This window comes from Paramormyrops kingsleyae, chromosome 25, assembly GCF_048594095.1.
Source record: "Paramormyrops kingsleyae isolate MSU_618 chromosome 25, PKINGS_0.4, whole genome shotgun sequence".
Taxonomy (NCBI): Eukaryota; Metazoa; Chordata; class Actinopteri; order Osteoglossiformes; family Mormyridae; genus Paramormyrops; species Paramormyrops kingsleyae.
Window position 1 is genome coordinate 10,032,157 of NC_132821.1, and position 144,179 is coordinate 10,176,335.

At 44.5% G+C, this 144,179-nt stretch overlaps 3 protein-coding genes, 4 long non-coding RNA genes and 1 pseudogene across 8 annotated transcripts; 6 read left to right on the forward strand and 2 right to left on the reverse strand.

Annotated features, from left to right (window-relative positions):
• Nucleotides 1-27,686: 27,686 nt before the first annotated feature.
• LOC140583061 (uncharacterized) lies at nucleotides 27,687-29,047 on the forward strand. The gene is made up of 5 exons (XM_072707643.1): nucleotides 27,687-27,902; nucleotides 28,003-28,182; nucleotides 28,290-28,437; nucleotides 28,530-28,687; nucleotides 28,846-29,047. The coding sequence occupies exons 1-5, from the start codon at nucleotides 27,763-27,765 to the stop codon at nucleotides 28,991-28,993; spliced, it is 774 nt and encodes a 257-aa protein (XP_072563744.1). The 5' UTR covers nucleotides 27,687-27,762; the 3' UTR covers nucleotides 28,994-29,047.
• Nucleotides 29,048-39,366: 10,319 nt separating this feature from the next.
• Nucleotides 39,367-40,055, forward strand: LOC140583110 (uncharacterized). Its single transcript, XR_011985900.1, has 3 exons — nucleotides 39,367-39,479; nucleotides 39,636-39,779; nucleotides 39,972-40,055. It is a non-coding gene; the product is annotated as an uncharacterized lncRNA (long non-coding RNA).
• A 20-nt stretch (nucleotides 40,056-40,075) lies between these two features.
• Nucleotides 40,076-40,572, forward strand: LOC140583109 (uncharacterized). The gene is made up of 3 exons (XR_011985899.1): nucleotides 40,076-40,185; nucleotides 40,274-40,393; nucleotides 40,501-40,572. It is a non-coding gene; the product is annotated as an uncharacterized lncRNA (long non-coding RNA).
• Nucleotides 40,573-43,473: 2,901 nt separating this feature from the next.
• Nucleotides 43,474-43,970, forward strand: LOC140582694 (uncharacterized). Its single transcript, XR_011985511.1, has 3 exons — nucleotides 43,474-43,583; nucleotides 43,672-43,791; nucleotides 43,899-43,970. It is a non-coding gene; the product is annotated as an uncharacterized lncRNA (long non-coding RNA).
• Nucleotides 43,971-68,210: 24,240 nt separating this feature from the next.
• Nucleotides 68,211-73,673, forward strand: LOC140582915 (uncharacterized). Of its 2 annotated transcripts, none has more exons than XM_072707415.1 (7): nucleotides 68,211-68,338; nucleotides 68,497-68,794; nucleotides 68,873-69,089; nucleotides 69,173-69,292; nucleotides 69,374-69,534; nucleotides 69,626-69,829; nucleotides 72,815-73,673. In XM_072707415.1, exons 2-7 carry the CDS (start codon nucleotides 68,769-68,771, stop codon nucleotides 72,960-72,962), a joined length of 876 nt encoding a protein of 291 aa, XP_072563516.1. In that variant the 5' UTR covers nucleotides 68,211-68,338; nucleotides 68,497-68,768; the 3' UTR covers nucleotides 72,963-73,673. The 2 variants fall into 2 exon arrangements, with proteins under 2 accessions (XP_072563516.1, XP_072563517.1); XM_072707416.1 differs by having other exon boundaries at nucleotides 69,398-69,534.
• On the forward strand, nucleotides 70,036-71,136 carry LOC140583125 (N-lysine methyltransferase KMT5A-A-like). Its single transcript, XM_072707764.1, has 2 exons — nucleotides 70,036-70,204; nucleotides 70,303-71,136. The coding sequence occupies exons 1-2, from the start codon at nucleotides 70,036-70,038 to the stop codon at nucleotides 70,899-70,901; spliced, it is 768 nt and encodes a 255-aa protein (XP_072563865.1). The 3' UTR covers nucleotides 70,902-71,136.
• A 5,734-nt stretch (nucleotides 73,674-79,407) lies between the features above and the next one.
• On the reverse strand, nucleotides 79,408-79,640 carry LOC140583231 (U2 spliceosomal RNA; annotated as a pseudogene).
• A 14,254-nt stretch (nucleotides 79,641-93,894) lies between these two features.
• On the reverse strand, nucleotides 93,895-94,369 carry LOC140583029 (uncharacterized). The gene is made up of 3 exons (XR_011985815.1): nucleotides 94,266-94,369; nucleotides 94,063-94,182; nucleotides 93,895-93,981 (listed from the first exon to the last, which is right to left on the reverse strand). It is a non-coding gene; the product is annotated as an uncharacterized lncRNA (long non-coding RNA).
• Nucleotides 94,370-144,179: the final 49,810 nt, after the last annotated feature.

Consider the following 144,179-nt stretch of genomic DNA (forward strand, 5'->3'; position numbering starts at 1 on the left):
AGTGTTTCATCTATTAATGCAAGCTGACGTCTTTATAAGTTGAATTACGTACCATTGTCCTTCTGAGGCCGGTATAGTCAACGTTCGTCACTTTAACTAGCAAGATAAGCTAAGTTCTCTATTTAAACCAGGCTTATTTGGTGAGGTAAAATCGATCGTGGTTATTTTCCAAGGAGATTAACTCTCTATGTTTTCATTCTCATTTTATCATGAATAAACTGTGCCTTTCTGAAATTAATACACCATTTAGCCTGTGTGGTTTATTACTATTAGGCTAATGTTAATGCATAACAAGGTCTAACGTTATGCTTTGAAAAAACATTACTATAAGTGAAACTTTTTTTTTTTTATCCATTGAGGCATGTCAGGACATTCTTCTTTTTTCCAAGAGCATGCAATTACACGTTTGGCTTCCAGCAGACAAAGAATCAGCAGCAATCTTTCATGTTTGGTAATTTTTAAATTCAAAGGACAAATATGTAATATACACAGCTTGGGATCAATAGGAATTACTTTACAGATGATTTTACTTACGATGTTCAATATTTTAACCCAAAAACAATTAACTTTAGTGCATTCCCACATACAATGAAATAAAGTTCCCTTCTCTTGCTTATATTTATAGCATTCATCAGGAATATTCCGGTTGAAGTGGTGTAACTTGACTGGAGTGATATATTGTCTACTATCCATTTAGCCATTTATACTGAAGCAGTCTCAGATGAGTGTTCATTGTGAGGGTTTGGGCTTTTAAACATACGATTTGCCACTCTTTCTCGGTTATATTAACCTGCAGGTCAGATCGCCATGCTTGAAGTCTGTCATGAAATGATTCTTTAGAATTAGCTACAAATTGTTTATATAATAGAGATATTTGACCTCTACCTTTCTAACATTTAAGTGTAATATTTTCCAAAGTAGAAAGAGGAGGCTCAACCAGGCTTTGGCCTTGCCTTGATTGAATGAAGCTACGTAATTGCAAATATTTGAAAAAGTGTTTTTGCGGAATTCTAAACCTTGTCCTAATGTCTTCAAAGGACATGAATTTTCCTTCATTATAGAGATCAGGCACCTTGCTAATACCTTGAGTCGACCAGATTTTAAAACCTGGATCTACCCTACCAGGATGGAAATTTTCATTACCAAAAGTGAAAAGCATGAAAGTCGTGGTAATTCACCTAAATGAGTAAGTGCCTCAAACCAAACCCTTATAGTATTTCTGGTATATGGATTTTTTGTGCACTTAATCAACTTTTTAACATTTGCTGAATAAAGATATAAATTCAAAGGAATTGAAATAGAATGAGCCTCTATAGATACCCAGGTTGGAGGGTAATCCTTCTCAAAGTAAAACATTGCTGCTCTAATTTGAGCCGCCCAGTAGTACCATTTCAGGTTGGGTAGGTTTAACCCCCCTCTATCATAGGGCAAGTAAAGCAAGGAAAGTCTGAGGCGAGGGCGCTTGTTGTTCCAAATAAAGTTTGTAAAAAAAAATTTCATTAGGACAAAAAAAGAGGAATGTGGAGGAAGTGCGATGGATTGGAAGAGGTATAACAATTTAGGCAGAATTGACATTTATAATATATTAACACGGCCAATCAGAGAGATGGGGAGTTTTGTCCACCTGTTCAGCAGACCAATTATTGAATCTGATACAGGCTTAAAATTAGCTGATACAATTTCATTAACAGTTGGTGTAATTTCAATCCCAAGATAAATGAAACCGTCTTGTGAAATTCTAAAGGGTGTCTGAACTGGGAGGAGAAGCCTTTCCGCTTTATGAAGGAACATCAACACAGATTTAGAATTATTAATTTTATAGCCTGAGAATTCTCCAAATGTTTCAATCAAATTTAGCAATGCTGGGATAGATTGTTTTAAATTGGAAAGGAATATAACAATATCATCTGCATATAGTGAGATACGATGTTCTGAAGGGCCAATTGTAATACCTGAAATGTGTATATGTTACGGATTGCCATAGCCAGTGGCTCCGTCGCTAGGGTAAAAAGTAAGGGAGAGAGCGGGCAGCCCTGGCGTGTTCCCCTGTGGAGTCTGAAAGGGGCAGATATTATTCCATTTGTTATTATCTCAGCTGAAGGGTTAGTATACAGGATCCGTACCCATTTCAAAAACCCATCCCCAAACCCCATTCTTTCCATAGTTTTAAACAGGTACTGCCACTCAATCCTATCAAACGCTTTTTCAGCGTCTAATGACAGAAATGCATTATTACCAGTGGTGGAATGTAACAAAGTATTTGTACTTTGTTACTGTACTTAAGTACATTTTTACATATCTGTACTTTACTTAAGTAAAAATAATAATGCATACTTTTTATTTTACTCCATTACATTTTGCGGCAATTATCTGTACTTTCTACTCCACTACATTTCTACAATTTATGCCGTTAGTCGTTACATTTCATGAACACAATTTCCTTAAAATCTTGCATGAAAAAATAGTTAGCCTATTGCATTCTGCCGTTGCTTGCCATTTCCTACCAATCAGGTGGCTTTATTAGCTCCAATGATGGCAGAGCGTGTGTCAATTAGCAGCACGAGCTGGTAGACTGGCTTGATTTCAAGAAGATGAGACATTCAACATGGACCCATTCAACATGGTTTATCTTAATGGTATATTAGTGGGTGATACCTAGTAGATAACTTGTCATCCACATAATTCTAAGTTAGGGTACAGACAGTATTGCAGAGTGCACGCACAATAAGCACACCAAACTTTCCAATACACATATACTGTATAGTTCCTTGTAATTGTTACGAGCAATGACATCGGTAGAGGCGTAAGTCAGTATATCTACTATTCTTTTACAAAATGGCACACCCGAGACGTCGAGATAAACCATTGGTGAGTACTTTTACTTAAAAAAATACTTTAAAGTAAATTTAAAAGTAAGTACTTAGTACTTTCACTTAAGTAAGATTGTTGATGTAGCACTTCTACTTTTACTTGAGTACATATTTTGCACAATATTTGTACTTTTACTTAAGTACTAAGCTTCAGTACTTCCTCCACCACTGATTATCACAAGTATTCGATTTCTCATGTAATATATTTAATACTCTACGAATATTATGCAATCCTTACCTCCCCCAAACAAAGCCATTTTGATCCATGTTAACAAGCCTAGGCAAATGTATTTCTAATCTTTTTGCTAGCACCTTGCAAAGAATCTTTAAATCATTATTCAGTTCCAATTAAATCCAATTAATTTATGATGGAAAATTTTATATAACTCTATTGGTATGTCATCAGGCCCTGGGGTCTTCCCTCCTTTCATACTGGTAATGGCCTCAGACAGCTCCTCAGATTTTAGGTCCACTTCAAGAGATGCCATGAAGCCCGAACCTGTGGATTTAAAGTCCAAAGCATCTAGAAAAGCTTTTTCTCTCACTGCAGCACTTTCCGAATATTCAGAGCTGTAAAGGGTCTGATAGTAATTCCTAAAGACCTCATTTATCTCAGTCTGATCCGATGTTACCTCACTCTCCTTCATCTGAATGGAATTTATGGCTCTTTCAGTTTGTAACTGCTTAATACGCCAAGCCAGTAACCTGCCCGCTCTCTCCCCCCCTTCATAATAAGTCTGTTTGAGTCTTAGCAAGCTTTTCTTTACGCGTTCCAATGAAAGTTTGTTATATTTCATCTTCAATTTGTGCAGCTCCAGAAGAAGATCAGGTGAAGTTTTTTGGTATAGTTCAAATTCAATTTTCTTTATTTTCTTTTCAAGGTCTACCATTTCTACTTGACAATGTTTGTATTTATAATTTGTATAGCTACTCATTCATCCTCTTATAAAGGCTTAAAATGCTTCCCACTGGACTGAAGCAGATGTTTGATTTGTGTTCATTTCAAAATAATAATCTATCTGTTCATCAATGAGCTCCAAAAATTCGGGATCTCTCAACCAGGTCATATGTAGGTGTGAAACTGCATCAATCAAACAAAAGTCCTGGCAGTAACAGGAGGACAGACTCTTTCTACAATGTGCCTAACATTTTGATGTGTTGTTCTAAAACTAGTTGGATGAAGGACAACTACATATTGCTGTAGGTGAGCATATATTACACAGGTCTACAAAAAAAAATTCAGGTGCCAAGGTTTTTTGAATGGATTTAGGGTATTTTGAGGGTGCTGAAATCAATTTTGCTGAATTGGTTCTAGTTTTTGAGATAATGGAAATCCACGAAAATAATGCATTCCTCCAATGCGACTTGTGTGTGATAACAAATGCAATAGCTTTCGGTCTGTCTTTTGACTCGTTAACAGTGTCTTAGGTAATGAAATGAATGATTAGATATTTTTTATTCCTTTTTGTGTGATGTTAGACTGTTTACTTACTAGTTGTAACTAAAATAAAAACATTCTTGCAATTCTGAATGCTTTTCAAAAGGTGTTGCCTTAATTAAATAACTATTAAATGTCTCCTGGGGTGGCATGTTGGTGCAGTGGTTAGCACTGTTGCCTCATACCTCTGGGACCCAGGTTTGAGTCTCCCCCTGGGTTACATGCATGTGGAGTTTGCATGTTCGCCCCATGTTGTCGTGGGGTTTCCTCTAGGTACTCTGGTTTCCCCCCACAGTACAAAGACATGCTGAGGCTAATTGGAATTACTGAATTGCCCATAGGTGTGCATGTGTGAGTGAGTGTCAGTGTGCCCTGCGATGGGCTGGCCCCCCCATCCTGGGTTGTTCCTCACCTTGTTTCCATAGCTTCTGGGATAAGCTCCAGACACTGAAGTTTACCTTTCATATGAGAAAATGCTTTTTACATATTGATTCTCTGCAACATAAAAGTCTCATCCATAGGATTCGGACTCGGCTGTAGGACTGATGGCGGTTTTATTCTCTCCATCATTGTTGGTTTCAGTTGGCATTGGTTTTACAAAACATGTAAAATACAAAACATGCTACCAACCTCTTCAGGTATTTCACCTGGGTCTGCCTGGACAGCCCGGCCTCACTCAGCTCCCGAAAGAAGAGTCTGGCCTTCTCCCTCTCCCTGACAAATTCCAGGGAAGGCTTCAGAGGGTTCATATAAAACATGAACCTGCTGACATTTTCCACCTAAAAAGAAAAAAACATGAATGAAAATATGAATATATTACTTACTATAAAGCTAAAGTGCATTTTAAGGGAATCCTCACCTCCTGCTTAAAATTTTCATTCAGGAGATCCTTCTCCAAGTATGTGGCGAAGCCCTTCAGGAGGGGATGGTCCAGAGAATGTTTCCTGTACAGTCCCTTCTTCTGCATCATGTGCCTGGAGGCCTGTGTCCACTGCACCTCCCGGGTACTGCCATGGGGAAAATATATTTTGTCATAAAATCGCACATTCAATTGGCTCACAAACAAAAGCAAAGAATATCAATGAAGCTGTAAAGCCGAGATACTCATACTCACACTTGAAACGTCTCTTCAAGCTGCCCGCTGCTGACACTGACAATGTCTTCCGACTGCTCACTCTCAGTGCTCTCCGGTCGCTGCCCGGCTGTGACTGTACCAGCCACCACAGGAACACTGCTGGTCTGCGCCACCACTGCTGGGGAGGATGTGTCTGTCACCACCATGTGCCGACGCTCCAGCTCCTGGATCATCCTTTCAAATAAATAAGTAAATAAAAAAAACTGTTGGTAAATGTCATACAGAAGAAACGACGTGAGATGTGTAAAAGACTTAAGAGTTTTTCCACCAACCTGCTAGTTGGATTAGCATCATCCATAATCTCTCGCAGGTGCCTGTAGCTAAACACCCTGCCACACTGCAGAACTTCAAGCGAATCCTGCTTCGCCTTCTTCACTACTTCATGGATGTCCTTCTTCGAAGACCTCTTCATGCACACCCTAGTCAGATGCACTGAGAGGCTTGCCTGTGTCTTCTTGCACATGGGGCAGAGCAAGAAATGCCTGTTGGAAGCACTGGGGATAAAAAAAAAAAAAAACATTTATTGACAGTTAAGTCATGGAAGTGTTACTCAAGATTAGATGTGATTCATGATTTTTAGTTGAATAAGGAAACATTCCAGTCATCCTCTCCATTGTTCATTCCTCTCTGGTTTGGATAAATAACATTTGCATATTTATTCTCATCCTGATGGGTCCCAGACTGAGAAAAGTAATTAGTTAACTACATCTATCACAACTACAGAAACAAGTACAGGTAGACTACAGTCAGTTCGGATTGGGGGCCGCTCCTCTGCTGTACAAATTCTCAACACAGGGACTCCTCAAGGTTGCGTGTTTAGTCCCCTGCTTTATACCCTCTTTACTTCTGACTGTACTGCATCACAGAACAACACCAGTATCATCAAATTTGCTGATGATACAATGGTCACTGGAGTGATTACTGGTAGTGATGAGACAGCATATAGGAGAGAGGTGGTGAGTTTAGTGTCAGGACAATAATCTCCCCCTAAATGCTGACAAAACCAAGGAGATGATTGTAGACCCATGGAAGAAACAAAAACAACACACACCACTGCATATTGGAGAGAAGGAGGTGGAGAGAGTGAAGACATTTAAATATCTTGGTGTTCACTTGAGGGATGACCTCACTTGGTCTCACAACATCAATAAGCTGGTCTCAACAGCGTTTGTATTTCCTAAGAAGGCTGAGGAAATTTGGAATGGCAACCAGAATTTTTTAAAACTTCTACAGAAGTACTATTGAGAGTATTCTCACCAGCAACATCACAGTTTGGTTTTGGAACTCAACTGCAAAGGACCGGAAAGCCTTGGAACGGGTGGTGAGAATTGCCCAAACCATTATTGGAGCCGCTCTACCATCACTGGAGGACAACTATCACCCTAGAGTCATCAGGAAAGCCCGTAGCATCATTAGAGACAATAGCCACCCTCAGCATAGACTGTTCACACTTCTGCCTTCAGGCAGATGCTACAGAAGTGTGAAATCAAGAACCACCAGATTAAAGAACAGTTTTTATTCACAGGCCATCAGGCCGGTGAATGATTCACACCCACTATCCCTTCCCCCCATAACACTGACGAAATTGTCAGGACAATTACCCTGTGAACAAGGAGAACCATAACCACTCTCCACCCATGCACACACATGCACACACACAGAACAATTTCTGCAGACTCTGTACACCACATGGGCCAGTCGGTGAACTTTATATTCACTTCAGGTCTCATTTAATTGCTCTTTTGCACAATACTGTAAATTATTTCTGAAGGTTTATGTGTTTACACAATAGCCTTTGTCTAAATATTATTTATTTTTGTAATGCACATTGTATTGTCACTCTGTGTTTACTGTTCTATCTTTAGGGCAATGCGACGGAACACGTGGAGTAAGATTTTCATTGTATGCAGTGCTTGAAGTGGGCCGGAACGCAGCGGAACGCAGTTCCGGAACTTCTGTATTTTCGTCTTTTGGGTTCCGCCACTTTTTTCTGCGTTCCGGTACTTACTGAATCTGATCCGACTCAGCGACAGTGGCCCAAGAATAGACAATATCACAAGACCGATAAAAGACTACATTACCCATGAGCCACGACAGTGCCCTATCATATGCATCCACTGAGTCCCAACCAATCGCATCAGCTTTAGCCCTAGTCTATTGTTAGGCCTACAAGTATCACACTGGTCTGGTTCATGTTGTTTTAATGGTTTTTCAGTATTCCATTTGTGAATTAGAAAAAAGTAGCCTATGCTTATAGGTTATTGCTTGGAAGAATGATTAAATTAAAATAGTTTTTGAACCAACACATCCTAAAGACTTGATTTTTTTTTCACCGCACAAATGTCAAATGTCGGAAAATTAGAGTTCATGCACTTATTTTTTCCCACTTCAAGCACTGATTGTATGGTGTAACTGACTGTTTTTACCATGCATATGACAATAAATTTCTTAATCATAATCATGTTGACTATTTAGTTACATTGATATTAAGCAATATAAGCCTTTTGTGAACACTGCAAATGAAAAAATAGTATTCTACCCTTAAATTGCTTCAAAAAATTGTTTTAGTTTTGTAATGGATGCATTTTAAGTTAAAAAAATACATACAAAAATACATAAGTAAAGTACATACAAGGAAGAACAAATTTATCCACAGTTCTTACAGATTCAAATGCTATAATAAATTGATCATAACTAACAATTTGGAAGCCATTCTTGATAAATTCTTCAACAATAGATGAAATCTTCTACAGAGTCTGGAGCTCTTGTCTCGCTGGAAGCAGAGGTAGAGTAACTGTACATGTGGAGGTCTCCTCTTAATATACCATTCTGACCGCGTCCCCCCTACGTAGCCCCCCCCCCCCACGTAGCCCCGCCCACGCCACCCCCAGTGGCATTGTGAGGGACACTTTGAAAGACGATTTCAAATGTGAAACAAAGTAACTTTTAAGAAGGATGAATCTTTTAAGAACTTTTATAATTTATATTTCTAAATAGAGTGATAAATGAATAGTGCAGTTCTAAAACTTCTGCACGAATTCGCCACCACACCACATATGAATATAGTATACTCTAATATAATTAACCCAAACAACAGATCTCTTATGTTGCTGCTCATATAAATTTGATTTGTGTCTGTCTTTGCCATTTCAAAACTGGCAAAATTTTGTGACTCTCGGGTGACTTTAATAAGAACATAAGAAATTTACAAACGAGAGGAGGCCATTCAGCCCATCAAGCTCGTTTGGGGAGAACTTAGCTAATAGCTCGGAGTTGTTAATATAAGATATCGGAGCTGTAATTATGTCAGTTTTACCTTTTGATTAATGTGGAAGATCGCAATTTAACGTAAATAGAATGTAATAATGAATGTTTGTTTTCTTATGTGTCGCCCCACATACCATCGGAAAGCTACAGCGATTCTGAGCAACATTGCCAGTATGATCCAATTTCGATTTCCCCCTTTTTACCCTGAAATTTCTGCCTGAAATTGCCACCCCGCCCCCGTCTTGCTCTAACGCACACTCGCACTCGCTCACTATTTGCAGCGAGCCAGCCTTAAAGGGCCCAGATCGCATTACAGATGGCACCACAGATTGTTCTAATCCGTACTGTTCTGACACAGACAAATTGACATACAGTGACTACTAGTATTAGCAGGAGGATAGGCTCAGTCTAAAATGTTCCTAAAATTTTGGTGTATTGCTCTTCATCCAATGGGGCTATCGGCATTACTGGTTAAAAAAAAAAAAACTTCCAAAATAAAGTCATTAATGCTAGAACTACTAAACCTGCACAAATTTGCCTAAATTTTCTAGCACTACTAGGCCTGCCGCAGATTCTCGCTGAGCCATTAGCTCCATTGCCCTCCTGCTTTTGTTGTGCAAACACACCAATTACCTGTGAAGCCTGGCACATTTGCATTTACTCAGACTGGTAGCTCAAATAAGCCTTTGTGTGTGACATGGAAACCTTCACAAAAGCCTGCCATATCTATACAAAATATCTCACACACTGACTGACCTGCAAATATGAAAGACACATATTCACAAAATATATTGAAACAAAAGACTGATTTATTTATAAAAAATAGAATTAAATGAATAGAGTGAAAACATGCTTACACATCAGTCTCCAATGTATGTTTGTTCACAAATGTCATAAGAACATAAGAAATTTACAAATGAGAGGGGGCCGTTTCTCAGACTCCCTCTGCAGAATCGAACCCTGATTCCCCATGTACATTGTATGTTTTTTGTGTAATGTCGCTGCAGATTCGGCCTGCTATTTTCTCCGATGGCGTTGCTTTGACCTCTGTGATACTGATATGTTTTATTTATTTTTTTGCTAATTTCTATAAAATGAAAGCACACTTCCTTGAGCAGACAGGTTTTGTGATTAAGCTAAAATAAAAAGAACAGCATGTGACCTGCAGATCTGCCCAAGGTGTGACGTCTGGATTTCACAGTGTGCTGGGGGATGGGTAGCTGTGCATCACAGAGGTGTGAAACTGCCATCCATCAAACAAAAGTCCTGGCAGCAACAGGAGGACAGGCACAGCCTGTAATGATCCTAATATTTTGTTGCATTAAGACCACTGGGGTCATAATCAGTATTTTAAAGGTTATTTTTTCTATATTCTCTGTCGCCCTCCCTATCTGTTCCGATTAGGTAGCCTTGCCTTGCCGGTGCGCCAGTCATTTCTCGTTTTGATTAGTTACAGCATTATAGAATCATTCCCTTTATTTTTTAATTATTCCCTCAATTCCCCTTTTTGATCTCCGCAAGGAGATCACCCTGATTATGCTGATTAGTAATATTTTGCCTTATTTATGAAATTTTGCATTCCCCCTTTTGGTCTCCGCAAGGAGATCACCCTATTGGCGGGGGAGTCGTAGTTCAAAGCTGTCCAAATGACCTTTGCCCCTCTCCGGCCCGACAGGCAGGAGAGGCATCATCCACGCATAGGTGCCATCCCGCTTCTCTATCACGGTAGTGATGAGATGAACTGACAGTGCACGCAGGCAGGGAATACAACAACACCCACAAGTAACTAAAATCGCAGCAAAAGTAGCAAAGGATAATAAAAGCGAGCCCATTAAGCCTTTCCACTGTCCGAACGCTGAGGTCAGCCAGGCATCCCAGATGTTACTGATCCCGGAGTGTGCATGCATTGTTTTGGAGAGGGTCCGGAGACCCTCGAGTGCCCTGGTCACTGAGCCGTCTGGTGCTGTGTTGTTGGGAATGTAAGTACAGCATACTTCCCCAAACATAGCGCACACTCCCCCCTTTAGGACTCCAAAGAGTTCCACACACAATCCTGTCCATCCAGCCTAGGAAGGAGGGCAAAAACCCTGAGCTTCAGGGAAATTCCACTCCCAGCCCGACACAGGCGTGGCCCCCCTTCGGAGTCCATGGCTGGCATGGCTCACAAACCACTAATCATTAACACTTTAAGCATTTTAAGCATCACACAACACACTTGTTTCCCCCAACATTCCCCTTTTTATCTTGATCTCCATCCTTGTCCTAGTGTTGTCTGGCGGTGAATGAGGTGCTTTTGTTCTTTCTGGTCGTTGGAGCAGGGGTGGACTACCATGCTCTGGTTGCTCAGGTCAGGGGATTATTCTGCCCCTTCTGTTGAGACCTGAGTTGCGTCTAGTTCAGCCGAACTGACGCTCTGGATTCCTTCCCTAAGGGCCTCCTGGATCTCTGCCGTGGTTCTCCTTGGCTCCTCCGCAGCCGCGCACTGGCTCCAGTGAAACCACGTGTCGCCTTTGCCTTTCAGACGAACCGCGTGTGACGTCCTCTCAGTGACCTGGAAGGGGCCCGTCCACCTGGGCTCTGACCACTTCCGTTTGATGACTTTCAGGAGGACCCACTCCGCCGTGTGTGGTTTGGCTGGCTGGTTCTCTGGTCTCGCCTCCTGGATTTGTTTAGAGAAATCTGCAACGAGACCTTGCAAACAATCATAATATGCCCTAGGATTTTGCTCCCCCTTCTCGTCGGGGGTCCAGGTTAACCCTTTCTGGGGTCCAGGGAACTGCCTGCCTGTCTGGAGCTCAAAGGGGGTGAACCCGGTCCCCCTGTTTATGGAAGACCTCACTGACATCATTGCCAGTGGTAAAGCGTCAACCCAATTAATTTTGGTCTGCGCGCAGATTTTTGCCAATTTTTGTTTTATTGTTTGGTTCATTCGCTCCACTTTTCCCTGGGACTGCGGATGATACACAGTTCCAAACGCATGTCTCAATCCCAACGCTTTCTCTACCGTCCGGAGGTCCTCGTTCTTAAAGTGGGACCCATTGTCTGTCCGAATCCTGTTTGGAAACCCGTGTCGTGGTATATACTGATTAATCAGAAACTTTATCACGGATACCCCATCCTCCTTCTTTGTGGGCCATGCTTCTGGCCATCCAGAGAATGCGTCCACACACATCAACACATATCTGAACCCTCTCACTGGAATCACCATGTCTGTGTAATCTATAATGATTTCTTCCCCTGACCTGGTATACATTGGAAACTGCCCTTTCTCAGGCTTGACTGTGGGTCGCGAGTTATACAAGGTACAGGTAGCGCAACTCCGTACATATCCCCCCACCATCTCTTTCATAAATGGATGCCACCAGCTTGTCAGATTCTCTAACATTTGTCTCACCCCTGCATGACCCACCCCGTGGGCTTCTGCCAAGATTGTCTGGCGAAGGCCTGGGGGAAGGGCTGGCTTCCCTTCCTTACTCTGCCATAGCCCCTCCATCTTGTGCCCCCCTTTCTCTCTCCACATCGTTTTCTCCTCTGGGGAGGCCTTGTCCTGTTCGTGCTTAACTTTCTCTAGGGTCAGTCGGTAATTCTGGTGAACTTCCTCCTCTACCGTGATCATCTGTTTGGACACCACGTACCCTGCGACCCTCTCTGCTTCCTCATCTGCGGCCTGATTTCCTTTCGCTACCATTGTTCCTGACCCTTCATGTCCCTTGCACTTGACCACTGCCACTTTTTTGGGAAGCATCAAGGCCTTTGCCAATTCCCTCATTTCTGCTTCGTGTTTTATTGGCTTGTTTCCCGCGGTCAAGAATCCTGCCCTCAGCCATTGGCTGAGTTCCACATGCACTGCGCCTACAGCATATGCTGAGTCTGAGTCTATGGTAACTTCTTTCCCTTCTGCTAATTTCAGGGCCTCGATAACCGCTATCACCTCGGCTCTCTGGGCTGACTGGGCTCCCCCCAGCCTGTCTGCTTTCAAGGTTACATAATCCTGGCCTTGTCTGGCCACCACTGCATACCCTGCCTGCAACCCTCCTGTGTCTGTTCTAAAACAACACCCATCTGTAAACCAATCGTCTGTTTTCTCTATTTTTTCTGCCCCTAAATCTGGTCTGACTTTCTCCTCCTTCTGAACTCAGTACCCACACTGGTGTGGTTCTCCCCCGCTCATGTGGTCTGCCATGTTGATCCCTTCGTGAGAAAAATTCAGATTAGGTGCCTCTAGTATTTTACTAAGTCTCTGTTGCCTGAGTGACGTCATGGTAAACGTCTGTGAATTCACATAAGCCACCACACTGTGCGAGGTCAGAATGTGCAGCGGATGTAGTATCGAGTTTTATGCTGACGTACATCAGCACTCTCCTCTCTCCCCCTTTTTTCTGAAACAGGATGTCGTTGACGACCTCTCCTGTTTCCGACACATCCAAGTGAAACGGGAGAGAGTAATCTGGGAGGGCTAGGTCCGCGGCCTGTGCTAGCCTCTGCTTTAAGGTGATAAACGCCTCCTCAGATGCTTGGTCCCAGTTAAGGGGCGCCCTGAGGTTACGTAGGCCGTGTTCTCGGACAAGCGCCCTCAGGGGCTGTGTAAGTCCCGTGTAATCTGGAATGTAGGTGCGACTGTAACCTGTGAGCCCTAGGAAAGATAGCATGTCTTTTACTGTGATGGGCTTTGGGTAATGCAAGATAGCCGGCCGATGAGCTGGGGAGAGGCCTGTTCCTGCCCCCGACAACACTCGTCCTAGGAAGGTCACTGCTGTCCTAGCAATCTGCAATTTGTCCTTACTGACCTTAAAGCCTTTTTCTGACAGAAGGCGCAGCACTGACTGGGTGGCCTGTAGGGCCGCCTCCGCTGTTGGGGCCGCGATCAAAAGATCGTCCACGTATTGGACGAGGGTGACACCGTCCGGGAGAGGACACCCCTGCAAAGCCTGCTTCAGGACCTGGTTAAAGATACCTGGAGAAAGGGCGAACCCTTGAGGCAGGCGGGTGTACCGCAGCTGGCAGCCCCTGTAAGTGAATGAGAATATGTCCCTACACTCCTCTGCTAGGGGCAAACAGAAAAAAGCATTTGCTAGATCAATGCATGTGAACCATTTTTGTTGCGGGGTCAGATTAGTTAGGGCAACATATGGGTTTGGGACTGGAACAGTAGGGGTCAGCAGGAGGTTGTTTATGGCGCGTAAGTCGTGGGCCATCCGATATTTGCCTGTGCCGGGTTTTGCCACTGGGAGGATGGGGGTGTTCCACTGAGACGTGGAGGGCTCTAACACCCTGGCACGCAAGAGGCCCGCTATAGTCTCAGCTATTCCTTCCTCAGCCGCCGGCTTGTGCGGCTGCTCTTGTGCCCTTGTATTTTCACGGACATCTGACCTGTCTCTTTTCACTTGACTAGAGCACTCAGATCCTATGTCTGAGTCCCTGTCTGACTCCTGTCTGAGACTTCCTGAGTATCCTGTGTTCGAATGTGGAGGGTTCCTCCTGTCACATTGATCATGGGGCACATATGGGCCGGGGGCGCTGTTGAGAGCGCCTCCCTACCCTTATACACTGAGGGACGATCCCCATGTTTTACTTGTTTTTCTTTTACGGGAGGGAGTGACTTACCCTCCCCTTTTTCCTCACTATGGAGGTGGTCTGTCCCTTGCCAAAATATGGCTAATCTCACCCACACTCTCCTTTCCTTCTCATGCCTCTCTTCCTCTTTTTTCCACTTCCCTTTCTGCACTATACTGGCTGTCGCCCTCTGCCTTGCTGCTTCGTCCCTTTGGCTAGCATGCTCTCTCTCCTTTTTCCACAGTAATTCTCCCAGTGAGCGCTTATCCTCTACTCGACACCCGGCGCTTCAAACCGCCCCACACATACGCTCCCCGGCATCAGCTACCTCCTTCTCTTTATCTCCTTCACCACTTGCCCCTTCTATAGCTTCCTTCACCACCTGGATCTGCTTTACTAGTGGCTTCCACACTGTATTTTCCGGGGGCGCCCATCCCCCATCATCTAGCTCCCGATCAAACTCGCGGTCCATCTTTAATCAGTCCTGACTGTTTTGATCCCTTGTCTAACAGCCCTTCTGCCTCCGGATGTGGGTTCAGCCACCCACACTTAGTACACCTCCTTATCCTAGTCGAATGTCCTACCAACAAACACCACCAATACATAAATCAACAACTTCTAAAATAATAAGACTATATTCAGAGCAGCTCACTGTTGTGTCCCCCATGAACAGGGCACGTCACACAAGCCCAATCCCAGTCAAACAGGCCCGCTCCCAGCCGAAACCCCCCCGATCCCCAGCAATGTCAACTTGGAAGGGGGTGTTCTGTATGCACAACTGAGACAACCCAGGTGGGAGTCAGCTTATCGGCCGCACTACCGGTGTTCTGACTCGACCAAGGCCAGCAAAATAGCCTTCAGGCATCACCCACCCTCCCGAGAGTCCAAGCTAGGGGTGTTCTTAGAACTCACCCTAGGCGAGGTCCTGCTCGGCAGTTGTAATGAACGCCCGAGGTACCCGTCGGCCCTGCCCGTACTGAGTCAGCAGGTGTGGCCGGGCTGGCACGCTTTTGGGCATCCAATTGCTGAGAACTCCCCTTCGGGTCTGACAAACTGTAAGACCGCAAGCAGTGACAGCAGAGCCACGGGCAGCTCGACCAACAGAGAGCGAGCGGCGAGCACCCTGAACAGGAAGAACCCACAACCCTGCTCACCCACAACTCAGCACAACACACAAATAGCTTTGAGACTCCTCGTCTCGAGACTCCAACCTGTTTTAGAGAGGGGGACCTTATTCCCTCTGGCCAATCTAGCATTCGGGGGTCTTGAATTCCCCGGGATTCTGACCCAGCTTTTCTACCGCTCGTCAGCAAATAGTGGGGTTGCCACACCAAAGACAATGCGGGGGTCTCGTACCCTCCGCTCCCTAAGGTCCTATTTCCCTGCCTGCTCCTTAAAATTCTATTTCCCTGCGGGGGTCCCGTGCCCTCTGCTCCTTAAGGTTCTATTTCTCTGCGCACGATACCTGGACACAATGCATACACAATACATAGACATACCCAATATATTATATAAACACAGTGCGTGCAACCTCTCCTCCGTCTTAATTTACCGACGGGCCCCTGGACACTTCAAACTGCTCAATTTGACATATCCAATGTGCAGATTTTGATATAACAGGCTCTGCATACCTCTTCTAGTCGGCGCCTCGCAGTTCTCTGTGTCCAAGTAGGCCGCGTCACCCCTTAGCCGAATCCTGCGAATCTCCTGGGGATCCCGGACGAGCCCTCAAATTGTTGGAGCACGGCGTCTCCACCGACTTCGTGGATGAGAAGAGATTCACAGCTGACACGGGGAGAAGTTGCAAATCACCGGTTTATTGTCTTGACTGATTATAATCAGGGAGCGGCCGTCTGACATACATTCAGCATGTACAGGAGGAGGCTCTGCCATATGTGTCAGCTGTATCCCTTTTAAAGCCCTTTGGGCATCCCCCCCCCCTTCTCGGTACCTTCCGTGTACGTGACAACCACATGTGTGATTCCAGCCGGCTCGTACTGTAGTTGTCCTTCTGGAAGGCTAAAAGATAAGTAGGGGCCGCTGATATTCTCTGTCGCCCTCCCTATCTGTTCCGATTAGGTAGCCTTGCCTTGCTGGCGCGCCAGTCAGTTCTCGTTTTGATTAGTTACAGCATTATAGAATCATTCCCTTTATTTTATTAATTATTCCCTCAATATACAATTAGTATTAAGCTTGTCCTAACTTAAATTATAAAGTTATTAAACTTATATTAGACATATTATATATATGATGTTATTTATCAAAGACATTGAGCACTAAACAATGGAGATGACAATTGGAAATTCAACTAAAAGTAAGTGATAAGCAGAAGAAAACAAGGGACAGGGAACAGGCCACACAGGCAAGTTAGCTGTAGTTGTGAGCAAATTACAATGATGCAAATATTTTTAATCCAACTATTTAGTTACAAATTCCTCAGCCTGGGAGTCATCAGCATTTGAATCAAGCAGGTCAGTTACTCAATCCGTTAACATCAGCTTCTGACATGAGGGGACAAATACCTGGATTGGGCTTGCCAGCCTAGGGCTATTGTTTCCTTGATTGCTGTTTTGCACTTCTCTGCGATGCACATGCAGGGCTACCCATCCCCCAACAATCTGCCAACGTAACAATTAGGCTGAGATCACGTAAACATCAGGTCACGTAAACAGAGTGACTCAAATAAATGTATTAAAGAACCAGTAATGCCGAGCAATATACCAAAATATTCGGAACATTATACATTGAGCCTATCCTGCTAATATTAGTAGTCACTGTATGTCATGTCTGTGTCACAACAGTACGGATTAGAACAATATGTGGTACCATCAGTAATGCGATCTGGGCCCTTTAAGGCTGGCTCGCTCCAATTAGTGAGCGAGTGCTTTCAGGCAGAAATTTCAGGGTCAAAACGGCGAAATCGAAATTGGATCATACTGGCAATATTGCTCAGAATCGCTGTAGCTGTCCGATGGGTATGCGGGGCGTTGCAGTTGCTTACCGCGACCGACAAATAAGAAAGCAAACATTCTTTATTATCATCCTATGTATTTTAAATTACGATCTTCCACATTAATCAAGAGAGTGTAAAACGTAAATTATTACAGCTCCAATAGCTTATATTAAAGTCACCCAAGAGTCACAACATGGTTTTGAAATGGCAAAGACAGACAGAAATTAAATGTATATGAGCAAGCAACATAAGGGATCTGTTGTTTGGGTAAATTATATTATAGTATACTATATATATGTGGTGTGGTGGCGAATTCGTGCAGAAATTTCAGGCAGAAATTTCAGGGTAAATACGGCGAAATCGAAATTGGATCATACTGCCAATATTGTGTAGCGGATATAAAGATCCGTGGCTTTTATTTTAAAGTTTTCCTGCTAGTCTCTGGGCTCGGTGGATCATGCGGTCATGCCTTAGCCTATCCAATGAGTAGCGTTGCTGGGCGAGTCTCTGGTAGTGAGGGGAGCGGTAAAAAAAAAAAAAAAAGGTCGGTTGGGCGAAGTGGAAGCAGAGTCGCGTGAAGTTTTTTTTTTTTTACAAGGAATCGCGGCTAGTATAGTTGGAGCGCGGCTTCGTTTTGGCAGGACGAAAGTCTGTTGTTTTTTTTCTTTGTGTTGGAGTTGGGGATTATTGGGGCTGCGCCATCCCAAGCGGAGAGCGTGGCGGGCAGCCTGGTGTGCATACGCCGGACGCCATCTCGGTCTGCAGCGGAAGACAGAGACGCGGAGGGGCTGTTTGAGTGGTGTCGACGACAGCGGGTATGACGAGTGGCATCTTCGGGAGTCTAAGTCGTGTCCTGGCATCCGGTGGAACTGAAGGAGCTGGGGAATATCGTGGAGGAGGGCACCCGGATTAGCGGTGCTGAAATGGAGGCAGCGCGCGCCGGTTTTGAGATCCAGGGCCCCGGAGCTGTGTTACACGGGCGTATACGCGGGCGATTTCGACCTCGGATGCAGCGCGAGTGAGTGACCCTGCCATACAGAGGCCTCCCCCTACAACTCATCTCGACCCATTCCGTCGTTGACTGGTAAACCTGCTCCTTTTCTTCACTCTCCTCAATCGGGTGAAGGTCTCGGCAAAGTTGCAGATCTGGACAATTGTATGCATAAGTGTGTGTTGGATGTAATTAAGCGCAGTCGAAGTGTTTGTTTAATGTCATTTACGCGCTGTGTTTTGAATAGGTGAATGACGATTGGTATTGTGCTATGCTTTGCTGTGTAACCCTGAGATGTTTTCTTTCTTTTTTTCCCCCCGTTTTGAGTTAAATCTGTCTTTTTCTGTTATTGATGACAACGGGACAAATTGGTGAATTGCTAAAAAAGGGGATGTTTGAATTATTCAATTTCCTCTGCGTCATCGGGGCCTAATTCAGCTCTGTGGCCTGAAGTATTTTCTTTCATGCCGTCCGTTTTATAGCTTGCTGTTTAAGGTTGGAGGACAGCGGAAAGAGAAGCGACCTTTCCGTTTACAATAAATCACTCGTTTGTGTTTAGGGTGGATTATGCGTTCAAACATTGTGTAACTACCCGGGGGTAGGGGCGTCGCACCCGACGTGCTAGGTTTTGGGAGTGCAGGGTTGTCGGCAGATTATATCGGTACCCGGCCGAAAACGTATATACTTCAGGGTGCCACCGTGTCCATTTTTGTCCCCTGAACCTGCCTTCCAACACCCTCCCGCAGCAGGACGGGTAAAACATATTTGCACACGCAAATACTGGGACTAAAAGAACTCGGGGTGAGGGACTCAGATCCTCTCATTACTTAGTCTCCCTGGGTGGAATAATCGCCAGTTTTCCCCTACCAAGGCGGGGCGAAATTTCTCCGCTACAATTGCTCAGAATCGCTGTAGCTTTCCGATGGTATGCGGGGCGTTGCGGTTGCTTAGCGTGACCGACGCATAAGAAAGCAAACATTCTTTATTATCATCCTATGTATGTTAAATTACGATCTTCCACATTAATCAAGGTATTGTAAAACGGAAATTATTACAGCTCCAATAGCTTATATTAAAGTCAGCCGAGAGTCTTGAAATGGCAAACGCAGACACAAATCAAATGTATATGAGCAAGCAACATAAGGGATCTGTTGTTTGGGTAAATTATATTATAGCATACACTATATATTTGTGGTGTGGTGGCGAATTGGTGCAGAAGTTTTAGAACTGCACTATCGATTTATCACTTTATTTAGAAATATAAATTCAGTTCTTATCCTTTTTAAAAGTTACATTTTTTTCAAATTGTCTTTCAAAGTGTCCCTCAGAATGACACTGGGGTGGGAGGGGACGCGGTCAGAATGGTATATTAAGAGGAGACCTCCGCATGTACAGTTACTCTACATCTGCTTCCAGCGAGACAAGAGCTCCAGATTCTGCTCAAGGTTTCATCTTTTGTCGAACAACTCGTCAAGAATGGCTTCCAAGGCGTAAGTTGTGATCAATTTATTATTGCATTTGAATGTGTAGAAACTGTGGATAACTTGTTCATCCTTGTATGTAGTTTACTGACACTGTGCTTAAGTCTCTTAAACTGACTACTATTGTTAAAACTTAAATTGCATCCACTACAAAAGTAAAACAATATTTCGAAGCAACTTTTTTTAATTACTAAAAACTCATCTTTTTCGTAAGACATTTTGTTAAGGTACTTTATCGATTCTCCTGTTTTATCTCTTTATTTTTTGCTCTGTAGCACTTTTGAGATTGCTGAAATATAAAGTGCAATACAAATAAAATGTATTTTATACTAATTATCTTTAAATTAGTAGTAAGGAGTATTAAAGTGTAGAATACCATTTTTTTTATTTGCAGTGTTCACAAAGGGCTTATATTTCTTGATATAAATGTAACTAATTAGTAAACATGTTTCAGTAGTTGTGATCATGTAGTTTACTAATTACTTTTCTCAGTCTGGGACCCATCAGGATGACAATAGATATGCAAATGTTATTTATCCAAACCACTGAGGAATGAACAATGTTGATGATGATGACTGGAATGGGTCCTGAAAATCATGAATTAAATCTAATCTTAAGTAACACTTCCTTGACTGTTACATAAAACTGTTAATTGTTTTTTTTTTGTTGTTTTTTTATATCCGCAGTACTTCCAACAGGCATTTCCTGCTCTGCCCCGTGTGCAAGAAGACACAGGCAAGCCTCTCGGTGCATCTGACTAGGGTGTGCATGAAGAGATCTTCGAAAGAAGCCATCCAAGAAGTAGTGGAGAAGGCAAAGCAGGATGCGCTTGAAGTTCTGCAGTGGGGCAGGGTGTTCAGCTACAGGCACCTGCGAGACATTATGGATGATGCTAATCCTATGAGCAGGTTGGTGGGAAAACTCTTCAGTCTTTTTTACACATCTCGCTTCGTTTCTTCAGTATGACATTTACTAACAGTTTTTTTTATTTACTTATTTATCTGAAAGGATGATCCAGGAGCTGGAGCGTCGCCACATGGTGGTGCCTGACACCCCCTCCCCAGCAGTAGCGGCGCAGACCAGCAGTGTTCCTGTGATGGCTGGTACAACCGTGCAGCGACCGGAGAGCTCGGCGACTGAGCAGTCGGAGGACGCAGTCAGTGTCAGCAACGGCGAGATCTTTCAAGTGTGAGTATGAGTGTCTCGGATTTGCAGCTTCATTGATACCTTTTGCTTTTGCTTGTGAGCCAATTGAAGGTGCAATTTTAAGACGAAATATGTTTTCCACATGGCAGTACCCGGGAGGTGCAGTGGCCACAGACCTCCAGGCACATGATGCAGGAGAAGGGACTGCACCGGAAACATTCTCTGGACCATCCCCTCCTGAAGGGCTTCGCCGCATACTTGGAGAAGGATCTCCTGATTGAGAATTTCAAGCAGACGGTGAGGTCTCCCATAAAAGTTCACTCTATTATTTTTTGGAGCTTTATATCTACGCAATATATTCATTAAGTAATGCCGATTTTATTTTCCAGGTGGAAAACGTCAGCAGGTTCATGGTTTTTGTGAACCCTGAAGAGCCATCCCTTGAATTTCTGAGGGAGAGGGAGAGGACGAAGCTCTTCTTTCGGGAGCTGACTGAGGCTGGTCTCTCCAGGCAGACTCAGGTCAACTACATGAAGAGCCTGAAGAGGTTGGTAGCATGTAGATTTTTAACAGTATATTGTAGGTTTGTGTTGTATTGTCGTATCTGTTTTCTTCAAGGAAGTTCAGTCCTCCCACTATTGTCATGGTGGCATGTACAAGTTTATGTACATATGGATACTTACATACATGTCCTTCCTCTGACAGATTCCTCAAGTACCACACCGTGGCCACCGACCTCCGGCGTGACAACATTGCCTTGTGGAATGAGGCAATGTTCTTCGTGGAGTACCTGGGCTCACTCCAGCAGAGCTCTGCAAAGTTGGTGAGTAAGGAGATGACGCAATGGAGGTAAGTTCAACTGTCAACACCCGTTAAATTCCATATTATGATTTGATTATACATCTCCTCTACTGTGTTTAACACACTCATAATGTTTTTTTTTTATCTCCCTCACTGCTCTTGGAGTGCACTGCATGGAGAAGCAGAGCCATTTTACATTGTGAGCACATTTTATTAAAATGTGTACTGTATTGATTAGGATTGACAGTAATTGAATTTTCTTCTCCCACCCACATAGTCATGTCATTCTCACGGGGATGAGCCCAGAGAAGAGTCCAGAGGACTGCTGGGCCGTGCTGAGGGCTGCCAAGAACGACTTCTTGGCAGTCCTTGGCAAGGTGTATCCGGAGGAGATGCCCCTGGAGTGTGCAGAGTGCTGCCTTGTCCTCTACTACCTGGAGGCCACGGTGATTCTGAAGCATCTCCAGCCACCAGGCGTGGTGGAGCACATGACCGTAAGTGTTGTATTCTTTTTGTCTTCACTTTTCCTTTTTGCCGATACTCTTATTTATCAGTGGGACATCATTGTATTGTGTAGGTCCAGGAGTGGATGACCAGGAGCACGTCCGAGGCCGACCATACGGTGATTGTGGTGAAGGAACACAAGACGTCGGCGCAGCAAGCGGCCACGTTTGCATTGTCCTCTGAGGAGGAGACGGTAAGTATATCAAGTTTGATAAGATTTATTTCATAGTTTATTTCAAGAGCAGCGATTTAATCTGTTTTCCTCTGCCAACAGTGGTTCGACATCTACTTCACCCAGGTACGGCCACAGCTCCTGAGCTCCAAGAGGAGCCGGACGACACTGGATGACCTGGGAGGAGACAAACGGTTCTTCGTCTCCACCGCAGGCAGGCCGGCGTTCAACGCTTCGAATGACCTCAACCGGCTGCACCAAAAGTGAGCTGATCGTCATGATTAATTCCCCCTATAATATGTTCTACATACGTGTTGTGTGAGACGTATTAATAAATGTATTTTTGTATTTTAGATACAAGCTGGATCCAGTCACCTACCAGACGGCCCGGCGCATCTTTGAGACGGCCACCAAGGACTTGACGGACCAAGAGAAGTCCTTGGTGGCCGATTACCTCACTCATTCCACTGCGACGGCTGACGAGCACTACCGGATGAAGCAGTCGCGGAATGTGGTGCTGGCCAGTAAGCTGCTGAAGAAGCTGGCAGGTGACTCAAGGTAGGCATGTTCTCTGTTTGTCAACACACTTACCAACATCAAGACACACAACCAAAGCCCTCACCACTGAACACTAACCTTAAACGTTTGTGGGTTTTTTTTTTATTTTTTTTATTTTTATATTTATCTCAGCGCTGACTCCGCAGAGGAAGGACCCAGCTGTTCTGCCCGTGGTGCCGCACGGGATGCTGCCCTGGCATCCAACCAACAGATGGATGTCCAGGCAGCGTTCGATCAGCTCCTTCGGACCCACCCCGTGACCCTGGACGGCGACATCCCAGACAAGACAGCACGCTCGCAGACGTCGGGCCGGTTTCAGCGGCAGCTCTATGATCGCTGGCTGAAGGCCCAGATGAGGATGCGCGTACGGCATGTCTTGTGTGAGTATTGTTTGTAGCACTAATGACATTTTTTACTGTGAAACGGTCCTATCTACATAGGCTTCTTAACTAACAACAATTTACTTTGTTCTTGACAGCACACTTTGGCAGACGGCAGCCCACCGAGTCCCGGGTCGACGCTTGGATCAGGAACCAAGGCTGGAAAAGTAACGTTCCCAGCGCGGCCAGCGTTCTGAAGGACTGGAGACCAGTGGGTTCGGTGGACACTGCCGTGGACTCTAGCCACATCCAGGAGCTCATCCACAACCAGAAGTGGAAGGGACTTGTGGTGATGGACATTGCGGGGAAGGGGAAGGGAGTCTGCGCCACCCGGCAGTTCCAGGCTGGTGAGGTGGTGTGTGACTACCACGGGCCGGTAGTCACAGCCACTGAGGGCCAGCGGATTCACTCATCGACGAAGGAAGAAGAATCTGGCTACATGTTCTTCTTCCGGAACAGCCATAAGTCTGAGTGTGCCTGTCACCCGGGCATACAGCCTTTTGGCCGGCTGATTAATCATTCCCATAAGAAGGCCAACCTCCGGCCAAGACTGTACAGCCCAGCCGTCGGGGGACAGGATGTTATTTTGCTTTTGGCCCTGAACAGGATTAATGTTGGGGAGGAACTGTTGTTCGATTATGGGGTGCAGAGGAAATCGTTCAGGGGAGAGGGACTGAGAACCATTGAGAACATGTAGTTAATTTTTGGCAAGATCATCATTTTGATTGTTTGCTACTCTTCCCAAAAGTGATGTGGGTAGATTATTCCACCATGCAAGGTCGGGCAGATTATTCATTCATCAAATTTAAAGCTCTTAATTTCTAATCAATTGGCCCAAGTACATCCTGATTGCACTGTACTATTTTCTTGTATGCAGTTTTTATGTGAAATAACTCTTTAAATGTGAAATAAAGTGACACTTTTCTAGTATAATTGTTTTGGGTTTTTTTTTGACAATGTATAAAGTTTAAGACCTTGTCGTTGCCCCAAGTATTACAGTAGTTTAAGTGCGACACACAGGTCACTTACTCAAGCGGTTAGCATCAACATCTGAGATGAGGGGTAACAGACTTCGGAAGGGCCTGACAATCTGTACGGATGCCTAGAATGAGGTCTGTTTGAGCTCCTACCTCAGGCTATAAAGCCAAATTAAGCATCAAATTAAAGCACAACATTTGTGGTCCACACAGAGACCAGACACATGTCAATAGCCCCAGCAGTTTTAGAGTAACCCTTCAAAATATTTGGAGCATTATAGACTGGGCCACTACCTATCTGATGCGTGGCACACTGACCTGTAATACACCGCAAATACACCAAAGCACGTGACGAACTGAAACACACAGCCCGTCTACTCAAATAATCACGCTTTTATTTTACAGTTTGCAAGGGAATTAGCAGGATAACCTTAGCAAAATCACAGAGGTCAAAGCAATGACAGACAATATAAAATGTACACAGGCAAATAAAGCTGACAACCTACAGTATTTGTGGAGCATAAAAACATGATGACCGTTTTAAGGAAAAATAACCTCAACTATTTTACCAGTGCGACCCACAGGTTACTTACTGAAGCGGTTAACATCAACATCTGAGATGACGGGTAACAGACTTCAGAAGGGCTAATTATGATATATATAGTTGATATACAATTAGAGTATTAAGCTTGTCCTAACTTATATTAAATTATAAAGTTATTAAACTTATATTAGACATATTATATATATGATGTTATTTATCAAAGACATTGAGCACTAAACAATGGAGATGACAATTGGAAATTCAACTAAAAGTAAGTAATAAGCAGAAGAAAACAGGGAACAGGGCCACACAGGCAAGTTAGCTGTAGTTGTGAGCAAATTACAATGATGCAAATATTTTTAATCCAACTATTTAGTTACAAATTCCTCAGCCTGGGAGTCATCAGCATTTGAATCAAGCAGGTCAGTTACTCAAGTCGTTAACATCGGCTTCTGAGATGAGGGCTATTGTTTCCTTGATTGCTGTTTTTCACCTCTCTGCGATGCACATGCACGGCTACCCATCCCCCAACTATCTGCCAGCGCAACAATTAGGCTGAGATCAGGTAAACAGAGTGACTAAAATAAATGTATTAAACAACCAGTAATGCCGAGCAATACACCAAAATATTCGGAACATTATACACTGAGTCTATCCTGCTAATATTAGTAGTCACTGTATGTCAATTTGTCTGTGTCACAACAGTACGGATTAGAACAATATATGGTACCATCAGTAATGCGATCTGGGCCCTTTAAGGCTGGCTCGCTCCAAATAGTGAGCGAGTGCGAGAGTGGGTTAGAGCAAGGCGGCGGGGAGGGGGGGCAAATTCAGGCAGAAATTTCAGGGTAAAAACGGCGAAATCGAAATTGGATCATACTGCCAATATTGCTCAGAATCGCTGCAGCTTTCCGATGGTATGCGGGCCGTTGCGGTTGCTTACCGTGACCGACACATAAGAAAGCAAACATTATTTATTATCATCCTATGTATGTTAAATTATGATCTTCCACATTAATCAAGAGATTGTAAAACGGACAATATTACAGCTCCAATAGCTTATATTAAAGTCACCCAAGAGTCACAACATGGTTTTGAAATGGCAAAGACAGACAGAAATTAAATGTATATAAGCAAGCAACATAAGGGATCCGTTGTTTGGGTAAATTATATTATAGTATACTATATATATGTGGTGTGGTGGCGAATTCGTGCAGAAATTTCGGGGTAAAAACGGCGAAATCGAAATTGGATCATACTGCCAATATTGCTCAGAATCGCTGTAGCTTGGTATGCGGGCCGTTGCGGTTGCTTACCGTGACCGACACATAAGAAAGCAAACATTCTTTATTACCATCCTATGTATGTTAAATTACGATCTTCCACATTAATCAAGAGATTGTAAAACTGACAATATTACAGCTCCAATAGCTTATATTAAAGTCACACAAGAGTCACAACATGGTTTTGAAATGGCAAAGACAGACACAAATGAAATGTATGTCAGCAAGCAACATACAGGTAAGGGATCTTTTGTTTGGGTAGATTTATATTATATTAAATAGGCTACTATATTTTTGTGGTGTGGTGGCGAAATCGTGCAGAAGTTTTATAACTGCACTATCGATTTATCACCTTATTTAGAAATAAAAATTCAGTTCTTATCCTTTTTAAAAGTTATATTGTTTGAAACTGTCTTCCAGTGGAAGTGTCCCTCAGAGTGACACCGGGGGTGGAGTGGGGTGGGATGGGGTGGGCGGGGCTACGAGGGGGCGGGGGGGCGGTCAGAATCGTATATTAAGAGGAGACCTCCGCATGTACAGTCACTCTACCTCTGCTTCCAGCGAGACAAGAGCTCCAGATTCTGCTCAAGATTTCATCTTTTGTTGAACAACTCGTGAAGAATGGCTTCCAAGGCGTAAGTAATTACGATCAATTTATTATTGCTTTTGAATGTGTAGAAACTGTGTTGTTCATCTTTGTATGTAGTTTACTGACACTGCTTAAGTCTCTTAAACTGACTACAGTACTATTGTTTAAACTTAAATTGCATCCACTACAAAACTAAAACAATATTTCGAAGCAACTTTTTTTAATTACAAAAACTCATCTTTTTAGAAAGACATTTTATAGATTCTCCTATTTAATCTCTTTATTTTTACTCTGTAGCACTTTCAGATTGCTAAAATATAAGGGCTTATATTGCTTGATATAAATGTAACTACAGTCGAACCTCATTACAACATACCCCGTTTATAACGTTTACACCAATACAACGTTCAAATTTCGATGTCCCGAATTCGCGTATTGCATTATTCCATTTGCCGGTATCGCTTAGAACATACACCTTTACAGCGTAAACTTCGATATAACGTATGATTTTCAGAGGAAAATAGGCAAACTGACCATCGTTACAACGTACAGCCTCATCTTCCGAGCGCGTGCACAATTCAGAATCGGCTGTTGCCGGCCATCTACATCGCTTAGCAACGCCTAACTGTATGAACCTATCCTCACGAAGCATTCCACGCCGGCCGCACTTCTTGCATGCAGCCCCCGTTCCATTCATTTTGAGGGACCTGGTTACAACATACTATGGTTATAACGTACAAATTCTTAATGTCCCCCGAGGTACGTTGTAACGAAGTTCGACTGTAATTAGTAAAAATCTTTTAGTAGTTGTGATCATGTAGTTTACTAATTACTTTTCTCAGTCTGGGACCCATCAGGATGACAATAGATATGCAAATGTTATTTATCCAAACCACTGAGGAATGAACAATGTTGATGATGATGACTGGAATGGGTCCTGAAAATCATGAATTAAATCTAATCTTAAGTAACACTTCCTTGACTGTTACATAAAACTGTTAATTGTTTTTTTTTGTTGTTGTTTTTTTATATCCGCAGTACTTCCAACAGGCATTTCCTGCTCTGCCCCGTGTGCAAGAAGACACAGGCAAGCCTCTCGGTGCATCTGACTAGGGTGTGCATGAAGAGATCTTCGAAAGAAGCCATCCAAGAAGTAGTGGAGAAGGCAAAGCAGGATGCGCTTGAAGTTCTGCAGTGGGGCAGGGTGTTCAGCTACAGGCACCTGCGAGACATTATGGATGATGCTAATCCTATGAGCAGGTTGGTGGGAAAACTCTTCAGTCTTTTTTACACATCTCGCTTCGTTTCTTCAGTATGACATTTACTAACAGTTTTTTTTATTTACTTATTTATCTGAAAGGATGATCCAGGAGCTGGAGCGTCGCCACATGGTGGTGCCTGACACCCCCTCCCCAGCAGTAGCGGCGCAGACCAGCAGTGTTCCTGTGATGGCTGGTACAACCGTGCAGCGACCGGAGAGCTCGGCGACTGAGCAGTCGGAGGACGCAGTCAGTGTCAGCAACGGCGAGATCTTTCAAGTGTGAGTATGAGTGTCTCGGATTTGCAGCTTCATTGATACCTTTTGCTTTTGCTTGTGAGCCAATTGAAGGTGCAATTTTAAGACGAAATATGTTTTCCACATGGCAGTACCCGGGAGGTGCAGTGGCCACAGACCTCCAGGCACATGATGCAGGAGAAGGGACTGCACCGGAAACATTCTCTGGACCATCCCCTCCTGAAGGGCTTCGCCGCATACTTGGAGAAGGATCTCCTGATTGAGAATTTCAAGCAGACGGTGAGGTCTCCCATAAAAGTTCACTCTATTATTTTTTGGAGCTTTATATCTACGCAATATATTCATTAAGTAATGCCGATTTTATTTTCCAGGTGGAAAACGTCAGCAGGTTCATGTTTTTTGTGAACCCTGAAGAGCCATCCCTTGAATTTCTGAGGGAGAGGGAGAGGACGAAGCTCTTCTTTCGGGAGCTGACTGAGGCTGGTCTCTCCAGGCAGACTCAGGTCAACTACATGAAGAGCCTGAAGAGGTTGGTAGCATGTAGATTTTTAACAGTATATTGTAGGTTTGTGTTGTATTGTCGTATCTGTTATCTTCAAGGAAGTTCAGTCCTCCCACTATTGTCATGGTGGCATGTACAAGTTTATGTACATATGGATACTTACATACATGTCCTTCCTCTGACAGATTCCTCAAGTACCACACCGTGGCCACCGACCTCCGGCGTGACAACATTGCCTTGTGGAATGAGGCAATGTTCTTCGTGGAGTACCTGGGCTCACTCCAGCAGAGCTCTGCAAAGTTGGTGAGTAAGGAGATGACGCAATGGAGGTAAGTTCAACTGTCAACACCCGTTAAATTCCATATTATGATTTGATTATACATCTCCTCTACTGTGTTTAACACACTCATAATGTTTTTATTTTTATCTCCCTCACTGCTCCTGGAGTGCACTGCATGGAGAAGCAGAGCCATTTTACATTGTGAGCACATTTTATTAAAATGTGTACTGTATTGATTAGGATTGACAGTAATTGAATTTTCTTCTCCCACCCACATAGTCATGTCATTCTCACGGGGATGAGCCCAGAGAAGAGTCCAGAGGACTGTTGGGCCGTGCTGAGGGCGGCCAAGAACGACTTCTTGGCAGTCCTTGGCAAGGTGTATCCGGAGGAGATGCCCCTGGAGTGTGCAGAGTGCTGCCTTGTCCTCTACTACCTGGAGGCCACGGTGATTCTGAAGCATCTCCAGCCACCAGGCGTGGTGGAGCACATGACCGTAAGTGTTGTATTCTTTTTGTCTTCACTTTTCCTTTTTGCCGATACTCTTATTTATCAGTGGGACATCATTGTATTGTGTAGGTCCAGGAGTGGATGACCAGGAGCACGTCCGAGGCCGACCATACGGTGATTGTGGTGAAGGAACACAAGACGTCGGCGCAGCAAGCGGCCACGTTTGCATTGTCCTCTGAGGAGGAGACGGTAAGTATATCAAGTTTGATAAGATTTATTTCATAGTTTATTTCAAGAGCAGCGATTTAATCTGTTTTCCTCTGCCAACAGTGGTTCGACATCTACTTCACCCAGGTACGGCCACAGCTCCTGAGCTCCAAGAGGAGCCGGACGACACTGGATGACCTGGGAGGAGACAAACGGTTCTTCGTCTCCACCGCAGGCAGGCCGGCGTTCAACGCTTCGAATGACCTCAACCGGCTGCACCAAAAGTGAGCTGATCGTCATGATTAATTCCCCCTATAATATGTTCTACATACGTGTTGTGTGAGACGTATTAATAAATGTATTTTTGTATTTTAGATACAAGCTGGATCCAGTCACCTACCAGACGGCCCGGCGCATCTTTGAGACGGCCACCAAGGACTTGACGGACCAAGAGAAGTCCTTGGTGGCCGATTACCTCACTCATTCCACTGCGACGGCTGACGAGCACTACCGGATGAAGCAGTCGCGGAATGTGGTGCTGGCCAGTAAGCTGCTGAAGAAGCTGGCAGGTGACTCAAGGTAGGCATGTTCTCTGTTTGTCAACACACTTACCAACATCAAGACACACAACCAAAGCCCTCACCACTGAACACTAACCTTAAACGTTTGTGGGTTTTTTTTTATTTTTTTTATTTTTATATTTATCTCAGCGCTGACTCCGCAGAGGAAGGACCCAGCTGTTCTGCCCGTGGTGCCGCACGGGATGCTGCCCTGGCATCCAACCAACAGATGGATGTCCAGGCAGCGTTCGATCAGCTCCTTCGGACCCACCCCGTGACCCTGGACGGCGACATCCCAGACAAGACAGCACGCTCGCAGACGTCGGGCCGGTTTCAGCGGCAGCTCTATGATCGCTGGCTGAAGGCCCAGATGAGGATGCGCGTACGGCATGTCTTGTGTGAGTATTGTTTGTAGCACTAATGACATTTTTTACTGTGAAACGGTCCTATCTACATAGGCTTCTTAACTAACAACAATTTACTTTGTTCTTGACAGCACACTTTGGCAGACGGCAGCCCACCGAGTCCCGGGTCGACGCTTGGATCAGGAACCAAGGCTGGAAAAGTAACGTTCCCAGCGCGGCCAGCGTTCTGAAGGACTGGAGACCAGTGGGTTCGGTGGACACTGCCGTGGACTCTAGCCACATCCAGGAGCTCATCCACAACCAGAAGTGGAAGGGACTTGTGGTGATGGACATTGCGGGGAAGGGGAAGGGAGTCTGCGCCACCCGGCAGTTCCAGGCTGGTGAGGTGGTGTGTGACTACCACGGGCCGGTAGTCACAGCCACTGAGGGCCAGCGGATTCACTCATCGACGAAGGAAGAAGAATCTGGCTACATGTTCTTCTTCCGGAACAGCCATAAGTCTGAGTGTGCCTGTCACCCGGGCATACAGCCTTTTGGCCGGCTGATTAATCATTCCCATAAGAAGGCCAACCTCCGGCCAAGACTGTACAGCCCAGCCGTCGGGGGACAGGATGTTATTTTGCTTTTGGCCCTGAACAGGATTAATGTTGGGGAGGAACTGTTGTTCGATTATGGGGTGCAGAGGAAATCGTTCAGGGGAGAGGGACTGAGAACCATTGAGAACATGTAGTTAATTTTTGGCAAGATCATCATTTTGATTGTTTGCTACTCTTCCCAAAAGTGATGTGGGTAGATTATTCCACCATGCAAGGTCGGGCAGATTATTCATTCATCAAATTTAAAGCTCTTAATTTCTAATCAATTGGCCCAAGTACATCCTGATTGCACTGTACTATTTTCTTGTATGCAGTTTTTATGTGAAATAACTCTTTAAATGTGAAATAAAGTGACACTTTTCTAGTATAATTGTTTTGGGTTTTTTTTTGACAATGTATAAAGTTTAAGACCTTGTCGTTGCCCCAAGTATTACAGTAGTTTAAGTGCGACCCACAGGTTACTTACTGAAGCGGTTAACATCAACATCTGAGATGACGGGTAACAGACTTCAGAAGGGCTAATTATGATATATATAGTTGATATACAATTAGAGTATTAAGCTTGTCCTAACTTATATTAAATTATAAAGTTATTAAACTTATATTAGACATATTATATATATGATGTTATTTATCAAAGACATTGAGCACTAAACAATGGAGATGACAATTGGAAATTCAACTAAAAGTAAGTAATAAGCAGAAGAAAACAGGGAACAGGGCCACACAGGCAAGTTAGCTGTAGTTGTGAGCAAATTACAATGATGCAAATATTTTTAATCCAACTATTTAGTTACAAATTCCTCAGCCTGGGAGTCATCAGCATTTGAATCAAGCAGGTCAGTTACTCAAGTCGTTAACATCGGCTTCTGAGATGAGGGCTATTGTTTCCTTGATTGCTGTTTTTCACCTCTCTGCGATGCACATGCACGGCTACCCATCCCCCAACTATCTGCCAGCGCAACAATTAGGCTGAGATCAGGTAAACAGAGTGACTAAAATAAATGTATTAAACAACCAGTAATGCCGAGCAATACACCAAAATATTCGGAACATTATACACTGAGTCTATCCTGCTAATATTAGTAGTCACTGTATGTCAATTTGTCTGTGTCACAACAGTACGGATTAGAACAATATATGGTACCATCAGTAATGCGATCTGGGCCCTTTAAGGCTGGCTCGCTCCAAATAGTGAGCGAGTGCGAGAGTGGGTTAGAGCAAGGCGGCGGGGAGGGGGGGCAAATTCAGGCAGAAATTTCAGGGTAAAAACGGCGAAATCGAAATTGGATCATACTGCCAATATTGCTCAGAATCGCTGCAGCTTTCCGATGGTATGCGGGCCGTTGCGGTTGCTTACCGTGACCGACACATAAGAAAGCAAACATTATTTATTATCATCCTATGTATGTTAAATTATGATCTTCCACATTAATCAAGAGATTGTAAAACGGACAATATTACAGCTCCAATAGCTTATATTAAAGTCACCCAAGAGTCACAACATGGTTTTGAAATGGCAAAGACAGACAGAAATTAAATGTATATAAGCAAGCAACATAAGGGATCCGTTGTTTGGGTAAATTATATTATAGTATACTATATATATGTGGTGTGGTGGCGAATTCGTGCAGAAATTTCGGGGTAAAAACGGCGAAATCGAAATTGGATCATACTGCCAATATTGCTCAGAATCGCTGTAGCTTGGTATGCGGGCCGTTGCGGTTGCTTACCGTGACCGACACATAAGAAAGCAAACATTCTTTATTACCATCCTATGTATGTTAAATTACGATCTTCCACATTAATCAAGAGATTGTAAAACTGACAATATTACAGCTCCAATAGCTTATATTAAAGTCACACAAGAGTCACAACATGGTTTTGAAATGGCAAAGACAGACACAAATGAAATGTATGTCAGCAAGCAACATACAGGTAAGGGATCTTTTGTTTGGGTAGATTTATATTATATTAAATAGGCTACTATATTTTTGTGGTGTGGTGGCGAAATCGTGCAGAAGTTTTATAACTGCACTATCGATTTATCACCTTATTTAGAAATAAAAATTCAGTTCTTATCCTTTTTAAAAGTTATATTGTTTGAAACTGTCTTCCAGTGGAAGTGTCCCTCAGAGTGACACCGGGGGTGGAGTGGGGTGGGATGGGGTGGGCGGGGCTACGAGGGGGCGGGGGGGCGGTCAGAATCGTATATTAAGAGGAGACCTCCGCATGTACAGTCACTCTACCTCTGCTTCCAGCGAGACAAGAGCTCCAGATTCTGCTCAAGATTTCATCTTTTGTTGAACAACTCGTGAAGAATGGCTTCCAAGGCGTAAGTAATTACGATCAATTTATTATTGCTTTTGAATGTGTAGAAACTGTGTTGTTCATCTTTGTATGTAGTTTACTGACACTGCTTAAGTCTCTTAAACTGACTACAGTACTATTGTTTAAACTTAAATTGCATCCACTACAAAACTAAAACAATATTTCGAAGCAACTTTTTTTAATTACAAAAACTCATCTTTTTAGAAAGACATTTTATAGATTCTCCTATTTAATCTCTTTATTTTTACTCTGTAGCACTTTCAGATTGCTAAAATATAAGGGCTTATATTGCTTGATATAAATGTAACTACAGTCGAACCTCGTTACAACATACCCCGTTTATAACGTTTACACCAATACAACGTTCAAATTTCGATGTCCCGAATTCGCGTATTGCATTATTCCATTTGCCGGTATCGCTTAGAACATACACCTTTACAGCGTAAACTTCGATATAACGTATGATTTTCAGAGGAAAATAGGCAAACTGACCATCGTTACAACGTACAGCCTCATCTTCCGAGCGCGTGCACAATTCAGAATCGGCTGTTGCCGGCCATCTACATCGCTTAGCAACGCCTAACTGTATGAACCTATCCTCACGAAGCATTCCACGCCGGCCGCACTTCTTGCATGCAGCCCCCGTTCCATTCATTTTGAGGGACCTGGTTACAACATACTATGGTTATAACGTACAAATTCTTAATGTCCCCCGAGGTACGTTGTAACGAAGTTCGACTGTAATTAGTAAAAATCTTTTAGTAGTTGTGATCATGTAGTTTACTAATTACTTTTCTCAGTCTGGGACCCATCAGGATGACAATAGATATGCAAATGTTATTTATCCAAACCACTGAGGAATGAACAATGTTGATGATGATGACTGGAATGGGTCCTGAAAATCATGAATTAAATCTAATCTTAAGTAACACTTCCTTGACTGTTACATAAAACTGTTAATTGTTTTTTTTTGTTGTTGTTTTTTTATATCCGCAGTACTTCCAACAGGCATTTCCTGCTCTGCCCCGTGTGCAAGAAGACACAGGCAAGCCTCTCGGTGCATCTGACTAGGGTGTGCATGAAGAGATCTTCGAAAGAAGCCATCCAAGAAGTAGTGGAGAAGGCAAAGCAGGATGCGCTTGAAGTTCTGCAGTGGGGCAGGGTGTTCAGCTACAGGCACCTGCGAGACATTATGGATGATGCTAATCCTATGAGCAGGTTGGTGGGAAAACTCTTCAGTCTTTTTTACACATCTCGCTTCGTTTCTTCAGTATGACATTTACTAACAGTTTTTTTTATTTACTTATTTATCTGAAAGGATGATCCAGGAGCTGGAGCGTCGCCACATGGTGGTGCCTGACACCCCCTCCCCAGCAGTAGCGGCGCAGACCAGCAGTGTTCCTGTGATGGCTGGTACAACCGTGCAGCGACCGGAGAGCTCGGCGACTGAGCAGTCGGAGGACGCAGTCAGTGTCAGCAACGGCGAGATCTTTCAAGTGTGAGTATGAGTGTCTCGGATTTGCAGCTTCATTGATACCTTTTGCTTTTGCTTGTGAGCCAATTGAAGGTGCAATTTTAAGACGAAATATGTTTTCCACATGGCAGTACCCGGGAGGTGCAGTGGCCACAGACCTCCAGGCACATGATGCAGGAGAAGGGACTGCACCGGAAACATTCTCTGGACCATCCCCTCCTGAAGGGCTTCGCCGCATACTTGGAGAAGGATCTCCTGATTGAGAATTTCAAGCAGACGGTGAGGTCTCCCATAAAAGTTCACTCTATTATTTTTTGGAGCTTTATATCTACGCAATATATTCATTAAGTAATGCCGATTTTATTTTCCAGGTGGAAAACGTCAGCAGGTTCATGTTTTTTGTGAACCCTGAAGAGCCATCCCTTGAATTTCTGAGGGAGAGGGAGAGGACGAAGCTCTTCTTTCGGGAGCTGACTGAGGCTGGTCTCTCCAGGCAGACTCAGGTCAACTACATGAAGAGCCTGAAGAGGTTGGTAGCATGTAGATTTTTAACAGTATATTGTAGGTTTGTGTTGTATTGTCGTATCTGTTTTCTTCAAGGAAGTTCAGTCCTCCCACTATTGTCATGGTGGCATGTACAAGTTTATGTACATATGGATACTTACATACATGTCCTTCCTCTGACAGATTCCTCAAGTACCACACCGTGGCCACCGACCTCCGGCGTGACAACATTGCCTTGTGGAATGAGGCAATGTTCTTCGTGGAGTACCTGGGCTCACTCCAGCAGAGCTCTGCAAAGTTGGTGAGTAAGGAGATGACGCAAAGGAGGTAAGTTCAACTATCAACACCCGTTAAATTCCATATTATGATTTGATTATACATCTCCTCTACTGTGTTTAACACACTCATAATGTTTTTTTTTTTTATCTCCCTCACTGCTCCATTTTACATTGTGAGCACATTTTATTAAAATGTGTACTGTATTGATTAGGATTGACAGTAATTGAATTTTCTTCTCCCACCCACATAGTCATGTCATTCTCACGGGGATGAGCCCAGAGAAGAGTCCAGAGGACTGCTGGGCCGTGCTGAGGGCTGCCAAGAACGACTTCTTGGCAGTCCTTGGCAAGGTGTATCCGGAGGAGATGCCCCTGGAGTGTGCAGAGTGCTGCCTTGTCCTCTACTACCTGGAGGCCACGGTGATTCTGAAGCATCTCCAGCCACCAGGCGTGGTGGAGCACATGACCGTAAGTGTTGTATTCTTTTTGTCTTCACTTTTCCTTTTTGCCGATACTCTTATTTATCAGTGGGACATCATTGTATTGTGTAGGTCCAGGAGTGGATGACCAGGAGCACGTCCGAGGCCGACCATACGGTGATTGTGGTGAAGGAACACAAGACGTCGGCGCAGCAAGCGGCCACGTTTGCATTGTCCTCTGAGGAGGAGACGGTAAGTATATCAAGTTTGATAAGATTTATTTCATAGTTTATTTCAAGAGCAGCGATTTAATCTGTTTTCCTCTGCCAACAGTGGTTCGACATCTACTTCACCCAGGTACGGCCACAGCTCCTGAGCTCCAAGAGGAGCCGGACGACACTGGATGACCTGGGAGGAGACAAACGGTTCTTCGTCTCCACCGCAGGCAGGCCGGCGTTCAACGCTTCGAATGACCTCAACCGGCTGCACCAAAAGTGAGCTGATCGTCATGATTAATTCCCCCTATAATATGTTCTACATACGTGTTGTGTGAGACGTATTAATAAATGTATTTTTGTATTTTAGATACAAGCTGGATCCAGTCACCTACCAGACGGCCCGGCGCATCTTTGAGACGGCCACCAAGGACTTGACGGACCAAGAGAAGTCCTTGGTGGCCGATTACCTCACTCATTCCACTGCGACGGCTGACGAGCACTACCGGATGAAGCAGTCGCGGAATGTGGTGCTGGCCAGTAAGCTGCTGAAGAAGCTGGCAGGTGACTCAAGGTAGGCATGTTCTCTGTTTGTCAACACACTTACCAACATCAAGACACACAACCAAAGCCCTCACCACTGAACACTAACCTTAAACGTTTGTGGGTTTTTTTTTATTTTTTTTATTTTTATATTTATCTCAGCGCTGACTCCGCAGAGGAAGGACCCAGCTGTTCTGCCCGTGGTGCCGCACGGGATGCTGCCCTGGCATCCAACCAACAGATGGATGTCCAGGCAGCGTTCGATCAGCTCCTTCGGACCCACCCCGTGACCCTGGATGGCGACATCCCAGACAAGACAGCACGCTCGCAGACGTCGGGCCGGTTTCAGCGGCAGCTCTATGATCGCTGGCTGAAGGCCCAGATGAGGATGCGCGTACGGCATGTCTTGTGTGAGTATTGTTTGTAGCACTAATGACATTTTTTACTGTGAAACGGTCCTATCTACATAGGCTTCTTAACTAACAACAATTTACTTTGTTCTTGACAGCACACTTTGGCAGACGGCAGCCCACCGAGTCCCGGGTCGACGCTTGGATCAGGAACCAAGGCTGGAAAAGTAACGTTCCCAGCGCGGCCAGCGTTCTGAAGGACTGGAGACCAGTGGGTTCGGTGGACACTGCCGTGGACTCTAGCCACATCCAGGAGCTCATCCACAACCAGAAGTGGAAGGGACTTGTGGTGATGGACATTGCGGGGAAGGGGAAGGGAGTCTGCGCCACCCGGCAGTTCCAGGCTGGTGAGGTGGTGTGTGACTACCACGGGCCGGTAGTCACAGCCACTGAGGGCCAGCGGATTCACTCATCGACGAAGGAAGAAGAATCTGGCTACATGTTCTTCTTCCGGAACAGCCATAAGTCTGAGTGTGCCTGTCACCCGGGCATACAGCCTTTTGGCCGGCTGATTAATCATTCCCATAAGAAGGCCAACCTCCGGCCAAGACTGTACAGCCCAGCCGTCGGGGGACAGGATGTTATTTTGCTTTTGGCCCTGAACAGGATTAATGTTGGGGAGGAACTGTTGTTCGATTATGGGGTGCAGAGGAAATCGTTCAGGGGAGAGGGACTGAGAACCATTGAGAACATGTAGTTAATTTTTGGCAAGATCATCATTTTGATTGTTTGCTACTCTTCCCAAAAGTGATGTGGGTAGATTATTCCACCATGCAAGGTCGGGCAGATTATTCATTCATCAAATTTAAAGCTCTTAATTTCTAATCAATTGGCCCAAGTACATCCTGATTGCACTGTACTATTTTCTTGTATGCAGTTTTTATGTGAAATAACTCTTTAAATGTGAAATAATTATACTAGAAAAGTGTCACTTTATTTTGGTTTTTTTTTTGACAATGTATAAAGTTTAAGACCTTGTCGTTGCCCCAAGTATTACAGTAGTTTACAGTACTTGGATAGTAGAAATAATACACAGCAGAATGGTACAGGTGTAAGGTAAATGTCAATTAAATCAGTGGATATAGCCTTAATAAACAGGATGTGTCCAACCAGGCTACTTACGAATTATAAGAAAATCATCTGCATAGATGCAGGGACCTCAACTTTTCCATGACTTACCTGTTTGTTTCTTTTTTCCAGTGCTTTCAACAGGCATTTTCTACTTTGCCCCGTCTGCCAGAAGACACAGCCGAACCTGTCGGTGCACCTGACTCGTGTGTGCATGAAGACGTCATCAAAAGAGGCTATCTGCGACGTTTTGGAGAAGGCGAAGAAGGATGCGCTGGACGTTCTGCACTGGGGCAGGGTCTTCAGTTACAGTCACATCCGACAGATTTTCGATGGTCCTGATCCAGCGAACAGGTTGGTGGAAGATCTTTTCCGTCTTTCTACACATCACATGTTTCTCCTGACTGAAATTCACTAACAGTGCTTCTTTTTTTTGAAAGGATGATCGAGGAGTTGCAGCGTCGCCATGTGGTGGTGACTGGCATGCCCCAATCACCAGCGATGGATCGGACCAGCACTGTCTACGCAGCCAATCAGCCCCCAGAAAGCTCAGAGGGTGAGCAAACAGAAGATGCTCACAGTGCCAGCAGTGGAGAGACCTTTCAAGTGTGAGTATCTCAGTTTTTACATTGATGCTGTTTGTTTTTGATTGAGCCAGATCAATAAGCATTTTTACAACAAAATGTGTTCCCAACATTGCAGTACCCAGAAGGTGCAGTGGCCACAGAAGACAAGGCAGCTGATGGCAGAAAAGGGGCTCTACAGGAAGCATTCTCTGGACCATCCGCTGCTGAAAGGCTTTGCCACGTACTTGGAGAGGGATCTCCAGAACAAGAATTTTAAACAGGAGGTGATGATCCCTATAGAATTATTATCTATCACTCACTCACTCACTCACTCACTCACCCACCTCCCATCCATCCATCCATCCATTCATCCTTATTCTGTTTCTTCTTCTCAGGTGGAAAATGTAGCCAGGTTCCTGTGTTTCATGAACCCGCAGGATCCCTCCCTGGAATTCGTCAAGGAAAGGGAGAAGACCAGGCATTTCTTCTCTGAGCTGACAGAGGCTAAATTGACAAAGCAGACTCAGATCAATTATATAAAGAGCCTGAAGAGGTTGGTTGTTTTGTGAATTTTTAATGTAGTTATATATGTGTTTATATACATATATGTTTCTTCAAGCCAGTTTAATCCTCCCCACTATTGTCTTTATCAAGATTACATATGTCTACATTCATGTGAATACTTACATACTTGTGCTTCCTCGGACAGATTCCTCAAGTATCACACAATTGATACTGACCTCCGGAGCAACAACGAAAGGCTGTGGAGAGATGCAAAACACTTCATCGACTACCTGGGCTTACTGCAGCGGAGCTGTGCTAAGCTAGTCGGCAAGGAAATCATCCAAAGGAGGTACACTTAATTCTTCTCGCCTATTTTACTCCTGTGGAGCTGCCTGGAGACCATGACATCCTGCTGCTCTGACTTGCCCACCATCAGAAACGGCACCTATGCCGCCTTGCCCTGCCCTCCCCTCCCCTCTGCATTAATTGCACTTGAAATTGAAATTAATTGAATTTTTCTTATTTCTTTACCCCCCCATAGGCACGCCATTCTGAAAGAGAAGCATCCACTCTCTCCGGAAGACTGCTGGGCTGTGCTGAGGGCTGCCAAGAAAGATTTCTTGGCAGTCCTCGGTAAAGTGTATCCAGAAAAGGGCTCCCTGGAATCCACGGAGTGCTGCCTCGTGCTGTACTACCTGGAGGCTGTTGTTATTTTGAAACACCTCCAGCGACCAGGAGTGGTAGAGCACATGACTGTAAGTATTATAAATCTTTTTGTTGCCCTCACTGTCACTTCACTGCCATTACTCTTATTTACTGGTGTAACGCCCTTGTCCTGTGCAGGTGGAGGAGTGGATGACTAGGACCACAGACGAGTCGGGCTATGCAGTCATTGGTGTGAAGGAGCATAAGACGTCTGCACACCAAGTGGCCTGCTTTGCCTTGCCCAATGAGGAGGAGATGGTAAGTTTATCACATTGGATGAGATTAATTTCACATTTCCTGCTAGAACCAAGCAAGTCACACTCAAAAGCAGATATTTAATCTTCCTGTTACTACTCTGCCAACAGTGGTTCGACATCTATTTTACTCGGGTGCGACCTCAGCTCCTGGCCTGCAAAAGGAGCCAGATGAATAAGGATTATGATGAATAAGGAAATGTGAAATAAAGTGACACTTTTCTAGTATAATTGTTTTGGGTTTTTTTTTGACAATGTATAAAGTTTAAGACCTTGTCGTTGCCCCAAGTATTACAGTAGTTTAAGTGCGACACACAGGTCACTTACTCAAGCGGTTAACATCAACATCTGAGATGAGGGGTAACAGACTTCGGAAGGGCCTGACAATCTGTACGGATGCCTAGAATGAGGTCTGTTTGAGCTCCTACCTCAGGCTATAAAGCCAAATTAAGCATCAAATTAAAGCACAACATTTGTGGTCCACACAGAGACCAGACACATGTCAATAGCCCCAGCAGTTTTAGAGTAACCCTTCAAAATATTTGGAGCATTATAGACTGGGCCACTACCTATCTGATGCGTGGCACACTGACCTGTAATACACCGCAAATACACCAAAGCACGTGACGAACTGAAACACACAGCCCGTCTACTCAAATAATCACGCTTTTATTTTACAGTTTGCAAGGGAATTAGCAGGATAACCTTAGCAAAATCACAGAGGTCAAAGCAATGACAGACAATATAAAATGTACACAGGCAAATAAAGCTGACAACCTACAGTATTTGTGGAGCATAAAAACATGATGACCGTTTTAAGGAAAAATAACCTCAACTATTTTACCAGTGCGACCCACAGGTTACTTACTGAAGCGGTTAACATCAACATCTGAGATGACGGGTAACAGACTTCAGAAGGGCTAATTATGATATATATAGTTGATATACAATTAGAGTATTAAGCTTGTCCTAACTTATATTAAATTATAAAGTTATTAAACTTATATTAGACATATTATATATATGATGTTATTTATCAAAGACATTGAGCACTAAACAATGGAGATGACAATTGGAAATTCAACTAAAAGTAAGTAATAAGCAGAAGAAAACAGGGAACAGGGCCACACAGGCAAGTTAGCTGTAGTTGTGAGCAAATTACAATGATGCAAATATTTTTAATCCAACTATTTAGTTACAAATTCCTCAGCCTGGGAGTCATCAGCATTTGAATCAAGCAGGTCAGTTACTCAAGTCGTTAACATCGGCTTCTGAGATGAGGGCTATTGTTTCCTTGATTGCTGTTTTTCACCTCTCTGCGATGCACATGCACGGCTACCCATCCCCCAACTATCTGCCAGCGCAACAATTAGGCTGAGATCAGGTAAACAGAGTGACTAAAATAAATGTATTAAACAACCAGTAATGCCGAGCAATACACCAAAATATTCGGAACATTATACACTGAGTCTATCCTGCTAATATTAGTAGTCACTGTATGTCAATTTGTCTGTGTCACAACAGTACGGATTAGAACAATATGTGGTACCATCAGTAATGCGATCTGGGCCCTTTAAGGCTGGCTCGCTCCAATTAGTGAGCGAGTGCTTTCAGGCAGAAATTTCAGGGTCAAAACGGCGAAATCGAAATTGGATCATACTGGCAATATTGCTCAGAATCGCTGTAGCTGTCCGATGGGTATGCGGGGCGTTGCAGTTGCTTACCGCGACCGACAAATAAGAAAGCAAACATTCTTTATTATCATCCTATGTATTTTAAATTACGATCTTCCACATTAATCAAGAGAGTGTAAAACGTAAATTATTACAGCTCCAATAGCTTATATTAAAGTCACCCAAGAGTCACAACATGGTTTTGAAATGGCAAAGACAGACAGAAATTAAATGTATATGAGCAAGCTGTCACGCCCCGCTCCGTCCGCTCCCGATGTGTGCCACGCCCATCTCATTACCTCCTGTTTCGCCCTAATTGTTCCCACCTGTAGCTCGTTCTGTTACCTAGTCTTGTGTATTTAGTCCGAGTCTCAGTCTGTATTCCCGAGATCTGTCATTGTAGTGTCTCGTTGTGGTGTCCGTACCTGTCCGTCCCTCCATTAAAACCCACGTTTCCCTATCTCCTTGCTGCGATTCGCCTGCTTCCTTGTTCGCCTCCCCGCCGGCGTGACAGAATGACAGATCTCTCGGAAGATACGAAGCAGCAGTCCGAGCACCGCCGGCTCGGACTGCTGCAGGACTTCGTATACTGGCATGCCCAGCCCGAGGTACAGCAGGACCCGGTAGCCCTGGAGCTGGCTAGCCGGGGCCGGGACCTGCTCCGGGAGGAGCGCCCGTCAGGGCAGGACTACCCCCTGACCAAAGCCCGGAAGTACCTCCGTCGGCTACAACGCCGGCTCGCCAAGCAAAGGGAGAAGCACCAGGAGGAGACTCCGTCGCTCTTCATAGGAGCCTGCTATCTCCTCCCCGCCTTTGAGGACACCGTTGCTACGAGCCTGGCCGGCTCGCATCCGGAGCGTCTGGGGCCAGGCGGAATTCGCGCCGTACTGGACGGCATTCCCCGGGTTCCCAAAGCCCTGAAAGGGAGGGCGCCCACGCGCTCAGCACCCTTCCTGCCGGCTCCGGACCTGCGTGTTCCGGATCTGCCCGCGGCATCGCCTGCTGCTGATGCCTCCGCCGATCCGCCCGCGGCATCGCCTGCTGCTGATGCCTCCGCCGATCCGCCCGCGGCTGCGCTGCCTGCTGCCGCCGCCGATCTGCCCGCGGCTGCGCTGCCTGCTGCCGCCGCCGATCTGCCCGCGGCTGCGCTGCCTGCTGCCGCCGCCGATCTGCCCGCGGCTGTGCTGCCTGCAGCCCCGCCTGCGGCAGCCGCCGCGATGCCAGCAGCACCGCTCGACTTGCCAGTCCTGCCTGTCTTCTCTGCTGCAGCTTAATTGAATTTTTCTTATTTCTTTACCCCCCCATAGGCACGCCATTCTGAAAGAGAAGCATCCACTCTCTCCGGAAGACTGCTGGGCTGTGCTGAGGGCTGCCAAGAAAGATTTCTTGGCAGTCCTCGGTAAAGTGTATCCAGAAAAGGGCTCCCTGGAATCCACGGAGTGCTGCCTCGTGCTGTACTACCTGGAGGCTGTTGTTATTTTGAAACACCTCCAGCGACCAGGAGTGGTAGAGCACATGACTGTAAGTATTATAAATCTTTTTGTTGCCCTCACTGTCACTTCACTGCCATTACTCTTATTTACTGGTGTAACGCCCTTGTCCTGTGCAGGTGGAGGAGTGGATGACTAGGACCACAGACGAGTCGGGCTATGCAGTCATTGGTGTGAAGGAGCATAAGACGTCTGCACACCAAGTGGCCTGCTTTGCCTTGCCCAATGAGGAGGAGATGGTAAGTTTATCACATTGGATGAGATTAATTTCACATTTCCTGCTAGAACCAAGCAAGTCACACTCAAAAGCAGATATTTAATCTTCCTGTTACTACTCTGCCAACAGTGGTTCGACATCTATTTTACTCGGGTGCGACCTCAGCTCCTGGCCTGCAAAAGGAGCCAGATGAATAAGGATTATGATGAATAAGGAAATGTGAAATAAAGTGACACTTTTCTAGTATAATTGTTTTGGGTTTTTTTTTGACAATGTATAAAGTTTAAGACCTTGTCGTTGCCCCAAGTATTACAGTAGTTTAAGTGCGACACACAGGTCACTTACTCAAGCGGTTAACATCAACATCTGAGATGAGGGGTAACAGACTTCGGAAGGGCCTGACAATCTGTACGGATGCCTAGAATGAGGTCTGTTTGAGCTCCTACCTCAGGCTATAAAGCCAAATTAAGCATCAAATTAAAGCACAACATTTGTGGTCCACACAGAGACCAGACACATGTCAATAGCCCCAGCAGTTTTAGAGTAACCCTTCAAAATATTTGGAGCATTATAGACTGGGCCACTACCTATCTGATGCGTGGCACACTGACCTGTAATACACCGCAAATACACCAAAGCACGTGACGAACTGAAACACACAGCCCGTCTACTCAAATAATCACGCTTTTATTTTACAGTTTGCAAGGGAATTAGCAGGATAACCTTAGCAAAATCACAGAGGTCAAAGCAATGACAGACAATATAAAATGTACACAGGCAAATAAAGCTGACAACCTACAGTATTTGTGGAGCATAAAAACATGATGACCGTTTTAAGGAAAAATAACCTCAACTATTTTACCAGTGCGACCCACAGGTTACTTACTGAAGCGGTTAACATCAACATCTGAGATGACGGGTAACAGACTTCAGAAGGGCTAATTATGATATATATAGTTGATATACAATTAGAGTATTAAGCTTGTCCTAACTTATATTAAATTATAAAGTTATTAAACTTATATTAGACATATTATATATATGATGTTATTTATCAAAGACATTGAGCACTAAACAATGGAGATGACAATTGGAAATTCAACTAAAAGTAAGTAATAAGCAGAAGAAAACAGGGAACAGGGCCACACAGGCAAGTTAGCTGTAGTTGTGAGCAAATTACAATGATGCAAATATTTTTAATCCAACTATTTAGTTACAAATTCCTCAGCCTGGGAGTCATCAGCATTTGAATCAAGCAGGTCAGTTACTCAAGTCGTTAACATCGGCTTCTGAGATGAGGGCTATTGTTTCCTTGATTGCTGTTTTTCACCTCTCTGCGATGCACATGCACGGCTACCCATCCCCCAACTATCTGCCAGCGCAACAATTAGGCTGAGATCAGGTAAACAGAGTGACTAAAATAAATGTATTAAACAACCAGTAATGCCGAGCAATACACCAAAATATTCGGAACATTATACACTGAGTCTATCCTGCTAATATTAGTAGTCACTGTATGTCAATTTGTCTGTGTCACAACAGTACGGATTAGAACAATATGTGGTACCATCAGTAATGCGATCTGGGCCCTTTAAGGCTGGCTCGCTCCAATTAGTGAGCGAGTGCTTTCAGGCAGAAATTTCAGGGTCAAAACGGCGAAATCGAAATTGGATCATACTGGCAATATTGCTCAGAATCGCTGTAGCTGTCCGATGGGTATGCGGGGCGTTGCAGTTGCTTACCGCGACCGACAAATAAGAAAGCAAACATTCTTTATTATCATCCTATGTATTTTAAATTACGATCTTCCACATTAATCAAGAGAGTGTAAAACGTAAATTATTACAGCTCCAATAGCTTATATTAAAGTCACCCAAGAGTCACAACATGGTTTTGAAATGGCAAAGACAGACAGAAATTAAATGTATATGAGCAAGCTGTCACGCCCCGCTCCGTCCGCTCCCGATGTGTGCCACGCCCATCTCATTACCTCCTGTTTCGCCCTAATTGTTCCCACCTGTAGCTCGTTCTGTTACCTAGTCTTGTGTATTTAGTCCGAGTCTCAGTCTGTATTCCCGAGATCTGTCATTGTAGTGTCTCGTTGTGGTGTCCGTACCTGTCCGTCCCTCCATTAAAACCCACGTTTCCCTATCTCCTTGCTGCGATTCGCCTGCTTCCTTGTTCGCCTCCCCGCCGGCGTGACAGAATGACAGATCTCTCGGAAGATACGAAGCAGCAGTCCGAGCACCGCCGGCTCGGACTGCTGCAGGACTTCGTATACTGGCATGCCCAGCCCGAGGTACAGCAGGACCCGGTAGCCCTGGAGCTGGCTAGCCGGGGCCGGGACCTGCTCCGGGAGGAGCGCCCGTCAGGGCAGGACTACCCCCTGACCAAAGCCCGGAAGTACCTCCGTCGGCTACAACGCCGGCTCGCCAAGCAAAGGGAGAAGCACCAGGAGGAGACTCCGTCGCTCTTCATAGGAGCCTGCTATCTCCTCCCCGCCTTTGAGGACACCGTTGCTACGAGCCTGGCCGGCTCGCATCCGGAGCGTCTGGGGCCAGGCGGAATTCGCGCCGTACTGGACGGCATTCCCCGGGTTCCCAAAGCCCTGAAAGGGAGGGCGCCCACGCGCTCAGCACCCTTCCTGCCGGCTCCGGACCTGCGTGTTCCGGATCTGCCCGCGGCATCGCCTGCTGCTGATGCCTCCGCCGATCCGCCCGCGGCATCGCCTGCTGCTGATGCCTCCGCCGATCCGCCCGCGGCTGCGCTGCCTGCTGCCGCCGCCGATCTGCCCGCGGCTGCGCTGCCTGCTGCCGCCGCCGATCTGCCCGCGGCTGCGCTGCCTGCTGCCGCCGCCGATCTGCCCGCGGCTGTGCTGCCTGCAGCCCCGCCTGCGGCAGCCGCCGCGATGCCAGCAGCACCGCTCGACTTGCCAGTCCTGCCTGTCTTCTCTGCTGCAGCTGCCGCTGCTCTGCCGGCGGCACCGCCTGCTGCAGCTTCCGCCGCTTCGTCAGCGGCGCCACTCATCCTGCCTGTCTTCCCTGCTGCAGCTGCCGCCGCTCTGCCTGCGGCACCGCCTGCTGCAGCTTCCGCCGCCTTGTCAGCGGCACCTCCTGTTCTGCCTGACCCGTCTGTCCCATTGGACCCGCTTGTCCTGCCTGGCTTACCTACAGTCCCGGTGGCTGGCCGCGTGGAGGCTACGCCCGCCGAGGCGCCCCCTGCTGGCCGCGTGCTGGTGGCGCCCGCCGAGGCGCCCCCTGCTGGCCGCGTGGAGGCTGCGCCCGCCGAGGCGCCCCCTGCTGGCCGCGTGCTGGTGGCGCCCGCCGAGGCGCCCCCTGCTGGCCGCGTGGAGGCTGCGCCCGCCGAGGCGCCCCCTGCTGGCCGCGTGCTGGTGGCGCCCGCCGGGGTGTCCCTCTCTGGCGCGCCCGGAGTGCGCGCCTTTGGGGGGGGGTTCTGCCCCGCGACGGCGCCCCCTGCTGGCCGCGGGAGGGCAACGCCCATCCTGCCGGCACCTGAACTGCCTGTTCTGCCGGCACCAGAACTGCCTGCCCTGCCGGCACCTGAACTGCCTGTTCTGCCGGCACCGGATCTGCCTGCTGCAGCATCCCACAGGGTCCCGGAACCACAGCCCTGTCTGGAGGAGAGCAGCAGGTTTCGCGTCCTGCAGGAACAGTACTGGCGGGTGGTTGGCGAACCCGCCAGAAAAGACTCCCCGGAGGCAGCTCCGCTCCTGGAGCAACTCCGCAGGGAGTTTGCCAGGGCAGCCCCTGACTCCCCACTCCCACAGCTAGCCGGGGTAGAAGAAACCCTGAGGCAGCTGCTCCGTATGCGGCCTGCTGCCGCCGCTCCTCCTGCGGCGCCTGTCCAGCTGGCCGCCGTTCCCGTCCTGCCCGCGGCCCCGCCTGAGGCCGCCGTTCCAGTCCTGCCCGCGGCCCCACCTGAGGCCGCCGTTCCTGTCTTGCCCGTGACCTCACCTGAGGCCCTGCCTCGACTTCCCCCAGACCTGCTCATTGTCCCCGAGGAGGTCCCACACTGCTTGGCTGCCGCTCCTTCCTCCGGGGAGGAGGAAGGCCTGGAATGGGATCCCTCTGGGATTGCCCTATGGACCTCCATTGAGACTCCCTCTCCCTTACCCCGGCAAGACCGACACCACCCAGGACCCCGCCTGTCAGTGTCCCGTAAGGGACGGGGACACAGGCGTCGGGCCTGGGTCCCGCCCGCCCTGCCCCCTGGCTCGCCCGTTCGGCCCCTAGCTGTGGCTCGGTGGCTGCCTGCGGGTCCTGCGCCTCGGGGTCGGCGGTCGCCGCCGGGTCCCCCCCTGGTTCCTGGGTGCCGGTCCTCGGTCCCGCCTCCGGCTCCCGGTCGGCCGCCTCCGGGCCCCCCTGCTCCGGCTTGGCGTCGGACGGCGCCTTCGCCGGCTCCGGCTGCGCCTCCGCCTGCCGCGGCTTCCCCCTCCTGCCTGCCTTTCCTGGTGTTCCCTCCTGCTCCCTCCTGGTCCCCTCCGTCACTCCCTCGTCCCGTCCCCTTGGTCCCTGGGTGGTCCCCTCCTGCTCCCTTCTCCCTCTCCCCTGCGGCCCCTCCGGCCGCTGCCCGTCGCCCGCTTGGGCCTTTTCGTGCTCCCCTTGTTCCTCCTCCCTTTCCGTTCGTCCCGCCTGTTTCTCCTTCTGGTCCCTTTGTCCCTCCTTTTGGCACCCCTGGCCCTTTCGTGTCGCCTGTGGGTGTTCCCCCTGTGTCTCCCTTCTGGGTCTGTCTCTCCGCCTTCCCTGTTCTCTGTCAGGTCCTGTCCTTCGTTTCGTCCCTGTTCGTCTTTTGCGTCTCCGTCCTGTTTCCTGGGTTTGGTTGACGTTCTGTTTTGTCTTTCAGGTCCTGTTCCCTCGTCCCGTCCGTCGCCTCCTCCCTGGCGCGCCCGGTGTGCGCACCTTTGGGGGGGGGTTATGTCACGCCCCGCTCCGTCCGCTCCCGATGTGTGCCACGCCCATCTCATTACCTCCTGTTTCGCCCTAATTGTTCCCACCTGTAGCTCGTTCTGTTACCTAGTCTTGTGTATTTAGTCCGAGTCTCAGTCTGTATTCCCGAGATCTGTCATTGTAGTGTCTCGTTGTGGTGTCCGTACCTGTCCGTCCCTCCATTAAAACCCACGTTTCCCTATCTCCTTGCTGCGATTCGCCTGCTTCCTTGTTCGCCTCCCCGCCGGCGTGACACAAGCAACATAAGGGATCTGTTGTTTGGGTAAATTATATTGTAGTATACTATATATATGTGGTGTGGTGGCGAATTCGTGCAGAAATTTCAGGGTAAAATAAAAAAAATAAAAAAAAAAATTCAGGGTAAATACGGCGAAATCGAAATTGGATCATACTGCCAATATTGTGTAGCGGATATAAAGATCCGTAGTTTTTATTTTAAAGTTTCCCTGCTAGTCTCTGGGCTCGCTGGATCATGCGGTCATGCCTTAGCCTATCTAATGAGTAGCGTTGCTGGGCGGGTCTCTGGTGGTGAGGGGAGCGGTAAAATAAGGTCGGTTGGGCGAAGTGGAAGCACAGTCGCGTGAAGGTTTTTTTTTTTTTTTTTTTACTTTTTACAAGGAATCGCGGCTAGTATAGTTGGAGCCCGGCTTCGTTTTGGCAGGACGAAAGTCTGTTGTTTTTTTTTGTTTGTGTTGGAGTTAGGGATTATTGGGGCTGCGCCATCCCAAGCGGAGAGCGTGGCGGGCAGCCTGGTGTGCATACGCCGGACGCCATCTCGGTCTGCAGCGGAAGACAGAGACGCGGAGGGGCTGTTTGAGTGGTGTCGACGACAGCGGGTATGACGAGTGGCATCTTCGGGAGTCTAAGTCGTGTCCTGGCATCCGGTGGAACTGAAGGAGATGGGGAATATCGTGGAGGAGGGCACCCGGATTAGCGGTGCTGAAGTGGAGGCAGCGCGCGCCGGTTTTGAGATCCAGGGCCCCGGAGCTGTGTTACACGGGCGTATACTCGGGCAATTTCGACCTCGGATGCAGCGCGAGTGAGTGACCCTGCCATACAGAGGCCTCCCCCTACAACTCATCTCGACCCATTCCGTCGTTGACTGGTAAACCTGCTCCTTTTCTTCACTCTCCTCAATCGGGTGAAGGTCTCGGCAAAGTTGCAGATCTGGACAATTGTATGCATAAGTGTGTGTTGGATGTAATTAAACGCAGTCGAAGTGTTTGTTTAATGTCATTCACGCGCTGTATTTTGAATAGGTGAATGACGATTGGTATTGTGCTATGCTTTGCTGTGTAACCCTGAGATGTTTTCTTTCTTTTTTTCCCCCGTTTTGAGTTAAATCTGTCTTTTTCTGTTATTGATGACAACGGGACAAATTGGTGAATTGCTAAAACAGGGGATGTTTGAATTATTCAATTTCCTCTGCGTCATCGGGGCCTAATTCAGCTCTGTGGCCTGAAGTATTTTCTTTCATGCCGTCCGTTTTATAGCTTGCTGTTTAAGGTTGGAGGACAGCGGAAAGAGAAGCGACCTTTCCGTTTACAATAAATCACTCGTTTGTGTTTAGGGTGGTTTATGCGTTCAAACATTGTGTAACTACCCGGGGGTAGGGGCGTCGCACCCGACGTGCTAGGTTTTGGGAGTGCAGGGTTGTCGGCAGATTATATCGGTACCCGGCCGAAAACGTATATACTTCAGGGTGCCACCGTGTCCATTTTTGTCCCCTGAACCTGCCTTCCAACACCCTCCCGCAGCAGGACGGGTAAAACATATTTGCACACGCAAATACTGGGACTAAAAGAACTCGGGGTGAGGGACTCAGATCCTCTCATTACTTAGTCTCCCTGGGTAGAATAACCGCCAGTTTTCCCCTACCAAGGCGGGGCGAAATTTCTCCGCTACAATTGCTCAGAATCGCTGTAGCTTTCCGATGGTATGCGGGGCGTTGCGGTTGCTTAGCGTGACCGACGCATAAGAAAGCAAACATTCTTTATTATCATCCTATGTATGTTAAATTACGATCTTCCACATTAATCAAGGTATTGTAAATGTTGGAGTACGCCGCTCCACCGGGTCCGGATGAGAAGGGAACACGCAAAGGAGACTCTCAGTTTGATTATAAATGATGCTTTTATTTAGTAATGCATTCTATTGTTAATGCCTCTTATTGCTTTAATGCGAGCCGGCTCGGGAACAGACTGCCTACACACCCCCAGTGTGTCAGCTCAGCGTGTTCTGGGTGGTAAAGCTTTACGCAGTCTTATATACTTGCATTATTCTGGGTTACTTCCTTGTTACATTGTAGCACACAAGCAAAAGAATAAAAGTCAAGCTGGTATATTTCCATTACGCAGTCTCTCATATCTACTGGGTTCTCAGAATCTTTGTTGTTCACAGGTGCAGACATACTTCTCGGAACAAGATTCCATATAAGGGGCAAGCAGAACATTCGTGGTTATAGGTGTGAGACTGTTCTATGCTTTTTGCAGCAGCTCAATGTTTTGCAGACATATTTCCTGTTGCGCACTCTGTCAGCTCTCCTGCCTGCCACCCCCACAATTCCCCCTTTTGATCTCTGACCAGAGATCACCCTAGGACTACAGGATTTTTGGGTATCCCCCTTTTGATCTCCGCTAGGAGATCACTTTTGGAACACCGTCTCGTCCTGGTCCTCTTCGGGCCCGAAGCCGAGGAGGGGCATCATGTGAAATCCTGGGGGTTCACGCTTCTCTATGGCGGAGGAGATCAGGCGGACTGACAGAGCACGTAGGCAGGGGATGCAGCAGCACCCGCAAGTGACTAATATTGCAGCAAATGTAGCCATAGATATGAGAAGCGAAGCCACCACATCTTTCCACTGTCCAAACATGGAGGTCAGCCAATCATCCCAGACATTGTGAATCCCAGACTGCTCGTGCATGGTTTTTGAGAGTGTTCGCAACCCCTCTAAAGCTTTGGTGACGGACCCGTCAGGGGCAGTATTGTTGGGAATGTAGGTACAACAAACATCTCCAAACATAGCGCAAACACCTCCTTTCTCGGCCAGTAACATATCTAGTGCCAATCGGTTTTGAACGGCCATCAAGGAGGTAGGCCCCAGCTGTTCTGCAAGGCCCTCTATCGCGTCTCTGGTAAGGTTAGATAAACGTAACACGTTATAGTGAACGTAATTGATTCGGTCCACGTTTTTATTGGGGGTGATCGGAAAAAGTGCTGACAGTATGGGAATATTCTCAAACCCCCCTGCTACCTGGTTTGCCAATTTGAATTCATCGGGAACACCCCTGGGCACTCCTATGGCGTCTATGTAGGTGGGGGAATTCACTGTGGGATCAAAAGACGGAAGGTCTCGCTTCCGCAGGACGTGTCTCCTACGCCGCCTGGTCAGAGCGCTTGGTGAGGTGGTACTGGCCCTGGGTCGGACCACCCGTTCTCCTATTAACATCAGCGGCGCCCCCAGGCGCACCAGGGCACAGAGACCCCTTGCCTCCCGTGGGAGCCTTGTTCGAAGGCTTTGCTGGCCGCAGTAATAATAGAGCCCTGCTCTGGCCCAGTGGCCGATTACGTGACCAGCCGTCTCATTACTGAAGATGGAACCACACCAGTCCACCGGTATGTCCCCCACCTCAATACCGCCAGTGAAGTTGTAACAGGTGTAGTTGCCTTCCCCTTTGTGAGGGGTGAATGGTCCTGGTTTTGTCCTATTTTCTATGGGAGGGTAAATAGACGCCAGAGTGGTACAGTTAGGAGGGCTGGCCTCCCGGGTGAGACCGAGCATGCAGCCGTACCCCCACTTGTCTAAAGGGAATATTGGGGCTGGCTCTGTGAGAAGTTGGGGACGAGCTGAAGCGCAGGCTACACACCCTTCCATATTCTGTTCGCGGGCTGTCTCGGCCATCCAATTCAACCAGAGATTACTGTCCTTATATCCTGTGGCTAGTTCTAAAATGTCTAGGGGATTTAACGTGGTGTAGTCTACCTGCACTACTCGGGTGTCGTTTGTGGTTTGACCTGGGCCCTTTACGGGATACCCAGAAGGTCTGTCGGCCGTTCTGGGAGGATCCACAAAATCAATCCTGATCACTCCCCATGGATCTTTCCCGGAAACCTCCGCTCCCAGTCTTAAGTAGAGGGAAGGCATCCTATCAGGGCCTGAGAGGTACCGCCCCAAAGACAGGGCCAGTGGATTCCAACCTAATGCCCCTGTGTGGCCTTCTCGGGAGAAGGTGACGTTGCGCCACCACTCCTTCCAGGGCCTCCCCCACTCATTATCCCCCCAGACTGGGCCGTGCGGCTGCCACGCCCCGGTATACTTAGCCACCATGTGCCAACCACACGTCGGTGTTCCGGGGTATTGGCGCCCGTTACAGGCTTTGTTGAATTCAGCCTCAACGCAGAGCCAGACGTTGTACCCTTGATACGAGGCGTTGTGGCCTCCGCAATCGATCACGTCACAGAGATCGAACAGAAATGTGGCACTGGTGCCTTTGATATACCGCAATGTCAGAATCCCCCACCTTTCCTCACATGATTTACGGGGGCCCCATGTTTGGACCATGGAAAGCCATACACATATAACTACAAGCGTTCTAAATATGCTATATAACATTCCCCCCAGAGTCCCCCTTTTCATCTGCCGTCCTCCCATCGTGATCTGCGCTGCTGGGGACTGCTGATTCTTCAACCGGCCAGGGGTAGACTACCCTGCCGGTTTTTCAGGTCGGGGAGTATTCTGCCCCTTGTGTGACCTGAGTTGAGCCTGGTTCCTCCGAATCAGGCGGTTCTTCTCCGTTCGTGAGGTTCTCCTGGATCTCCCCCACGGTTCGTCCTGGCTCCTGAGCCGCGGCGCACTGGCTCCAATGGAACCACGTGTCTCCTTTTCCTTTCAGCCGCACGGCGTGGGACGTCCTCTCGATGACCTGGAAGGGGCCGGTCCACCTGGGCTCGGACCACTTCCGTTTGATGACTTTCAGTAGAACCCACTCGCCAGTGTGTGGTTTGGCCGCGGCTGTCTCTGGTGCAGCTGCCTGGACTTGTCGGGAGAAATCTGAAACGATAACTTGCAACCCATCATAGTATGCTCTGTATCCCGGCCCCCTTTTCTCATCAGGGTTCCAGGCCAGCTCTCTCGGCGGGCCCGGAAACTGTCTGCCTGTCTGCAGCTCATATGGTGTGAAACCAGTCCCCCGATTCACAGAACACCTTGCAGACATCAATGCCAGTGGCAAAGCGTCGACCCAATTCATTTTGGTCTGTGCACAGATTTTAGCCAATTTCTGTTTGATAGTTTGGTTCATTCGCTCCACCTTCCCCTGGGACTGTGGGTGATATACCGTTCCGAACGCGTGTTTTAACCCCAGTGCCTTCTCTACCCGCCTCAGGTCCTCATTTTTAAAGTGCGACCCGTTATCCGACCGGATTCTGTTGGGGAATCCGTGCCGTGGTATGTACTGATTGATCAGAAATTTCACCACGGAGGCCCCATCCTCCTTTCTGGTGGGCCATGCTTCTGGCCACCCAGAGAACGCGTCCACGCACATTAGCACGTACTTCAACCCTCTCACTGCCATCACCATGTCTGTGTAGTCTATGACTATCTCTTCCCCTGATTTGACACACCTGGGAAATTGTCCCTGTCCCGGTTTGACTGTGGGATGCGGGTTGTACATCACGCAAATGGCACAATTTTTCACATACTCTCTTACCATGTCTTTCATGAATGGGTGCCACCAGCCTGCCAAATTACTCAACATCTGTCTCACTCCAGCATGCCCCATCCCGTGGGCCTCCTCCAACACTGCCTGGCGGAGGTTGCTTGGGAGTGCTAGCTTTCCCTCTTTGTTCTGCCACACACCGTCTGTCTGCTGTCCCCCTCTTTCCTTCCACATTGTCAGTTCCTCTGGGGAAGCTTTCTTTTGTTCACCTTTCACTCTCTCCAAGTTCAGTCGGAGTCCCGGCTGAACCTCTTCTTCCACCGTAACCAGTTGTTTGGCCACTGTATATCCTGTAACTCGCTTTGCTTCCGCATCTGCTACTTGATTACCTCGGGCGATCGCTGTCCCCGTACCCTCGTGACCCTTGCACTTCACCACTGCCACTCGAGCAGGCAGCAGCAGTGCTTCTGCAAGTTCTCTCATTTCCGTTTCATGCTTGATCGGTTTGTTTCCTGCTGTCAAAAACCCTGCTCTCAGCCACTGGCTCAGTTCTACGTGCACCGCTCCTACTGCGTAGGCTGAGTCTGAGTAAATGGTAACTTCCTTTCCCTCTGCTAGTTTCAAAGCTTCAATTACTGCCACCACCTCTGCTCTCTGAGCAGACTGCGCCCCTGTTAGCTTTTCGGCTTTTAAGGTGACATATGTCTGATCTTGTCTTGCTACTACCGCATATCCTGCTTGCAAACTTCCTGTCTCTGTCCTGAAACAACAACCGTCTGTGAACCATTCCTCTGTTCCCTCTATCTTTTCTGCTTCCAAATCTCCTCTGACTTTTTCCTCCTTCTGTACCCTCCGTTCGCACTCATGAGGTTCTCCCCCTCCCATTCGGTCTGCCATGTTAATTCCTTCATGGGAGAAGTGTAAATTTGGTGCTTCCAATAGTCTACTGAGCCTCTGCTGTCTGAGCGATGTCATGGTGAAGGTCTGTGAGTTCACGTAAGCCACCACACTGTGTGAGGTTAGGACATGAAGTGCATGTTCCATCACTATGTGTGCTGTTTTTTGAATGATTTTCGCAATTCCTGCTGCGTGTCTTGTGCATGCGGGGTGTCTCTTCTGTGGTGTCGAGTTTTATGCTCAGGTACATCAGTACTCTCCTCTCTCCCCCTTTTTTCTGAAACAGGATGGCATTGACGAGCTCTCCTGTTTCAGAAACATCAAGGTAGAATGGGAGGGAATAGTCTGGCAAGGCTAGGTCCGTTGCCTGGGCGAGGCGTTGTTTCAGGGTAATGAAAGCTTCTTCCGCAGCCTGGTCCCAGTTGAGGAGAGCCCCAAGACGGCGAAGGCCGTGTTCCCGGACCAGGCGTCGGAGGGGCTGTGTGAGCCCCGTGTAGTCAGGTATATATGTGCGGCTGTACCCTGTAAGTCCTAGGAAGGACAGCATGTCCTTCACTGTGGTGGGCTGTGGGTGCTGTAGAATACTGGACCGATGGGCTGGAGAGAGACCTGTCCCTGTGCTGGACAACACTCGACCTAGAAATGAGACAATTGTCCGTGCGACCTGCAACTTGTCCTTACTGACCTTAAATCCTCTGTCTGACAACTGGAGCAACACAGCTCTCGTCCCCTGCAGAGCCGCTTCCGCGGACGGTGCCGCGATGAGGAGGTCATCTACGTACTGTACCAGGGTGACGCCTTCCGGGAGGGGGCAGCCCTCCAGCGCTCGTCTCAACACCTGATTGAAGACACCCGGAGAGAGAGCAAACCCCTGCGGCAGACGAGTGTAGCGCAGTTGCCTACCCCTGTACGTAAAGGAGAAAATGTCTCTGCACTCTTCAGCGAGCGGCAGACAGAAAAAAGCGTTAGCCAGATCAATGCATGTAAACCATGTCTGCCGCGGGGTCAGGTTAGTAAGGGCCACATAAGGATTTGGGACCGGAACTGTGGGAGTGAGCAAGAGGTCGTTCACGGCGCGCAGGTCATGTGCCATACGGTACTTCCCTGTGCCTGCTTTCTGTACCGGGAGGATGGGCGTGTTCCACTGCGACGTGGACGCCTCCAGCACCCCTCCTCTCAGCAGGCCTTCTATTGTCTCGGCTATCCCCTCCTCTGCCGCTGGTTTGTGAGGGTATTGTCTAATCCACAGGGGACCTTCCCCAGGGCGCAGCTGAAACTGCACCGGGGTACAGGCGATGAGGCCGACGTCCGTGGGACTAGTGGACCATAGGGACTCGGGCAGTGCAGCTAGCAGGGCCGCTGCCTCTGGATGGTCCATCTTTTCACGCCCGTGATCCCTAGTTATTTGTTCGTGTTGGAGGAGAGCAGTGTCTTGTGCAGTAACCTGAATGCAGTACGTGCTGCAGGAGGGTGAGAAGGAAACGTGTGGGACCTGGGTTGGAACCCAGTCCCCGGCGCCCCTGGCTCTCTTCACCATCGGTCCTAAGTCTTTAGCCTGATGTTTAGGGTGAAGGGCCAGGGAGACGTGAGGGACGGCCTCCTGGTCCATTCGGTACCAGGCAAGCTGTTCTGCAGTTAACCTGGTGGCTGAGGCGACCCCTTCAGTACCCACATATATATTTTCAGAGACAACTTGCCACTGGCGGCCTTCCAGCTGCTCTGCGAAGAGGTCTCCATACCACTCCGTGTCCTCCCTGTCATAGAAAAGGGTCACATGGAGGGGGTCGGGAGGGGGCACATAGGGCTCTAGGAGCGAGATCCAGGGCCGCCACGCGGAGTAAGCTGCCACTATGCCCGCCAGGCTGGGTTCTATCAGGGCCCAGTAAATGTCAGCTAGTGCCTGGCCCTGGACGGGCCGCATCAGACACTGTCCCTTGCCCCATGTCCATGAACTGCAGCGGATGTGTGTGCCCCCAGGCAAGGTGACAACCAGTCCATCAGCACTGCACAGGATTGATGCTCCCAACTTCACCAGCATGTCTCTCCCCAACAAATTCACAGGTACAGAGGGAGACACGAGAAAAGGATCGAGTAATGTCTGTTTCCCCACAACCACTTTGACTGGCTTAGTCACTGGCAGGTTCTGTTTCTCCCCCGAGAAGCCCACAACGGTCACCGTAGATGTAGACAGGAACTGTTGTCCTGGGGCCACGATCAGGGTGGAATACGTGGCTCCGGTGTCCACTAGGAACGGCAGTTCTTTGTCCATGACCAAGAGAGGGAGCATGGGGTCTGCCTCCCCCGCTCCCTGGGCCACCCGTGGGCACCGTCAGGCCTGATTAGGCCCATCCCAGTCATCACTGGCCAGGAAAGGGAATTGCCCCGCAGTGATCACGCCCGGTACTGTAGGGGCTGCCTGTGCGTGTGGTGCTATCACCTGTGGAGCCACGGCCGGCCCCTGACCTCCGGGAAGGACACTTCCGTTCTGACCTGCAGTCCCCGCCGGAACCAGACAATCACGGGACCAGTGTCCTGTTCCCCCACACCTGTAACAGGCTCCGGGCCGCTGTCCACCTTGCAACGCACCCCTTCTCCCGCCCCGGCCCCTGTATCCCCGGCCCCAAGCCCCTCGGCCTCGACCCCATTGTTGGCCCCACCCGCCTTGTTGGTAGGTGGGGGGCCCATACCACGGGCCGGGAGGTTGTAATGGGGGTCCCTCTGGTTGTACCCCCGCCACCATTTGTTTACTCTGTCCCTTCTTTTTCTCCTCCGTCGCCTTTTTCCTAGCCTCACCCACCTGCAGTTTTAATAACTGCGACTGTAACTGTTTCACTTCACTCTCCTCCTTATGTACTTCCTCCTTTGCTCTCTGTAAGTGGTGGACCAGGTGTCTGTCCCACACCTGGGACTCGGCCCCTGGGAGGTCGGGACTATCTAACATTGCATTCCTCACTCCCTCGGGAACTCCCTCCAGAACTGCACGCCTGAACCACTCTCGCTGATATCCCTTTTGTCCCGGATGGCACCCCGTCCGCCGGGTCCAGTCCTCCTTACAGTCATCCAAATACTCTCTCGGGTGCAATTTAGAGTCCCAGAAAAATTTTGGGACCACCGCTCCACTTGGAGCGGGGAACATCTCGCGCAGGACGTCACCCAATTTCATTATCACTCTGGTTAGTTCTATGTTATCCTCTCGCCTAAGAACTCCTGCTCTTGCCTCTATTTCTAAGAGAGTGTGTTTGCCCATGGACCTGGCAGCCACAGCACGAAAGTCTCCTAGGGCTAAGTTCTGTCCTGTTGTTAACTGGTCCAATTTCTCTAACCATTGTCGTCCCCCCTCTGCGGGTGGAGGTAATTTATCCGTAAGCGCCTGGACATCCCCTATGGAGAATGGCCTGTATCTATCGTGCATCTGACCTGCTTCCCGCAGGAGAGGGAGCTGCATGGCCTCCAGAGTCCTAGATCTAGTTGTCATATGGTGTTTCCTCCCTCCTTCCTGACGCGTGTCTCTCCTACCTATACTGGCCCGTTCTTTTTGTTCGATCTGATCCTGCAGTCTCTGGAGTTCTGCCTCACATGCTCTCACAAGGTCATCGTCTCTTAAAGGAGGGTCTTCCTGCAATATCCCTGACAGCGTACCTGTTATGTCGACTCTGGCCCTCTCTAGCCCTTCGCGGCTGTCTGCTGAGGGGTCTGTTTCCCAGACCCCCGTCAATGCCCCCGCTACTTCCACTCTGGAACTTTCTTGCCTGTTTAATAGCGGGTATAGTCTCTCTTTCCCTGACATCCGGGCCCCACGTTTCTTTAACTGAGCCCTTTTCACTCTCGCCCCGAACGGCGTAGATGCTGGACACTCTTCCTCTCCCTCAGAGTCCGTTTCCTGACCTTCGCTCATTATCTCTTCCCTTTACTACTGATTCTCCATTCCGGGAGACATCATGCATTTGCCCCTGTCCCCGTCTGTCTGACTCTATCAAGACAGTTCCCGACGTTATGGTAAATTGGGGACACATATGTGTGACCGGTGCCACCGGGGCGGTGGGCACCGTTCCCCCAGAAGAGTAAGCGGGAGGTGCGTCCAGACACGTTTTAGTTTCGTTTTCTGACGACCCTTTCTTTTTGCTCGGTTCCCTGTGTAAATGATCTATTCCCTGCCACAACACTGCCAATTTCCACCATATTCTCCTGTCTTCTTCCTGTTTTTTCTCCTGTTTTTCCCATTTACCTTTCTTAAGTCTCCCTGCTTCATTTTTCTGACGCGCTGCCTCTTTTGCCTGACTTCCGTGTTCTTTCTCTTTTCGCCAGAACAATTCTCCTAAAGATCGTCTGTCTTCCAAATGGTAACCTGCACATTTAATTACTCCGATCATTCTTTCTCTGGCCTCTGTCACCGCCTTCTCTCTTCCCTTCTTATCTACCTCTTTTGATATTGTCACCTCCATGACTTTTATTTGATCTGACAGAGTTTTCCATGGACGTTTGGGGCTATTTCCCCAGCCTCCATCATCTAATTCTCTGTCGAATTCACCGTCCATTTTACTCTTTCTGACCCTTCTGGTAATCCTGTATTTTCCTTCCTTACGTATTGTACCTGTAAGTCTTACACCGTTTTTCACTCGACTATGTTCTATACTGTAGTCCGACAACACAATCTGTCTGGACTTACCAAGTCTCTTTGTTCATCAAGTTCGACAGCCCAACCCGGTTGGTACTTTTGAGACTTTAAACCAGGGTCCCAGACCCTAAACTTTTCGGGGATCCTACCCCCGGGACTTTTGACCCAACTCACTGGACCCCGTCCAGACTTTAAACCAGGGTCCCAGACCCTAAACTTTTCGGGGATCCTACCCCCGGGACTTTTGACCCAACTCACTGGACCCCGTCCAGACTTTAAACCAGGGTCCCAGACCCTAAACTTTTCGGGGATCCTACCCCCGGGACTTTTGACCCAGCTCACTGGACCCCGTCCAGTGTTCCTACCGCCCGTCGACTAATAGGGGGTTGCCACACCAAGGATATCAACACTTTTATTTCTAAGACTGTCTATGACCGCGTCTCGAATACTTTACTTTACGTCTCCGTAAATTCTGACGGACAGACTGAATGGACACTTCGGAATACTTTGTTTAGTATGTTCAATATACAGATTTCGATAAACAGGCTCTGCTTACCTTTATATTTGGGCCCATATATCCTTCCGTGTCCAGTCAAATCTCGTCCAGTTTAGCCGAATAATGGTGTCCTTCTCATCCCGGACGAGCCCCCAAATTGTTGGAGTGCGCCGCTCCACCGGGTCCGGATGAGAAGGGAACACGCAAAGGAGACTCTCAGTTTGATTATAAATGATGCTTTTATTTAGTTATGTATTCTATTGTTAATGCCTCTTATTGCTTTAATGCGAGCCGGCTCGGGAACAGACTGCCTACACACCCCCAGTGTGTCAGCTCAGCGTGTTCTGGGTGGTAAAGCTTTACGCAGTCTTATATACTTGCATTATTCTGGGTTACTTCCTTGTTACATTGTAGCACACAAGCAAAAGAATAAAAGTCAAGCTGGTATATTTCCATTACGCAGTCTCTCATATCTACTGGGTTCTCAGAATCTTTGTTGTTCACAGGTGCAGACATACTTCTCGGAACAAGATTCCATATAAGGGGCAAGCAGAACTTTCGTGGTTATAGGTGTGAGACTGTTCTATGCTTTTTGCAGCAGCTCAATGTTTTGCAGACATATTTCCTGTCGCGCACTCTGTCAGCTCTCCTGCCTGCCGCCCCCACACTACCCGGGGGTAGGGGCGTCGCACCCGACGTGCTAGGTTTTGGGAGTGCAGGGTTGTCGGCAGATTATATCGGTACCCGGCCGAAAACGTATATACTTCAGGGTGCCACCGTGTCCATTTTTGTCCCCTGAACCTGCCTTCCAACACCCTCCCGCAGCAGGACGGGTAAAACATATTTGCACACGCAAATACTGGGACTAAAAGAACTCGGGGTGAGGGACTCAGATCCTCTCATTACTTAGTCTCCCTGGGTAGAATAACCGCCAGTTTTCCCCTACCAAGGCGGGGCGAAATTTCTCCGCTACAATTGCTCAGAATCGCTGTAGCTTTCCGATGGTATGCGGGGTGTTGCGGTTGCTTAGCGTGACCGACGCATAAGAAAGCAAACATTCTTTATTATCATCCTATGTATGTTAAATTACGATCTTCCCCATTAATCAAGGTATTGTAAAACGGAAATTATTACAGCTCCAATAGCTTATATTAAAGTCAGCCAAGAGTCACAACATGGTTTTGAAATGGCAAACGCAGACACAAATCAAATGTATATGAGCAAGCAACATAAGGGATCTGTTGTTTGGGTAAATTATATTATAGTATACACTATATATTTGTGGTGTGGTGGCGAATTCGTGCAGAAGTTTTAGAACTGCACTATCGATTTATCACTTTATTTAGAAATATAAATTCAGTTCTTATCCTTTTTAAAAGTTACATTTTTTCAAATTGTCTTTCAAAGTGTCCCTCAGAATGACGCTGGGGTGGGCGGGGCTACGAGGGGGGGAGGGGACGTGGTCAGAATGGTATATTAAGAGGAGACCTCCGCATGTACAGTTACTCTACCTCTGCTTCCAGCGAGACAAGAGCTCCAGATTCTGCTCAAGATTTCGTCTTTTGTCAAACAACTCGTAAAGAATGGCTTCCAAGGCGTAAGTTATGATCAATTTATTATTGCATTTGAATGTGTAGAAACTGTGGATAAACTTGTTCATCCTTGTATGTAGTTTACTGACACTGTGCTTAAGTCTCTTAAACTGACTACTATTGTTAAAACTTAAATTGCATCCACTGCAAAACGAAAACAATATTTCGAAGCAACTTTTATTAATTACTAAAAACTATTTATCCGCAGTACTTCCAACAGGCATTTCCTGCTCTGCCCCGTGTGCAAGAAGACACAGGCAAGCCTCTCGGTGCATCTGACTAGGGTGTGCATGAAGAGATCTTCGAAAGAAGCCATCCAAGAAGTAGTGGAGAAGGCAAAGCAGGATGTGCTTGAAGTTCTGCAGTGGGGCAGGGTGTTCAGCTACAGGCACCTGCGAGACATTATGGATGATGCTAATCCTATGAGCAGGTTGGTGGGAAAACTCTTCAGTCTTTTTTACACATCTCGCGTTGTTTCTTCAGTATGACATTTACTAAGAGTTTTTTTATTTACTTATTTATCTGAAAGGATGATCCAGGAGCTGGAGCGTTGCCACATGGTGGTGCCTGACACCCCCTCCCCAGCAGTAGCGGCGCAGACCAGCAGTGTTCCTGTGGTGGCTGGTACAACCGTGCAGCGACCGGAGAGCTCGGCGACTGAGCAGTCGGAGGACGCAGTCGGAGGACGCAGTCAGTGTCCGCGACGGCGAGATCTTTCAAGTGTGAGTATGAGTGTCTCGGCTTTGCAGCTTCATTGATACCTTTTGCTTTTGCTTGTGGGCCAATTGAAGGTGCAATTTTAAGACGAAATATGTTTTCCACCTGGCAGTACCCGGGAGGTGCAGTGGCCACAGACATTAACTTCTTAACTAACAACAATTTACTTTGTTCTTGACAGCACACTTTGGCAGACGGCAGCCCACCGAGTCCCGGGTCGACGCTTGGATCAGGAACCCAGGCTGGAAAAGTAATGTTCCCAGCGCGGCCAGCGTTCTGAAGGACTGGAGACCAGTGGGTTCGGTGGACACTGCCATGGACTCTAGCCACATCCAGGAGCTCATCCACAACCAGAAGTGGAAGCTCTTAATTTCTAATCAATTGGCCCAAGTACATCCTGATTGCACTGTACTATTTTCTTGTATGCAGTTTTTATGTGAAATATAACTCTTTAAATGTGCAATAAAGTGACACTCTTCTAGCAACATCCAGGTATAATTGTTTTTTTTTTTTTTTGACAATGTGTTTAAGACCTTGTCGTTGCCCCAAGTATTACAGTATTTTAAGTGCGACCCACAGGTCACTTACTGAAGCGGTTAACATCAACATCTGAGATGACGGGTAACAGACTTCAGAAGGGCTAATTATGATATATATAGTTGATATACAATTAGAGTATTAAGCTTGTCCTAACTTATATTAAATTATAAAGTTATTAAACTTATATTAGACATATTATATATATGATGTTATTTATCAAAGACATTGAGCACTAAACAATGGAGATGACAATTGGAAATTCAACTAAAAGTAAGTGATAAGCAGAAGAAAACAAGGGACAGGGAACAGGCCACACAGGCAAGTTAGCTGTAGTTGTGAGCAAATTACAATGATGCAAATATTTTTAATCCAACTATTTAGTTACAAATTCCTCAGCCTGGGAGTCATCAGCATTTGAATCAAGCAGGTCAGTTACTCAAGCCGTTAACATCAGCTTCTGACATGAGGGGACAGATACCTGGATTGGGCTTGCCAGCCTAGGGCTATTGTTTCCTTGATTGCTGTTTTGCACTTCTCTGCGATGCACATGCAGGGCTACCCATCCCCCAACAATCTGCCAACGCAACAATTAGGCTGAGATCTCACGTAAACATCAGGTCACGTAAACAGAGTGACTCAAATAAATGTATTAAAGAACCAGTAATGCCGAGCAATATACCAAAATATTCGGAACATTATACATTGAGCCTATCCTGCTAATATTAGTAGTCACTGTATGTCATGTCTGTGTCACAACAGTACGGATTAGAACAATATGTGGTACCATCAGTAATGCGATCTGGGCCCTTTAAGGCTGGCTCGCTCCAATTAGTGAGCGAGTGCTTTCAGGCAGAAATTTCAGGGTCAAAACGGCGAAATCGAAATTGGATCATACTGGCAATATTGCTCAGAATCGCTGTAGCTGTCCGATGGGTATGCGGGGCGTTGCAGTTGCTTACCGCGACCGACAAATAAGAAAGCAAACATTCTTTATTATCATCCTATGTATTTTAAATTACGATCTTCCACATTAATCAAGAGAGTGTAAAACGTAAATTATTACAGCTCCAATAGCTTATATTAAAGTCACCCAAGAGTCACAACATGGTTTTGAAATGGCAAAGACAGACAGAAATTAATTGTATATGAGCAAGCAACATAAGGGATCTGTTGTTTGGGTAAATTATATTGTAGTATACTATATATATGTGGTGTGGTGGCGAATTCGTGCAGAAATTTCAGGCAGAAATTTCAGGGTAAATACGGCGAAATCGAAATTGGATCATACTGCCAATATTGTGTAGCGGATATAAAGATCCGTAGTTTTTATTTTAAAGTTTCCCTGCTAGTCTCTGGGCTCGCTGGATCATGCGGTCATGCCTTAGCCTATCTAATGAGTAGCGTTGCTGGGCGGGTCTCTGGTGGTGAGGGGAGCGGTAAAATAAGGTCGGTTGGACGAAGTGGAAGCACAGTCGCGTGAAGTTTTTTTTTTTTTTTTTTTTTTTTACTTTTTACAAGGAATCGCGGCTAGTATAGTTGGAGCCCGGCTTCGTTTTGGCAGGACGAAAGTCTGTTGTTTTTTTTTGTTTGTGTTGGAGTTAGGGATTATTGGGGCTGCGCCACCCCAAGCGGAGAGCGTGGCGGGCAGCCTGGTGTGCATACGCCGGACGCCATCTCGGTCTGCAGCGGAAGACAGAGACGCGGAGGGGCTGTTTGAGTGGTGTCGACGACAGCGGGTATGACGAGTGGCATCTTCGGGAGTCTAAGTCGTGTCCTGGCATCCGGTGGAACTGAAGGAGCTGGGGAATATCGTGGAGGAGGGCACCCGGATTAGCGGTGCTGAAGTGGAGGCAGCGCGCGCCGGTTTTGAGATCCAGGGTCCCGGAGCTGTGTTACACGGGCGTATACAGTACTCGGGCGATTTCGACCTCGGATGCAGCGCGAGTGAGTGACCCTGCCATACAGAGGCCTCCCCCTACAACTCATCTCGACCCATTCCGTCGTTGACTGGTAAACCTGCTCCTTTTCTTCACTCTCCTCAATCGGGTGAAGGTCTCGGCAAAGTTGCAGATCTGGACAATTGTATGCATAAGTGTGTGTTGGATGTAATTAAACGCAGTCGAAGTGTTTGTTTAATGTCATTTACGCGCTGTATTTTGAATAGGTGAATGACGATTGGTATTGTGCTATGCTTTGCTGTGTAACCCTGAGATGTTTTCTTTCTTTTTTTCCCCCGTTTTGAGTTAAAGCTGTCTTTTTCTGTTATCGATGACAACGGGACAAATTGGTGAATTGCTAAAAAAAGGGGATGTTTGAATTATTCAATTTCCTCTGCGTCATCGGGGCCTAATTCAGCTCTGTGGCCTGAAGTATTTTCTTTCATGCCGTCCGTTTTATAGCTTGCTGTTTAAGGTTGGAGGACAGCGGAAAGAGAAGCGATCTTTCCGTTTACAATAAATCACTCGTTTGTGTTTAGGGTGTTTTATGCGTTCAAACATTGTGTAACTACCCGGGGGTAGGGGCGTCGCACCCGACGTGCTAGGTTTTGGGAGTGCAGGGTTGTCGGCAGATTATATCGGTACCCGGCCGAAAACGTATATACTTCAGGGTGCCACCGTGTCCATTTTTGTCCCCTGAACCTGCCTTCCAACACCCTCCCGCAGCAAGACGGGTAAAACTGGGACTAAAAGAACTCGGGGTGAGGGACTCAGATCCTCTCATTACTTAGTCTCCCTGGGTAGAATAACCGCCAGTTTTCCCCTACCAAGGCGGGGCGAAATTTCTCCGCTACAATTGCTCAGAATCGCTGTAGCTTTCCGATGGTATGCGGGGCGTTGCGGTTGCTTAGCGTGACCGACGCATAAGAAAGCAAACATTCTTTATCATCATCCTATGTATGTTAAATTACGATCTTCCACATTAATCAAGGTATTGTAAAACGGAAATTATTACAGCTCCAATAGCTTATATTAAAGTCAGCCAAGAGTCACAACATGGTTTTGAAATGGCAAACGCAGACACAAATCAAATGTATATGAGCAAGCAACATAAGGGATCTGTTGTTTGGGTAAATTATATTACAGTATACACTATATATTTGTGGTGTGGTGGCGAATTCGTGCAGAAGTTTTAGAACTGCACTATCGATTTATCACTTTATTTAGAAATATAAATTCAGTTCTTATCCTTTTTAAAAGTTACATTTTTTCAAATTGTCTTTCAAAGTGTCCCTCAGAATGACGCTGGGGTGGGCGGGGCTACGAGGGGGGGAGGGGACGCGGTCAGAATGGTATATTAAGAGGAGACCTCCGCATGTACAGTTACTCTACCTCTGCTTCCAGCAAGTCAAGAGCTCCAGATTCTGCTCAAGATTTCGTCTTTTGTCGAACAACTCGTAAAGAATGGCTTCCAAGGCGTAAGTTATGATCAATTTATTATTGCATTTGAATGTGTAGAAACTGTGGATAACTTGTTCATCCTTGTATGTAGTTTACTGACACTGTGCTTAAGTCTCTTAAACTGACTACTATTGTTAAAACTTAAATTGCATCCACTACAAAAGTAAAACAATATTTCGAAGCACCTTTTTTTAATTACTAAAAACTCGTCTTTTTCGAAAGACATTTTGTTAAGGTACTTTATCGATTCTCCTGTTTTATCTCTTTATTTTTTGCTCTGTAGCACTTTTGAGATTGCTGAAATATAAAGTGCAATACAAATAAAATGTATTTTATACTAATTATCTTTAAATTAGTAGTAAGGAGTATTAAAGTGTAGAATACCATTTTTTCTATTTGCAGTGTTCACAAAGGGCTTATATTTCTTGATATAAATGTAACTAATTAGTAAACATGTTTCAGTAGTTGTGATCATGTAGTTTACTAATTACTTTTCTCAGTCTGGGACCCATCAGGATGACAATAGATATGCAAATGTTATTTATCCAAACCACTGAGGAATGAACAATGTTGATGATGATGACTGGAATGGGTCCTGAAAATCATTAATTAAATCTAATCTTAAGTAACACTTCCTTGACTGTTAATTGTTTTTTTTTTGTTGTTTTTTTTTATATCCGCAGTACTTCCAACAGGCATTTCCTGCTCTGCCCCGTGTGCAAGAAGACACAGGCAAGCCTCTCGGTGCATCTGACTAGGGTGTGCATGAAGAGATCTTCGAAAGAAGCCATCCAAGAAGTAGTGGAGAAGGCAAAGCAGGATGCGCTTGAAGTTCTGCAGTGGGGCAGGGTGTTCAGCTACAGGCACCTGCGAGACATTATGGATGATGCTAATCCTATGAGCAGGTTGGTGGGAAAACTCTTCAGTCTTTTTTACACATCTCGCTTCGTTTCTTCAGTATGACATTTACTAACAGTTTTTTTTATTTACTTACTTATCTGAAAGGATGATCCAGGAGCTGGAGCGTCGCCACATGGTGGTGCCTGACACCCCCTCCCCAGCAGTAGCGGCGCAGACCAGCAGTGTTCCTGTGATGGCTGGTACAACCGTGCAGCGACCGGAGAGCTCGGCGACTGAGCAGTCGGAGGACGCAATCAGTGTCAGCAACGGCGAGATCTTTCAAGTGTGAGTATGAGTGTCTCGGATTTGCAGCTTCATTGATACCTTTTGCTTTTGCTTGTGAGCCAATTGAAGGTGCAATTTTAAGACGAAATATGTTTTCCACATGGCAGTACCCGGGAGGTGCAGTGGCCACAGACCTCCAGGCACATGATGCAGGAGAAGGGACTGTACCGGAAACATTCTCTGGACCATCCCCTCCTGAAGGGCTTCGCCGCATACTTGGAGAAGGATCTCCTGAATGAGAATTTCAAGCAGACGGTGAGGTCTCCCATAAAAGTTCACTCTATTATTTTTTGGAGCTTTATATCTACGCAATATATTCATTAAGTAATGCTGATTTTATTTTCCAGGTGGAAAACGTCAGCAGGTTCATGTTTTTTGTGAACCCTGAAGAGCCATCCCTTGAATTTCTGAGGGAGAGGGAGAAGACGAAGCTCTTCTTTCGGGAGCTGACTGAGGCTGGTCTCTCCAGGCAGACTCAGGTCAACTACATGAAGAGCCTGAAGAGGTTGGTAGCATGTAGATTTTTAACAGTATATTGTAGGTTTGTGTTGTATTGTCGTATCTGTTTTCTTCAAGGAAGTTCAGTCCTCCCACTATTGTCATGGTGGCATGTACAAGTTTATGTACATATGGATACTTACATACATGTCCTTCCTCTGACAGATTCCTCAAGTACCACACCGTGGCCACCGACCTCCGGCGTGACAACATTGCCTTGTGGAATGAGGCAATGTTCTTCGTGGAGTACCTGGGCTCACTCCAGCAGAGCTCTGCAAAGTTGGTGAGTAAGGAGATGACGCAAAGGAGGTAAGTTCAACTGTCAACACCCGTTAAATTCCATATTATGATTTGATTATACATCTCCTCTACTGTGTTTAACACACTCATAATGTTTTTTTTTTTTAATCTCCCTCACTGCTCCTGGAGTGCACTGCATGGAGAAGCAGAGCCATTTTACATTGTGAGCACATTTTATTAAAATGTGTACTGTATTGATTAGGATTGACAGTAATTGAATTTTCTTCTCCCACCCACATAGTCATGTCATTCTCACGGGGATGAGCCCAGAGAAGAGTCCAGAGGACTGCTGGGCCGTGCTGAGGGCTGCCAAGAACGACTTCTTGGCAGTCCTTGGCAAGGTGTATCCGGAGGAGATGCCCCTGGAGTGTGCAGAGTGCTGCCTTGTCCTCTACTACCTGGAGGCCACGGTGATTCTGAAGCATCTCCAGCCACCAGGCGTGGTGGAGCACATGACCGTAAGTGTTGTATTCTTTTTGTCTTCACTTTTCCTTTTTGCCGATACTCTTATTTATCAGTGGGACATCATTGTATTGTGTAGGTCCAGGAGTGGATGACCAGGAGCACGTCCGAGGCCGACCATACGGTGATTGTGGTGAAGGAACACAAGACGTCGGCGCAGCAAGCGGCCACGTTTGCATTGTCCTCTGAGGAGGAGACGGTAAGTATATCAAGTTTGATAAGATTTATTTCATAGTTTATTTCAAGAGCAGCGATTTAATCTGTTTTCCTCTGCCAACAGTGGTTCGACATCTACTTCACCCAGGTACGGCCACAGCTCCTGAGCTCCAAGAGGAGCCGGACGACACTGGATGACCTGGGAGGAGACAAACGGTTCTTCGTCTCCACCACAGGCAGGCCGGTGTTCAACGCTTCGAATGACCTCAACCGGCTGCACCAAAAGTGAGCTGATCATCATGATTAATTCCCCCTATAATATGTTCTACATACGTGTTGTGTGAGACGTATTAATAAATGTATTTTTGTATTTTAGATACAAGCTGGATCCAGTCACCTACCAGACGGCCCGGCGCATCTTTGAGACGGCCACCAAGGACTTGACGGACCAAGAGAAGTCCTTGGTGGCCGATTACCTCACTCATTCCACTGCGACGGCTGACGAGCACTACCGGATGAAGCAGTCGCGGAATGTGGTGCTGGCCAGTAAGCTGCTGAAGAAGCTGGCAGGTGACTCAAGGTAGGCATGTTTTCTGTTTGTCAACACACTTGCCAACATCAAGACACACAACCAAAGCCCTCACCACTGAACACTAACCTTAAACGTTTGTGGGTTTTTGTTTTTTTTTTTTAAATTTTTATCTCAGCGCTGACTCCGCAGAGGAAGGACCCAGCTGTTCTGCCCGTGGTGCCGCACGGGATGCTGCCCTGGCATCCAACCAACAGATGGATGTCCAGGCAGCGTTCGATCAGCTCCTTCGGACCCACCCCGTGACCCTGGATGGCGACATCCCAGACAAGACGGCACGCTCGCAGACGTCAGGCCGGTTTCAGCGGCAGCTCTATGATCGCTGGCTGAAGGCCCAGATGAGGATGCGCGTACGGCATGTCTTGTGTGAGTATTGTTTGTAGCACTAATGACATTTTTTACTGTGAAACGGTCCTATCTACATAGGCTTCTTAACTAACAACAATTTACTTTGTTCTTGACAGCACACTTTGGCAGACGGCAGCCCACCGAGTCCCGGGTCGACGCTTGGATCAGGAACCAAGGCTGGAAAAGTAACGTTCCCAGCGCGGCCAGCGTTCTGAAGGACTGGAGACCAGTGGGTTCGGTGGACACTGCCGTGGACTCTAGCCACATCCAGGAGCTCATCCACAACCAGAAGTGGAAGGGACTTGTGGTGATGGACAATGCGGGGAAGGGGAAGGGAGTCTGCGCCACCCGGCAGTTCCAGGCTGGTGAGGTGGTGTGTGACTACCACGGGCCGGTAGTCACAGCCACTGAGGGCCAGTGGATTCACTCATCGACGAAGGAAGAAGAATCTGGCTACATGTTCTTCTTCCGGAACAGCCATAAGTCTGAGTGTGCCTGTCACCCGGGCATACAGCCTTTTGGCCGGCTGATTAATCATTCCCATAAGAAGGCCAACCTCCGGCCAAGACTGTACAGCCCAGCCGTCGGGGGACAGGATGTTATTTTGCTTTTGGCCCTGAACAGGATTAATGTTGGGGAGGAACTGTTGTTCGATTATGGGGTGCAGAGGAAATCGTTCAGGGGAGAGGGACTGAGAACCATTGAGAACATGTAGTTAATTTTTGGCAAGATCATCATTTTGATTGTTGCTACTCTTCCCAAAAGTGATGTGGGTAGATTATTCCACCGTGCAAGGTCGGGCAGATTATTCATTCATCAAATTTAAAGCTCTTAATTTCTAATCAATTGGCCCAAGTACATCCTGATTGCACTGTACTATTTTCTTGTATGCAGTTTTTATGTGAAATAACTCTTTAAATGTGAAATAAAGTGACACTTTTCTAGTATAATTGTTTTGGGTTTTTTTTGACAATGTATAAAGTTTAAGACCTTGTCGTTGCCCCAAGTATTACAGTAGTTTAAGTGCGACCCACAGGTCACTTACTCAAGCGGTTAACCTCAACATCTGAGGTGAGGGGTAACAGACTTCGGAAGGGCCTGACAATCTGTACGGATGCCTAGAATGAGGTCTGTTTGAACCGCATCATAACAATTGTAGTTGCACTTCGAGTTAAATTGATTTGAACATTCAAAGCAGCTCAGATTTGCAGCTTCCCAGCGAGAGACAAGACGTGATCGAGATGTCTGCCCTGAACGCCAGTGTGCCTCTGGAGAATAGACTGGCTCCTGCCAAATGGGGCAGTCAGTGTCCGGATTGCTCCGGAAGACATCCCCGGTTCAGTTAGCCATGGTAAGGACGGCAAAGTGATGCCCAGAATAGCTCAGCACTCGAAGAATGAAAGTCAGAATAGGGTTGGCTGGTCTTGTTGAATCTTACAGTCTGTGATAACTATCTTATTTTGGAACTACATGTCTTAGGATACTAGATAATAAAATGGTTGACTTTTAGGCAAACGGTGATTTGTTACCATGAAGCAGTAAAAATACGGGGCTCTTTTCGGCATGTCTGCTGTATTGTATAATGAAATCAGTAAAATCTGTCGCTGTGATGTGTGGATGGATGAAGTTTTAACTTCTTTTTTTTTGACTGGCTATATTTACCATAATATAAGCTGCGCAGAAATGGTCCTCATATTGTTTTAAAGCTATTGTCCAGCTCTATAGGTTGAACAAATAATATGCCATCCCCATACGAATAATTACCATGGGTTATTAAAGTATTAAAAATTCAATAACAAAACACCTGTATTTCAAAATTGATCCATTTTTAAAATAAATCTAGCAAATGATGTCATGAACATCTCCAGAAAATTTGGTCTTTGGTTTTTACGTTGTTGCTGAGACATCATTACTTGATTATGTGAAATGTCTATCAAAACCACAGTTCCTTACAATGCTGTTAGCAGTAGCAGAATAGCAGTTAGTGATCAAGGCATGGTACAGGGTTATTATTTTTCATGACAACTTCAACTATTGCCAGAACTAGCTGTGGAAATATAATTTAAATTAAAACATTTCAAATTACTATCAAAATTGAATAAAAAGACAATATTGCCAAAGTAACTGGGAAAAAAGAGAATTAATGGCACAGTCAGAATAGTTTATTTTCCTCTTAAGTTTACACCTTTGACTAGACACTGGCCTACTAAAAAGGGCCTTCATTTGTCAAAAAGCCTGAACAAAACAAAAATAAATAAACTAGATTGGCTTTTATGCTACTAGGGCGAGGAAAGCATTTCAACATTGGTGTAATATTGCATAAGATACATCAGTTTCCAGTGTGGTTTTTCGCTGTTGTTCTGCATATCAGGGAATCTGTGCACTAACTGGTGTGTTTTTATAAGTCAAGTTCCCCTGTTGAAACGCAGGCGGCCCGATTCAAGACCAGCGCATAAGTCTCCCAAGCTTGCGTTTCCTGTATCCAATAAGATGGCAGAATTTTTCTCAATGTGCAATACTGACTGCCAAGTGTGATTTCTGTGATGTGTGTGATGTAGTTTTGTTGTAGAGTGACATAAGGATTCACTTTAATTAAATGTGCTGTCCCCTGTCTTTTTAACCCCAAAGGACGAACCAGCACCAGTGGTGGAGGCCATCGGAGGAAATGCCGCACTGGGCCGCCGGCACCCAGCTCCATCACCGTGTCTGCCGCCACTTCGTCTACTCCCTCCCCGGTGGCAACCAGCAGGGGTCAGCAGGGCTCAGGACGCCGTAGAAATACGGCGGGAGGCCGGTCAGGACGTAGAAATTGGTGTAAAAAACAAAAGGGGCCATTTACAAAAAATTTACACAATCTAGTACGCTTCAGTAACTGCAAATTGGGAAACCCGTTTGACTCAACCCAAGTGGGTGAGAAGATCCCGTGTGAGGATCTCACCCAGAGTGACGACGAGGTTGCAACCATCCTGTGTCGCACTCCATCTATGTCAGAGCCTGAGCCTGAGCCCTGCTCACCGGCCTTCTCCTCCACTTCATTCTTAGTTCCGTCACCCATCCCATCCTCTTTTGTCTCCTCTCCATCTCCATCTTTTTTTACAGACTCTCCTCTGTCACCACACGTAGTCTCACATGTAAGCCCAGCCCCACATCCATCTTCAGCTCCGGCCATGGTTCATCCCACCCCTCCGTATCAGGTTCCAGCGCACCCCTCATCTCAGCTGGTTACGGGTCCGACACCCCCATTTATGTCCCCTTCTGTTGTTTTTGAAAAAATGGAAAGATTCAATAAGTTGCATAACTATTATCTTAGCAACTACCCTAAAATGACCTATGAGGCCAAGTGCTTAACTTACCATTGGTGTATTCAGTTTTGGAGTGAGTTTTTAAATGCAATTTCCATCTGCAAGCAGGGGAGGGACCAAAACCTAGAGGCTCACTACACGTATGTTGACAATTGGGTTGATGAAGCTGAGGTGATATTTCCTAATGATGCGCTGGACCAGCTGAGTGCCATCCCCGGGGTCCTGGAGTTGGCTGTGGAGATGGGCTATCTGTGTGATGTAAATAGTTTTTTATAGAACCTGTAAATAATTAGGTGAGAGATCTCACAAGTACTTAGGATAATATAAGATTAAGATAGTTTAACCTTAACTTATCCTAAGTTTGTATGACATAAGATTAGAATAAGATCAGACTAATATACGTTAAGATAAGATTTCGTATAACATAAGGTAACATAGAATAAGATAAGACTAATATAGAGTAAGTTAAGATAAGGTTAAGATAAGATTGTATAACGTAAGGTAACATAGAATAATATAAGACTAAGATATAAATAAATGTGGATTATTTTGCATTTGGTTTGTGTCTGTGTGGTTATTTAAAACATTGTGAAGTTTGAAACAAAATTTGATTAGCTTAAATAATGATTGGTTAAACTCATGTACATGTAGAGAATTGTAGTGGACTTGCCATTGAATTAAAGGTTTCTTCAGTTCTCACGTGCAATGCAAAAAACATAGAGGGGCAATTCATTAAATGATGCAAGCACAGGGACATGATTTTGGTGTTAAACCCAAATTGCATGACCATTCTGCCGCAAATACAGGCCTTTAAGGTTAAAGGTGCCATCCAACTCTACTTTGAAAACTTGTGAAACTGATAAAGTACATGTTTCTTTGTTTTCTGCACATGCGTCCACCAAACGGAAGGGGCCTGAGAGTGGCATTAAGAGTCTGCAGCTGTATATTATTATTATTATATATATAAAATTATATTTATATTATAATATTATATTATATAAGCTAATTTCCTAGATCCTTAAATTTGCAAGCATAGTGGTGACATAGTTTCATGGACAAAGAGCAAGCCCTAAATGACCAACAGCAAGCAGTTATGAAAGAGGAAAAAGAGAGAAAGAGTCCGACGGAGTCACCACTAGATCCAGTACCAGGGGGGTCAGCCACGTTTCCGTGAAACGTGATATATTGCAGTTTCTTGCATCACGCTGGAACCCCAACCTCGCTCTTAGGTCACCTAGTTTAGACTGGACGTTTGCGAGCGGGACTCTGGGCAGGCGATGTGCTCGTTTCCTCAGTCTGTTTCGGACGCCGGCGTGTGTCCCACAGTGCTTCTTTGTTCGGCGCCGCGGGGTCATGCGGCCGTGTCCTTTGTTTGGTTTGTTTTACACAAACGTAAAAGCATGGACTATACCCCTAAAGGGAGGCCTTATTGAAATAATATGGATCATTTAAGGCCTGCATTCAAATATTACATTAAAATGACTAAATTAAAATGATTAAGTTTACCCATCTTTATCACTCTGCCTTAAACAAAGGAGACGCCTGAATCTCCTCGGTATACAGAGTACACTTTAGATGGGCAATTTATAATTGTTCAGACAGATAATAGTCTACCATGTGAGCGATGCTCAGGTTACTGATCAACACAAGTTTGTCAGAAACAGACTGACAAGATTTTTTAACGTTATGACAAAAAACTATACACACAAATATGAAAAACGATCATGTCCATTCATTATCCCGTGTGCCATTTTACTACAAGCCATGGACACATACAGTGGGTACGGAAAGTATTCAGACCCCCTTCAATTTTTCACTCTTTGTTATATTGCAGCCATTTGCTAAAATCATTTAAAATATTTTTTTTTCCTCATTAATGTACACACAGCACCCCATATTGACAGACAAAAAAAAGAATTTTTTGAAATTGTTGCAGATTTATTAAAAAAGAAAAACTGAAATATCACATGGTCCTAAGTATTCAGACCCTTTGCTCAGTATTTAGTAGAAGCACCCTTTTGAGCTAATACAGCCATGAGTCTTCTTGGGAAAGATGCAACAAGTTTTTCAAACCTGGATTTGGGGATCCTCTGCCATTCCTCCTTGCAGATCCTCTCCAGTTCTGTCAGGTTGCATGGTAAACGTTGGTGGACAGCCATTTTTAGGTCTTTCCAGAGATGCTCAATTGGGTTTAAGTCAGGGCTCTGGCTGGGCCATTCAAGAACAGTCAGAGTTGTTGTGAAGCCACTCCTTCGTTATTTTAGCTGTATAGTCACATGACAAAAGATAACTTCGTGACTTAGCAAACTGCATGTTCTTCATCTCCTCTGTATGGACCATAGAGCTGTGTATCGGAGAGTCTGGCAACACGTCACGTTTCAAGATACAGGGATTGCAATTCAATATGTTGCTATATTTTGCAATTTTTAAATCTGATGTTAGGAAAACTTGTCATAGTATAAAAAGCACACCACGTACAAATGGAAGAAATCTGAGTAAAAATGTTAACTTTTTTAAGGCAACCATAATAGGGGGCTGGATTTGCATTTATCACAGTCCCTGTAACAATCTAACGTCATATATATAGCACCACAACTATTTCAGAATCAGCCAACGGTGGTAACGTTACAAGTCTGCAGCGTACGTTGTGCAGGTTACCAAAAATGACTAGTTATCAATTACTGCATATAAAAGTAATTATAATGAGGGTGGGACTGGACCGTGTGTCCGTGAGGAGTTTCGACGTGTGGTGCACGGGTGCGGCGAAACGTGCTGCATCGATCAGCGCATGCTCCTCCAGCCTGACCTAACCTGTATATATAGCCTAATAAAGGAAAATAATAGTGGTCTAAATGTTGCATATTGATCGCTTTAACATCGGGGGAATATGGGCTCAAATGTTCGGTGGTGATGTTTCTGCAACACAGAGATGTTTGCCGATGGATTTTCAAGTACCGCGGAGACATAGTGCCAATGCATGTGTGCTCTCTGGGTAGTTATATTACTGTAGTGTTGCTGCGGTGAGCCAGACAATACGACTGTCTAATTGTACCTATCAGCGTACCTATAATATCACCCATTCATTGCGCCAGGGTAAGGTCGGATGGCGTTACATCATAAACAGGAAATTAGGGGAACATGCTGCCTTTATCCATTAATATTTTCACGCAAGACAAAGGTAACGAGTCCATTGAAATTTCAGTACTTTGCGTTTTTTAATTTGAAATGGTAATTAGTTACATTACTCCTTACAGACAAAAGTAGTGGAATTACAGTAACGCGTTACTACAGTACCAACATTGCTAGGTAGTGTGGGATTCAATAGAATTATAAAGAACAAACAATGAATAGAGGAAAAGGAGAATATAGCTTAAAGCAGGGCATGATGAAAGGGGGGGGGTTGATTCTAGAAAATGCAGTTAACTGAAACGAGAACTGACTGGCGCCGGCAGGGCAGGGGGACCTAATCGGAACAGATAGAGGGAGCGACAGAAAACGTCAGCGGCCCCTACTTATCATTTAGCCTTCCAGAAGGACAAGTACTAACCGACTAACTAGAGCAAATATCAAACATGTGGTTGTGACGTAGACGGAAGGTACCGAGAGAGGGGGGAGATGCCCAAAGGGCTTTAAAAGGGAAACAGCTGATACATATGGCAGAGCCTCCTCTTGTACATGCCGAATGTATGTCAGATGGTCGCTCCCGGATTGCAATCTGTCAGAGAATAAACTGGTGACCTGCAACTTCTCCACGTGTCAGCTGTGAATCTCTTGACCCGGTGGAGACGGCGTACTCCAACACTCCCCAGCCACTCTGAAGCACTGTGCAGATCAACAGTCACCTGTCTTCACAGATATTTTCAACCAGTCACTGGATCTTTGTGTCTTAAATCATCCACAATAACACCTTTTCCAAAGAAACCCAGAGTCTCTTGCCTCAGTGACTACAGACTGGTGGCTCTCACATCGGTGGTAATGAAGGCTTTTGAGAGACTTGTGCTGTCATGCCTTAAAACCATCACAGACCCATCTCTTGACCCCAGGCTACAGTCTGCCTACAGAACCAACAGACCTGTGGACAATGCAGTTAACACTGGACTCCATTTCTTGCTCCGACACTTGGAGTGCCCTGAGACATATGTTAGGATTCTGTTTGTGGACTTTAGCTTTGCATTTAATACTATTCTATCGGAGCTAATGCGGACTGAACTCTCACAACTGTCCGTGCCTGATCCAAAATAACATGTTATAACCACGATGGCCCAGTTTTACGCTACAATCATTGAGTCAGTGAACGAGACCAAGCCAGACTGCAACACATCATCCACTCAGCAGAGCGAATAATCGGCAGTAACCTGCCTACCCTCCAGACACTGTACATCACCAGAACCAGGAAACGGGCGTACAAAATCTTTGAGGACCCATCTCACCCTGCTCACCACATCTTTCAAGCCTTACCCTCCAGGAGAAGACTCATGGCAATCAGAACCAAGACCACAAGACACGCCAAGAGCTTCTCCCCTCAGGCAGTCTCTCTCATTAACCAAACCAGTCTCTGAATGGACGTTCAATTAATCGTCAGCTGCAGTGAAATATCCACCAGCATAACCAGTGAACAACTGATAAACTTCCTCTATGATTATATTCTGCACTCTTGCACATTATGCACACATACTGCGAACTCTTTATATATTTTGCACTCTTGCACATATAGTTGACTTGGCTGCTACTTAATAACGACACTATTCAAGAGCCCTTTAAATTATTATACCATTTATATAGTTTATATTCATACTACAATGATTACTATGTACACACACATATATAAATATCATAATACCATCATTACTGCCATTAATAAACTTAATTATCATATTATTATCATATTACCCAATTGCCAGTCTATTGTCTATTACCTTTCTGCATATGTCTTTGCTAAATGATGTATGTTCTTTGTAATGTCATGTAAAAGCACCGCCAAGGCAAATTCCTTGTATGGAAACATATATGGATTCCGATTCTACATCCTTCATCAGGACTAGAAAACTTCCATCCAGTGTTGCATTTCACTTTGACGCTGTCGCTTTTGAAACACTTTTCTGTGATCTAGCTCTTGTTTTGGTCGCCGACTATCATCCAACAAAAGGTTCATTTCAGCTCTCCTAATCTGACATAAACCACACTCACAAACACTTTCGGGCTACTGTGCCACCGGGAAGGGATGGACTCCGGTCGGGATGGGTTTCCAGCATTTCCTATCCTGGCTGTTCTCTTTAGGGACAAACACAAGAATGGAGTCTAGTGATCACACCAGAACCTGACTTACCTGAACGGAGATGTACGGAGCAGACTCTCATATGCGCAGGGATGCTCTGGAATGCAAGGTCTTTACGCCCCACCGCTAGAAGCTACGCCATCCGACGCCATTTCGTCAACTATTCCACTTTTGCCCTTTGTCTTTTCCAATCCGGAAAGGAGAAGAAACGTGTACTGGTCCTGAAGACCGAAGAGAGACCGGAGTCGACATGGGGCCGCCGCTTAGCGGGTTGCCGTTAGCCGGGCCTCCGTGACGCCCCCGCTCGGAGTAGAATGCCCAGGGACGTCGCAGCCACCGGCGTCCTCCCTGTCCTCCTGTCCTCTCAAAAAACAGCAATCGTTTAAACAAACATGAGGGAAAATTCAAAAGGCAAAGATGACGTCATGCCTTACCTCAGCACAGCTGCCCACCGCACAAACGACAGCGTGTCACCTTACTTTAAAAAAAAAAGAAAAAAGAAAAACGGCGGGAAATGGGGGCCGCGCACGGACAGGGCCCCTCCCTTACACCACATGCAGCTAATTAGTTGGCCATCCAGAGGCACTCAGTCTATTAGTCACCCATTCAGTCAGTCAGTTCTGCCTTTCAACAACAGGGGGCAGTAGAGGTGCACCGTTCCCGGAAGCACTGCAATACCGGGTCGATGCCTGGAGCAGACGGGGCAAGCCCCACTTCCGGCTCCCTGTTCCAAAAATCCGTTTAATATGTGGTGCCCTCCATGGGGGACGTATCAAAATAACCTTTTCATACCAAAACAAAATGTAAATCAGCTCAAATACATGAATAATAAATATTATGCTTGTACTACTAACATTTACACATAATCACAATCTATAAGGCTGAAACATTCCCACACTATGCAAATCATGCCAACACAGTACAATCAGACTTTCAAAGATAATATTAAACAAATAGAACTACCTGCAGAACTATTACCCATAAAACAGGAAAAGGGCAATAAGACCAGCAAATACAATTATACACCATTTAAACCTAATTACAATTATATGGTCAATAAAACAATTAAAATGTCACCTTATATGCATGCTATTAAAAAGTTAAGACCTTTAACCCTCAGGAGTCGACGGCATCGTCGGCAATGCCGTGTATCTTTCTCGTGTATTTCAGTTCATAACTCGCTGAAATCTTATTATAGAAACATGAAAAAATGCTGACTAAATCCGTAATCTGTCTTCTTTTCAAAACGTCCATTGTCGGAAGTATTAAACTTTTAAAAATTAGGTTAAATCGGCAAAAAATTAAACCATGTCACCTTACTTTGTTTTACCTGCTTCGGGGGCATGTAGTACCGCTGTCACCCGAAGATCGCTATTCACATTCTAAATAGCCGCATTAGCGTGTATTCAGATCGCATTCGCATGGTAATTTGATTAACAGCACAACGGTGAAACGCGATCCAGATACATCTCCATCAGCAACATAAAAGGGGGGTAGGGACGTGGCCAAGTGACAATGGCTCATTCATACACATGAAAGTTGCTAAATATTCAATGAAAGGAGCCAGAAATAGTTACATGAGTTAGGTTTTTCTTATTCATTTATCCAAATGAATATTGCAACTACACCATTTAGTCATCTTCATGTAGCCAAGACTTTGGTGATCAGATATCTGGGATCAAGACAAACTGCCAGCATTGCTTACTATGTACTTTTATAATGTTTCTGCAAGTGTTCCAAACTGCATTTTGCAATGTCTATACTTTGAATGTCAAATTACAAACTTCACACAAATCTGACAAAGTACACTAAGATTAAGATGAGTTTGTTGCCAAACCAAATATATAAGAAATAATTTATTTGCCAGGAATTAAGTTTATGATATTGAATGAAATGTGTGAGCATGCCCCAGTTAGTGAAAGTGTGTCCCCTACCCCTAGACTCCAGAGGGTTAAAAAGGAACACATCCGCAGACTTCCAAGCTCTGCACAAGGGTTGGGCTAAAATGGCATTTACACCTTCCCAAAACACATAAAATCAGTAAGCTTGGGAATAAAATAGGTTAATCGCACAATAAACAGCACAACAGATCAAATAAAATGCTAATAAATGTTAATAATGTTAATATTGATGAATAAGTGCTACAGTGATCAACCAAAACAGTGCTCAGTAAAATCTTTACGTGCCATTAAATAAAATCCATACCAAATAAAACACACACACAGAAAAACAAAGCACACTTACCTAAAACCCGAAGTGTCCTCTGTGTGCTTCAAGAAAGTGCATCACGTCAACCCTGTAGGATGGAGTGTCACCACCTAGACGAACCGGGGCAGCTTTCGCCTAGGATCAAGGCAGTTGGATGGATGTGAACTTACCTCTGGGGGTAGGTCGTTTAGGTAGATGGCTGCTTCCTTCTGGGGCCTGGGGATTTGGGTGAATGTCAGCTTACTTCTGTGATCAGGGTGTTTGGGTGGGAGCGAGCTTACCTCTGGGGTCAGGGGGTTGAGTTGAAAGCAGCTTGCCTCTGGGGTTGGAACATTTGGGTGGATGTGAGCTTACATGAGGGGCCTGCATTTTTGGGTGGACAGCAGCTTGCCTCTGAGATCGTCTGCCGCTGCCCCCCAACTTTCATAGCCAGGACCCCCTCCCTTCCCTAAGGTAGAATAATTCAGACATCCCAACCTGCAAAAACTCAATTCAGGGAGGTGCCCCCAACCGCCCGACATGGAGTGAGATGTAACTTCAACAAACTTGATTTCACAGTTTAATTTCTTCATTAATTTCCTCTAGTCAGCGCACTAAATTACGAAGGTCAATATTATGTATTATTTTGACAATTATATAAGTAGATTATTTTACCATTTATGCAAATTCCTTAATTATATTCCATTGCTACTTTACAAAAGTCTTCAAGGAGTCATTCATGACAGCATTGGCAACTAACCAAGTGTCTAACTAGTGTAGACCTGAATAATACAGCACATGAAATGACACTTGTTAAACTCAACTCAACATGCATTTTACAGTCGTTTAAACCGTCATGAGCAATGCTGAAATCACTGTTGCTAACAGTACAGCACGCAACACTGTCATTATTTTCATCCTTATTAAACAAGGATACACTTTTGTGTAGTCTGAAGTGAAATACGTTTTATATTTCCGTTTTTTGGGGCACTCTCCCTCTGTCATGATGCTCCACTGAACCGATAACTTCGGTCCTCGAGAAGTTAAATAAAAGCCCGCCCGCATTGAAATGTGCGCGATGCACACGCTACTGTCTGGTATGCATGCTCTTGTTTACTTGCTCTTCTTTCCGGGATATTTTATTCAATTTGCGGGTATCAGGGAGTCGCGGTCAATATGTGAGAGACTCCCGGAACTTCCGGGAGACTCGGGATGTCTGGATAACTGCTTATTTGTACTATAATGATAGCTGTTAATTTTCAGGGAGCTGTGATGATATTCGAAATTGTGCAGGGTTATATAAGTACTGTGAAGCTGTCGTTATCCAGTTAAATGTTTAAAAATATTTATTATTTTATCATATTCTATTTATACTTTCAGCTTATTCACAGGTCTCTCCTGCATTCATCTTACCGTCCGTCCATGCCTACTTTAACGTAAAATCAGACAGATTGCTTAACTTGCAGCTGTCCAATTACGCGTACATATTTTATTGCTGCAGATAATTAAGGTAGGTAATACAACGCTGAAGGTTAAATGTATAGTACGATTACATATGTACAACATGTGGTAATTTCAGTCAGACAAACGTTTAAAATTGAAAACCAGCTTTCCGTTTCCATTGCACGTCTTAGTCGAAGTACTACACTGCCATCTATTGGAAAAGTCAGGTTACTGAATCGTGAAATGTGTCTGTACTAAAATGGATAATATCTTCAGTCATGTTTTCTTTCAGGACCACTATAAGAGGATTATCAGTATGAAGGTTTATCAATAAAAACAATTTATTAAACTAAATATTACAGGGCTCTCCCTGAAAATACGACGCTCTTAGCTTCCAAAGGCAAGGACACTGTTACCGACAAAGATAACATTAGAATAGTTGTTGTTTCTTTCCTTTTAATTCCTTTGTGCAGAACTCACAAATTACAGACTTTGTACTAATGTCACCTTTTCTACATCTCTGCAGGAGCATTTGGTATCTGCGTATTGTATATGTGGTCAAACTGTAACAAAATAGACAACATAAATTTCACTTAGAAAGCTGTATCATGTTATAAATTCGGGAAATCACACACCTTCTATATTAACTCTTAAACATTAGGCTTTAGCTTCAATATCTCGAACACACTATCAGACATCTTTAGAACACTTTCGCCTTTTCAATAGAAACCAAATAAGCCTATAAACATAGTTAAATAACAACTGCATCACATTTGGCGAGAAGACGTTAATTATCCACCGCGATCTCAATCAACCTTAACATAAACCACAAGCGAATTGTAACTACAATAAAATATGCTCACCACGCTGGGCTCAGGAAAGAATCAAAAAATGTAAAGCAATTTGTTATTATTAGATAGTTTAAAGCAGAGATCACTAACAGGCGGACCGCGGTCCGGGTCCGGACCCAGAAGCTGTCCCATACGGACCCAGACCGATAGCCAAAACAGAAAGTTATTATTTTGAACCTGATGGGGTGCTTCTATTTTAACCGACGCAGCTTTTGTAGTCTTTTCGGTAGTGAGTTGGTACTAGAACCGCCGTTTCCCACGCCAATGAAAGTCAAACGCCTTTGATCGCCAAGCAAGACGTAGTTCTGCGTATGCAGCCCTTTGTTTGCGCTAATATGCCATTAGTGTTAATAGCAGCAGCAAAGCTAACACCTGCAGCTAAAAAGCGTAATGTTCCTAACAGAGTGGCTGATCGGTCCTGAAATCGTAAAGCTGAAAAGTTTTCAAACACAGTGTATAGGCCTATTATATAACATGTTGGATAAATAGACGTAGTTTATTGGTGACTTCATGTTCGTTGAAGTTTCCGCTTTTTAAACAACTGTATAAACTGAAAGTAATATTATTTGTTATATAAATAAACTCAGGTGAAACAAAAAATGTATGTTTTCAGGGCTGCCAAATCTCAAGCAGCTGGCATGACACTCACGCTTTCAGACTAACGCAGCAAATCTATATTATTCCATTATAAATATCATGAGGCATGGAACGGGGAAACAGGAGTCGAATGAACACAAGGTGTAATTAGGAAACCACGGTCAGGTACATACAACCACTACATAACGTTAATGACCACACTCCTAAAGGCACACAGACACGGACTTAAATACACAGAACTAATGAAACACAACTAGAAACAGCTGATGACACGTGGATTCCACATGAGGCAGCGAGGGGGGCGTGGCACACAGGAGGATAGGCACGAGCAGGGCATGAAAATAAATCTAAACCTATTTTTTTTAAGGCTACTTAAATATATATCACACTAAATAGTTAGACATTATGATCTTCTGGACCTTCGCTTCAAGAAATTTTCTCTAACTGGACCGCTTTAAATTTTAGTTGAATACCCCTGGTTTAAAGTCTTATCAGCTACATGAATTGCGTGCTGTAAATCGTCTCTCTTCTACGGTGGCCCAGAGAGCTCAACGCGCTGCAACTTCAGAAAACACATGTAAACATAAAAAAAAACCCACAACAAATTAAGAAAACGTCTCCATCAGTTGGACAACACACAGGCGGTTTTAAGGTATGACAGCACAAGTCTCTCAAAAGCCTTCATTACCACCGATGTGAGAGCCACCAGTCTGTAGTCACTGAGGCAAGAGACTCTGGGTTTCTTTGGAATAGGTGTTATTGTGGATGATTTAAGACACAAAGATCCAGTGACTGGTTGAAAATATCTGTGAAGACAGGTTACTGTTGATCTGCACAGTGCTTCAGAGTGGCTGGGGAGTGTTGGAGTACACCGTCTCCACCGGGTCAAGAGATTCACAGCTGACACGTGGAGAAGTTGCAGGTCACCAGTTTATTCTCTGACAGATTGCAATCCGGGAGCGACCATCTGACATACATTCGGCATGTACAAGAGGAGGCTCTGCCATATGTATCAGCTGTTTCCCTTTTAAAGCCCTTTGGGCATCTCCCCCCTCTCTCGGTACCTTCCGTCTACGTGACAACCACATGTTTGATATTTGCTCTAGTTAGTCGGTTAGTACTTGTCCTTCTGGAAGGCTAAAAGATAAGTAGGGGCCGCTGACGTTTTCTGTCGCTTCCTCTATCTGTTCCGATTAGGTCCCCCTGCCCTGCCGGTGCCAGTCAGTTCTCGTTTCAGTTAACTGCATTTTCTAGAATCAACCCCCTCCCCCCTTTCATCATGCCCTGCTTTAAGCTATATTCTCCTTTTCCTCTATTCATTGTATGTTCTTTATAAATCTATTGAATCCCAAACTACCTAGCAATGTTGGTAGTAACGCGTTACTGTAATTACACTACTTTGGTCTGCAAGGAGTAATGTAACTAATTACCATTTCAAATTAAAAAACGCAAGGTACTGAAATTTCAACGGACTCGTTACCTTTGTCTTGCGTGAAAATATTAATGGATAAAGGCAGCATGTTCCCCTAATTTCCTGTTTATGATGTAACGCCATCCGACCTTACCCTGGCGCAATGAATGGGTGATTTTATAGGTACGCTGATAGGTACAATTAGACAGTTGTATTGTCTGGCACTGTCACAGCAGCAACACTAAAGTAATATAACTACCATGCAGTTTGCTAAGTCACGAAGTTATCTTTTGTCATGTGACTATACCGTTACATACCTTAACGCAATTAAGATGTTTTCATGTGTTTCTAATGATACAATTACACCACTAGCCATGTAGAGGCATTAATCGGGAATTCATTTATAAAGGCTTCATGTGACCGAAAAAGATGCCAAACATTCATAGGTACGTATCTAAGAGGATTTTGGGATTTATAAAGAAAAACGTATGCTGAAAACAACTCGCACGTTTTGTGAACGAGGCTGAAGGGGATGCGGTTTCGACAGAATCCTGTAGAGGGCACTGTGTATGCTAAATTGAAGGCTCCAGGAATGTTGTCGGCATTTCATTTCATTTCATTTCATGGTCACACGGCCGTCGGCTCTGAAATTAAACTGTTCTTTTAAATAGAATTTTTTAAATTTGCAAACTGAATTGTATGCTGTGTTTGAATGTTCAGATATCATTAGATATTTCACTGCATATTTTTCAACTTAATGGCCTCTGAAATTGGTACTCTGTCACTAAGATGTACTACACAAACAAAGCATTTTCTGCCCAGGGTAAAGGCTTCTTATTCAGTTTCCCTACAGTGGATAGCAGGGGTCCGTGGGATGTTTGGAACAATTGGAAGTTAGTGTCAGGGCATTCTGGTATAATGTGACCATTGGCAACAATGGGCTGGACAGCTCTGTGCTCATCTCTGATAGTGACTCTCCCTGCCGGCCCCTGGAGGATAGGCTCCCCCCTTTGAGTCTGGTCCCTCCCAAGGTTTCTTCCTTCTAGGGAGTTTTTCCTTGCCACTGTCGCCTATGGCTTACTCACTGGGGGCTTTGGGTGGGGATGCTGTAAAGCGCTTTGGGACAATGTAATGTTGTGATAATGCGCTATACAAAAATAAATTTGTTGTTGTTGTTGTCATCTTGTCTCATCTGGGACTCCCACCATCACTGCCACTGAGCATCTCCTCTACAAGCAAACACTGGGGTGCCACCAAGACCAGCAGGCTGCTGGTGGCTCTGGGATGCAACCACTACTGAGGCCAGATGAGGGAGCCACTAATGATGGCTTGAAGACATATCAGTGTCAGAATGACATGTTTGAGATAAATGTAGAACTACAGGATAAATTTACAGTTATACCACCAGGTGTTTTCATAACAGCTCGCTTATAGTAACATTATCACTAGCATCCATTTCACTTGTTTGACGAGAGAGGACTGACAGACTTTTGTCTCTCATACGTTCCCTGTAATTATGCACTAAATAATGAATTGTCATGACCGTTATTTGATAATGTGTGTGGTTTTTATGTTGTTGTATGATAAAATCTTGTCGCCACGGTACTGATAGTAATTTTGTGTCACCAATTAGCTAGCATCGCTCACTTGGTAAGAGGCTGAAGCTAGGTTTGCCGCATAGCCTATGTGTCCATGGCTTGTAGTAAAATGGCACATGGGATAATGAATGGACATGATTGTTTTACATATTTGTGTGTATAGTTTTGTCATAACGTTAAAAAATCTTGTCAGTCCGTTTCTGACAAACTTGTGTTGATCAGTGACCTGAGCATCGCTCACATGGTAGACTATTATCTGTCTGAACAATTATAAATTGCACTGACCAGAAAAGCTTGAGTGTTGATAGCATCACAGGCAGAACCATAAATGATTTTTGGTAACATCTTTTTTTGTTTTAGTCATTTTTAAACACATTGACCATGCATTATAATGCATTCATGAAGCATTATAAACACGGCTATATTTCTAAAAGGGCATAACACATTGTCATGTTTATTATGCACTATGACTGACTGCCTGATGAAGCTCTCATCTATAATGCACTATAGATACCTTTGTAATGCAGTAGAAAGCTGTATTATTCCGACCATCATAATGCATTATGAGGGTATCTATAGTGCATTCCAGATGAGAGCTTCATAAATCATTCATAATGCATAATACACATGGGTATAATGTGTTATGCCTTTTGATAAATAATTATAGCCATGTTTCTAATACTTTACGGATTCATTATTATTAGTTATGAATGTGTTTATAAATTGCTAAAGCAATGGCCTTAAGTAGTGTTACCTGATTTTTGTTTACAAACGTAACATTTTTTGCTGAGGGGCTCTCTAACCCCAAAATGGCCTTAGATGAATTTGCAGAGACAGAATTCTTCCAGAAGGAGCTGGAGGCTGCCAAGAAACGGGTGGAGAAGAAGATGGAGAAAAAGAGGAAAAGGCCAGACTCACGACAAGCAGGCCGCCTTTGCAGATTCTGCCGCATGAACCTGAAACAGGGACCAAACAGCTAGCCTGCACATCCACACCGGCTTCCCTGGAGTGGCAGGGAAATGCACTTACTGCCCATCTAAAGTGTACTCTGTATACCGAGGAGATGGACCGGAATGAGTTTCAGGCGTCTCCTTTGTTTAAGGCAGAGTGATAAAGATGGGTAAACTTAATAATTTTAATTTAGTCATTTTAATGTAATATTTGAATGCAGGCCTTAAATGATCCATATTATTTCAATAAGGCCTCCCTTTAGGGGTATAGTCCATGCTTTTACGTTTGTGTAAAACAAACCAAACAAAGGACACGGCCACATGACCCCGCGGCGCCGAACAAAGAAGCACTGTGGGACACACGCCGGCGTCCGAAACAGACTGAGGAAACGAGCACATCGCCTGCCCAGAGTCCCGCTCGCAAACGTCCAGTCTAAACTAGGTGACCTAAGAGCGAGGTTGGGGTTCCAGCGTGATGCAAGAAACTGCAATATATCACGTTTCACGGAAACGTGGCTGACCCCCCTGGTACTGGATCTAGTGGTGACTCCGTCGGACTCTTTCTCTCTTTTTCCTGTTTCATAACTGCTTGCTGTTGGTCATTTAGGACTTGCTCTTTGTCCATGAAACTATGTCACCACTATGCTTGCAAATTTAAGGATCTAGGAAATTAGCTTATATAATATTATAATATAATTTTATATATATAATAATAATAATATACAGCTGCAGACTCTTAATGCCACTCTCAGGCCCCTTCCGTTTGGTGGACGCATGTGCAGAAAACAAAGAAACATGTACTTTATCAGTTTCACAAGTTTTCAAAGTAGAGTTGGATGGCACCTTTAACCTTAAAGGCCTGTATTTGCGGCAGAATGGTCATGCAATTTGGGTTTAACACCAAAATCATGTCCCTGTGCTTGCATCATTTAATGAATTGCCCCTCTATGTTTTTTGCATTGCACTTGAGAACTGAAGAAACCTTTAATTCAATGGCAAGTCCACTACAATTCTCTACATGTACATGAGTTTAACCAATCATTATTTAAGCTAATCAAATTTTGTTTCAAACTTCACAATGTTTTAAATAACCACACAGACACAAACCAAATGCAAAATAATCCACATTTATTTATATCTTAGTCTTATCTTATTCTATGTTACCTTACGTTATACAATCTTATCTTAACCTTATCTTAACTTACACTATATTAGTCTTATCTTATTCTATGTTACCATATGTTATACAAAATCTTATCTTAACCTTATCTTAACTTACACTATATTAGTCTTATCTTATTCTATGTTACCATATGTTATACAAAATCTTATCTTAACCTTATCTTAACTTACACTATATTAGTCTTATCTTATTCTATGTTACCTTATGTTATGCAAAATCTTATCTTAACCTATATTAGTCTTATCTTATTCTAATCTTATGTCATACAAACTTAGGATAAGTTAAGGTTAAACTATCTTAATCTTATCTTATCCTAAGTACTTGTGAGATCTCTCACCTAATTATTTACAGGTTCTATAAAAAACTATTTACATCACACAGATAGCCCATCTCCACAGCCAACTCCAGGACCCCGGGGATGGCACTCAGCTGGTCCAGCGCATCATTAGGAAATATCACCTCAGCTTCATCAACCCAATTGTCAACATACGTGTAGTGAGCCTCTAGGTTTTGGTCCCTCCCCTGCTTGCAGATGGAAATTGCATTTAAAAACTCACTCCAAAACTGAATACACCAATGGTAAGTTAAGCACTTGGCCTCATAGGTCATTTTAGGGTAGTTGCTAAGATAATAGTTATGCAACTTATTGAATCTTTCCATTTTTTCAAAAACAACAGAAGGGGACATAAATGGGGGTGTCGGACCCGTAACCAGCTGAGATGAGGGGTGCGCTGGAACCTGATACGGAGGGGTGGGATGAACCATGGCCGGAGCTGAAGATGGATGTGGGGCTGGGCTTACATGTGAGACTACGTGTGGTGACGGAGGAGGAGAGTCTGTAAAAAAAGATGGAGATGGAGAGGAGACAAAAGAGGATGGGATGGGTGACAGAACTAAGAATGAAGTGGAGGAGAAGGCCGGTGAGCAAGGCTCAGGCTCTGACATAGATGGAGTGCGACACAGGATGGTTGCAACCTCGTCGTCACTCTGGGTGAGATCCTCACACGGGATCTTCTCACCCACTTGGGTTGAGTCAAACGGGTTTCCCAATTTGCAGTTACTGAAGCGTACTAGATTCTGTACATTTTTTGTAAATGGCCCATTTTTTACACCAATTTCTACGTCCTGACCGGCCTCCCGCCGTATTTCTACGGCGTCCTGAGCCCTGCTGACCCCTGCTGGTTGCCACCGGGGAGGGAGTAGACGAAGTGGCGGCAGACATGGTGATGGAGCTGGGTGCCGGCGGCCCAGTGCGGCATTTCCTCCGATGGCCTCCACCACTGGTGCTGGTTCGTCCTTTGGGGTTAAAAAAACAGGGGACAGCACATTTAAAGTGAATCCTTATGTCACTCTACAACAAAACTACATCACACACATCACAGAAATCACACTTGGCAGTCAGTATTGCACATTGAGAAAAATTCTGCCATCTTATTGGATACAGGAAACGCAAGCTTGGGAGACTTATGCGCTGGTCTTGAATCGGGCCGCCTGCGTTTCAACAGGGGAACTTGACTTATAAAAACACACCAGTTAGTGCACAGATTCCCTGATATGCAGAACAACAGCGAAAAAACACACTGGAAACTGATGTATCTTATGCAATATTACACCAATGTTGAAATGCTTTCCTTGCCCTAGTAGCATAAAAGCCAATCTAGTTTATTTATTTTTGTTTGTTCAGGCTTTTTGACAAATGAAGGCCCTTTTTAGTAGGCCAGTGTCTAGTCAAAGGTGTAAACTTAAGAGGAAAATAAACTATTCTGACTGTGCCATTAATTCTCTTTTTTCCCAGTTACTTTGGCAATATTGTCTTTTTATTCAATTTTGATAGTAATTTGAAATGTTTTAATTTAAATTATATTTCCACAGCTAGTTTTGGCAACAGTTGAAGTTGTCTTGAAAAATAATAACCCTGTACCATGCCTTGATCACTAACTGCTATTCTGCTACTGCTAACAGCATTGTAAGGAACTGTGGTTTTGATAGACATTTCACATAATTAAGTAATGATGTCTCAGCAACAACGTAAAAACCAAAGACCAAATTACAAATTACAATATTACTTTGGCAATATTGTCTTTTTATTCAATTTTGATAGTAATTTGAAATGTTTTAATTTAAATTATATTTCCACAGCTAGTTCTGGCAATAGTTGAAGTTGTCTTGAAAAATAATAACCCTGTACCATGCCTTGATCACTAACTGCTATTCTGCTACTGCTAACAGCATTGTAAGGAACTGTGGTTTTGATAGACATTTCACATAATTAAGTAATGATGTCTCAGCAACAACGTAAAAACCAAAGACCAAATTTTCTGGAGATGTTCATGACATCATTTGCTAGATTTATTTTAAAAATTGATCAATTTTGAAATACAGGTGTTTTGTTATTGAATTTTTAATACTTTAATAACCCATGGTAATTATTCGTATGGGGATGGCATATTATTTGTTCAACCTATAGAGCTGGACAATAGCTTTAAAACAATATGAGGACCATTTCTGTGCAGCTTATATTATGGTAAATATAGCCAGTCAAAAAAAAGAAGTTAAAACTTTATCCATTCACACATCACAGCGACAGATTTTACTGATTTCATTATACAATACAGCAGACATGCCGAAAAGAGCCCCGTATTTTTACTGCTTCATGGTAACAAATCACCGTTTGCCTAAAAGTCAACCATTTTATTATCTAGTATCCTAAGACATGTAGTTCCAAAATAAGATAGTTATCACAGACTGCAAGATTCAACAAGACCAGCCAACCCTATTCTGACTTTCATTCTTCGAGTGCTGAGCTATTCTGGGCATCACTTTGCCGTCCTTACCATGGCTAACTGAACCGGGGATGTCTTCCGGAGCAATCCGGACACTGACTGCCCCATTTGGCAGGAGCCAGTCGATTCTCCAGAGGCACACTGGCGTTCAGGGCAGACATCTCGATCACGTCTTGTCTCTCGCTGGGAAGCTCCAAATCTGAGCTGCTTTGAATGTTCAAATCAAATTAACTCAAAGTGCAACTACAATTGTTATGATGCGGTTCAAACAGACCTCATTCCAGGCATCCGTACAGACTGTCAGGCCCTTCCGAAGTCTGTTACCCCTCATCTCAGATGTTGATGTTAACCGCTTGAGTAAGTGACCTGTGGGTCGCACTTAAACTACTGTAATACTTGGGGCAACGACAAGGTCTTAAACTTTATACATTGTCAAAAAAACCCCCAAAATAATTATACTAGAAAAGTGTGACTTTATTTCACATTTAAAGAGTTATTTCACATAAAAAGTGCATACAAGAAAATAGTACAGTGCAATCAGGATGTACTTGGGCCAATTGATTAGAAATTAAGAGCTTTAAATTTGATGAAAGAATAATCTGCCCAACCTTGCACGGTGGAATAATCTACCCACATCACTTTTGGGAAGAGTAGCAACAATCAAAATGATGATCTTGCCAAAAATTAACTACATGTTCTCAATGGTTCTCAGTCCCTCTCCCCTGAACGATTTCCTCTGCACCCCATAATCGAAGAACAGTTCCTCCCCAACATTAATCCTGTTCAGGGCCAAAAGCAAAATAACGTCCTGTCCCCCGACGGCTGGGCTGTACAGTCTTGGCCGGAGGTTGGCCTTCTTATGGGAATGATTAATCAGCCGGCCAAAAGGCTGTATGCCCGGGTGACAGGCACACTCAGACTTATGGCTGTTCCGGAAGAAGAACATGTAGCCAGATCCTTCTTCCTTCGTCGATGAGTGAATCCGCTGGCCCTCAGTGGCTGTGACTACCGGCCCGTGGTAGTCACACACCACCTCACCAGCCTGGAACTGCCGGGTGGCGCAGACTCCCTTCCCCTTCCCCGCAATGTCCATCACCACAAGTCCCTTCCACTTCTGGTTGTGGATGAGCTCCTGGATGTGGCTAGAGTCCACGGCAGTGTCCACCGAACCCACTGGTCTCCAGTCCTTCAGAACGCTGGCCGCGCTGGGAACGTTACTTTTCCAGCCTTGGTTCCTGATCCAAGCGTCGACCCGGGACTCGGTGGGCTGCCGTCTGCCAAAGTGTGCTGTCAAGAACAAAGTAAATTGTTGTTAGTTAAGAAGACTATGTAGATAGGACTGTTTCACAGTAAAAAATGTCATTAGTGCTACAAACAATACTCACACAAGACATGCCGTACGCGCATCCTCATCTGGGCCTTCAGCCAGCGCTCATAGAGCTGCCGCTGAAACTGGCCCGACGTCTGCGAGCGTGCTGTCTTGTCTGGGATGTCGCCATCCAGGGTCACGGGGTGGGTCCGAAGGAGCTGATCGAACGCTGCCTGGACATCCATCTGTTGGTTGGATGCCGGGGCAGCATCCCGTGCAGCACCACGGGCAGAACAGCTGGGTCCTTCCTCTGCGGAGTCAGCGCTGAGATAAAAATTAAAGAATAAAAAAAATAAAAAAACACAAAAGTTTAAGGTTAGTGTTCAGTGGTGAGGGCTTTGGTTGTGTGTCTTGATGTTGGTAAGTGTGTTGACAAACAGAAAACATGCCTACCTTGAGTCACCTGCCAGCTTCTTCAGCAGCTAACTGGCCAGCACCACATTCCGCGACTGCTTCATCCGGTAGTGCTCGTCAGCTGTCGCAGTGGAATGAGTGAGGTAATCGGCCACCAAGGACTTCTCTTGGTCCGTCAAGTCCTTGGTGGCCGTCTCAAAGATGCGCCGGGCCGTCTGGTAGGTGACTGGATCCAGCTTGTATCTAAAATACAAAAATACATTTATTAATACGTCTCACACACGTATGTAGAACATATTATAGGGGGAATTAATCATGATGATCAGCTCACTTTTGGTGCAGCCGGTTGAGGTCATTCGAAGCGTTGAACACCGGCCTGCCTGTGGTGGAGACGAAGAACCGTTCGTCTCCTCCCAGGTCATCCAGTGTCGTCCGGCTCCTCTTGGAGCTCAGGAGCTGTGGCCGTACCTGGGTGAAGTAGATGTCGAACCACTGTTGGCAGAGGAAAACAGATTAAATCGCTGCTCTTGAAATAAACTATGAAATAAATCTTATCAAACTTGATATACTTACCGTCTCCTCCTCAGAGGACAATGCAAACGTGGCCGCTTGCTGCGCCGACGTCTTGTGTTCCTTCACCACAATCACCGTATGGTCGGCCTCGGACGTGCTCCTGGTCATCCACTCCTGGACCTACACAATACAATGATGTCCCACTGATAAATAAGAGTGTCGGCAAAAAGGAAAAGTGAAGACAAAAAGAATACAACACTTACGGTCATGTGCTCCACCACGCCTGGTGGCTGGAGATGCTTCAGAATCACCGTGGCCTCCAGGTAGTAGAGGACAAGGCAGCACTCTGCACACTCCAGGGGCATCTCCTCTGGATACACCTTGCCAAGGACTGCCAAGAAGTCGTTCTTGGCAGCCCTCAGCACGGCCCAGCAGTCCTCTGGACTCTTCTCTGGGCTCATCTCCGTGAGAATGACATGACTATGTGGGTGGGAGAAGAAAATTCAATTACTGTCAATCCTAATCAATACAGTACACATTTTAATAAAATGTGCTCACAATGTAAAATGGCTCTGCTTCTCCATGCAGTGCACTCCAGGAGCAGTGAGGGAGATAAAAAAAAACATTATGAGTGTGTTAAACACAGTAGAGGAGATGTATAATCAAATCATAATATGGAATTTAACGGGTGTTGACAGTTGAACTTACCTCCTTTGCGTCATCTCCTTACTCACCAACTTTGCAGAGCTCTGCTGGAGTGAGCCCAGGTACTCCACGAAGAACATTGCCTCATTCCACAAGGCAATGTTGTCACGCCGGAGGTCGGTGGCCACGGTGTGGTACTTGAGGAATCTGTCAGAGGAAGAACATGTATGTAAGTATCCATATGTACATAAACTTGTACATGCCACCATGACAATAGTGGGAGGACTGAACTTCCTTGAAGAAAACAGATACGACAATACAACACAAACCTACAATATACTGTTAAAAATCTACATGCTACCAACCTCTTCAGGCTCTTCATGTAGTTGACCTGAGTCTGCCTGGAGAGACCAGCCTCAGTCAGCTCCCGAAAGAAGAGCTTCGTCTTCTCCCTCTCCCTCAGAAATTCAAGGGATGGCTCTTCAGGGTTCACAAAAAACATGAACCTGCTGACGTTTTCCACCTGGAAAATAAAATCGGCATTACTTAATGAATATATTGCGTAGATATAAAGCTCCAAAAAATAATAGAGTGAACTTTTATGGGAGACCTCACCATCTGCTTGAAATTCTCATTCAGGAGATCCTTCTCCAAGTATGCGGCGAAGCCCTTCAGGAGGGGATGGTCCAGAGAATGTTTCCGGTACAGTCCCTTCTCCTGCATCATGTGCCTGGAGGTCTGTGGCCACTGCACCTCCCGGGTACTGCCATGTGGAAAACATATTTCGTCTTAAAATTGCACCTTCAATTGGCTCACAAGCAAAAGCAAAAGGTATCAATGAAGCTGCAAATCCGAGACACTCATACTCACACTTGAAAGATCTCGCCGTTGCTGACACTGACTGCGTCCTCCGACTGCTCAGTCGCCGAGCTCTCCGGTCGCTGCACGGTTGTACCAGCCATCACAGGAACACTGCTGGTCTGCGCCGCTACTGCTGGGGAGGGGGTGTCAGGCACCACCATGTGGCGACGCTCCAGCTCCTGGATCATCCTTTCAGATAAATAAGTAAATAAAAAACTCTTAGTAAATGTCATACTGAAGAAACGACGCGAGATGTGTAAAAAAGACTGAAGAGTTTTCCCACCAACCTGCTCATAGGATTAGCATCATCCATAATGTCTCGCAGGTGCCTGTAGCTGAACACCCTGCCCCACTGCAGAACTTCAAGCACATCCTGCTTTGCCTTCTCCACTACTTCTTGGATGGCTTCTTTCGAAGATCTCTTCATGCACACCCTAGTCAGATGAACCGAGAGGCTTGCCTGTGTCTTCTTGCACACGGGGCAGAGCAGGAAATGCCTGTTGGAAGTACTGCGGATAAAAAAACAAACAAAAAAAAAACAATTAACAGTTTTATGTAACAGTCAAGGAAGTGTTACTTAAGATTAGATTTAATTCATGATTTTCAGGACCCATTCCAGTCATCATCATCAACATTGTTCATTCCTCAGTGGTTTGGATAAATAACATTTGCATATCTATTGTCATCCTGATGGGTCCCAGACTGAGAAAAGTAATTAGTAAACTACATGATCACAAATACTGAAACATGTTTACTAATTAGTTACATTTATATCAAGCAATACAAGCCCTTTGTGATCACTGCAAATAAAAAAATGGTATTCTACACTTTAATACCATCTTTACTACTAATTTAAAGATAATTAGTATAAAATACATTTTATTTGCATTGCACTTTATATTTTAGCAATCTCAAAAGTGCTACAGAAAAAAAATAAAGAGATAAAACAGGAGAATCTATAAAGTACCTTAACAAAATGCCTTTCTAAAAAGATGAGTTTTTAGTAATTAAAAAAAGTTGCTTCGAAATATTGTTTTCGTTTTGTAGTGGATGCAATTTAAGTTTTAACAATAGTAGTCAGTTTAAGAGACTTAAGCACAGTGTCAGTTTATCCGCAGTTTCTACACATTCAAATGCAATCATAAATTGATCATAACTTACGCCTTGGAAGCCATTCTTGACGAGTTCTTCGACAAAAGATGAAATCTTGAGCAGAATCTGGAGCTCTTGTCTCGCTGGAAGCAGAGGTAGAGTAACTGTACATGCGGAGGTCTCCTCTTAATATACCATTCTGACCGCGTTCCCTCCCCCCCTCGTAGCCCCGCCCACCCCAGCCCCAGTGTCATTCTGAGGGACACTTTGAAAGACAATTTCAAAAAATGTAACTTTTAAAAAGGATAAGAACTGAATTTATATTTCTAAATAAAGTGATAAATCGATAGTGCAGTTCTAAAACTTCTGCACCAATTCGCCACCACACCACAAATATATAGTGTATACTATAATATAATTTACTCAAACAACAGATCCCTCATGTTGCTTGCTCATACACATTTGATTTGTGTCTGTGTTTGCCATTTCAAAACCATGTTGTGACTCTTGGCTGACTTTAATATAAGCTATTGGAGCTGTAATAATTTCCGTTTTACAATACCTTGATTAATGTGGAAGATCGTAATTTAACATACATAGGATGATAATAAAGAATGTTTGCTTTCTTATGCGTCGGTCACGCTAAGCAACCGCAACGCCCCGCATACCATCGGAAAGCTACAGCGATTCTGAGCAATTGTAGCGGAGAAATTTCACCCCGCCTTGGTAGGGGAAAACTGGCGGTTATTCTACCCAGGGAGACTAAGTAATGTGAGGATCTGAGTCCCTCACCCCGAGTTCTTTTAGTCCCAGTATTTGCGTGTGCAAATATGTTTTACCCGTCCTGCTGCGGGAGGGTGTTGGAAGGCAGGTTCAGGGGACAAAAATGGACACGGTGGCACCCTGAAGTATATACGTTTTCGGCCGGGTACCGATATAATCTGCCGACAACCCTGCACTCCCAAAACCTAGCACGTCGGGTGCGACGCCCCTACCCCCGGGTAGTTACACAATGTTTGAACGCATAAACCACCCTAAACACAAACGAGTGATTTATTGTAAACGGAAAGGTCGCTTTTCTAATCTTAAACTGTTTGTATTTCAGTGCCTCCTCTGCAGAAGAGGGAACCATCCGTGCTACCCGTGGCGCTGTCCGGATCAAATCAACGGACCGACGTTAAAGATGCTGCAGTTATTCATGTTGCACAGTTTACATACCGCTGACATCAATGCCAACTGAAACCAACCATGATGGAGAGAATAAAACCGCTATCAGTCCTACAGCCGAGTCCGAATCCTATGGATGAGACTTTTATGTTGCAGAGAATCAATATGTAAAAAGCATTTTCTTATATGAAAGGTAAACTTCAGTGTCTGGAGCTTATCCCAGAAGCTATGGAAACAAGGTGAGGAACAACCCAGGATGGGGGGCCAGCCCATCGCAGGGCACACTGACACTCACTCACACATGCACACCTACGGGCAATTCAGTAATTCCAATTAGCCTCAGCATGTCTTTGTACTGTGGGGGGAAACCAGAGTACCTAGAGGAAACCCCACGACAACATGGGGCGAACATGCAAACTCCACACGCATGTAACCCAGGGGGAGACTCAAACCTGGGTCCCAGAGGTATGAGGCAACAGTGCTAACCACTGCACCAACATGCCACCCCAGGAGACATTTAATAGTTATTTAATTAAGGCAACACCTTTTGAAAAGCATTCAGAATTGCAAGAATGTTTTTATTTTAGTTACAACTAGTAAGTAAACAGTCTAACATCACACAAAAAGGAATAAAAAATATCTAATCATTCATTTCATTACCTAAGACACTGTTAACGAGTCAAAAGACAGACCAAAAGCTATTGCATTTGTTATCACACACAAGTCGCATTGGAGGAATGCATTATTTTCGTGGATTTCCATTATCTCAAAAACTAGAACCAATTCAGCAAAATTTTTGATTTCAGCACCCTCAAAATACTATAAATCCATTCAAAAAACCTTGGCACCTGAATTTTTTTTTTGTAGACCTGTGTAATATATGCTCACCTACAGCAAAGACTCTTAATGTTAATGCTTCTTAATATGTAGTTGTCCTTCATCCAACTAGTTTTAGAGCAACACATCAAAATGTTAGGCACATTGTAGAAAGAGTCTGTCCTCCTGTTGCTGCCAGGACTTTTGTTTGATTGATGGCAGTTTCACACCTACATATGACCTGGTTGAGAGATCCCGAATTTTTGGAGTTCATTGATGAACAGATAGATTATTATTTTGAAATGAACACAAATTAAACATCTGCTTCAGTCCAGTGGGAAGCATTTGAAGCCTTCATAAGAGGATGAATGAGTAGCTATACAAATTATAAATACAAACATTGTCAAGTAGAAATGGTAGACCTTGAAAAGAAAATAAAGAAAATTGAATTTGAAGTATACCAAAAAACTTCACCTGATCTTCTTCTGGAGCTGCACAAATTGAAGATGAAATATAACAAACTTTCATTGGAACGCGTAAAGAAAAGCTTGCTAAGACTCAAACAGACTTATTATGAAGGGGGGGAGAGAGCGGGCAAGTTACTGGCTTGGCGTATTAAGCAGTTACAAACTGAAAGAGCCATAAATTCCATTCAGATAAAGGAGAGTGAGGTAACATCGGATCGGATCAGGCCATTACCAGTATGAAAGAAGGGAAGACCCCAGGGCCTGATGACATACCAATAGAGTTATATAAAATTTTCCATCATAAATTAATTGGCCCCCTTTTAGACATGTTCCTGGAATCCTTGGAAAATGGGGCTTTGTCTCCCTCTTTGAATATGGCGATAATAACTCTGCTGTTAAAACCCAGCAAGCCACCAACTGCTTGTGGTTCATATAGACCCATCTCTCTTCTGAATAATGAATTAAAGATTCTTTGCAAGGTGCTAGCAAAAAGATTAGAAATACATTTGCCTAGGCTTGTGAACATGGATCAAAATGGCTTTGTTTGGGGGAGGTAAGGATTGCATAATATTCGTAGAGTATTAAATATATTACATGAGAAATCGAATACTTGTGATAATGCATTTCTGTCATTAGACGCTGAAAAAGCGTTTGATAGGATTGAGTGGCAGTACCTGTTTAAAACTATGGAAAGAATGGGGTTTGGGGATGGGTTTTTGAAATGGGTACGGATCCTGTATACTAACCCTTCAGCTGAGATAATAACAAATGGAATAATATCTGCCCCTTTCAGACTCCACAGGGGAACACGCCAGGGCTGCCCGCTCTCTCCCTTACTTTTTACCCTAGCGACGGAGCCACTGGCTATGGCAATCCGTAACATATACACATTTCAGGTATTACAATTGGCCCTTCAGAACATCGTATCTCACTATATGCAGATGATATTGTTATATTCCTTTCCAATTTAAAACAATCTATCCCAGCATTGCTAAATTTGATTGAAACATTTGGAGAATTCTCAGGCTATAAAATTAATAATTCTAAATCTGTGTTGATGTTCCTTCATAAAGCGGAAAGGCTTCTCCCCCCAGTTCAGACACCCTTTAGAATTTCACAAGACGGTTTCATTTATCTTGGGATTAAAATTACACCAACTGTTAATGAAATTGTATCAGCTAATTATAAGCCCGTATCAGTTTCAATAATTGGTCTGATGAACAGGTGGACAAAACTCCCCATCTCTTGTAGTGGAAAATTACCACCAAGCATGATGTCCGATGGTTACTAAGGAAGTTAGGCTGCAAAATAAGGTTGCTATGATAGAAGAAACAGATGCAAGAGACTGGGGAGGGGTTTTAGACCTTACCCATGTTAAGCTAGACAAGAGATGAATTTTTATTCTATATATGGTAAATATAAGATGCTTGTGCTAGACGAATAGCTTGTCCTGAGCATAGAATGTGCAAAAGCAGACATGGGTCTTCCGGTTGTGGTTGCAGAGAAGGGTCATTTGTCTGTCAATATAAAATGAAAGCAGCTGCGTCTGCTATTTGGAGAACTTCTCAGAACTGTCTGTGGAGAGTCTCCCCGAGCTCGCATAGAAAGATATCTCAATAAATGAAACCAAGCTAAACCATTGGACTCATCTGTTCCTTCCTACCTCCAAATTTCCATAACAGACTTGGGGGTTCGTCCGGGATTCGGTTGCACGGGGACCGCCAGGACCATCAGAAGGACGCGAGTCCTAGAAGGACGACGAGGTACCCGTCTGGAGTCGAGGACAGAGAATTTTAGCCTGACCCATCGCAGTTCCTGAGGCCTGCGGTCCCCCGTCACTCCGACCAGACTAAAAGGTAGGACAAATTTTGTGGAAAAGAAAATTTGTTGCGGTATCTTTCTGAAGGTAAAGAAATATCCAGGTTTTCGACTGGGAGAGTCGTAAAATATCCAGGTTCGACTGAGAGAGTCGTAAAATATCTGTATCACGTCCGGCGAGATGTGAAATGTGTTTTGTCTGCAGACTAGATAAAATAAGATTGTATGAATGTAACGTGCACGGTATGAATGTGTAAGGCTTGTGGTTTGGATGAGTGTGCCGAGTGTGAAATTAGAAACCTGACAAGTCAAGAATATCAAATAAATGAGCTCATAAGTATTAAAAAATTAAGCAGAAATTAAGGTGTAAAAAGTTCCGCAAACATACATGTATAGTTTAACGGAGAGGCTGAGACAAAGACCTCCGTGTACTGTAGATTATCCCCACGACTGCTTTGTCCCTATTATCAGAACTGCACCCCGAATTGAGATTTATGTTATTGGGATGTGCATTTGGCATACATAAATTATACAAATATAACTGTTTTGTGATAAGTCTTTTGTAAAAGTCTGCATTCTTGCAATAAAGAACTTGCTTTGCAAAATAACACAGGCATAGAAGTTTTCTACTGTGTGACGATTTTAATATATATATATATATTCTTTCCCTGCAAAGAAAACAAGTTTACCTTCTTTTAGTAACCTATCTTAAAAAAAAAAATCAGTACTGAAAGTCTGGTGCGACAAAATGGGAAATAGCAGTAGCAAGTCAAATTGGGCTCCTGATCCGGCTTATGATCCGGAAGGTGAAACAGCATTTGAAAGGGAAATGCGTAAACCTGATAAGGGAAATAAGGGTTTACTACGGGGTAAAACATGTAGGGAAGCAGTAGAGGAAAGAACTGGAAAGGACTGTGAAATATGGGCGAAAAGGACATGTGGCAAGTGGCCAAGAGATGGGTCTTTCGATCCTGCGAAAATAAGGATGGTAAGAGGAAAGATAAAGAAGCGAGAAGGCTGTTGTGGATGTTGTAGAAGTACTGAAGGTGAAGAGGAATGTTTGGAAATGTGGGAAAATGTGGCAAGACAGATCGAAATAGAGGCTGAGAGACGCAAGAATGAGGGAATCATGAAAAAAATAGGCGAGGAAAAAGCAAAGGCAGTCCAAGCACAACAAAGTCTGAATATGTTGTTAAAAGAGAAAGAAGATAGAGGCAAAGGCAGTGCGTCAGTCGTGCGAAAAAAGAAAGCGGAAGACAGCTGCATCTACCCACCCCTCCCTTCAGCGCCGCCAGCTCCCCGTGCTCAGGAAATCCTGCCACCTCCAGCGAGACAGGATCCGCCCCCTGCATACTCACCAGCACAAGCCGCAAGAGCTGCAGATTCCGCAGAAGATGAAGAAGACACTCCTCCTCGAAAGAGTGAGCGTATTCAACAATGCATGCAACAGCCTCTGACTGAACATAAGAACATAAAAACTATACAAACGAGAGGAGGCCATTCGGCCCATCGAGCTCGCTTGGGGAGAACTTAACCCCCTGGGGCCTGAGGCCTTTTTTCCACTTTCGAAGTAGTCTGACATGCCTTGACATTTTAAAATATTTCACCTATCTAAAAAACACTTATCCCAAAGTGATACATTTGCTTTTATTCAGCACAAACTCAGCACCAATAATCTGAGACCTCTTAGAATGTTATTATTCTATTTTTTGTTAAAATCAACTTTAAACATATACTTTTCAAAAACCTATTTTCAGACATGCTGAGAAATTGTAAAAAATCACATTATAGACATTTCTAGGTAAGACTTTTGAGCTCTGAAGCTTATAGACACAGGGGTTGGCTACACATAGGTGAAAGTGACATTCAGAAATTTTATATGGTTTGATTACTAAAGTGTTAGAACTTTGGAGTGACACTCTTTTTCTCAAAGTCAGTGGTCTTCACAATGAATATTGATGAGATAGGTGTCCTCACACCTGTAGTAGTTTGCATACTGTCAATGGCCCATCAGTCTGGAATGTCACTGCACCCCACACCCATCACTTTGGAAAGGCAGTTTGAAACGCAAGAAAAGTAGCAACAATAAAATCCCTTTCACAGTTTATTGATAGATGGAATGAAAAATGAAAAACTGTGACTATATAAATATAGAAAGCGATAAATATGATGCAGTGACTATAATTGACGCTCTGGGGACGAGGGCATCATCGACCGCGTATCTTTCTCGTGTATTTCAGTTTATATCTCGCTGAAATCATTATGTAGAATCATGAAAAAAACACTGACTAAATCCGTTATCTGTCTTCTTTTCAAAACTTCCATTGTCAGAAGTATTAAGGTTTTTAAAATTAGGTTAAATAGGCAAAAAAGCAAATCGTGTCACCTTTCTTTGTTTTACTTGCGTCGGGAGCGTGTAGGACCGCTCTCAGCGGAAGATCGCTATTCACGTTCTAAATACGCTGCGTTTGAATCGGCGACCACGTGATTGCAGGCACACAGGCTTAGCCCACTGAGCCATGAACGCAGGTATGAGCTTCGCTGCTGAAAGTGGCAACACTGGCGCAAAGCTTCAGCGGCAGAGACGTATCCGTGTGCTATATTGTAGCCGATCAGTGTAAACACTACCCAGACATGTGCTCTTGTTTATTTCGGTCACAATGGGCGTATTCACATATTTCTTCACCCAATACTAACTGTCGGATTATCATGTTATTATCATGCGAATAGCGCGATTTGCAAGTGGGTGGGTGATCAGAGCCGCTTCGAGACGCAGACGCTTAAGTCAGTCACTCTTGTTCTTTCTATTCGTATCACGAAGCTGTAAAAATATATTTAGTTTCTACCTATATATATTTGAAAAGTAGACCGTCCAAAGTTTCTGAGAGTATTTTTAAAATGTGTATATGACAAAAACTCGCGGAGTTATTTAAACGGTCTCGCGAGAATTCTGTCAGATCCCGCCGGCGGGATCGCCGGTCCCAGGGGGTTAACTAATAGCTCAGAGTTGTTAAAATCTTATCTAGTTCTGATTTAAAGGAACCCAAGGATTCAGCTTGCACTACGTTATCAGGAAGAGTATTCCATACTCTGACTACACGCTGTGTAAAGAAGTGCTTCCTTAAATCCAGTTTGAAATGTTCTCCTGCTAATTTCCACCTATGGCCACGAGTTCTTGTATTTGAACTAATGCTGAAGTAACTATTCGGTTGAACAGCATCCAAACCTGTTAGAATCTTATAGACCTGGATCATGCACCTCATGCACCACCACTTGCCACTATTTTGCATTTTGTATATGTTGGATATTTTGTTAATTTTTAATCTTATTGTCTGCACTTTATATTTATATTACCTTATCTGCACTTTTTTTTAATCTTTCTCTTTCTCTTTTTGCACAGTCTTTGGATCGGTCAGGGTTCATTTCACTGCATGTTGTACCTGTTATAACTATGTATGTGACAAATAAAGAATCTTGAATCTTGTATCTTGAATCATGTCCCCCCTCAATCTCCTTTGCTTGAGGCTGAACAGATTTAGCTCAAATAACCTTTCCTCGTATGACATTCCTCTAAGACCAGGAATCATTCTTGTGGCCCTACGCTGCACCTTTTCTAAGGCCGCAATGTCCTTTTTAAGATATGGCGACCAAACCTGCACACAATATTCTAGGTGAGGCCTCCAAGGAATTGCATAATCTTAGCATTACCTCCCTTGACTTAAACTCCACACACCTGGAGATATACCCCAACATCCTATTGGCCTTTTTTATTGCTTCCCCGCACTGGCGAGAATGAGACATGGAAGCATCAACATACACAACAAGGTCTTTCTCATAATCAGCTACCTTTATTTCAGTAGGTCCCATAAAATACCTGTACTTTATATTTCTGCTCCCTACATGGAGTACCTTACATTTGTCTATGTTAAATTTCATCTGCCAGGTGTCAGCCCAGTCACTAATTAAATTAAGATCCCGCTGTAGCTGCTGAGCCGCTAGTTCAGTATCTGCTACACCATCCACCTTGGTGTCATCTGCAAATTTCACCAGTTTACTGTATATATTGGTGTCTATATCATTTATGTAAATTAGGAACAATAGTGGTCCTAAAATTGAACCCTGCGGTACCCCACTATGAACGCAGGCCTACTGTGACATTGAGCCTCTTATAATTACTCGCTGCTTCCTATCCGTTAACCAGTTATCAATCCAGGTCGCGACAGTTCCTAAAATACCTGTCGCTTTGAGTTTAAGCGAGAGCCTCTTGTGGGGGACAACATCAAAAGCCTTTTGGAAATCTAAGTAGATGACATCATAGGCCTTCTTATCATCAACTTTCTGAGTAGCTTCCTCAAAAAACTCCAACAGATTTGTTAAACAGGATCTACCTCTCCTAAATCCATGCTGGCTATCCCTCAAAATGTTATTTGAGTCCAGGTAATCTACCATTTTCTCTTTGATTATAGCCTCCATAACTTTACCAGTTATACAAGTTAGACTGATTGGCCTATAGTTTGACAAATTACTTCTATCCCCTTTTTTGAAAACGGGCGTTATGTTGGCATGCTTCCAATCAGAAGGTACCACACCTTCAGATAAGGATTTTTGAAACAGTAAAGTTAAGGGTCGGCAAATAATTTCCCTCATCTCTTTTAACACTATAGGTAAGATGCCATCAGGGCCCTGTGATTTATTTATTTTGAGCTTAGCTAGGCTTTGCAAAACATCAGCTTCAGTTATATATATATTAGTTATAGACGATGTTGGATTAGTAATAAGAACTGGTAAGTTACTAGTGTCCTCAACAGTGAATACCCGTGCAAAACTATCATTGAACTCATTTACTATGTCAATGTCGTTTTCAATTATAAGACCCTTGAAGAGCAAAGGGCAACTGTTGGAGTGCCAAGACAGTTCCCCTTGGTGGAAATGCCAAACCCCAGAGACTACGGGATGGTACAGGTGCAGAGGAAATGGGATCTAAGTGAACTGAAGGAGGTGGTCAACAGTCTGCCAGACCCAAACCAAGTGGGAGGGGCCCGTTTCTGGGATGAAGTCCTTGCATTGGATGGAATTTACCAACCCAGTGGAAGGGAATGGGAACAAGTTCTCCGGAGGAAGCTGAAAGGTGACTGGGCCACAGTGAACGCTGATTTTGGAGGAAATGCCATGAACTTCACCTGGTATCATGTCCCATGTAACCATACGCCCGTGTAACACAGCTCCGGGGCCCTGGATCTCAAAACCGGCGCGCGCTGCCTCCACTTCAGCACCGCTAATCCGGGTGCCCTCCTCCACGATATTCCCCAGCTCCTTCAGTTCCACCGGATGCCAGGACACGACTTAGACTCCCGAAGATGCCACTCGTCATACCCGCTGTCGTCGACACCACTCAAACAGCCCCTCCGCGTCTCTGTCTTCCGCTGCAGACCGAGATGGCGTCCGGCGTATGCACACCAGGCTGCCCGCCACGCTCTCCGCTTGGGGTGGGGCAGCCCCAATAATCCCCAACTCCAACACAAAGAAAAAAAACAACAGACTTTCGTCCTGCAAAAACGAAGCCGGGCTCCAACTATACTAGCCGCGATTCCTTGTAAAAAAACTTCACGTGACTCTGCTTCCACTTCGCCCAACCGACCTTTTTTTTTACCGCTCCCCTCACTACCAGAGACTCGCCCAGCAACGCTACTCATTGGATAGGCTAAGGCATGACCGCATGATCCAGCGAGCCCAGAGACTAGCAGGAAAACTTTAAAATAAAAACTACGGATCTTTATATCCGCTACACAATATTGGCAGTATGATCCAATTTCGATTTCGCCATATTTACCCTGAAATTTCTGCACGAATTCGCCACCACACCACATATATATAGTATACTATAATATAATTTACCCAAACAACAGATCCCTTATGTTGCTTGCTCATATACATTTAATTTCTGTCTGTCTTTGCCATTTCAAAACCATGTTGTGACTCTTGGGTGACTTTAATATAAGCTATTGGAGCTGTAATAATTTCCGTTTTACAATATCTTGATTAATGTGGAAGATCGTAATTTAACATACATAGGATGATAATAAAGAATGTTTGCTTTCTTATTTGTCGGTCGCGGTAAGCAACTGCAACGCCCCGCATACCCATCGGACAGCTACAGCGATTCTGAGCAATATTGCCAGTATGATCCAATTTCGATTTCGCCGTTTTTACCCTGAAATTTCTGCCTGAAAACACTCGCTCACTATTTGGAGCGAGCCAGCCTTAAAGGGCCCAGATCGCATTACTGATGGTACCACATATTGTTCTAGTCCAAGTGGGACAGAAAACCTACTGGATAGTAGCTCTCCAGGACTGGAGTTAGAGACCCCTGCTATAGAGTGTCATTTCTAAATCTTAATGTGTTATTCAACAGGGCATCAGGTAAGTAAGTAAGTAAGTAAGTTTAATTTATATAGCACATTTAAACAGTGAAAACTGACCAAAGTGCTGTACAATGTCAAACTAAAACTACAACTAAATTTAAATAAAGACAGCAAGCATAAAATGCTAAAAGCATTACAGTAAACACAAACGAGAACTACCTGCATAGAAAGACGTGGACACAGTGCAACATGATAGCATGACACAATAAAAAAATATATATATATTACATACATAAAAAGCAAAAGCAAGATGAAAAATAAAAATAAAAAATAAAAAAAATAAATAAATTAAAAAAAAAACTAAGAAGCAAAGGCCAAAGAGTACAAATAAGTCTTTAGTCTGGATTTAAAAATTGTGATCGTGGGTGCAGATCTAATATCTGGAGGCAAACCATTCCAAAGACGTGGAGCTGCCACGGCAAAAGCACGGTCCCCTTTGTTTTTGTGGCGGGACCGAGCAACATGAAGGAAACCTTTATCAAAAGATCTGAGGAACCTGGGTGGAAATAAAGGTGGAAATAAAGATCAAGCAACAAGTTTCAAAATCAAGGTACAGGTGCATTATGTGTCTCAAAATGTGACTGTATGTATGTGATATAGCTGGTTACCTGCAAGAGATGATGGGCAGCTTGACCTCAACTAGCATCAGCAGCAGATGGAATGGAACAAAACCTATGGAGCACAGTTCAAAGAAATAGGAGATATTTAGCTACTCAAAAAAACTCTAACACTGCTGCAAAAATGAGAATCTGAATTTGAAATGAACAAGTAAGAAACTGAAAAAAGGGGGAAAAATACACTTAATGTTTCACCTAATAGATAAAATACAATTGAAATCTAAATAAACATATTTGTTCAAACACTATCAAAATTAAATCTAAAAAATATTTTATGCTAACACTAGCAAACATTTAACTAAACGAAGTTTGCTGATTTATCCAAAAACCGTGTAAACAGGGTCCCATCAACTGGGCCTACTAAGTTTGAGCAACTTTAAGTAACGTTTGCATGCTAACCAGATAAATGAACTGGAAGACACAAACAGGCTGGAAATGAGCTTAGATAATATTTACTGCCAAGTTGGTGACACTGAACCCAAAATTAGAATTTTACGCAGACGTACAAAAATATTGCCCGCATCTCATTGCACATAACATCCACTCGAACGGAGATATTCACCAATTTTGAGAACAGGCTTTCACCACAATCGCCAATTCTTACTTTAAGCCTACTTTCGCATTAGTTATGTTTTTTAATCGCATGGATGGAACTATCACCTATATGTCAATCTTAATATAGTTTTATAATGCACTTACCAAGAACCACAAGCAGGTCTTCACTGGTTATTGTGTGACTCTTCAGTTACCTCTTACTGAGGCACGTACACGCGCATCTGCGAGATTTAAAAAAGCGCGGGTCCGGTCTGCGCTGCTGCTCCGGATCAGATACGGACCTTTCTGACGGACTGTCAGTCAGAGCTTGCGGACAAATATGCTGCAAAGATGGCGCAGAGGTGCATAGTGAGTGTGACTGCTACGCGAATCTAGTGATTCGAAAACGGATCCGGCACAGAGGGAATTGCTGTCTGGGACACCACCTCACCAGCCTGGAACTGCCGGGTGGCGCAGACTCCCTTCCCCTTCCCCGCAATGTCCATCACCACAAGTCCCTTCCACTTCTGGTTGTGGATGAGCTCCTGGATGTGGCTAGAGTCCACGGCAGTGTCCACCGAACCCACTGGTCTCCAGTCCTTCAGAACGCTGGCCGCGCTGGGAACGTTACTTTTCCAGCCTTGGTTCCTGATCCAAGCGTCGACCCGGGACTCGGTGGGCTGCCGTCTGCCAAAGTGTGCTGTCAAGAACAAAGTAAATTGTTGTTAGTTAAGAAGCCTATGTAGATAGGACCGTTTCACAGTAAAAAATGTCATTAGTGCTACAAACAATACTCACACAAGACATGCCGTACGCGCATCCTCATCTGGGCCTTCAGTCAGCGCTCATAGAGCTGCCGCTGAAACCGGCCCGACGTCTGTGAGCGTGCTGTCTTGTCTGGGATGTCGCCATCCAGGGTCACGGGGTGGGTCCGAAGGAGCTGATCGAACGCTGCCTGGATATCCATCTGTTGGTTGGATGCCGGGGCAGCATCCCGTGTGGCACCACGGGCAGAACAGCTGGGTCCTTCCTCTGCGGAGTCAGCGCTGAGATAAAAATTAAAAAATTAAAAAAAAAAAAACCACAAAAGTTTAAGGTTAGTGTTCAGTGGTGAGGGCTTTGGTTGTGTGTCTTGATGTTGGTAAGTGTGTTGACAAACAGAAAACATGCCTACCTTGAGTCACCTGCCAGCTTCTTCAGCAGCTAACTGGCCAGCACCACATTCCGCGACTGCTTCATCCGGTAGTGCTCGTCAGCTGTCGCAGTGGAATGAGTGAGATAATCGGCCACCAAGGACTTCTCTTGGTCCGTCAATTCCTTGGTGGCCGTCTCAAAGATGCGCTGGGCCGTCTGGTAGGTGACTGGATCCAGCTTGTATCTAAAATACAAAAATACATTTATTAATACGTCTCACACAACACCTGACAACATGTATGTAGAACATATTATAGGGGGAATTAATCATGATGATCAGCTCACTTTTGGTGCAGCCGGTTGAGGTCACTCGAAGCGTTGAACACCGGCCTGCCTGCGGTGGAGATGAAGAACCGTTCGTCTCCTCCCAGGTCATCCGGTGTCGTCCGGCTCCTCTTGGAGCTCAGGAGCTGTGGCCGTACCTGGGTGAAGTAGATGTCGAACCACTGTTGGCAGAGGAAAACAGATTAAATCGCTGCTCTTGAAATAAACTATGAAATAAATCTTATCAAACTTGATATACTTACCGTCTCCTCCTCAGAGGATAATGCAAACGTGGCCACTTGCTGCGCCGACGTCTTGTGTTCCTTCACCACAATCACCGTATGGTCGGCCTCGGACGTGCTCCTGGTGATCCACTCCTGGACCTACACAATACAATGATGTCCCACTGATAAATAAGAGTATCGGCAAAGAGGAAAAGTGAAGACAAAAAGAATACAACACTTACGGTCATGTGCTCCACCACGCCTGGTGGCTGGAGATGCTTCAGAATGACCGTGGCCTCCAGGTAGTAGAGGACAAGGCAGCACTCTGCACACTCCAGGGGCATCTCCTCTGGATACACCTTGACACCAAGATTCAAGAGATTTATTTGTTACATACATTACAACATGCAGTGAAATGTATCTCTGTGTCACCCTTATTTGGCTGTGCAAAAATAGAAATAGAAGAGAAAAAAAGAAAAAAGGTAAGAAGTAAAGTAGGAGTAAAAAGAGAAATTACATTATATAAATACTATGGAACCAAGATATAATCTAAAATATACAGTGCAATATATACAACCTAAAATCAAGAATCTAAAATACAGTGCAAAAATCTGAATATAGTGCAAATGTGTAGTATTTGTGCATTCAGTGCAAACATACATAGTGTACAGAAAGGCCAGAGTTAGTTTAAATTGAGAAGCCTTATGGCTTGGGGGAAAAAACTCTTCCTGAATCTCTCAGTCCTGGACATCAGGCAACGGAACCGTCTGCCTGAGTTCAGCCTGCAGAATAGGCAGTTTGCGGGGTGTGAGGAGTCCTTAATTATCTTGGTACCTCTGGACCTGCAGTGTTTATTGTAGGTGTCCAGCAGGGAGGGCAGAGGAACTGGAACTAAATGGTCTAGCCCAACCCCTGAAAAACAACCCCATACCATTACCCCTCTTCCATCAAACTTGGCACAATCCAGTCAGGCAGGTAACGTTTTCCTGGCATCTGCCAAACCCAGACTCATCCATCAGATTGCCAGACAGAGAAACTTGATTTGTCACTCCACAGAACACATTTCTACTGTTCTAGAGTCAAATGACATGCTGCTTTACACCACTTTATCCAATGCTTGACATTGCGTTTGGTGATGTGAGGCTTGCATGAAGCTGCTTGGCTATGGAAACCCATTCCATGAATCTTCTGGCATAAGACTTAATGCCAGAGAAAGTATGGAGCTCTGCAGTTATTGAGTCAACAAAACATTAGCGAATTTTCCGCACTATGCACCTTAGCACTCTGTCACTTTTGTTGTTCCTAAACACTTCCACATTTCAATAATACCACTTCCAGTTGACTCTGGAATATATAGCAGGAAAGGAATTTCACAAACTGACTTATTGCCATGGAGGTATCCTATGACAATAGCCTGCTTGAATTCACTGAGCTTTTCAGAACGACCCATTCTTTTACAAACGTTTGTAAACCTGAATGCATGGTTAGGTGATTGACTTTATGCACCCATGGCAATGGGTCTGAATGAAACACCTGTGATTGAAAGGTGTGTCCCAATACTTTTGTCCATATTGTGCATGTCAAAATGTATACATTCAGTATGTTTCGTGACTTCATTGCATTTCCCTCTGCAAAGATCAGTTTAATCTAAATGATGAAGTTAAAGACAGAGCTGAAAATTAGTTAAGTCATGACTTTGAAAGTTATCCTGACAAGGGATTCTGCAAAATCAGAGATGGAACTGCTGGTTGGACTGGTCATCGCCTGCTTTTTCTAAGTGATGTAGGACTAAATGTAAAGTTTCAAACTGCTTAATGTATATTAGTCTGTTTTATAATGTTTAAACAAAAAGAACATTTAATGGGTTTGCATCTTATATCTCCTACAATGCGTTTTGCAGTTGATTCCTCCTTGATTTGGGTATAACGATAAATAACTGGCAAGAGAGACAGAGAGAAACTTTTGGGAAGTGTTATTGTTCAAAGTTAAACTGATTGTCCAAACCATTTTGGTTGTTAATTGTAAAAAGTTAATGTAAATCACCTATTACCCACTGTAATCCATTCTATACCCACCCCTGTAGACTTCACAGAGCATCACTGCCAACAAAATAAGAGGGTTACAATTAAAGAGGGTAAAAAATTCACGTAAAACTTGCCAATTCAGGTTTTCAGCACCATGGACAGCAACCTAATGTTGTTTTAAAGGCCATTATTATGCTCATATTCACTGTTCATAATTCAATTTTTAGGGTCTACAAGAATATATGTACATGCTTCAATGTTCTAAAAGCACATATTTTTTCTCATAATGTACATCTCTATTCACCCTCTGCCTGAAAAGCTCCATTAAGGCTTTTAATCCCGCCTGGGTGATGAACCTGCTGTGCCCTGATTGTTCAGCGTACCCTACATACCCCTACAGACAGATCCTGGCAGGTAGGCAGCCAATTAGGATTGTGTTACGAGGTGGATGTGTTGGCGCCCACTCCTGGGTTATTCCCTGCCCTGTGATGGGCTGGTGACCATAACACCTGAACTGTTGATGGTAGTTTGGCTTGACGGCAAAAACCCTGGAAACCCTCATGTCTGTGCTTCCTTCCAGGTCTCCCTTTTAGCCAGGCTGCCATAGTTACTTTAGTACTGCCAGAGGTTAGGTTAGGTGTAGGGCAATAACTCTTCTCCATCTTCTCTTTTCCGAGCTGATCGCGAGCCGACACTACACCGCTTGAACCCTCACCTGGACTCCTTGGAGATAACTACATTAGGGTGACCAGATAATCCATGTCAGGGAGGACACTCTGAGCTAGGACAGGAATTGTAAATTACCATTTCAATTAAACAGACCTGGATTTCACTTGAGCACTGAGTTCTTGCTGTGTGCTGATTGGTCAGTCTCCTATAATCATGCATGTGTCACTAATGTTAATGTGAAACAGCTGGATGAGTCTTTCAGTCAAGGAAATAAACCAGTCAAAGCACAAGAAGAGCTGAACTAATTAGCCGAGCACAGGAGCCTTTCAATTTGAAAGTAGTTTGTAAAACCTGAAGTAGCTCAAAGTGTCCTCCCTGACATGGATTATCTGGTCACCCTAAACTACATGAAACCAACTGGGACTTTAAAACTATATGGACTCAAATTAATATCAATGTTAATACAGTTTCATGCTCCCCGGTCGCCCAGAGGAGGATGGGATCCCTTTCCGAGTCTAGGTTCCTCTCAAGGTTTCTTCCTGCTAGAGGGAGTTTTTCCTTGCCACTGTCACCTCAGGCTTGCTTGCTGAGGTTCTGGCCGGTTAAACGTAAAGAGCTTTGTGACATTTTCATCGTTCTACTCGGATCAGATAAATTTTCTTATTCAATGAGCAAATACATTTTAAAAGCAGAAGTGTACATGTTATCTGGTATGATACAGAAACAGCTATAACATCCAACATGAGTTACGACAGCAATATTTATTTATTTTGTTTCTGGTACTGATGAGACATCTGAGACGGTTGCATCTTTCTCTCCATCAGCATTTCCAATTGTAACTGAAGAATCTTCATTTTAATATCATGCTCTTCCTGCAGATACTTTAGCTTTTGCTCATAAAATTCAATTGCCAGCCTTTCCTGGAGAGAGAGTCTTTGGTGAGCAGTACTGGCTGACACTGCCACCCTTGCTCCTGCAGATGTGAACGGTGAATCAACTTGCAGGTCTTGAGTACTGTCCACATCATTTTGTCCTTGAAACAAGAAAAGTCCATATGTATGGTCAAATAAATGCAGATTGCATGAAGAGATATTTCATATCAGATGACACAGAAGTAAATGAAAGTTTTAAAGTAGAGAAAGAAAAGGCAAAGTGAAATGTTCTCACATACTTGAGGTAGATGTGTGTGACACCTCATCTGAACCCTCCGGATGGTCGTCAGTTGAGATGTTCTCCAACATTGGCTGGCTCTCCGTTATTCCAGGCGGTGAATCATCCAACTGATCGGGTTCTTCATTTGCCTATAAATTGCATTTAAAGACAACCTCAGTTCAGCTAATTCAGACTAGTATAGGTGATTTTAAATTGATCTCGTCTACTACAAGTCATAGTGCAGTAATCAGTAATTAATCATTTTTAAAACCATGATTAACTATTCCAGATTTAAGGCCAACCCCTGACTTAATTTAAACCCTGTCTGGGAAACTGCCCCCTTAAGATTAAACTCAGTACCTTGATGCTGGTCTCTGGGACCTCAACGAGGACAGAACTCTCACGTCTGTTACCCACAGCTTCAGTGGCGTCTCCCTCACTGTCTGCCTCAGGTCCCACACCTGAAAACAATACTGCATGGTGAGTACAGGCATTTGTTCCACTTTTTTTTACCTCCTTCCTCAGCTTAGCCCATGGGCACAGGCTAGTCACTCAGTGGAAAGGTGTGTGATCTACAGGTGATGCAGTAGGCCTACCTGTCTCAGTCTCTGCAGCTGGCCTGCAGAAATCATGGTCAGCAGGAGGGCTGCATGATTCCAGGCACTGATGCAGAGTGTGGTCCAATGAGAGAAAATTCTGGACAATACTTCTCACAAAGTACTGTCCAGCAAACTTCCACTCAGACCCTGCTTTCACGATGGCATTTGGTGCGTCATATTTGACAAAGCACCTTTTTCTGCCCTTTATGATGGTGAACTCGATACACCGTGTAACGCCCCCCTGCTCATAAAAGACCTCCACACGGTAGACTACTCTCTTAACCTTGCACATTTTGGTGACTAAAAGAAGTTTGCAGTTAATGCGTGTTGCAGAAAATGTCAAACTGAGATGATCGTCCTACAACGATCAAATTTGTACTCTGGGTTCTAGAACTTTCAACTTACACACGTAAGCAACTGTTTATGCACGTAAACAACTGCTTATGCACGTAAACTACTCTTCCAAGATCTCATTGGAAACGGACTGGAACTGAATGGAAGAACGTCACTTTGTAGACGAAATGTATTTCGTGAGTGAAAGAAATGCATTTTGTTTACGTGGAGGGTGCGCGCCTGTGTAGTACCTTTCAATGACCAGAAGGTGGAGCGCCGGCTTTGATTTTGCAGACCCGTGTGACTACGTTTAACTGTAATTTCAATGTCATTTAAATTTTAATAGAAATAGCTTCTGGGCTCATACTTTCACGTTTGCATGTACTCATTGGTGTCACTGTTTTTTATTACATTTTGAATATTTTTGAGCCTAGCCAATGAAAAATCGCGCCGCCTATTCCCTACTGTTGTCGGCTATATTACCTAGCCGGTTCACCGCTGAATACCACGCTCCCCGGTACTTCACATCAGACACACTGAGTAGCCTGCGTGTAGAATACAAGGTTAAAGAGTTTGCGTTTGTAAGAGTTAACGTGAGTAATCTCGACGGAGCTTTGTAATTTAATTTAAAAAAAATGTAATTGTAATCCGTTACAGTTAAAAAAGTGTAATTAAATTACAGTTACTTATGGAATTATTCATGATTACAATTTTAGTTACATCATAAGATTGTATGCTAAACCTGGCTAATATCTTTAATAAGTGTTTTTATTGCTTTTCATGTTTTTCTTATGTAAAACATCCTCTTTTGCTATTTCCCTCCACAGCCGAACTTTTTAAACTATTCGATGCTTCTGATTGGTTATCCTGTCACGCATGGTTCGAATTACGGGGGGTACAGTACCCCCCAATCAAGACCCAGACCCCCCCCCCCCCCCCCCCCCAAAGAGACAAAAACAGCAGTTTGAAGGGGTCTTAACATTTTTCTTTTGTTGTAAAAAAAAAAAAAGCTAACCTCACCTCTATGTAAAACAATTTCAGACACTCCTAATGTGGACCGTACCATTTAAATCACCTCGGCGCTAGAAGCAGCCAGTCGGTTGCGTCATTCATTCTCATTGAGTGACATGTTCGTTGTGTTCGTCTGTCATTTTACTGTTTGTCGTGCATAATTGGTCAAAGTAAGTAGTCAGCAGAAGTCTAGCTTGTTGAAAATGTGTTATTTTACAACCTTCATTTATTCGTCTAAGTGTTTCATCTACTAATGCAAGCTGACGTCTTTATAAGTTGAATTACTTACCATTGTCCTTCTGAGGCCGGTACAGTCAACGTTAGTCACTTTAACTAACAAGATAAGCTAAGTTTTCTGTTTAATCCAGGCTTATTTGGTGAGGTAAAATCGATCATGGTCATTTTCCTAGGAGATGAACTCTCTATGTTTTCATTCTCATTTTATCATGAATAAATTGTGCCTTTCTGAAATTAATACGCCTGTGTGGTTTGTTATTAGGCTAATGTTAATGCATAAGAAGGTCTAACGTTATGCTCTGAAAAAACATTACTATAAGTGAAACTTTTTTTTTTTTTCAAACAACAATTTTTATTTTTTAAATTTTGTCATAAAGATTAATACAACGTTCGCGTTTTCTATTATAACCCTATGTAACTATAGGATACTTGTCTATATACTCTCAATGTCCATCAGTTCCACAAAAGAGTCACCATTCAGACTCTGCAAGTAGTCATAGAACACCTTCCAGATGGACCAGAACACACAAAGTCTGTTCTTCAAAAAGTAGGTAATCTTTTCTAAAGCAAGACATGAAGTCATCCCCTTTATCCATTGAGGCACGTCAGGACATTCTTTTTTTTTCCAAGAGCATGCAATTACACGTTTGGCTTCCAGCAGACAAAGAATCAGCAGCAATCTTTCATGTTTGGTAATTTTAAAATTCAAAGGACAAATATGTAATATACACAGCTTGGGATCAATAGGAATTACTTTACCGATGATTTTACTTACGATGTTCAATATTTTAACCCAAAAACAATTAACTTTAGTGCATTCCCACATACAATGAAATAAAGTTCCCTTCTCTTGCTTACATTTATAGCATTCATCAGGAATATTCGGGTTGAAATGGTGTAACTTGACTGGAGTGATATATTGTCTACTATCCATTTATACTGAAGCAGTCTCAGATGAGTGTTCATTGTCTGGGTTTGGGCTTTTAAACATACGATTTGCCACTCTTTCTCGGGTTATATTAACCTGCAGGTCTGATCGCCATGCTTGAAGTCTGTCATTAAATGATTCTTTAGAATTGGCTACAAATTGTTTATATAATAGAGATATTTGACCTCTACCTTTCAAACATTTTAGTGTAATATTTTCCAAAGTAGAAAGAGGAGGCTCAACCAGGCTTTGGCCTTGCCTTGATTGAATGAAGCTACGTAATTGCAAATATTTGAAAAAGTGTTTTTGCGGAATTCCAAACCTTGTCCTAATTCCTTCAAAGGACATGAATTTTCCTTCATTATAGAGATCAGACACCTTGCTAATACCTTGAGTCGACCAGATTTTAAAACTGGGATCTGCTCTACCGGGATGGAAATTTTCTTTACCAAAAACTGGTGAAAAGCATGAAAGTCGTGGTAATTCACCTAAATGAGTAAGAACCTCAAACCAAACTCTTATAGTATTTCTGGTATATGGATTTTTTGTGCACTTAATCAGCTTTTTAACATCTGCTGAATAAAGATATTAATTCAAAGGAATTGAAATAGAATGAGCCTCTATAGATACCCAGGTTGGAGGGTAATCCTTCTTAAAGTAAAACATTGCTGCTGTAATTTGAGCCGCCCAGTAGTACCATTTCAGGTTGGGTAGGTTTAACCCCCCTCTATCATAGGGCAAGTAAAGCAAGGAAAGTCTGAGGCGAGGGCGCTTGTTGTTCCAAATAAAGTTGTAAAAAAAAAATTCATTAGGACAAAAAAAGAGGAATGCGGAGGAAGTGGGATGGATTGGAAGAGGTATAACAATATAGGCAGAATTGACATTTTTAATATATTAACACGGCCAATCAGAGAGTGTTATGGAAATTTGGAGGTAGAAAGGAACAGATGAGTCCAATGGTTTAGCTTGGTTTCTTTTATTGAAATATCTTTCTATGCGAGCTCGGGGAGACTCTCCACAGACAGTGCTGAGAAGTTCTCCAAATAGCAGACGCAGCTGCTTTCATTTTATATTGACAGACAAATGACCCTTCTCTGCAACCACAACCGGAAGACCCATGTCTGCTTTTGCACATTCTATGCTCAGGACAAGCTTTTCGTCTAGCACAAGCATCTTATATTTGCCATATATAGAATAAAAATCTTGTCTAGCTTAACATGGGTAAGGTCTAAAACCCCTCCCCAGTCTCTTGCATCTGTTTCTTCAAGCATAGCAACCTTATTTTGCAGCCTAACTTCCTTAGTAACCATCGGACATCATGTTTGGTGGTAATTTTCCACTACATTCCCCCCTTTGATACAAAATCATTCTTGTATCACACACTGACGTCGTCCTCGTCCGAGGAGTAAGGCTTCCCAGGAGCAGTCCATTCCAGCTGGGCATGGGAGGCAGCAGAACGTGCTGTCTGCTGCTTCTTCCTCTGTGGTGGAACGTCCTGCATAAGTTGTACCATCTGATGATGTGACGCCCGAGGATGAAATTGAGCCATAGTAGAACAACATGGTATACAGCATGGAACAAAGAAGCACACACAGACAAGCAATAAAACAATAAGGAGAGCAGAGAGGATAATCAAGGTCCACTTCCCAAACCATGCCTGGAACACATTCAGGGGCCATGGCCATATGCCATTATCATGAGACTCCTGACTGTACAGCGCATGGGCTACCTCATGCATTTTGGCGATGGCCTGTGACAAATTTCCGTTGTCCTCGTCATTTGGGGGAATGTACGTGCAGCAATGGTCTCCCACCATAGCGCAAACTCCTCCTTCCTTGGCTAGCAGTATGTCTAGGGCTAATCTATTTTGGGTGGTCATTAAATGGACAGCCGTGAGTTCCTCTTTCACTGCAGTGAATGCAACAATGGAGGCATTAACGAACTTGGCCAATTGGTAATGAGTGGTCTCTAATTGGTTCCAAACCTGTGTCATGCCGTAATGGGGAAACAGGCTCATTCCAAACTTTTGAAGCTTTGTATAGAGCTGATGCTCAGGTGGGGGAAAGTCATTATTATCTATGGCCTTAAGAAAACGCTTCGTCCGGACATGGAGGGGGCTAGTGTTTCCTGTGAACACCATATGGACTGCGGCTTGTAGTTGCACAAGACCACAAACACCTACCCAATTAGATGGTAACCATACAGTAGGTAGATGGAGCTCCCACACTCCCAATACCAATCTTGACCCTTTGTGGTCAGCCAATTTGGCCACACCCTTTTTATCATCTCTGCTTTCCTTTAGATTCACATGATCATACATATACCCTACATAAGCAATAATAGAACACAAAATTACACAACCAATAATAATGCTTATAGCTGGGGCCCAATACCCCAATCTACGTCTCCAAATCATAGTCTTTCAGGAGGACTAAAGATCTCTTGCAGTGCGACTGATGGACCCAGGAGGAGATACTGTCGACCTTCACGGCGTTAGGTGTAGAGAGAAGGACTTGGTATGGTCCCCGCCACCTCGGTTGATGCCAATGCTTCCGGCGCAGGTACTTGATCAGGATCCACTCTCCTGGTCCTATGGTCTCTGGCTGATTTGGCTCCGGTCCGACCTGAGCAGCCCTGATCTGGCTATGGATCCTCTTCAAGGAAATCTGTAAACTAGACACATAGGTTAGTAAATCGCCATCAACAGTTTCTAACGTGAGCATGCCTCCCGGGTATGGGAGCGGCATTGGTCAAATGGAGCTAACCCCATTCCACTATGTGTTCTTCCCCTCATGGCCGTGAGAACAAGAGGTAAAGCAGTCACCCAGTCAAGTCCAGTTTCAGCACACAGTTTCGCCAATTTTACTTTAATCGTCTGGTTTGCTCTTTCCACTATTCCACCACTCTGCGGGTGATAAGCACAGTAGTGCTTTAGATCAATCCCCAGCCACTGACCTAGGTGACGAATGACTTGATTTGCAAAATGGGAGCCATTATCCGTAGTTAATTTTCCTGGTACTCCCCACCTAGGTAGTATCTCCCAAAGGAGGTTCTTTGCAACTGACAGGGCATCTGCTCTGTGACATGGAAAAACTTCCGCCCACCTGGAGAATAGATCTATGATCACTAGACAGTACTTGTATCCCCTACATGGGGTGAGCTCAATGAAGTCCATTTGTAAATGCCGAAACGGACCTTCTGAAGGTTTCGTTACTGATTGTGTAACGGATACTGGCCTTCCAACATTGTGTTGGGCACACAGGTAGCATCTCCACCATGGCCGTTTTTGAAGCATGGTCTAATCCATGTGTCATTTGGGCCAGGCCCGGATATGCCGATTTTGGAATGAATGGTAACTGCGTCTCCCTCTGTCTCCATAGCCCATCTGGCCCTTTCACACCACCTTTCTTCCACTTCCCCAGTTCCCCCTCTGTCACACCCGACTGGACATCAAGGAGGGTGTGAGTGTCATGTAATACCCGTGAAGGCATGAGCGCCACTGGGGCATCAGTGTGTAAGGCTGCCCTCTTAGCCCACCAATCGGCCCAGGAGTTACCAATGCTGACCGGGTCAGAGCACCCCGTGTGAGCCTTACACTTAACCACAGCAATGGAGTGAGGCAGTTGGATGGCAGAAAGAAGGTCTCGGACTAACTCATGGTGCTGTATTGGTTTACCTGTGCTGGTGAGGAAGCCCCTCTGTTTCCAGAGGGCTCCATGGTCATGGCATACCCCGAATGCATACCTGGAATCTGTGAATATCGTGACATCCTCACCTGCGAACTGGCGGCAGGTCTGGGCTAGGGCGAACAGCTCTGCAGCCTGTGCTGACCAGGTGGACGGTAACTTACCTCCAGACAGCAATTGGCCCTCTGACGCAACCACAGCGTAAGAGGTAGATGGGCTCCCATCAGGGAGCCTAAGGGAGCACCCATCCACAAAAATGAACTAGGTCTGATCTAGGCTTAGCGAGGGATTGAGCAACCTCAACACAGTCATGAGGGGAGCCTTCCATTTCAGTGGGAAGAAGTGTGGCCGGGTTTATTGTGGAACACCATTGGAGGGTCACATTGGAGAGAGCAAGCAGGATGTTTTGGTAGTGAATCAGACGCGCAGTGGTAAGGTGAGATGTTTTAGCCTGCGTTATTAGGGCATACACAGCATGCGAGGTGTGCACCACAAGGGGATGCATTTGGACTAAATCTGCAGACATGAGGACTGCCTCCGCAGTGGCTGCCACAGCTCTGAGGCAGGCTGGCAGAGAGCTGGCCACTGTGTCCAGACGTTTGGAATAATACGCAATGGGGCGCAACCTGTCACCATGAATCTGGCCAAGGACGGCGGTCATGAAACCACGCCGTTCATCCACATACAATTGAAATGGCTTGGAAAAATTTGGTACTCCTAAAGCGGGCGCATCGCATAGCGCTTGTTTAAGGTCAGAGAATGCCGTCTCAGCCTTAGTCGTCCAGTCCAGTCTGTCATTAGGTCTAAGTCCTTGTCCCCCATGCATAAGGTCTAGTAAAGGTTGGGATCTTTCAGCAAAATCCTGGATCCAGGGACGGCAGTAGCCGACCATTCCCATCCATTTCATCAATTGCCTTTTAGTATCTGGGATGGGGGCCTTGCACAGGGTTCCCCCTGGAGTTTGATTTCAATTCTTCACTTTTCTTTGTATTTTTGCTTCTACTAATCAAATTCTCCACTTTTTTTCAGCATCCGTTTTTTTTACTCACTCTCTCGCCGCTTCTTAATAAATTAATCATTAAACTCACTGAATATACATCTCTTGTTCATTTTTTTTCTGCAGTTCGGAGAAGTAGAAAGAAGAGATGTAGTAGGCCCATTGACTGTAACTGTAAAGGAAAAGGCTTAATGTAACTTAAAGTACTGTCACGCCCCACTCCGTACGATCCTAATGTGTGCCACGCCCACCTCGTTACCTCCTGTTTCTGCCTGATTGTTCCCACCTGTGGCTCGTTACCCTTAGCTTGTCTTTTGTATTTAGTCCTCGTCTGAGTCAGTCTTCCCCAGAGTTGTCAGTGATGTTACCCTTCCTAATTCCCCGTATTGTGGATCCTGCGCGAATAAACCCCGTTTACCTTACTTCCTGGTTCCGTATCCCTGCTTCCCGGATCGCCTGCCCCGCGAACGTGACAAGTACCAAGACAGCCACCAAAAATCACTATATTTCTCACACATATATCTGGTCATAAACACTTTCACCTGACAAAAAATCTAAACCGAAATACAAGGAATATTGACTTTATTTTACATTAAGCCTTTTCCTTATAGCATAATGGGCGTCAATGGAGGGGAAAACGCTTAACGTAGTATAAAGTCTTTATTCTTAGCATTTCGGTTTAGATTTCTTGACAGGTGAAAGTGTTTATGACCAGATATATGTGTGAGAAATATAGTGATTTTTGGTGGCTGTCTTGGTACTTTACGTTACATTAAGCCTTTTCCTTATAATGGGCGTCAATGGAGGGGAAAACGCTTAACGTAAAATAAAGTCCATATTCCTTGTATTTCGGTTTTGATTTTTTGTCAGGGGAAAGTCTTTATGACCAGATGTGTGTGTGCGAAATTTGGTGATTATTGGTCGCTATTTTGGTACATTAAACCACATTAAGCGTTTTCACATTAAGCGTTTTAGAATGTCCCTGGGGTGCCGGGCCAGTTTTGATTAGGCCCTACGGGTGCTACGGTTGAAAATTGGGAAAAAATGAAATACGACTTTTCAAAAATTCAAAATTCGTCATTTGAAAATTGAATTCGCCAGAGTGACGATTTGATGCCGTTTTTCTTCGTCACCATGGGTTCCGTTTTCGTCAATGACGAGAGTGACGAGCGGCAGCGGGAACCCTGCTTGCGAATCCCTTCTACCCGTTTTAGACCTAGGCGTCTGCCTAGGTGATTGAGGACATGTCCGAGATATTGAACCTCCTGTTTGACTAACTGCAGTTTTGCCTTTGAGGCTTTATGGCCATTTTGGGCTAGAAACAGCAACAGCGCTTTGGTATCTTGCTCACAACTCTGCCTAGTGGTGGAACACAACAGCAGGTCATCTACATATTGAATTAGTGTGCTCCCGCCCGGGGGCTTGAACCCCTCTAAGTTCTTTCCTAATTCTTGAGCATAAACGCTAGGTGACTCAGTGTACCCCTGGGGCACCACTGTCCACGTATAACGATTGCCTCTAAAGGTGTGCGCAAACCAGTACTGTGAGTCTGGGTGAACAGGGACAGAGAAAAATGCATTTGCTAGATCAATAACAGAAAACCACTGAGCCTGAGGTGGTATGGATGATAGGATAGTTACTGGATTAGGAACAATAGGTGCACGGGGATGTATGGCGTCATTCACCCCCCTCAGGTCCTGTACAAACTGCCTTCTTCACAGGCAGGATCGGAGAATTAACAGGGGAGTAGGGAATTTCCTTCAGAGCCCCCTTTTGTACCAGTTCTTGGTGCACCATGGTGATACCCTTCTCTGCCTCAGGTGAGAGTGGGTACTGAGCTTTTACTGGTCTGTGGTTGGACTTTGGCTGGACTTGCAGTGGTACCGCGGTGCAGATTCTCCCAAAGTCATTCTTGCCACTTGCCCATAGGGTTTCTGGTATCTCAGACAGCCACTCAGGTTCAGTTAGTGGGGCTGGTAGGTTCGTGGTCTGGCGATGTTCTCCAGAGAGGAACGCTTCTCTCCTGACATCTACTGTGAGGGAGATGGTATGTCTTTGAATGGTTCCATCAGTAGTAATACTTCCGCCATCCTCGACTGGAATCCAGTCTTGTCTGTCTTCACAGTCTTTGATCCATGGGCCTAGGTCTTTCCATTGGTGGGCGTCAGTTTTTCCCAGTGACACATGGGGCATATGATGATCGAAGATCCATGTACTTTGGTCTTGGTTGAGCTGGACAGACATGCCGGCCATGGACGCGCTTACATACAGAAACTTCATTAACATGGTCTCAGGGGGTTTCTGTTCTTGCAGAAAGAACATCACCCATTCCCTTATCTCGTGGTCGCAGTGTGAACTATAGAGAGCGGTGCAATGGAGGATAGGGGGTTGTTCAAGTGAGTGTGGCACCTTGTCTCGACCAATGGTGTTATCAGTGAGGACCCATGTGGCGTAGCATGGCTTGCTTTCTTGGGAGACATACAATCCAAGTGGGGGAGAGGTCAGGTGGACTCCCCTCTCGTCCAAATCAATTTTGCATTGCAGTTTACATAGTAGGTCTCTGCCCAAAAGGTTAACTGGACAGTGGTTATTCAACAGGAAGGTGTGATGGACAGGACCGGACCTTGTGGCAATGGATAACGGAACAGTCTCTAACAAGGTGTGGGGTAGGCCAGAGGACCCCACAACTGTCACATGATTTCCAGACTTAGGGACTCCAGGGAGGTCTGTGTCTTTCACTGTGGACTTGGTAGCTCCTGTGTCCACTAAGAAGACAACAGCATGATCGTCAATCTCGAGGGTTATCGTGGGGTCCTCCCTTGATGTCTCTGTGAGGGACAGGAACTGGCCGTTTCCTGGTCCCTCAGTCCCCTTGCCTCTTCATTGTGGGCCATCTGTACCCCACTGGGGTGGGGGCCCCTGACGGCTTCCTCCTCTTCCTCCCCTCTGTGGAGGCGGCCACTGTTGACCATTATTCTGGGGACAATCCTTTCTCCAATGATCTTGTTTTCCACATCCCTCTTGGTCATCACCCCGGGGTTGGGTGCAGTGGAACTGTCTCCGGTCTCGACTGCTAAAGCCGCCTCTTTCTCTCGGGGTTCGGCCCCTTCTGTTGTTAGGTCCACCCCGGTGGTATTAAGTCATTGATAATTAAGTCATCGGAAAAAATAAAAATCCTTACAAGCTTAATAGTCTTCTGATAATTCTCCAAACCCCTACGGATTAATCACCTTCGCAAGCACCGACCCACGATCTCCATTCAATCAAAAAGGTGCTTCCAGCTTTAGAACTTACCGTTTCACGTAAGTACAACATCATGTCTCCTGTTCCGTGTTCTGAGTGCAATATGTTTAGTTATTCTTCTCCGGTTATTAGCGGTACGTTTACCTGTGAGAAGTGTCAGTTAGTCGCTAGGCTGACGGAGAAGATTGTAGTTTTAGAGGGACGTATCCGGACGTTACGGGACATTCAGGAAACTGAGAGTTTTATTGATTCAGTGTTAGCGGCTCCGGATATGTCCGCCATAGGTATTCAGTCTCCCCCCGCTCCGGCAGCAGAGCCTACGCAGCAAGGCGAGTGGGTGACGACCCGGCGGCATAGTCGTAAATCCAACCAAAATTCACACCGGCACCATTCGCCCATTCGCGTTTCCAACAGGTTCTCCCCACTCAGTGAAACTCCCGCTGAGACACCTGTTGAAAGTGCTCTAGTAATAGGCGACTCTATTCTAAGAAACGTGAGAGTAGCGACTCCGGCGACCATAGTTAATTGTCTCCCTGGTGCCAGAGCGACCGACATCTCGGCAAACTTAAAAGTGCTGGCTAAAAGTAAACGTAAATACTCTAACATTATTATCCACGTCGGCAATAATGATGTCCGATTGAGGCAATCGGAGATCACGAAATCAAATTTTATAGAGGTGTGCAACCTTGCGAAGAAGATGTGTGTGTCAGTAACGTGCTCTGGCCCTATCCCTGCTAGACGTGGCGATGAAATGTACAGCAGATTATCGTCGCTACATCGCTGGCTGTCGGAATGGTGCCCGATAAATGGTGTGGGTTATATTGACAACTGGCGGATGTTTTGGGGTAGGCCTGGGCTTTTGAAGAGGGACGGTATTCACCCCTCGCGTGCTGGTGCTGACCTCTTGTCTAAAAGCATAGCTCATAGTCTCCAGACAAATCGCTGACTAACTAGAGCCAAGCCCAGGCGGCAGGCAAAACGGCCTAACCGACCGCCTGCTAGTCGCCTAGAGTCGTCACCTAGGGTTCATTTTATTGAGACTGTGTCTGTTCCCCGCGTTTTTAATCATGGAAGCCGATTCCACCGTAGTGTGTGCCATAATAACTTAATAAAAATTACAATGAATCCGTTACTAGAAAACAGCTGTGATGCAGGGCTATAAACTTAAACTTAAACTTGGACTTATGAATGTAAGATCACTGGCTCCTAAGGCACTATTAATAAATGAAATAATTACTGATTTTAGTCTTGGTGCCATATGCCTCACGGAGACCTGGCTTAAACCAAATGAATTCATGGCACTGAATGAATCTACTCCAGCTGAATACAGTTACAAGCATAACCCTCGACCAAATCGCAAAGGTGGTGGTGTTGCTGCAATTTTTCAATCCAGCCTAGGAGTGACTGAGAAATGTGGTCTTAGTTTCAGCACATTTGAAACTCTTGTTCTTAGTCTTGCTGGCTCATCTCTTTCTTGCTCTTCACCCCAAATCACCATTGTTATTGTTTATAGACCACCTGGGTCGTACAGTAATTTTCTTAAGGAGTTCGCTGATTTTTTAACTAACCTGGTGGTCAGTACTGACAAAGCTGTTATTGTGGGTGATTTTAACATTCATATGGAGAAAGATAGTGATCCTTTAAAAATAGCGTTTACAGCTATTCTTGACTCTCTAGGTGTATGTCAGAATGTAGTCGGGCCTACTCATGCCTGTAACCATACCCTTGATTTGATTATTAGTCATGGCATCTTGGTGGAACATGTATCTATTATGCCTCAGAGTCCCCTTCTCTCTGATCATTACTTGTTAACGTTTGAAATCCAGTATAGCCTCCCGTTGACCGCAGCTCCAAAGTACAGAATCAGACGTTCCATTGCCTCACTAACTACAACAACATTTATGAAACAACTTCCACAGTCCTTCAGCCTTACATCTGAAGCATCGTGTATAAATGAACTTGAACAGGCGACTGCAAACATGGATAAATCCCTTCGTAGCACACTAGATCTTGTAGCTCCACTTAAGAAAATAAAGCATAGAGATAAGAAACCTGCCCCCTGGTACTCTGATCATACACGTGAACTCAAACAGGCATCACGCAAGCTAGAGCGCAAATGGCGCTCAACTAAACTAGAAGTTTTCAAATCTGCATGGAAAGAGAGCCTGTCTAAATACAGACAAGCACTAGTGTCTGCTAGGTCTGTGTATCTCTCCAGATTAATAGACGGGAACAAAAACAATTCAAAATTCCTATTTGAATCCGTGGCTAGGTTAACACAGAATTCTCCATTAAACTCGCAAGTCCCACAATCTCTTAAGAGTAATGACTTTATTACATTCTTTAATGGTAAAATAACTAAGATTAGACAGACCATCCAGTGCACATCCTTAGCTACCTATGACTGCCAGACTCCTGCTAGTCTTATGCCTATCAATAATGAGACTTTTGAATCTTTCATTCCTATAAAACACCCAGAACTCCTGAGCTTAATTTCCTCCTGTAAATCCTCTACAAGCCTCATAGACCCAATTCCTACAAAATTTTTCAAGGAAATCGCACCACAGATTAGCAATACCCTGTTAAATGTGTTAAACTCTTCTCTTAAGCTTGGATATGTTCCTAAACCTTTTATATTGGCTGTTATTAGACCCGTTCTAAAGAAACCAAATCTTGACCCTAGTGTTTTAGGAAACTATAGACCAATCTCAAATCTTCCTTTCATTTCAAAGATCATGGAAAAGGTTGTAGTTCGTCAGTTGTCTACTTTCCTACAAAAAAATAATAATAATGAATTATATCAGTCTGGCTTTAGACCAAACCATAGCACAGAAACTGCTCTAGTCAAAGTAATGAATGATTTACTTATGGCTTCTGACCGTGGCTTGATATCGCTGTTGGTATTACTGGATTTAACTGCAGCATTTGATACTGTGGACCATAATATCCTCTTGGACCGGTTAGAAGGTGTAGTTGGCATTACAGGGACAGCACTCTCTTGGTTCCGCTCATATTTAACTGATCGCTATCAGTATGCACATGTGAACAACGAATCATCCAAGGCCACCAAAGTCACATACGGTGTCCCACAGGGATCAGTACTGGGCCCACTACTGTTTACACTATACATGCTACCGCTTGGTAACATTATTAGAAAACATGGTGTTGGTTTTCATTGTTATGCAGATGATACACAGTTATATATATCTGTTAACCCTGATGATACATCACTCCTATCTTGGTTAGAAGATTGTCTGTTAGATATTCGGTGCTGGATGGCAAAAAATTTTCTAATGTTAAACACAGAAAAAACAGAAGTACTGGTGATTGGTCCCAAGGCTGCAAGAAATAAGTTTCACCACCTCAGCATTAGTGGCCTTCCTACACAACCTAACACAGTGGTTAGAAATCTTGGTCTTCTAGTAGATTCAGATCTATGTTTTGATGCTCACATAAGAAGTATTACTAGAACTGCGTTTTACCATCTACGAAACATAGCCAAGCTTCGTAAGATGCTCTCACTTCGTGATGCAGAAAAATTAATACATGCCTTCGTAACTACCAGACTAGACTACTGTAATGCCCTCCTTTCTGGTTGCCCATCTGGTTCCTTAAATAAACTTCAGCTGGTACAAAATGCGGCAGCCAGAGTTCTCACAAACACTAAAAAATTTGATCACATCACACCAGTCTTATCCTCCCTTCATTGGTTACCAGTTAAGTCTCGGATTGACTATAAAATACTGCTGTTAACCTATAAAGCACTGAATGGCCTTGCACCAGACTACCTTAATAATCTGCTGACCACATACAATCCCCCACGCTTGCTTCGATCTCAAGGTGCGGGATATCTGTTAGTACCTAGGGTAGAAAGATCTACGGCAGGCTGCAGAGCTTTCTCCTATAGAGCTCCTCAGCTGTGGAACGGTCTTCCACCGGATGTGCGGGTTTCAGGCTCACTTTCAATATTCAAGTCTAGATTAAAAACACACCTATTTAGTTTAGCTTATAGGGACACTAGTTCTAGCTCTAGCTAGCTTCTCACTCCCAGTTAAACCTATAGTGTGAGGTGTAGAGCTGGGTGGGGATCGGTGCCATTGGCTTTGGATAAACTGAATTGACAGTGCTGTCACTCTAGCTTCACAATTGCTTGTGGGATTGGAGTGCTGACATTTCAGGGACTCCCCATGCCTGGATTCCCACCTGCCTCTCCCTCCTACTTATGCTGCCATAGCCATATCTGCCGGAGCATTGCACTTCATATTGCACTCATCTAACTTTTAGCACTGCCTATAGTCTCCCTTACTTTGACTAATTGCATTTATTTCCACCACCTTCTCCTGGGTGGTGCTACCTGGAGCTTTCAATCTATCAAGATGTCCAGCACACCCTGCAACATGTGACGTCGCCACTGCCAATGACGACCGTGCATCCAGCTCGCCGTTCTGCCAGTGTCATCTTCCTTGTATGACCCGCTCCCTGCCTTCTGGCTGCCTGGCGATTGGAGGAAGTGTTGGCACCGGCTTGTCATCTCCCCCCTGCTCCCCGTTTGTGTTTCAGACTAAACTGTATTTGACTCTCCCTGCCGGCCCCTAGAGGATGGGCTCCCCCTTTGAGTCTGGTCCCTCCCAAGGTTTCTTCCTTCTAGGGAGTTTTTCCTTGCCACTGTCGCCTATGGCTTACTCACTGGGGGCTTTGGGTGGGGATGCTGTAAAGCGCTTTGGGACAATGTAATGTTGTGATAATGCGCTATACAAAAATAAATTTGTTGTTGTTGTTGTTGGTATCGGAGCTGGGCTTGGGCTAACTGGAGCTGGGGCAGTTGCAGAGTTGAGGCCTGCCTCTCTTTCTGGTCCTGGGTTACCTCTTCTGCATGTATAGCGTGACGTCTTAGTTCTTCCCATTCCGCCTGACTCCATCCCAGGCATGTGGTTTTCACCATCTGCTGGACTTTGGGTCGGAGACCCGCCACAAAGAGCGTCTTCATGGCGTTCCTCCTTGCTTCGTCATTGTCGATCCCAGAGTGGTCTTTCATTAGCCCATCCAAACGTGCTTCCCACTGGGAGACGGTTTCTCCAGATCCTTGTTTTTCATTTTGGATTTTGTTCCAGTCTGGAGTCTTCTTATATTTTTCCTTAATTCTGGTTCCCAGTGCTGCCATGTCTGCAGTGAATGGATTAGCCCGAGTGTTCATGGCATTTCCTCCAAAATCAGCGTTCACTGTGGCCCAGTCACCTTTCAGCTTCCTCCGGAGAACTTGTTCCCATTCCCTTCCACTGGGTTGGTAAATTCCATCCAATGCAAGGACTTCATCCCAGAAACGGGCCCCTCCCACTTGGTTTGGGTCTGGCAGACTGTTGACCACCTCCTTCAGTTCACTTAGATCCCATTTCCTCTGCACCTGTACCATCCCGTCGTCTCTGGGGTTTGGCATTTCCACCAAGGGGAACTGTCTTGGCACTCCAACAGTTGCCCTTTGCTCTTCAAAGGTCTTATAATTGAAAACGACATTGACATAGTAAATGAGTTCAATGATAGTTTTGCACGGGTATTCACTGTTGAGGACACTAGTAACTTACCAGTTCTTATTACTAATCCAACATCGTCTATAACTAATATATATATAACTGAAGCTGATGTTTTGCAAAGCCTAGCTAAGCAAAAAATAAATAAATCACAGGGCCCTGATGGCATCTTACCTATAGTGTTAAAAGAGATGAGGGAAATTATTTGCCGACCCTTAACTTTACTGTTTCAAAAATCCTTATCTGAAGGTGTGGTACCTTCTGATTGGAAGCATGCCAACATAACGCCCATTTTCAAAAGAGGGGATAGAAGTAATTTGTCAAACTATAGGCCAATCAGTCTAACTTGTATAACTGGTAAAGTTATGGAGGCTATAATCAAAGAGAAAATGGTAGATTACCTGGACTCAAATAACATTTTGAGGGATAGCCAGCATGGATTTAGGAGAGGTAGATCCTGTTTAACAAATCTGTTGGAGTTTTTTGAGGAAGCTACTCAGGAAGTTGATGATAAGAAGGCCTATGATGTCATCTACTTAGATTTCCAAAAGGCTTTTGATGTTGTCCCCCACAAGAGGCTCTTGCTTAAACTCAAAGCGACAGGTATTTTAGGAACTGTCGCGACCTGGATTGATAACTGGTTAACGGATAGGAAGCAGCGAGTAGTTATAAGAGGCTCAATGTCACAGTAGGCCTGCGTTCATAGTGGGGTACCGCAGGTTTCAATTATAGGACCACTATTGTTCCTAATTTACATAAATGATATAGGCACCAATATATACAGTAAACTGGTGAAATTTGCAGATGACACCAAGGTGGGTGGTGTAGCAGATACTGAACTAGCGGCTCAGCAGCTACAGCGGGATCTTAATTTAATTAGTGACTGGGCTGACACCTGGCAGATGAAATTTAACATAGACAAATGTAAGGTACTCCATGTAGGGAGCAGAAATATAAAGTACAGGTATTTTATGGGACCTACTGAAATAAAGGTAGCTGATTATGAGAAAGACCTTGTTGTGTATGTTGATGCTTCCATGTCTCATTCTCACCAGTGCGGGGAAGCAATAAAAAAGGCCAATAGGATGTTGGGGTATATCTCCAGGTGTGTGGAGTTTAAGTCAAAGGAGGTAATGCTAAGATTATGCAATTCCTTGGTGAGACCTCACCTAGAATATTGTGTGCAGGTTTGGTCAACATATCTTAAAAAGGACATAGCGGCCTTAGAAAAGGTGCAGCGTAGGGCCACAAGAATGATTCCTGGTCTTAGAGGAATGTCATACGAGGAAAGGTTATTTGAGCTAAATCTGTTCAGCCTCAAGCAAAGGAGATTGAGGGGGGACATGATCCAGGTCTATAAGATTCTAACAGGTTTGGATGCTGTTCAACCGAATAGTTACTTCAGCATTAGTTCAAATACAAGAACTCGGGACCATAGGTGGAAATTAGCGGGAGAACATTTCAAACTGGATTTAAGGAAGCACTTCTTTACACAGTGTGTAGTCAGAGTATGGAATAGTCTTCCTGATAACGTAGTGCAAGCTGAATCCTTGGGTTCCTTTAAATCAGAACTAGATAAGATTTTAACAACTCTGAGCTATTAGTTAAGTTCTCCCCAAGCGAGCTCGATGGGCCGAATGGCCTCCTCTCGTTTGTATAGTTCTTATGTTCTTATGTTCAGTCAGAGGCTGTTGCATGCATTGTTGAATACGCTCACTCTTTCGAGGAGGAGTGTCTTCTTCATCTTCTGCCGAATCTGCAGCTCTTGCGGCTTGCGCTGGTGAGTATGCAGGGGGCGGATCCTGTCTCGCTGGAGGTGGCAGGATTTCCTGAGCACGGGGAGCTGGCGGCGCTGAAGGGAGGGGTGGGTAGATGCAGCTGTCTTCCGCTTTCTTTTTTCGCACGACAGACCTTTGCCTCTACTTTCTCTTTTAACAACATATTCAGACTTTGTTGTGCTTGGACTGCCTTTGCTTTTTCCTCGCCTATTTTTTTCATGATTCCCTCATTCTTGCGTCTCTCAGCCTCTATTTCGATCTGTCTTGCCACATTTTCCCACATTTCCAAACATTCCTCTTCACCTTCAGTACTTCTACAACATCCACAACAGCCTTCTCGCTTCTTTATCTTTCTTCTTACCATCCTTATTTTCGCAGGATCGAAAGACCCATCTCTTGGCCACTTGCCACCTGTCCTTTTCGCCCACATTTCACACATCTCTGAAAAGTCCTTTCCAGTTCTTTCCTCTACTGCTTCCCTACATGTTTTACCCCGTAGTAAACCCTTATTTCCCTTATCACGTTTACGCATTTCCCTTTCGAATGCTGTTTCACCTTCCGGATCATAAGCCGGATCAGGAGCCCAATTTGACTTGCTACTGCTATTTCCCATTCTGTCGCACCAGACTTTCAGTACTGATTTTTTTTTTTTTTAAGATAGGTTACTAAAAGAAGGTAAACTTGTTTTCTTTGCAGGGAAAGAATATATATATATATATATTAAAATCGTCACACAATAGAAAACTTCTATGCCTGTGTTATTTTGCAAAGCAAGTTCTTTATTGCAACAATGCAGACTTTTACAAAAGACTTATCACAAAACAGTTATATTTGTATAATTTATGTATGCCAAATGCACATCCCAATAACATAAATCTCAATTCGGGGTGCAGTTCTGATAATAGCGACAAAGCAGTCGTGGGGATAATCTACAGTACACGGAGGTCTTTGTCTCAGCCTCTCCGTTAAACTATACATGTATGTTTGCGGAACTTTTTACACCATTTCTGCTTAATTTTTTAATACTTATGAGCTCATTTATTTGATATTCTTGACTTGTCAGGTTTCTAATTTCACACTCGGCACACTCATCCAAACTACAAGCCTTACACATTCATACCGTGCACGTTACATTCATACAATCTTATTTTATCTAGTCTGCAGACAAAACACATTTCACATCTCGCCAGAAGTGATACAGATATTTTACGACTCTCCCAGTCGAACCTGGATATTTTACAACTCTCCCAGTCGAATCTGGATATTTTACGACTCTCCCAGTTGAAAACCTGGATATTTCTTTACCTTCAGAAAGATACCGAAACAAATTTTCTATTCCACAAAATTTGTCCTACCTTTTAGTCTGGTCGGAGTGACGGGGGACCGCAGGCCTCAGGAACTGCGATGGGTCAAGCTAAAATTCTCTGTCCTCGACTCCAGACGGGTACCTCGTCGTCCTTCTAGGACTCGCGTCCTTCTGATGGTCCTGGCGGTCCCCGTGCAACCGAATCCCGGACGAGCCCCCAAGTCTGTTATGGAAATTTGGAGGTAGGAAGGAACAGATGAGTCCAATGGTTTAGCTTGGTTTCATTTATTGAGATATCTTTCTATGCGAGCTCGGGGAGACTCTCCACAGACAGTTCTGAGAAGTTCTCCAAAAGGCAGATGCAGCTGCTTTCATTTTATATTGACAGACAAATGACCCTTCTCTGCAACCACAACCGGAAGACCCATGTCTGCCTTTGCACATTCTATGCTCAGGACAAGCTTTTCGTCTAGCACAAGCATCTTATATTTACCATATATAGAATAAAAATCTTGTCTAGCTTAACATGGGTAAGGTCTAAAACCCCCTCCCCAATATCTTGCATCTGTTTCTTCAAGCATAGCAACCTTATTTTGCAGCCTAACTTCCTTAGTAACCATCGGACATCATGCTTGGTGGTAATTTTCCACTACAAGAGATGAGGAGTTTTGTCCACCTGTTCATCAGACCAATTATTGAAACTGATACGGGCTTATAATTAGCTGATACAATTTCATTAACAGTTGGTGTAATTTTAATCCCAAGATAAATGAAACCGTCTTGTGAAATTCTAAAGGGTGTCTGAACTGGGGGGAGAAGCCTTTCCGCTTTATGAAGGAACATCAACACAGATTTAGAATTATTAATTTTATAGCCTGAGAATTCTCCAAATGTTTCGATCAAATTTAGCAATGCTTGGATAGAAAAGGAATATAACAATATCATCTGCATATAGTGAGATACGATGTTCTGAAGGGCCAATTGTAATACCTGAAATGTGTATATGTTACGGATTGCCATAGCCAGTGGCTCCGTCGCTAGGGTAAAAAGTAAGGGAGAGAGCGGGCAGCCCTGGCGTGTTCCCCTGTGGAGTCTGAAAGGGGCAGATATTATTCCATTTGTTATTATCTCAGCTGAAGGGTTAGTATACAGGATCCGTACCCATTTCAAAAACCCATCCCCAAACCCCATTCTTTCCATAGTTTTAAACAGGTACTGCCACTCAATCCTATCAAACGCTTTTTCAGCATCTAATGACAGAAATGCATTATCAAAAGTATTCGATTTCTCATGTAATATATTTAATACTCTACGAATATTATGCAATCCTTACCTCCCCCAAACAAAGCCATTTTGATCCATGTTAACAAGCCTAGGCAAATGTATTTCTAATCTTTTTGCTAGCACCTTGCAAAAAATCTTTAAATCATTATTCAGAAGGGAGATGGGTCTATATGAACCACAAGCAGTTGGTGGCTTGCCGGGTTTTAACAGCAGAGTTATTATCGCCGTATTCAAAGAGGGAGGCAAAGCCTCATTTTCCAAGGATTCCAGGAACATGTCTAAAAGGGGGCCAATTAATTTATGATGGAAAATTTTATATAACTCTATTGGTATGTCATCAGGCCCTGGGGTCTTCCCTCCTTTCATACTGGTAATGGCCTCAGACAGCTCCTCAAATTTTAGGTCCTCTTCAAGAGATGCCATGAAGACCGAAACTGTGGATTTAAAGTCCAAAGCATCTAGAAAAGCTTTTTCTCTCACTGCAGCACTTTCCAAATATTCAGAGCTGTGAAGGGTCTGATAGTAATTCCTAAAGACGTCATTTATCTCAGTCTGATCTCTGAGGACAGAGAATTTTAGCTTGACCCATCCTCTGAATGGAATTTATGGCTCTTTCAGTTTGTAACTGCTTAATACGCCAAGGCAGTAACCTGCCCGCTCTCTCCCCCCCTTCATAATAAGTCTGTTTGAGTCTTAGCAAGCTTTTCTTTACGCGTTCTAATGAAAGTTTGTTATATTTCATCTTCAATTTGTGCAGCTCCAGAAGAAGATCAGGTGAAGTTTTTTTGGTATACTTCAAATTCAATTTTCTTTATTTTGTTTTGAAGGTCTACCATTTCTACTTGACAATGTTTGTATTTATAATTTGTATAGCTACTCATTCATCCTCTTATAAAGGCTTAAAATGCTTCCCACCGGACTGAAGCAGATGTTTGATTTGTGTTCATTTCAAAATAATAATCTATCTGTTCATCAATTAACTCCAAAAATTCGGGATCTCTCAACCAGGTCATATGTAGGTGTGAAACTGCCATCAATCAAACAAAAGTCCTGGCAGTAACAGGAGGACAGGCACAGCCTATAATGATCCATATGAATTTAACAGTATGACTTAGAAGGGTGTAACTTTGAGAAGACAGGAATCTCACTGATAAAAAAAGTATAGGTACATTTTACAGCAAAAATGCAATAAACCATTATTACATTTATCTGACTCACTCTATTTGTTTATGCGACCTGCAGGTCAGCCATGGCTGTGTTCCCAGTGTGTTGGGGGACGGGTACCTCTGTGTGTGCATCAGAGAGAGGTGTGAAACAGCCATCAAGGAAACAGAAGCCCTAGCAGCTGTAGGAGGACAGACTCTTTCTACAATGTGCCTAACATTTTGATGTGTTGCTCTAAAACTAGTTGAATGAAGGACAACTACATATTAAGAAGCATTAACATTAAGAGTCTTTGCTGTAGGTGAGCATATATTACACAGGTCTACAAAAAAAAACATTCAGGTAATTCTGCTGTAGGACTGATAGCGGTTTTATTCTCTCCATCATGGTTGGTTTCAGTTGGCATTGGTGTCAGCGGTATGTAAACTGTGTAACATGAATAACTGCAGCATCTTTAACGTACCCTATTAGAGCTGGACTCACTTGGCTTCACAATCTCTAGTTTAATGTGGAAGATCATATTTTTACATTATGTCACAGAAATTCATACATTATCTAACTATATATTGAGGTCAGCGGAGAACTTCTTGTACATGAACCCACACATGTACAGAGCCCCATGCAGGTTTTTACAACCAGCATAGGTCTAAACCCTCTCCTCTGAATGACTTTCGCTCTACACCAAAATCAAAACGAAGTTCTTCACCAAGATCAATTTTCCTCTGAGCTAAGAAAAGGATGACGTCCTGCTCTTTCCCGTCCATCTCCATGGTGTAGTGCCTGGGCCGAATGTTGGCTTTCTTCCTGGAATGATTAATTAGCCGTCCAAAAGTTTGCTTCTTGGGGTGGCACTCACATTGAGGTGCGTGTGCATCAATGCACATGTGATTATTTTTACTGTCATATACCCAGTCTGCTCCTCAGTTGTAGCCTGGTGGATCTGCCAGCCCTCTGTGGCTGTGACTACCCGCCCATGGTAGTTACAGACCACCTCACCAGCCTGGAAATGCCGGGTCGTGCAGACGCCGTCTTCACAGATCCGGTGGGCTTCCAGTCTTTTAGGATGCTGGCAGCGCTGGGGACGTTGCCCTTCCAACCCTGCTTCTTTATCCAAGCGTTGATCCTTGACTCTGTGGGCTCTGTGAATCGTGTACATAGGATAGTTTCTCAGTAAAAAGGTCATTAATTAGTGTCAATGACAATACTCAACAGAGGACATGCTTCACGCGCAGTTTCATCTGGGCCTTCAGCCAGCGCTCGTAAAGCTGCCTCTGGAACTGGCCTGACGTCTGTGAACGAACGGTCCTGTCTGGCACGTCTCCATCCAGGGTCACCGGATGAGTCTGCAGAAGCCGGTCATATGCTGCCTGGACGTCGGTCCGTTGATTTGATCCAGGGGCAGCACTCCACACAGCGCCACGGGTAGCACGGATGGTTCCCTCTTCTGCAGAGGAGGCACTGAAATACAAACAGTTTAAGATTAGCGTTCAGTTATGAGGGCTTTGATTGTGTGTGTTGAAAGTCCGACAGCAAACATAAAACATGCTTACCTTAAGTCACCTGCCAGCTTGCTTAGCAGCTTACTGGCTGCCACCACATTTTTAGCCGTCGCAGCAGAATGACTGAGATAATCAGCCACCAAAGTCTTTTCAGAGTCTGTCATGTTCTTGGTGGCTGTCCCAAACACTCGCCGGGCAGTCTGGCTGGTCACCGGGTCCAGCTGGTATCTAAAGTGCAAAATTAACATGGCCTTTATTAATACTTCTCACATGACGCCTGATAACGTGTATTCAGAACATATTGTGGGGGAAATGCATCACGATGGTTAGCTTACCTTTGGTGCAGCCGGTGGGGTCGGCTGATGCATTGTATATCGGCCTCCTTGAGGAGGAGACAAAGAACCTCTCATCTCCCCCCTGGTGATCGGTGGTTCTTTTGCTCCAATTGGAGGCCAGGAGATGCGGATGCACGTGACTGAAGTAGGTATCAAACCACTGTCAACAGAGGAAAAACATGAACAAGGATTTAATTTTGAAAAGGTGCTGTTTGGTTGGGGCAGAAAATATGAAATAAATCTCAACCAGTTTGAATAACTTACCTTCTCCTCCTCAGAGGATAGGGCAAACGCAGCCACTCGTCGTGTGGACGATCTGTGCTCCTTTACCCCAATGACCGTGTAGCCCGACTCGTCTCTGGTCCTCTCCATCCACTCCTGGACCTGCACAAAACAAGGACGTCACACTGATTAATAAAGGTAACGGCAAAAGTGACAGTGACAGACAAAGAAGAGTACAATACTTACAGTCATGTGCTCCACCACGCCTGCTTGCTGGAGATGCTTCAGGATGACAATGGCCTCCAGGTAGTTGAGCAGGAGGCAGCACTCTTTCAACTCCAGGGGTGTTTCTTCTGGATAAACCTTTCCGACGATCGCCAAGAAGTCGTGCTTGGCAGCCCTCAGCACGGCCCAGCAATCTTCTGGATTCAGAGGGTTCTTCTCTGTCAGAATGGCATGCCTATAGAAAAATCAATTATTCTCAATCCTGATTTATACAGTCCACATTTTAAAATGCGAGTAAGACGGAGGAGACTATGGGCAGAATTTATAAGCAAATCATGATGTCAAATGAAATATAACAATGGAACTTACATCCTTTGAATGATCTCCTTACATGCCAGCTTAGCACAGCTCAGCTGTAGTGAGCTCAGTTCCTCCATGAAGAACTTGACGTCGTTCCACAGTCCTCTGCTGTCGTGCCGGAGGTCGGTGATGACAGTGTGGTACTTCAGGAATCTGTCAGAGGAAGTACGGGTATCTAAGTATTCATATGTACTGTACAACAGTGGCGGAGCTACAATTTTTTACATGGGATGGCCACTGCTATTTCAGGGGGTCCAGACACACACACGCACTGTACTCATAAAGTTGAAATAGTAAATTAAGGAATTCAAAAGTTTTATTTTATTTTATTAATTCAAAATATGAAAATATAATAATTTACTCATCATCTACTCACTTTGTTGGGAGTTAATAAGTAATGACAGGATTTCATTTTTTTAGTTGAACTTTTCTGAAGCTCAGCTTAAATTCTAACATTGGTTGAAACATGTGATTGCCTGGTAGATGCTCTGTCCTGCTGGTGGACCTGAAGTCTGACCACATTGACTCTGACTAGTCTCAGGTATGGAGCTGCTGTGGGATCCAGTGCAAAGGGTAGGGTCTGTTTGAACCTGATCTGCCTGTTTCTGCTTCTTTATAAAGAAGTCTGATATCTCGCTCTTTCTTTTCGTGTTTAATTGACCTTGTGCAAAAATATTACAGTCTGGCTACATCTTATCCAGTTAGAAACACACATTAAAATCAGAAACCGATCTAAATAACATTATTCTGAAGAAAGTATATGAGCTGGCTATTACATTTCAACTACATTTAACTCACAAACAGCTAGCCTAACATTACTTCCCCATATTAGCAAAATATTTGAGCATCGTAAATTAAATATAATAACTTAAATACATGGTATGTGTATGTAATACTAGCACATATGAAGTATAGCGTTAATTGTCTAAAGTGCGAATTGATCTCTCTAATCTCATTAAGTTAACTGATGTTGTCGGCGCCTCGTTAACTTACACAGCGGATAGTAAATGTTACTCAGCAAACAAACCTTACAATAAACTATAAAACGTATTTCAAATATGATGTTTTATTATTCGTCTTACCTTGAAACCATGCTATTGTCTTTGGCTCGTCTTTGATTTGAAAATAGCTTGAGCAGCGTTGCTGGCAAAATTCAAAAACTTCTTTAGACAAATGAGATGTCAATCAGCATCAGGAACTGCCAGCAGCAAATACAATTTTGGGGTGGCACCCGGGGGGCCAATCTGATGTCAGGGGTGTCCAGTGCCACCACGGACACCCCTCTGGTTCTGCCACTGGTAAAAAGTTAATGTAAATCACCTATTACCCACTGTAATCCTTTCTATACCCACCCCTGTAGACTTCACAGAGCATCACTGCCAACAAAATAAGAGGGTTACAGTTAAAGAGGGTAAAAAATTCATGTAAAACTTGCCAATCCAGGTTTTCAGCACCATGGACAGCAACCTAATGTTGTTTAAAAGGCCATTATTATGCTCATATTCACTGTTCATAATTAAATTTTTAGGGTCTACAAGAATATATTTACATGCTTCAATGTTCTAAAAGCACATATTTTTTCTCATAATGTACATCTCTATTCACCCTCTGCCTGAAATGCTCCATTAGGGTTTTTAATCCCGCCTGGGTGATGAGCCTGCTGTGCCCTGATTGTTCAGCGTACCCTACATACCCCTACAGACAGATCCTAGCAGGTAGGCAGCCAATTAGAGGACCATAACACCTGAACTGTTGACGGTAGTTTGGCTTGACGCCAAAACCCCTGGAAACCCTCGTGTCTGTGCTTCCTTCCAGGTCTCCCTTTTAGCCAGGCTGCCATAGTTACTTTAGTACTGCCGGAGGTTAGGTTAGGTGTAGGGCAATAACTCTTCTCCATCTTCTCTTTTCCAAGCTGATCCCGAGCCAACACTACACCGCTTGAACCCTCACCTGGACTCCTTGGAGATAACTACATGAAACCAACTGGGACTTTAAAACTTTCTTGATTTAATTAGTGACTGGGCCAATACCTGGCAGATGAAATTTAACATAGACAAATATAAGGTACTCCATATAGGGAGCAGAAATATAAAGTACAGGTATTTTATGGGACCTACTGAAATAAAGGTAGCTGATTATGAGAAAGAGCTTGGTGTGTATGTTGATGCTTCCATGTCTCATTCTCGCCAGAGCGGGGAAGCAATAAAAAAGGCCAATAGGATGTTGGGGTATATCTCCAGGTGTGTGGAGTTTAAGTCAAGGGAGGTAATGCTAAGATTATACAATTCCTTGGTGAGATCTCACCTAGAATATTGTGTGCAGGTTTGGTCGCCATATTTTAAAAAGGACATTGCGGCCTTAGAAAAGGTGCAGCGTAGGGCCACAAGAATGATTCCTGGTCTTAGAGTAATGTCATACAAGGAAAGGTTAGTTGAGCTAAATCTGTTCAGCCTCAAGCAAAGGAGACTGAGGGGGGACATGATCCAGGTCTATAAGATTCTAACAGGTTTGGATGCTGTTCAACCGAATAGTTACTTCAGCATTAGTTCAAATACAAGAACTCGTGGTCATAGGTGGAAATTAGCGGGAGAACATTTCAAACTGGATTTAAGGAAGCACTTCTTTACACAGCGTGTAGTCAGAGTATGGAATAGTCTTCCTGTTAATGTAGTGCAAGCTGAATCCTTGGGTTCCTTTAAATCAGAGGTAGATAAGATTTTAACAACTCTGAGCTATTAGTTAAGTTCTCCCCAAGTGAGCTCGATGGGCCGAATGGCCTCCTCTCGTTTGTATAGTTCTTATGTTCTTATGTTCTTATATGGAATCAAATTATTGTCAATGTTAATGCAGTTTCAGAATCGGAATAACTTTATTGTCATTGTAACAAGTACAACGTAATTAGGTGCAATCCCCATGTTGGACATAAAGAATTTATATAAATAACAACATGTCAGTGTAGACAACATTCACTCTACATGGGACAATATTGCACGAGTCCTTATTGCACATGAGGTAGAATTGAGGTGAAGAAAAAAAAATTAAATTAACTGATATTCAATGCCCTGATGGCAACAGGGTAGAAGCTGCTGTATAGTCCGACAACGATCAAATTTGTACTCTGGGTTCTAGAACTTACACACGTAAGCAACTGTTTATGCACGTAAACAACTGCTTATGCACGTAAACTACTCTTCCAAGATCTCCACTGGAACTGAATGGAAGAACGTCACTTTGTAGACGAAATGTTTTTCGTGAGTGAAAGAAATGCATTTTGTTTACGTGGAGGGTGCGCGCCTGTGTCGTACCTTTCAATGACCAGAAGGTGGAGCGCCGGCTTTGATTTTGCAGTCCCGTGTGACTACGTTTAACTGTAATTTCAATGTAATTTAAATTTAATAAAATGTGATTTAAATTTAATAGAAATAGCTTCTGGGCTCATACTTTCACGTTTGCATGTACTCATTGGTGTCACTGTTTTTTTATTACATTTTGAATATTTTTGAGCCTAGCCAATGAAAAATCGCGCTGCCTATTCCCTACTGTTGTGGGCTATATTACCCAGCCGCTGAATACCACTCTCCCCGGTACTTCACATCAGACACACTGAGTATCCTGCGTGTAGAATACAAGGTTAAAATTCCAATGGATTAATACCAGGAGTCACAGATGGTCTGCGGATCCTCGTAAAATCGCTGCAGCAAATGCGTTTTATGAACGAAATGACTTGTTGTTGGAAGCAGATACATTCAGCCTTCTGTCCGCGAAATGCAAGGTGCTGATATCAGATTTGACGTTTTATCTGAATGTCAGAGACTGTTTTAGTTCTGAAGTGTGTTCGGACTGAATGAACATTTGAACCAGACTGTAGCGGTCGCGCAGAGTTTGTTTACAGAGTTTGTAAGAGTTAACGTGAGTAATCTTGACGGAGCTTTGTAATTTAAATGCAAAAAAAAATGTAATTGTAATCCGTTACAGTTACTAAAGAAAAAAGTGTAATTAAATTACAGTTACTTATGGAAATATTCATGATTACAATTTTAGTTACATCATAAGATTGTATGCTAAACCTTGCTAATATCTTTAATAAGTGTTTTTATTGCTTTTCATGTTTTTTTATATAAAACATCCTCTTTTGCTATTTTCACAGACGAACGTTTGAAACTATTCGATGCTTCTGATTGGTTATCCTGTCACGCATGGTTCGAATTACGGGGGGTACTGGGGGGTACGTACCCCCGATCAAGATCCAGACCCCCCCAAAGAGACAAAAATAGCAGTTTGGGGGGGTCTTAACGTTTTTCTTTTGTTGTAAAAAAAAAAAAAGAAAAGAAAAGAAAAAGCTATAACCTCACCTCAATGTAAAACAATTCCAGACACCCCTAATGTGGACCGTACCATTTAAATCACCTCGGCGCTAGAAGCAGCCAGTCGGTTGCGTCATTCATTCTCATTGAGTGACATGTTCGTTGTGTTCGTCTGTCATGGTACTGTTTGTTGTGCATTGGTCAAAGTAAGTAGTCAGCAGAAGTCTAGCCTGTTGAAAATGCGTTATTTTACAACCTTCATTTATTCGTTTAAGTGTTTCATCTACTAATGCAAGCTGACGTCTTTATAAATTGAATTACGTACCGTATTTTCCGCACTATAAGGCGCACTAAAAAGCCTTTGATTTTCTTAAAAATAACAGTGCGCCTTATAATCCAGTGCGCTTTAAACGTGGATTAATTTCTGTTGTGCATACTGAACTCGAAGCGATTTGAATGTTTTAGTATTGAAAAGTGAGTGTATTGTGTAGTGCTTCACGTGTTATAAATGAACAATTTCATTTATTATGAATACGCTGACTTTTGATTTAGCGGTATAGGACCGTATTATAAGTATTATTCAATTTTGAGTTATTGTTAATAGGCTAGACTTTTGATTTAGCGGTATAAGACTCTTGTTTTTTTACGTGTTAAAGAGTAGTGAAGACGCTCATAAACGTTTGAACAATGTTGATGTCATTGTGAACACGTGATCTAAAATAAATTTTCGTTGACTGGCTTATCTGACTGTTTTGTTTTGCTTAAAGCGCCTTAAGGTCCGGTGCGCCTTGTATGTGGAAAAAGTTAGAAAATAGACCACTGATTGACGGTGCGCCTTATAATGCAGTGCGCGTTATAGTGCGGAAAATACGGTACCATTGTCCTTCTGAGGCCGGTATAGTCAACGTTCGTCACTTTAACTAGCAAGATAAGGTAAGTTCTCTATTTAAACCAGGCTTATTTGGTGAGGTAAAATCGATCATGATTATTTTCCAAGGAGATTAACTCTCTGTTTCCATTCTCATTTTATCATGAATAAATTGTGCCTTTCTGAAATTAATACGCCATTTAGCCTGTGTGGTTTATTACTATTAGGCTAATGTTAATGCATAAGAATGTCTAACGTTATGCTCTGAAAAAACATTACTATAAGTGAATTTTTTTTTTTCCAAACA

Bases quoted from the DNA above. Each gene is read 5' to 3' on its own strand.
- LOC140582915 (XM_072707415.1), top strand. From the start codon at position 68,769: ATGGAGAAGCAGAGCCATTTTACATT. The intron at 69,293-69,373 runs GTAAGTATATCA...CTCTGCCAACAG, and splicing joins TGTCCTCTGAGGAGGAGACG to TGGTTCGACATCTACTTCAC. The intron at 69,535-69,625 runs GTGAGCTGATCA...TTTGTATTTTAG, and splicing joins CTCAACCGGCTGCACCAAAA to ATACAAGCTGGATCCAGTCA.
- LOC140583125 (XM_072707764.1), top strand. From the start codon at position 70,036: ATGGATGTCCAGGCAGCGTTCGATCAGCTCCTTCGGACCCACCCCGTG. The intron at 70,205-70,302 runs GTGAGTATTGTT...TGTTCTTGACAG, and splicing joins GCGCGTACGGCATGTCTTGT to CACACTTTGGCAGACGGCAG.
- LOC140583061 (XM_072707643.1), top strand. From the start codon at position 27,763: ATGAAGAGATCTTCGAAAGAAGCCATCCAAGAAGTAGTGGAGAAGGCA. The intron at 27,903-28,002 runs GTTGGTGGGAAA...TTTATCTGAAAG, and splicing joins GATGCTAATCCTATGAGCAG to GATGATCCAGGAGCTGGAGC. The intron at 28,438-28,529 runs GTGAGGTCTCCC...TTTATTTTCCAG, and splicing joins TTGAGAATTTCAAGCAGACG to GTGGAAAACGTCAGCAGGTT.